At 32.8% G+C, this 132695-nt stretch overlaps 11 protein-coding genes across 14 annotated transcripts; 7 read left to right on the plus strand and 4 right to left on the minus strand.

Moving 5' to 3' along the window:
* The first annotated feature begins 8383 nt into the window (after positions 1-8383).
* On the plus strand, positions 8384-10068 carry LOC125871136 (probable galacturonosyltransferase-like 7). The gene has a single exon (XM_049551727.1). The coding sequence runs from the start codon at positions 8781-8783 to the stop codon at positions 9882-9884; it is 1104 nt and encodes a 367-aa protein (XP_049407684.1). The 5' UTR covers positions 8384-8780; the 3' UTR covers positions 9885-10068.
* Positions 10069-17481: 7413 nt separating this feature from the next.
* On the minus strand, positions 17482-22335 carry LOC125871099 (cellulose synthase-like protein D5). The gene is made up of 3 exons (XM_049551695.1): positions 21338-22335; positions 19731-20541; positions 17482-19385 (listed from the first exon to the last, which is right to left on the minus strand). Exons 1-3 carry the CDS (start codon positions 22234-22236, stop codon positions 17613-17615), a joined length of 3483 nt encoding a protein of 1160 aa, XP_049407652.1. The 5' UTR covers positions 22237-22335; the 3' UTR covers positions 17482-17612.
* Positions 22336-35302: 12967 nt separating this feature from the next.
* Positions 35303-37889, plus strand: LOC125871599 (COBRA-like protein 7). The gene is made up of 2 exons (XM_049552231.1): positions 35303-36047; positions 36261-37889. The coding sequence occupies exons 1-2, from the start codon at positions 35462-35464 to the stop codon at positions 37691-37693; spliced, it is 2019 nt and encodes a 672-aa protein (XP_049408188.1). The 5' UTR covers positions 35303-35461; the 3' UTR covers positions 37694-37889.
* A 145-nt stretch (positions 37890-38034) lies between these two features.
* LOC125871600 (tlg2p-like protein a) lies at positions 38035-42525 on the minus strand. The gene is made up of 8 exons (XM_049552232.1): positions 42254-42525; positions 40181-40454; positions 39738-39827; positions 39426-39497; positions 39001-39078; positions 38844-38909; positions 38686-38766; positions 38035-38383 (listed from the first exon to the last, which is right to left on the minus strand). The coding sequence occupies exons 1-8, from the start codon at positions 42442-42444 to the stop codon at positions 38276-38278; spliced, it is 960 nt and encodes a 319-aa protein (XP_049408189.1). The 5' UTR covers positions 42445-42525; the 3' UTR covers positions 38035-38275.
* Positions 42526-47599: 5074 nt separating this feature from the next.
* LOC125871729 (protein DEHYDRATION-INDUCED 19-like) lies at positions 47600-52273 on the plus strand. Of its 2 annotated transcripts, none has more exons than XM_049552384.1 (5): positions 47600-47801; positions 48144-48337; positions 49088-49165; positions 49957-50210; positions 51745-52273. In XM_049552384.1, exons 1-5 carry the CDS (start codon positions 47753-47755, stop codon positions 51851-51853), a joined length of 684 nt encoding a protein of 227 aa, XP_049408341.1. In that variant the 5' UTR covers positions 47600-47752; the 3' UTR covers positions 51854-52273. The 2 variants fall into 2 exon arrangements, with proteins under 2 accessions (XP_049408341.1, XP_049408342.1); XM_049552385.1 differs by having other exon boundaries at positions 47625-47801; positions 51748-52273.
* Positions 52274-54250: 1977 nt separating this feature from the next.
* LOC125871583 (uncharacterized) lies at positions 54251-61381 on the minus strand. 3 transcript variants are annotated; one of them, XM_049552209.1, is made up of 6 exons: positions 60829-61381; positions 60111-60322; positions 55494-55776; positions 55323-55408; positions 55126-55217; positions 54251-55017 (listed from the first exon to the last, which is right to left on the minus strand). In XM_049552209.1, exons 1-6 carry the CDS (start codon positions 61174-61176, stop codon positions 54755-54757), a joined length of 1284 nt encoding a protein of 427 aa, XP_049408166.1. In that variant the 5' UTR covers positions 61177-61381; the 3' UTR covers positions 54251-54754. The 3 variants fall into 3 exon arrangements, with proteins under 3 accessions (XP_049408166.1, XP_049408167.1, XP_049408165.1); XM_049552210.1 differs by having other exon boundaries at positions 54251-55005; positions 55494-55779; XM_049552208.1 differs by having other exon boundaries at positions 55494-55779.
* Positions 61382-71741: 10360 nt separating this feature from the next.
* On the plus strand, positions 71742-82057 carry LOC125871290 (nicotinamide adenine dinucleotide transporter 1, chloroplastic). Its single transcript, XM_049551883.1, has 9 exons — positions 71742-72185; positions 72332-72427; positions 72793-72899; positions 78901-78949; positions 79070-79179; positions 80723-80817; positions 80914-81002; positions 81134-81228; positions 81536-82057. The coding sequence occupies exons 1-9, from the start codon at positions 72113-72115 to the stop codon at positions 81770-81772; spliced, it is 951 nt and encodes a 316-aa protein (XP_049407840.1). The 5' UTR covers positions 71742-72112; the 3' UTR covers positions 81773-82057.
* Positions 82058-90102: 8045 nt separating this feature from the next.
* On the plus strand, positions 90103-97426 carry LOC125870973 (kinesin-like protein KIN-14I). Its single transcript, XM_049551531.1, has 19 exons — positions 90103-90446; positions 90662-90828; positions 91049-91192; positions 91364-91594; positions 91688-91756; positions 92667-92735; positions 93012-93089; positions 93198-93314; positions 93411-93492; positions 93606-93701; positions 93795-93968; positions 94111-94217; positions 94303-94481; positions 94683-94841; positions 94942-95195; positions 95292-95455; positions 95565-95747; positions 96263-96750; positions 96909-97426. The coding sequence occupies exons 1-19, from the start codon at positions 90323-90325 to the stop codon at positions 97033-97035; spliced, it is 3012 nt and encodes a 1003-aa protein (XP_049407488.1). The 5' UTR covers positions 90103-90322; the 3' UTR covers positions 97036-97426.
* Positions 97427-98762: 1336 nt separating this feature from the next.
* On the plus strand, positions 98763-100567 carry LOC125870554 (uncharacterized). The gene is made up of 5 exons (XM_049551010.1): positions 98763-98914; positions 99494-99584; positions 100025-100104; positions 100220-100276; positions 100375-100567. The coding sequence occupies exons 1-5, from the start codon at positions 98804-98806 to the stop codon at positions 100513-100515; spliced, it is 480 nt and encodes a 159-aa protein (XP_049406967.1). The 5' UTR covers positions 98763-98803; the 3' UTR covers positions 100516-100567.
* Positions 100568-101667: 1100 nt separating this feature from the next.
* On the minus strand, positions 101668-105697 carry LOC125870553 (probable polygalacturonase). Its single transcript, XM_049551009.1, has 6 exons — positions 105494-105697; positions 104209-104526; positions 103698-103818; positions 103433-103607; positions 103260-103330; positions 101668-102755 (listed from the first exon to the last, which is right to left on the minus strand). The coding sequence occupies exons 1-6, from the start codon at positions 105587-105589 to the stop codon at positions 102094-102096; spliced, it is 1443 nt and encodes a 480-aa protein (XP_049406966.1). The 5' UTR covers positions 105590-105697; the 3' UTR covers positions 101668-102093.
* Positions 105698-119714: 14017 nt separating this feature from the next.
* On the plus strand, positions 119715-131038 carry LOC125870842 (fumarate hydratase 1, mitochondrial). Its single transcript, XM_049551385.1, has 18 exons — positions 119715-119863; positions 119987-120136; positions 124226-124343; positions 124505-124654; positions 126743-126853; positions 126953-127036; positions 127996-128094; positions 128191-128241; positions 128316-128365; positions 128568-128649; positions 128777-128871; positions 129016-129082; positions 129186-129236; positions 129402-129497; positions 130146-130244; positions 130341-130370; positions 130516-130581; positions 130660-131038. The coding sequence occupies exons 2-18, from the start codon at positions 119991-119993 to the stop codon at positions 130744-130746; spliced, it is 1482 nt and encodes a 493-aa protein (XP_049407342.1). The 5' UTR covers positions 119715-119863; positions 119987-119990; the 3' UTR covers positions 130747-131038.
* The last annotated feature ends 1657 nt before the right edge of the window (positions 131039-132695 follow it).

Here is a 132695-nt window from a genome sequence, read left to right on the forward strand (position 1 = left end):
TTGAGATTATTACTGCAATTTTTGTCAAAGTTCGAATATATTTCAGACCTTTTTCCCTTCAATTTGCTTTATATCAGTGTATTAGTTCACTCTATATTTGTTCAATTTGACCATCACAAATCGATACAAAATTAATCAATATACAATATCGTGAGATTTTCTTTAAAGTAAACTACAGACCCGTTTGGCCATAAATTTCCCAAGTAAAATTTGGCAAATAGTGTTTGTCCATACAATTTGTCATTATTTGCCAAATATTTTTGGCAAATAACCCAAATTTTCAAATACTAGAAAAAACTAATATTTGAGCCAAATCACATTATTTGAGATCTTTTAGAAATTCAAATTCTACACCAATTTTTTATCTTTTACAAAAACACCCTCTACAATAGTTGTTTGCGGTGTATTACATAATTTTTTACGTGAACACCAAAATAGTGATGAATTATTCAATGAGTATGAAAGTGGTGATATGGTTGTTGATGAAAATGATGAACAATCGGCTCAGGGTAACAAAGTCATGTGCTTTGTCTACTTCATGATGTATGGAATGATGTTTGTTGCACTCACTCCAAACTATCACATTGCTCCAGTGTCATGGACTCTACTTGTTATTTGTTGCAACGAAGATCTAATTGACTTGTAATACAAACTTATGGTTAGTTTTGATAGTTTTTAAAACTTATGAGTATAAATCACATTTCTTAAAAGAGTGAAATATGTTTCTCAAATAATTAGCCAAAACACATGGTGAAATTTCACCCAAATAATATTTGCCAAAAATATTTGGGAATCTATGACCAAACGCTAGCTACAATTACGTTTTGATATTTTGACAAACTATCGTTAAAGGCCACTCAAATTTGGGTTCCCCAATTTGGCTAGCCATCGGCAGCCGTCCCAACATGTAACAAAAATATGTGAAGTATACAATGCTTGTTACATTCTAACCAAGGTAGATTGATTTTTTTTTTCTCACAATTATGAAAATTCATATAATTACAAATATAATGTCCAATATATTTTCACAAAATAACTAATATTGCAAGACAAAGTTTTCTTTTATGAGTTCCAAACACTAATCCTCATGTTTAGCAAAAATCAAGTCGTTATCATATTTCGGCCAAATGAAAAGAATAATTTCCAAATTGGGGTCATTTTCACCAACTAAAGTATTGAGTATAAATGCAAAATTATACTAATAATAAATAAATAAATATCAACATGGATGATGATGCAGTGGTGAGCTTGCTTCACCCTTAACCAAAGGTCACGAATTCGAGTCCTGGATATGAAAAAAATCTTGTTGGGAGCACCACCCCCGAATAGGCTCTGCAATGCTCGACCCAGATTTAGTCGGTCCTCCAATGAAGGCTCCGAATAGAGGATGAAAAATCAAAAAATAAAAAATAAATAAAACTGTTTAAAAGTCGTTTTCATTAGTGTTTATAAATCAACTGAAAAAAAAAAAGAAAGATCTACCAACAAGATCTTTACAAAAAGATAAGTGTATTTCCAACGTTTGTAAAGGAAATGGCAACCAATTATTGGTTCTCTACTATTTAACTTTTAGCTACAAAATTGGGTCTTTTCACAAGTCTCCCTCCTCCCATCCTCCGTCCACAATATTTGGCCATTTATGCTAAAATGTTTTTCACATTTACTACAATTGATTTTCTGCCCCGTGTGAATTCACATAAAAAAGTTCTACATCAAGGGTTAAACGTTTCTTAGTAATGACGATTACGTATTCAAAGGAATTCAAACTTGAGATCCCCGGTTAAGAATAAATAGTACTTACCACTCCATCACGATCATTGATAGTCACATTTACTAGGTTGATTAATGATGAAGACTACATTTGTCTAAAAGGAAATCTCAAATTAATTTCGTAAAAAATTATCACCAAGAAGCTTATTATTTATCTCTCGTTTGACCATAGATCTATGAAGTCGAACTTTAAAATTTAAAACTTTGAGTTTTTGAAGTTGTGACTTTTGAAATTTGAAATATTATGTTTGGAAATATATTTACTTGAAAAAAATTAAAGCTTTATTAGTGAAAATTCCAAACACTGGCTTGAAAATTTGTAAAGCAAAATTCGTGGCCAAACAAATTTAATTTTTTTTATGTCTTTGAGTCATTTGAAATAGAAGTTATATCTTTTAAAAATACATATGAAAAATTTAAATTACACTAACTAATTATAGCAAAACAAATGATATAAGAGAAATTAAGTATCATAAAATGAAATAGAGCAAGTACATGATATTATTTTAAAATTAACATAAATAGTTGCACACAAAATGTCACATGAAAATCGATATGGAAATTATTGTTATAGCTAAGCGTTTTAGAGGGGTTTAATTGAATTTTCTTTATTGCAAGTTATTGTTAAATCAAGTAAAAAATAATAAAAGCATGTAATAATATTTGAGTAGCGGAAGAGTTAGTGTGTGATTGTGTACTAGTAAAAGTGGCTAAAAGATTGCGTTAGATTGTAAATCTTAAATATATCGTTCTTGTATTTTTCTAAATTTTCTTATTATAATTACTGATTTTGTTAGTGATATTATTAATACGATACGAACTAATGATAGAAATCCCTATGGGCCTAAGTAACAAACATTCGACAAACTAGGGATTAGGATAGGATTAATGATTTACCAAATCTTTGATTTATTGCAACTTTTATTATTTCATCTTTTATTAGCTTATAAAGACACTAATAAGAGGCGAAGTTAGAATTTAAAATTTATAGATTTAGAATTTAAATCTCCTTTAAAAATTAACTATTTATTTATATTGAATAAATTTCTTAACAGAAATATAAAACTTTGATTAAATTTACTAAATTCGATCGAATCGCGATACTGACGGAAGTTTCCACATGTAAAGTGTAAAAAAGGTCCGACAAAATAGAGTGGCTAATAGGTTCTCTAATTGAAGCATGAAAAAGACCCCTAATGACACTTTTATAATTTATTTAATTAATTAAGCTTTATTTCATAATCATGTATTCTTCTTCTTCCATCTGGTCTTATACTGATGTCCACTAATATACATAGAATATATAAGTACTACGACACCAAAGACAATGACCACTCAACGGCTATATAATACACCATTTCTTGTCTTTTCCTCCTTGCTTTATTAACATAAAATAACATTGATAATAATTTTTTTTTAAAATAAAATGAATTTTTAATTAAATAGAGTTTTAATTGTTGTGACAGGATAGAACCAGAATGAACTAAAAATGGTATTGAGAGCGAGAGTGTATCAAGAATCACTTGATATAGAGAAGCTATTTCCGAATACTAAACGTAAAATAAAATTTTTATAAATTCGATGACATTACACACAAAATAGATAGAATAAAATACTCCTTATTGGAATAATTAATTATTGTATTTTGTCTATTAAATATTGGAAATAGTCAATGATTATAGTAGAAGAGTGGTAGCTAGAACTACTAATACCAATTATGCCAACGGCTAAGTACGGGTAAGAAAGGGACATATCAATTGTCTAATACTGAAATCCAACAGCAGATTCAATGCCTGACTTACATTGCTAATAATGGTAATTTACTATCTCATTCTTCTTTATTTTTTACCCATATCACTATTAATTTATTTTGTTATATGCATTTTTAAATTATAAATTAAATATCATATTATTTTTATATATAAATATTTTAAAATATTATATAATTTTGACTTACCTACCCCAGAGAAAAAAAATACTTACGAATTTTCCTGAAAAATAACTTACAAAAAATATTTTTTTTTTCTTTCCTATGGAACACACGCCCTATGTCCAATTACATTTTATAATATTGTTATTGGATCACTCCAAGTCCACTTACATTTTATAATATTGTAAGTGGATCAGATAAAAAGTAACACTCCTGGACTCTGGTAAGTAACGTCTTTTTTTTACTTATCTTACGTGAAAAATAAGTTATGGTACTAATGCCATTCAACAACAATTAATGAGTATTTATACAATTTACGTTTACCTCGAATAGGTAACCCTAGAACTTACCAGAATTTTTAAAGGTAGAGTAGGGTAGGGTGGGTTCAATGGCGTACGTATGAGTTTTTTTTAGAGGGATATCACCCTTTAAAATGACAAATAATAAATAAAATAACATGACACTATATATATTTAAATTATACATATATAAACCAATTCACATTCACTACTCTACCTTTTCTTAAAAAAATATAATAATATCAAAAAATATTATATTAAGCACCAAATGATCACTAAGCAACTTATTATTCATTAAGTTTCATATATTATTCCTACTTAATTTTATTGGTGAAAAAGAAGGAGAAAGAAAAAATATATAAAAAAATAAGCAATTGACGCTTTCTAGATTCGAATTGGCGACCTTGATTATGAAAAAGGCACGCTTAACCAGTTAAGTTGAGTGCCTTTTGTTCTCAAGTAGTGTCACCTTAAAACATATATCCTCTCTATATTATTTTGCTTTTATCAAAGCAGTGTCACGTGACACCCCTAGGGTGTACCTAGATCGGCCTCCGGGCTGGATGAGTTTTCTTCCCTACTCTCACACATCCATATTGTCATTTTCCTCTACTACTCTCGTAGTCGTTTGATCAAAGGACTAGAGAGCCTGATTTTGAATTTTGACTTTCAATTTGTGTTTATTTATGAAATTTACACAAAATTCTAACTTTTTCTTCAAATCATGATTTTAAATCTAAAAAAGAATAGGATTGAAATTATAAACCTGACCCATCAATTTATATTTTTTGTTATCTCATGTATTCAGGTTAGTCAAAAATACAAAAATAGAAAAAAGATGAAATAGACAGAATGTAAGTAATCCGAATCCACGTAAACCACTGTGTTTCCTTAAGAAATTTAATCCCCTCACTGTACCCGAGGTTGCAGATTAATTCCTCCCAAGATAAAACGGATTAACCTGTTAAAGAAGTAGCGGTACCTCAAACTTCAATAACTTCAGCGAATGCAAGAACAGCAACAAGAGCACACACAGACTCAGTCGATGGATAATTTTGTTTATGTAAGAAAATGTATGCAGAGAGGAAAAAATTTAGTGTTTGAAAAATGGAAAAAGACCTCTTATTTATAGCCATTTATAGTAAGGAACGCGTCTGTTCAGACCAATTTTTTCAGAACTTTGTGTCTTTTGGGAAAAGTAACGACTTTTCGGAAGGAACATGTCCCTTCAAAACGTTTTTACCGTTACACGTGAATTTTAAATAAATTCTGTTGCTCCAAATTAATTCTATTATTTAACTAACATTCTGAATTAATTTACAAGAGAAGGAAATGAATTAACAAGATTGATTAAATAAATTTTGTCCAAAAATGTTATCAATCAATCACTTGCCAAATCCGAGGCCAAGCGAGCGACGATGACGGCGCGAGGGGCACCTTCTTCTTAACCCTTTAAGAACTAAAGTAATTGTTTCCTAATATAAGGATAACAATTTCATTTATTCTACCAATATGGTAAAAATGACTTTTCATTTGCACTTTGCAATGACTTTTCATCTTCCCTCCAAAATTGGTTCCCCCACTTCCCTCACTTTCCATTTTCTCTTCTTATTTCTCATTCACACCTTGCTAAACCCAACATATTTTACAAAGAAAAAGACCCATAATTTTTATTTTTGCTATAAAGACTCATGTTTGATGCGAACAGATTGTTTGCATCATCTATGAATAATTTATCAAAGAACAACTAGTTATTACTATTGTTGATTTACTGAACTAATGAATCTTTGTAAAATTATATGTATATCTAAAAAATTGTAGTAACATGTAATCATAAAAATTTATGTATAAAAGAGATCAATGAAGAGTTAAAAAAGGTTTTGATAGTTTTCATAAATTACCGAGGGAGGGTATACATTTGAAAGAAAAATACAACTCAAAAATTCTAAATTTTAACAAAATTTTAATTACAAATCAATCTGATTACAAGAATTATTAGTTTACCTCATGATCTGAAATCATGTCCAAACGAGTACTTATATAGAAAAGATCCTTTTGATTTCTATAATTTTTCATTCATTGAATATACTTACGACTAATCTACCAATTACTAAATTCATCATCATATGATCATGAAATAGAGACACTGTTAGAGAAAAAAATCAAATAAGAAATAGTGTTGGACTTGTTCCCTCAACGATCACACGATTGCATCTTCATGCTGATGAGTGATGNCTAATATAAGGACAACAATTTCCTTTCTTCTACAAATATGGTAAAAATGACTTTTCATTTGCACTTTGTAATGATTTTTCATTTTCCCTCCAAAATTGGTTCCCCCACTCTCCATTTTCTCTTCTTATTTCCCATTCATACTTTGCTAAACCCAACATTTTTTACAAAGAAAAAGACCCATAATTTTTATTTTTGCTATAAAGACTCATGTTTGATGCGAACAGATTGTTTGCACCATCTGTGAATAATTTATAAAAGAGCAACTAGTTATTACTTTTGTTGATTTACTGAACTAATGAATCTTTGTAAAATTGTATGTATATCTAAAAAATTGTAGTAACATGTAATCATAAATATTTATTTATAAAAGAGATCAATGAAGAGTTAAAAAAGGTTTTGATAGTTTCATAAATTACTGAGGGAGGGTATACATTTGAAAGAAAATACTAACTCAAAATATCTAAATTTTAACAAAATTTTAATTATAAATCAATTTGATTACAAGAATTATTAGTTTACCTCATGATCTGAAATCATGTCCAAACGAGTACTTATATAGAAAAGATCCTTTTGATTTCTATAATTTTTCATTCATTGAATATACTTACGACTTATCTACCAATTACTAAATTCATCATCATAAGATCATGAAATAGAGCCACTGTTAGAGAAAAAAATCAAATAAGAAATAGTGTTGGACTTGTTCCCTCAACGATCACACGATTGCATCTTCATGCTGATGAGTGATGATATCTCCTTTGTGAGAAAAAAACAACTAATTTTCTTTTGGGCTAATTTCCTAATTTTGTTGTAAATTTTGTAGTGGAGAGTTTAATAATGTTCTATTATAAATGTACTTTGTATTGTTATTTCATTTAAGTATTCCTATAGCTTCTTCAAAAAGCTTGCAATCAAGTCGATAACTTGCAAGTAATATGTGCAGATGATTTACAAGTAGCTTTCTGTGTAAAACCTTTTGAATAACTTTCTTAGGCTCGCAATCAAGTCAACATCTATAAAAATCTTGTAGCAAATTTTGAAAAAGTCTTGTAACAACCATTTTTCTTTTATAATAGAAAGTTAAGTCAATTTATTTGTACATTAATTTCAAAATAGATTGGGATTGCATTAGGGATCAGCTCTCAACCGTTTATATTTATCTAATGATGAATAAATTGAAACAATATATTTAGGAGGACATATTTTTGTGTATGTTATTTGAAAATGACATACCATTAATTGAAGATACACGTAATAAAGTTAATGATTCACTAGAGATATGGAAAAAAGTTTTAGATTGAGCAGGTCTAAATAGAGTGCACAAAATGAAAGTTCAAAATCGCATCATAGGAGATCATGAATGAGAAAGTGAGGATCGATAAACAAGTTATCCTTGAGAGTGGAATGTCTCAAATACCTTAGGTCTATAATCTAAAAAAATGATAAGATCGACGATGATATCACATATTATATTGACACAAATGGATAAAATGGAGGCTCACAATCGTTTGATTTTAGTCTCACGAATAACACGTTGAATTGTCATTCATTTCGTCTTTTAAAAAATAGGCCTAAATATCTTAATTTACATTTTGGAAATGTATTTAAATAAGTATAAATTATAGGAACCACATATTATAAGTACTAAATAACATCCTATCCCTTCTAGTTTTCTATTTACCNAATGTCTCAAATACCTTAGGTCTATAATCTTAAAAAATGATAAGATCGACGATGATATCACATATTATATTGGCACATATGGATAAAATGGAGGCTCACAATCGTTCGATTTGTCTCACGAATAACACGTTGAATTGTCATTCATTTCGTCTTTTAAAAAATAGTCCTAAATATCTTAATTTACATTTTGGAAATGTATTTAAATAAATGTTTAATTTACATTTCCGAAGAATCTTACACATTCGACGTAGGTCGATTAGTTTCACAAGATAACCAACCATCTCTTTCAAATTATAACAATTACTCTAAATTACCTACTCATTTTATAGTGATTGATTGTTTAAGTAACATGATTAGATATAATCACTTCATTTTATTGAATTCTTAGATAAATACAACATCTAATCACTTAAAACCAAATTCTTTTGTTTCTCAAGTACAGTATATGTTGTAGCCCAAAGAGTTTGGGAAAAGGCTTGAAAAAACCTAAATTTCTCCCTTTTCACTCTCTCTCTCTACTACAACTGTGTGACCTTCTCTCCCAGAGATATAGAGAGAGAGAAAGGGAAAGAGAAAGAGAAAGAGAAAAGAGTACTGGAACGCACGTCGCCATGGATTCTTCGCTCTCTACTGTTCCACCAATCCAAGGTCGCTTCGTTTTCACGGCATACCCTTAGAGAAACAAGCAAAGAACCCCAAAAGGGAAAAGCCCATCTTCATTGATTGGATTTTTTTTTTTAGCTGTGGCGGACTTTAGAAGAACCCTAGCATTCCTCTTTTCTTCAATTTCTTGGCGGAGGGTCAGTCGTTATAATCTCATATCAAAGAAGAAGAAGAGGAAAAAGGGATTTTACACTGTAAAAATGTTCTGGGTCACTAAGTTTTCAGGCTTTTTCGCTGCGGCAATGGTAATGATTGTTCTTTCACCATCCTTACAATCATTTCCACCTGCTGAAGCTATTAGATCGTCTCACCTTGAATCCTATCTCCGATTTCCCAGTCAAATTACCCCCACTGTTCCCCTTAATCGTTTCTCATTTCGTAAAGCCCCTGTATTCCGAAATGCCGGTGAATGCACCTCTAATGACAGAAGAATATTGGGGAAAACTGGGGTTTGCGATCCTTCGCTTGTTCATGTTGCGATTACTCTTGATGTTGAGTATCTTCGAGGTTCAATAGCCGCTGTGCATTCAATTTTACACCATTCGAGATGTCCTGAGAGTGTATTCTTCCATTTTCTGGTATCCGAAACCAATCTCGAAACCCTAGTTGGATCCACCTTCCCTCAGTTGAAATTCAAGGTATATTACTTTGATCCTGAACGAGTTCGAAATATTATCTCCACTTCCGTTAGGCAAGCGCTTGAACAGCCCTTGAACTACGCTAGAAATTACTTGGCTGATCTTCTGGAGCCCTGTGTTAGTAGAGTTATCTACTTGGATTCGGATCTTGTCGTTGTTGACGACATCTCTAAGCTATGGAGTACAAGTTTGGGTTCAAAAACGATTGGAGCTCCGGAGTATTGTCATGCCAATTTCACGAAATACTTCACGACGTCGTTCTGGTCGGAACCCAGATTTTCCGGCACGTTTTCCAGCCGGAAACCTTGTTACTTCAACACAGGGGTTATGGTTATAGATCTGAAGAAATGGAGACGGGTCGGGTACACTAAGCGGATAGAGAAATGGATGGATATCCAGAAGACTAATCGGATCTATGAACTGGGTTCATTACCGCCGTACCTCTTGGTCTTCGCCGGACACGTGGCACCAATTGAGCACAGATGGAACCAGCACGGTTTAGGCGGTGATAATGTGAAGGGAAGTTGCCGTGATTTACATCCCGGTCCGGTAAGCCTCCTCCACTGGAGCGGCTCCGGCAAGCCGTGGCTTCGGCTCGACTCAAAAGAGCCGTGTCCTCTCGATTCTCTTTGGGCACCTTACGATTTGTACGGTTTCTCGTCGTGAATTTCTCATTTCTCGCCGGTAAATTCCTCCCAGTAACTTCTTTTTTTCTGTTCATTTTATTATTGGGGATTTTTAACTTCTCTAATTTTTTTTTCTTCTCAATTTATTTCGTTCAAATTTTGTTTCTTCTTTTTTTTTATTTTAACATATGAACATTAATGCATCACCAGAGACATTTGTATTCTATTCTATTATTCGTGCAGCTTGAAATAAAAAAGGAATTACAGATAATTATTGGTTGTAATCAAGCTCATTTTATTTCACTTGTTCATATCTATGTTGCTCGAAATCATTGAGTATACTCGATACGAGTGCCACAACATTTTTTCAGCAGCAAGAGTAGGGTATATATCTGATGTGAAGTCAGCGAGATAAATTGTAACCGACACTAAATGAGTGGCCTATAAATAATTAAATGAGAGGAATACTATATATAATTTATGTATACATTATAGTTTTTTCTTTTTATCTTCTAATTAATTTAGTTATTGATAATGCTAGTGTCTAGAAAATGCTGTCTTTTGAAGTATGCTAATAAATAATTGTACTTATGATCCCTTTGAAAAGTGTGAGATTAAATGAATGTTAGGTTGTAGGTTGTAGCTCTCACATTAATAAATTGTATTTGGGGCTTGGTGTTTTACTGATTTTTAACTCTTTCATTTAAGTGTTGTCAATGAATTGTTGTTCTATTTTATTTGGGACTATCTATTACTACTCTAATTTGAACATGGACATGTGCTTACTTAAGATGATGCATGTAATAGGGATCAATTATTCTTGTTTTTTTATTAGTAAAAGATCAGCATAACATGACTTTTTGTATTAGGGGAAATGGGGTTTTGAAGCAATGTATGAAGGGAAAAAGGGAAGCAAGCAATAGCACCCAATCGTGTGATCTAGATAAGATTAGACATTCAATGAATCAGGGATTGAACAAGATGATAACTATGAGAGCATCATAATTCAATCCTAACCAAGACAAAATATAGTGATTTCCTTGCATTTGTTTAAGCTTTGATAGGTTTGGTAACTTTTTTATGAGTCCCGGCTTTGGTGGATAGAGTTACTTGATACTTGGTGCTGGTGAAAGGTGACATGTATCTCGTGGAATTAATTGAGGTGCGCAAAAACTTGCCTAGACACCACGATCATTAAAAAAAAAACATATACTTAGGGTGTGCTTGGTTCAAAGGAAAATATTTCTTACTTCTCTTAATTTAGGTGAACACTATGAGATATATGGAGGTGATGCTGAGGTGTGTGTTGTAGTGCATAGAAGAGATAGTTTGAAAGTCAATTATTTTTCTTATTTTCAATATAGACATACAAATTGAGGAAAATTTGATAAGAACACAACACTTCCCCTCCTACCTTGAGTTATGAATTCGTAAGTCATCAAAAGAGCAAAAAGAATGAAGCTAGTATAGCCTTCATAGAATAAATAATGCAATTGTTATAAAAAAAAATGAAACCATGGGTGGGCAAGGGGGAGGGGGTTCAACTTTTTGGATTAATGTAAAGATAGTGGAAATGCCATTTGTGGCACATGGGGGGGTTGCTAGCGACGGGGAAATAATTAGTGTTGCTGGCCAGCGAATTATGCGGTCCACTTTGTGGAATTGATTCTTGAGAAGAAAGAAAGAATATCTATCCATAGCATACAACATGAGAAGAATAAACTAAAAATGTGCAAATATTAAATAATAGAAAATGATGTATTTGTTTCATTGACAGGTTGTCAAAATAGGGTGAGGACTATGAAAACAGTAGTAAAGTACTGTCAAAAATGGTTGGCATTCACATATAAATCCAAAGGCTTTGCCAGATTTTTGCAGTCGTGAGGGCAAGAGAATCCAAGAAAGCCGTGGTGCCAACTGCACGGATTTCTTTTCAAATAAACCCCTTTTATTTCCTCCTCTAATTACTTTCACACCCAAAAAAAAATTCATCTATACCAATATCAAAAAGTTTGATTTATTTATATCATTTTCATTTGAAAAAAAACTTGTCCATGACAGTATTTATTAACTGAAATGATATAGATAAGTCAATCATTTTTTAATGGATAGCTCTTTTTGAAGGTTCGAGGGCATATTAGGGCATGTAATAAATGACGTGATTAAATTCATAGTTAACTACATATAAAAAATAATTTTGTAAAATTGAAATTGTTTTTGGTTAACGAATAATGGCGTGGAGGAGCGTTTTCTCAAATGGAAATGATATAGATCATCTAAACTTTTGATGGATGGGATAAATGAGTTTTTTGTCAAAGTCCGACGACATGTTTGAGTCTTTCCCTTTAATATATTAAAATATAGTTGGATTAATTTGCACACACTTTAATTAATTTTATGGAATAACTTTTTACCCTATACACATGTATCAAGTAATGCTGTCTATCAAAATTTGGATAAATGAAAAGAAATTGCTTAGTATTTTTTTACTAGATTAAAATTTATTATAATTTTCAACTCACTTCATTGATTATTAGGTACACCTTTATTAACTAATGAGCAAAACTTTAACCAATAACGTTCGAAATCCTAAAATAAAGGCGAAATACATCTATCACTTCTTAAATTTGTTTCTAAATCCATTTATAAGCTTGATTATAATTTGTTTTAATTGATCATCTAAATCTAAACATATGATAAAGTGTTGCGGTTAAGCACTCACTTTCAACTAAAAATATTTTAATAAGCTTTTGTGGATCTTTATCTATACTTATTACGTAAATAAGTTAATCACATGACACATCTCACTTTATTTTTTTTTAGTTATATATACATGATTATCAATTGAAAAAATTGTAAGTTTTATGAATTATTGAAACATGATTGGAATTTCTTAAAATTTGGATTTTAGTTTTAAAAGGATGTATGAGCTGTTGACTATATGTTTCTGATAACTATTAAGCAATAGTTATAACAATATTTAGCATATATGATATGATACAACAAGTGGTTTATTTGTCAAATATATTTGAGATATAAAAGAAAAAAGGGGATGAGCTGTGACATTGATGTGGCATCTAACATTGTTGCGTGTGAAGTGTCCAATGTATGGGACCCATTCCTTTTTCCCTGGCATCACACGTGGCCAGCTTCGTTGGCACTAAATATCATCGTTAATAATTGTTGTGGATTAAGGAGTCGAATCGTTACTAGTTGTTTTAGTATATGTTTTTAATAATGAGCATTCAAATAAAGGGTGCTTCGGAGCGCTAGATTCATGTTCAATTTTTTTTTTATTTTTAGCACAGGCGAATTCAAGATTGTTTTTATTTTATGAAATATGAGTATAAAATTCTTCTGACTTGCTGTGGCTTCTTTGCTGCTCTATTATTTTACTCTATAGGGTACTTTCAAGTTGAAATTTATTGGTTCGAACGTAGCTCATATGTCCTTGTCTAAAATTACCTCATTATTTTGAAGTTTTCTTTTTCTACTTGTGATTTTATTTTTATTTAAAGAAAAAGCCTACAGTTGAATGAGTAAAGTAATCGTGTTTAATATAATAATTAATCTGAGTTTTGACAGCATCATCTTTACTAATTTTATACTATTAATCATCATATGAGATATGGTAATTCTACCTTTTTGAATTTGATAATGAATAGATAAAAAATGTAATTCTAGTAGAGCCTTTTACTACAACACTAAGCCTAATTAGAGAAAGAAGCTGGTAGGTTAATCATGTTGGCAGTACTGCAAACTTACTATAGTCATAATTCCCTTTTTCCAATGGATTAAAAAAATAGGATAATTAAAAAAATGAAAAGAATATGGATAATTTCTAGTTTAAACTATTCGATCATCTAATTTATAAAATATAGAAACTGTATAGGGTGTTGTTCAAGTGATGTCTACCAAAAAAATAACTTGTAGTCTAGTTGAGATCAAACCCTCTTTACAAGATTATAGACTTGAACTTTCATGACTCGCTAATTTACTACTACATATGCATACGCAACATCACTGTATAGTTGGCCAAATGATACTTCCTTCATTTCAAAATAAGTGGTAATTTTTAGAATAAAGTAAGATGTATTTCTACTTATTTGTAGAAAGTAAGATGTATTTCTACTTACTCCTAAATCCTAAATTCTAAATCCTGAAACTCGAACCCCGAACTCAGAACCCAAAACCCGAAATACAAATCCCAAAACCTCAAACCCCGAACCCTAAATCTAAAACCCTAAGAAGGATACATAAATCTGGTGCCTTAGAGCATCCAAACTTTTTTTCTGAAAAAACTTTATGAGAACCTCCGTAATGAGTTGGAGAAACATTATGTATAGTCCTACCATTTTAAAGAATATTTTCGCATTTACGATCAAACTTTTAGAAATTATGCAACCTTCTTCATTTTTCGTGTGTATTAGCCCATGAATCTGGCTGGCACCTTAGATCACCCAAAAAATTTCTCTGATTTTTTTTATGAGGACTTCTGTAATGAATTGGAGAAGCATTACGTATAGTTCCACCATTTATAAGGCATATTTTTCGCATTTACGAGCCAACTTTAAGGAATGATGCGACTTTCTTCGTTTTTCGTGTGTATTAGCCCATGGATCTGACGTCTTGGAGAACCAAATTTATTTTTCTCAAAAACTTTATGAGGACCACCGTAATGAGTTGGGAAGCACTATGTATAGTCCCACCATTTTAAGACATATTTTTGCATTAACGAGCCAATTTATGAGAACTACGTGACTTTCTTGATTTGTCGTGTATATTAGCCCATGAATCTAGCTCCTTAGAGAATCCAAAAAAGAATTTTGAAAAAACATTATGAGGACCTCCATATTGAGTTGTAGAAGTATTACGTATATAGTCCCACCATTTTAAGGCATATTGTCACATTTACGAGCCAACTTTTAGGAATTACGCGACTTTCTTAGTTTTTCGTGTGTATTAGCCCATGGCTCTAGCGCCTTAGAGCACCCAAATTTTTTTCTTGAAAAAAACTTTATAAGAACCTCCATAATGAGTTGGGAAAACATAACATATAATCCCATTATTTTAAGGTATATTTTTGCATGTACGAGCCAACTTTTAGTAATTACGCGACTTTCTTGATTTTCGTGTGTATTAGCCCATGGATCTGGCGCCTTTTGATCATCCAAATTTTTTTCTGAAAAAATTATATGAGGACCACCATAATAAGTTGGGGAAGCATTACGTATAAGCCAACCATTTTTTCACGTTATTTTCATATTTATGAGCCAACTTTTAACAATTATCCAGTGTTCACCATTTTTCGTGTGTTCCCATTGATCTGGCGCTTTTGGGGCACCCAGATTTTTTTTTGGAAAAAAACTATATGAGGACCTCTATAATGAGTTGGGGAAGCATTATGTATTGTCCTGCTGTTTTTTTCATCAATATTTTCGCATTTACGAGCCAAGTTTTACGAATTACCCAACTTTAACCATTTGTCTTGTATATTAAACCATGGATTTGACGCCTTTGGGGGACTCATAATTTTTTTTCTCAAAAAATTATATGAGGACCTACGTAATGAGTTGGGGAAAAATTACGTATAGTCCTGCCATTTTTTCACGCATATTTTCTCATTTATGAGCGCACTTTAAGGAATTAACATACTTTCATCATTTTTCGTGTGAAATAGCCCATGGATCTGGCGCCTTTATGACACACGATTTTTTTTCCTGAAAAAACTATAAGAGGACCTCCATAATGAGTTGGGGAATCATGATGTATAATCCCGATGTTATTTTCACGCATATTTTTGTATTTACGAAAAGTTTTTAGGAATTACCGACTTTCACCTTTTTTTTGTGTGTATTAGCCCACAGATCTGGCGTCATTGTGGTACCTGAAATTTTTTTCTGAAAAAACTATATGAGGACCTCTGTAATGAGTTTGGGAAGTATTACGTATAGTCCCGTCATTTTTTTCACGCATATTTTTACATTTACAAGCCAACTTTTAGAAATTTATCCGTCTTTTGCCCTTTTCGTGTGTTAATATTAGCCCATTGATTTGACGTCTTAAGGGATCTTTTTTTTAAAAAAAAGCTATATGAGGACCTTCGTAATGAGTAGGGAAAGTATTACATATAGTCCTGCCGTTTTTTCACGTATATTTTTGCATTTGCAGGCCAACTTTCAGGAATTATCTGACTACTTTATTTTTTGTGTGTATTAGCTCATGGATTTGGTGCCATTGGGGCACCTGAAATTTTTTTCTAAAAAATCTATAGAAGGACCTACGTAATTAGATATGGAAGCATTACGTATAGCCCCGCCGTTTTTCATGCATATTTTCACATTTACGAGTCATTTTTAGAAATTAACTTACTTTCATCGTTTTTCGTGTGTAAATGCCCTTGGATTTGACGCATTTGAGGCACTCAATTTTTTTTGTATGAAAATACTATATAAAGACCTACGTAATGAATTTGGGAAACATTGCGTATAGTTCCGCCATTTTTTCATGCATATTTTATATCCAGAGTCAACTTTTAGAAATTACCCAATTTTCTTGGTTTTTCGTGTTTATTAGCCCATGGATCTGGTGCCTTTGGGGCAACCGGAATTTTTTTCTGAATAAACTATATGAGGGCCTTCGTAATGAGATGAGGAATCGTTAAGTATAGTCCCGCTGATTTGTTCGTGCATATTTTCACATTTATGTGACAACTTTTAGAAATTACCATACTTTCGTCATTTTTCGTCTGTATTAGCACATAGACCTGGAACCTTTGGGGCACCTGAATTTGTTTTCCTGAAAAACTATATGAGGACATCCATAATGAGTTGGGAAAACATTACATATTTTCCCGTCGTGTTTTACGTATATTTTCACATTTACGAGCCATTTTTTAGGAATTAACCAACTTTCGTCGTTTTTCATGTGTATTAGGTTATTAACCCATGGATCTGGCGCCTTAGGGCACCTGAATTTTTTTCTGAATAAACTATATGAGGGCCTCCGTAATGAATTGGGGATAGCCATTTTTCAGCCATATTTTCACATTTACGATCAAACTTTTAGGAATTATCTGACTTTCACTATTTTTCGTGTATCTTCTTTACCCATTTTTTTTCCCACTATTTTCACGCATATTTTCGCATTTACGAGCCAACTTTAGGAATTACCTGACTTTCGTTGTTTTTCGTGTGTAGCTTATGGATCTGACGCATTTGTGGCATCCAAATTTTTTTTTCTGAAAAAACTATATGACCTCCCTAATGACTTGGGCATTATAGGTCCGCCGTTTTTTCATACATATTTTCTCACTTACGAGCCAACTTTAAAGATTGCCCGACTTTTGTCATTTTTTTGTGTGTAATTTCTCCCATGAATCTGGCAGCTTTGGGACACTCGAAAATTTCTTCTCAAAAAACCATCTTATGTGAAACACCATTTAGCTTGAAACAAAATGAAAAGGTAAAAATGCAACTTCAAATGGAAACAGAAAGAGTATATATGGGGAACTAACTTTCCCTTAAAAATACCATAAAGCTCAGATATGGGATAACTTCATCACATTCAACTAGCTGTGGTAAAATAATGAATACCCATATCAAATTCCTATTTTTTTTGCACTTACACAATGTAACATACATCTTCTTAACATAAAGTAAAAAAGTAATACTACTAAACAGTGAGATGAAGTTGAGAACCTTCATACTCTTTTTTAACAATGTATGAGCCTTTAAGCTGAGCTGCCGAGATGGACAGACACAGCAACTCAAGGAAACTGAAAACTTGAGAAATCTTGGTGTCCTGAAGGCGGATATACATAAACCGCGAGCAATGAGATGACAATGCAGATGAGAGCAGACCATAAGAAGACAATGGTGGGAACCTTTCCCCTTTTCCCCATTAGTCCTTTCGCAAATGGATAGAGATGAGATAACACCCAAAAACTGAAGAATACACCTCCAAGAAGCTTGCTCCATTGTGGGAAAGGACTATATACTGTCCTGAATGTGCCTACTGCAATTGCAATCATGTTGATCAGTATGATTGTGATTGGTGGAATCATTAGGACTGTCCAACGGAACTCGTATAGCTCTGCAAATTCGTCTTCTCCATCATCAGGTGCAGCTGATTTTGACGTCAATGTGAATGAGATGTCAACTCCTGCTATAACTTTCAATAGTCCTTGTATCACAGCAGCTGGATGAGCACTAGTTCCACCAATTAACCAGAATTGCTCATTCCTCCACCAATCATGAAGGGTGATTCCTGACCATTTGATTTCAAGGAGAGCAAGCATGCATAGGGTGATTGTGATTGCTAGCAAGAACACCAAGAAGGTGACATTGAGGGATTGCACAATGAATTTTCCTGAGAAGAGTGAAAGTGCAGGCAAGAGACAATAGACAAGGAGGAAAATGGAAGTAAACGGATACATCCCCACGTTGAAATACGCCACTCTCTGAAGGAACTTCATTCTTGGGCTTGCAAATAGTGCATTGTTGCGAGAGAAGAAGATTTCGACTGAACCTGTTGCCCATCTGAGAACTTGGATGAGCCTATCAGTTAGATTGATTGGTGCTGTCCCTCGAAATGCATCTCTTTTTGTGACACAGTAAATTGATCTCCAGCCTCTATTATGCATCCTGTAACCTGTCACGACATCTTCCGTGATCGAACCATATATCCATCCTACTCTGTTGCCCCATTCAGTTTTGTCCTCATAATAGCAACTTATGACACCTACAGCCTCAGCAAGTGCTGAAGCATCCAATGGCTCGCGATGTACAGCAAGTGAACCTGCTGGCCTTCCTTGGCAACCTTTGCCTCTCAACTCATGGAGCAGCCTCCCTCCAAATTCAGCTACAGCAATAGAGTCCACCAATGGAATGGAGTTTCCAAACTGTTTTGTAAGCAAAGATCTGCTTACTTCCTCCTCATCATCTTTATTCCCAATCATTGGCAAAAACATCTCATCATCCTCTTGATCCTTTTGTATATTAGGTTTCCTCAAAAGCTTTCGAGTCTTCCTGCTACCAAACCATCCACGATGTTCAGTTGCTCTTGGTGGACTAAAACCATAAAGAGCAATTCTTCGGAAAATGCAGCCTGTTCCTACATACATTGGACCCTGCAAACCATCCAGTGCTCTCATGCCAACATCAAAGAAAACTGTATTGTGGTTTGCATATCGATCATTTGGATCAACACCCTCAAACCTCTGAGGGAACTGAACATAACAGATCCTGTCACCCCCTTTGTCAAGCATAAAGCACATTCCCTCTCTCAGAGCCAATGAGTTGTAGATGTAATGGTCACAATCAAGATTGAGAATGAATGCACCATTTGACATTATTGCACTGGCTCGAACTAAAGCATTCATCGCTCCAGCTTTCTTGTTGTGATCAAAACCAGGTCTCTTTTCTCTGGAAACATAAACCAGCATTGGCAATCTGACATCAACATCTGTTGTGTCAATCATGTTCTTCTCGTCTGCTTCATTCCCATAAAGTGGCTCTGCATTTGGAGGAACCAACATGATCTGCAACAAACAAAGTTCAGGAACTCAGCAAAAGAGTTGGAAGTAAAAAATTTCACATTTAATGTGAACTTGAAAGACAAAGTACTAATCCTAGATGATACAAGATTTCTTGCTCCATTGTTTCAATTTGTTTGTGTTAGTTTCCTTTTTAGTCCGGTTCAAAAAAAAACTCTTCCCTTTTTTTACAACTCTTTAGTTGTATTACATGACACCACAAGTTTCAGACATTTTGATACGTTCTACGTATCTTTAATTTCTTAATCTCCATTTCAAATCAAAATCAGACAAACAATTTGAAACCGAGGGAGTATTAAGCAAGAGATATCGAAGGACAAAGAATGTTACCTGTATAATACCCTCATGATCACCTCTTGAATGTCCTTCCTCAGCTGATGACCAAGTACCATGCCAGTGAGTTCCATCAGACATCCAAGTAGCTTTAGGGACCTTGATGGGTTCAGAGAGATCCTCTCCAAGTTCCACCTGTTTTCTTTTAGCCCTCAACTCCTGTTGGGTGTTGTAAGCATCTGATCGTCGCCTTATTGACTCAGGCAAGGCATTTATCCTCACCTTGAATTCATCATATTCCCTCTTCACCCTTCTTCTGTCCCTAACAAAGTCAAGTTTCACTTTGTTTTTCAGTGGATCACGCTTTTGCCCAAAGTATGACTCAGGATTTCTGGGTTCTATCTTATGTTTTTTACAGAAGGGAACCCATATTCTTGCAAAGCTAGCAGCTTCTGCAAGAGCCTCAAATGTCACCAAGGAACCTCCATCATCTGATAAGTAACATGCCACCTTTTCAACAGGATAATCAACAGCAAGAATGGAAAGGATTGTGTTTGCAGTGACAAGAGGTGGTTCTTTTTCTGCATCAGCAGTTGAAACAAACACATCAATGCCTGGCAAATCAGACAATCCCTTCGGGTTTCGAAGGTTTGGTCCTGAACTTTCAAACCTTTCTTTCAATACAGAGAGGTCAGTGATTCTTCTAACAGGGCAGAGCTTTGGCAACTGATCAAGAAGCCAAGATATTGCAAACCAAACCTCACACACTACTGACATTATCCATAACCACAGTGCTTCATGATTTGGATGAGAAATCCTCCATGTCAAGAAACAAGCCAACGCACCAAGACGAAGAACCATGAGCAACCTGCATAATTAACATTCATACATCAAATTCAAATCTTGATACTGATTCATATATTTTCTCATTTGAAATCAAAGCAGTCACAATTAGCAAATGACTATCTTCTATAATCTTTCGATATGTTATTGTCTAACCATGCCTCAACTAAAAATTTAAATGGAGAATTTATTCAATTTATTATGTTTGAACATGATGTGGAGCTAGAAATTCATACAAGGCAATTCAAAACTTTATTAGAGTTGTCACACCTAGAAATTAGACTTGTGATCTAAGTCAATTTTTGAACCCCTTATTATTGTACTAGAATATTTCTTGTGTCAAGGGGATTCAACTGTTCATATATAACCAACGATATTTGTTTTTACCCTATTTGTACAGTATAATATTCCGACAAAGAGAATTCAACTGAACCCCCTTGGCTCCCTTTAGCTCTGCCAATGGAACACTAACACCTCGCGTGTGGATATGATACCTTTGTCTTGGCCAAGTAGAAATATATTCTTTTAGGTGGCAACTAGACCTGAAATGAGGATATTTGCCTCCTTTGGTACTACTTTGAAGTGTGTGGACTGTTTCACTAAAATGTTAAGCTATTAGAGAAAGAACACTTCTATTGTAAGATCTATTTCTGTTTGTGGGTGGCAATTAACTAAAAGCTAAACTATTAAAGAGAGAACACTTCTACTGTAAGATCTTTTCTATTGTTTCAACTATTCAGCAATAAGGAATTTTAAACTCCACTCTTTAAATATGAACATAAACACATAACTATAACAAGACATGTACTTTAAATGATTACCTATATGGACTGATAATTGCAGCTGAGATTCCAACTTTCCTTGTCAAAGGCCTATTTCTTCTGTCACTAAAATCAGGAGGATTTTCAGATCTATCAAGACCTCTCCCAAATTCATGACCATCAGAAGGCCACAAAGCATTCCCATAACCATAAGTCCCTTTAGTCTCAAAAAGCCATCTTGTATGATCAAAATCTTGATTTGGATTCTTGAATGACTGCACAAGTGAAAAATTCTTCTCCATTCTCCCTCCTCTTCCCCTCGAAGGTAACGGATTCGCTTGATCCTTAGCTTCCGATCTCGGTTCATCACTTTCATCATCACTAATCCCCTTATAAGACTCTTTACAACCAGGACAATGCCCTCCATCAAACCCCACACAATCCAAATAACACTCTCTACAAATCACATATCCACATTCACACCTCTCCTCAGCTTTTTTCTCATCACAACCATCCATTTGACACATTGTTTTACATTTCATCACCATAGGTTCTTCCTCAGAGCTTTTCCTAACATGTGCTTTAGTTGCAGAATTAAAACCCCCAGTAAAAATCGTATCTTTAATATACCCATCACTCGGATTTCCATACCCATAGCTTTTTCTACTACTCCCAACCCCAACAGGACTATTCTGAGAATCCGCCACTGTACGATTATCTGGGGTTGGTGGAATATGAACTGTATAAGCTACAAATTCATCAGTACTCTCTTTAGACATAGAAAGATACCTTCCACCAGAAGAACCCCTCAATCCCTTTCCACTAAGAGGTGAATTAGGATTCGTCGATAACGAATGTCTCCGAATCGGACTAGTTAAGCCATGGCAGCCACCAGTTGGAGATGAAGTAACTGTAATTTTAACTGGAGATGATAAAGATTGAGAATCAATCAACCCCATTTTTCTTTTAGTATCAAGATTCAATCTTTTCTTCAGCTATGAGAGAAAATCAAGAATTTTTTTGAAGAATTTAAGAAAAGAAGAAGAAAGACATTTTGGATTGTAAGAAGAGAAGAATGAAAATCATCCTTAAATTTGAAAATTTGAGATTGATGAAAGGTGTCATGTGTAACGGTCGACAAATACTGACCGTTAGATTTATGAGATCTTTTGTCTGTTGTGGCACTTGAGAACGGTCTGATTGATTTTCTGATGTGGATATGAAAGTCAAAAGGGGTAAAGTTTTTAATTAAATTAAAATAAGAAAAAGTAAGAAATTAATAAGTTTTCCACTTTAAATACTCAACGGTCGATTTAATAAAGCCTAGATATGGGGGGTGGACAGGGAAGAAAAGAAAAATAAAGGCAGTCCTTTTTTTTTCCCTTTATTTTTTAAATTTAATTTTATTTAGAGTTGCATGAAGGTGAGCGGTGATAAGACAGAATATAACACAACTTCAAGTTATTAAAGACATGATCTTAGATAGGAAGATATATGAAGAATGTGTATTAAAGATAGTAGGTAGTGTAGTTGTGTTGCTTAGAGTGGCTAGTCTTTGTCATGGTGTTTGTGGCACTTGAGTCGAGGGACTTTCTGAAACATCAGGTAATAATAAGATTTGCATACATTCTATACCTTCTCAGACCTCACTTGTGAAATTTCACTGATATGTTGTTGTTGCATGAGGTCAAAGGTGAACCCAAGATTTGAAAATTTCAATGTTGTTACATGAGGATGAGGTGAGTCTCTAAGAAGTAGTAAACCAGTTTAAGTTATATGGTATATGAGTCTCTACAAACTAAGTCAAGGTTGTATTGAAAATAATATTTTTTTACCATAAAAATAGGGATAAGATAACGTACATTATACCTTTTCTAGATATGTACATTATACCTTTTCTAGATATGATTTGTGATATTACACTATATATTGTTAATAAAATTATATTAAATATGTGGTTATTGTCACCATTAATGATAGTGTAAAGAAGTTTTAATACATATTAGTTAGTTATACCAAGTTATTGCTTTATTTTTCGTGTTATCATAAGAATAAAATTGAAGATTAATACTGTTAAAATATATAGATTAGTTATACCAAGTTATTGCTTTATTTTTCGTGTTATCATAAGAATAGAATTGAAGTTTAATACTACTAAAATATATAGATTAGTTATTCCAAGTTATTAATTTATTTTTCGTGTTATCATAAGATATAGAAAGTTACTTGTTATTTCCTATAAAATCCAGCATAACATATAGAATATTCGAATAGTGAAGTAATTAACTACTAAACAAGATTGATAATAGAATTGTAGAAGATGAAGATAGTATATATTCTTTTTAAGTATATGTTACAATGAATAAGCATACGTATTTATATATACCTTTGTAACTAACTTACCTAATCTTCTAACTAACTCTATACCTAACTTCTGGAAATGTGCCTTACTAACTTTTACATTGAACTTCCTTTTTAACTTCCTCAATACTCCCCCTCAAGCTAGGTGGTGCAAATATGTTCAAGACACCTAGCTTGGACAATAGATATTCATGTTGTGACTTGTTGAGGCCTTTAGTTAGCAAATCTGTAGGCTGATGTTGTGTTGAAACATAGACAATATTGATCAGTCCATTTTGAAGTTTCTCCCTAATGAAATGACAGTCCACCTCACTGTGTTTAGTACGCTCATGATAAATTGGATTAGAGGCTAATTGAATAACAGACTTGCTATCACTATATATTTGAACTAGTAAGTGTACCTCAGCCTTCAACTCTTTCAGCATACCTACCAACCAAACTAACTCTGTCACAGTTGAAGCTAAGTTTCTATACTCAGCTTCAGCTGAGCTTCTTGACACAATGATTTGCTTCTTAGCTTTCCAAGAGATCAAATACTCTTCAAATTTAATCACATATCCAGTTACAGACTTCCTGGTAAGGGGGCATGCAGTCCAATTTGCATCATAGAAAGCTGTAATTTCACGACTACAATTACTGGATAGTAATATACCTTGACCTGGTTGCCTTTTGATGTATTTGACAACTCTAAGTGTTGCATCCATATGAGACTTTTTTGATTGATGTAGGAACTGACTTAATGTTTGTATACTAAAAGAAATGTCAGGCCTTGTCATGTTTAGATATAGCAACTTCCCAATTTTGATAAGTAACTTGATCTGTTAGAGGCTCCTCCTGATTTTGTCCAGTTTGTTCGTCATACTGCCTTGATGTCAACTTCATATTTACATCCATAGGTGTTCCAACAGTCTTTGCTCCTGATAAACCAACTTCTGAAATGAGTTGAAGTGCATATTTCCTTTGATGCATTACTACTTCACTGTTTGATCTTACAAACTCTATTGCAAGAAAGTATTTTAACTCTCCTAGATCCTTCATTTTAAAACTTAGTTGTAAGGACTTTTTTGTTTCCTCTACTAGCTTTAAACTACTTCATGTTACCAAAATATCATCAACATACACTAAGATTATTGTAGTTCCTTCAATTGTCCTTCTTGTAAATAAAGAGTGATCATGCTGACTTTGATTAAAACCCAGCTTCTGTAGAACTGCTGCAAATTTATGATTTCATTGTCTTGGTGCTTGTTTAAGCCCATACAATGATTTTTTCAGTCTATACACCTTATACTCACCCCACCCCCCGGCTGGAAAAACCTTGAGGCACAGACATGTATATTTCATCATCTAACTCACCATTCAAAAAAACATTATATACATCCATTTGATGTATATGCCAACACTTGGACACAACTAAGGCTAAAATAGCTCTCATTATGACCATTTTTACCACAAGGGAAAAGGTTTCTTTGTAATCTATACCTTCCTTTTGGTTATATCCTTTGGCCACCAGTCTTGCTTTAAAACCTTTCTACTTCTCCATTAGACTTGTATTTAATCTTGTAAATTCGTCTGCATTCAATAGCAGACTTCCCTTTTGGCAAATCAACCAGTTTCCAAGTTTTGTTATCTTGTAAAGCTTGTATTTCAGCTTGCATTGCTTCAATCCACTTAGGATCTTTGCTGGCTTCAGCAAAGGATGCAGGTTCAGTTAGAACAGAAGTTGCAGCAACAAACTCCTGGTAAGGTTTAGTGACACAAAATCTTTCATCTAAACTGATGGATGTACTTCTCGTGTAGATCTTCTATTCACCACTGTTTGAGAGTCAGTAGAAACAAACTCATTCCCGACTACATTGCTCTTCTTGTAAGCATATATTCTCACTATTCTGCTTGTTCATCATGTTGTCACACAATAACTTCCATTCTACATTTATCATAATACCATCCATACTACTCACAAATGTGCCCTCTTCTCTTTTACCTAAGGCAGATATGAAAGGGAACACTATCTCTTTGAATACCACATCTCTACTCACAAAGAAATTACTTGATGTCAAATCTAACAAAATATAGCCCTTCTGAGTTTCTGAATATCCTATATGTACTGCAGCCTTTGTCCTTGATGTTAACTTATCACTGTCAGTTAGAACCTTGGCATAACATAAGCAACCTAATACTCTAAGATGACAACATTGGCTTGCTTCCATACATTTTCTCATATGGAGATTTACCTCCAAAACTCTGCTAGGCATCCTATTTATTAGGTAGACAGCTGCAAGCACACACTAACCCCAATATTTTAAAGAAATATGCCCCTGAAACCTTAGAGCCCTAGTTACTTCCAAGAGATGTCTATGCTTTCTTTCAGTCACACCATTTTGCTGAGGTGTATAAGGACAGGATCTCTGATGTACTATTCCTCTTTCTTTAAACAAGGCAGCACAAACTGAATTCATGAATTCAGTTCCATTATCAAATCTAACCTTTCTTACCTCTTTGTCATACTGTGTTTTAACAAACTTCAGAAAATAACCTAAAGCTACACACACATCTGACTTATTTTTTAACAAAAAAACTAAAGTCATTCTTGAGAAATCATCAACCATTGTAAGGAAAAATCTATTACCATCAAATGTAGGCTGTTTGTATGGTCCCCAAACATCCAAATGAAGCAAATCAAAAACTTGACTACTTTTGATGCTACTAATAGGACATGCAGTTCTGGTCTGTTTTGCACTAGGACAAATAGTACATTCATTCAACACTTTGTTCATTATTTCTGAATTAATAGGAAACACTTTACTTAACACATGTGATGCTCCATGTCCTAACCTCATGTGCCATACATCCACTTCCTTTTTTTGATAATTGTTGAACCTCTAGCTTCTTTTCAGATGCAACAAGTAAGTGATCTTGTGTCAAGTACCTCAGCATCAAGTACAAACCATCATCCTCTTTACCAACCTCCCTCACCTTGCCAGTGTAAAGATCCTGAAATACACAGAAATGAGGGAAGAAAGTGACTGAGCAATTTAACCCTTTAGTCAACTTGCTTACTAAGAGTAAATTGTACTTGAACTCTGGAATATGATAGACATTAGTAATCACACTCCTTGGAGATATGTGGCACACTCCAGTATTAGACACATAAGACACTTCACCAGTAGGTAGATAAACTGGTTTTAGATCCTTAACCTTGACAACAGAATGTTTTGTAAGCATATCCATATTTGATACCATATAATTAGACTCCCCTGTATCTATAATCCAGACCTGATTATTTTCAAAAACTAACAAAGTTTTACCTGCAGTACTAGCCTGAAGATCATATACTGAATTTGTATCTTCTAATTTTTGTCCACATCCTTGATTCTGCTTTAACATATGCAGAATTTGATCATACTGATCTTTGGTGAAACTACACCCCTGCAGTTGACTTGAACAATCACCTATGTTACCTAATGATTCTTCACATGAACATTTGTGTTACTTCCATAGTTGAAGGTTGATCCGTCTAAACCATTCTCATAGCAATTTTTCTTGTACTGTTAACATCAATCCCAACCATGTAAGCTCCACTTCATGTATTAGTACTCATTTTTCTTTTGGATTTGAAATTAGAAGGGTATCCAATCAATTTGTAACACGGATCCTTAGTATACCCTTTGCATCTGCAAAACTCACATACAACAGGAAATTTTTTCTTAAACTTGTTCAATCCTTGAGTACTAGAGATTCCACTTGTTCTTGAATACATCACCATAGGGTCTATAACAGAATCAGTCACAGAACTTAACCCTACACTTGACTTGCTAGAAGTTATCTTCTGACACTCATCATTTATCACCATTGCATAAGCTTGATTCACTGTAGGAACAGGACTCATTAACAAAATCTGATTTCTTGCCTATTCAAAAGACTCATTCAATCCCATCAAGAACTGATACAATTTCTGTCGATTTAAATGATCAACAAAACCTCTTGCCTTTTCACAATCACATCCTGGAGGTAGCACTAAAGCCTCAAATTCATCCCACAAGGTTTTAAGTTTAGTAAAATATACTGACACAGAATCAGTACCATGTTGCAAATTTGCAATTTCTTTATGCAGGCTAAAGGTTCTTGACCCATCTAACTGATCAAACCTTTATTTTAGATCATTCCATACCCCTTGAGCTGATGAGGCAAATGTCACTCCTCCTAAAAGACTTTTTGATACTGAATTCAAGAGCCACGAGAGGACAATAACATTCACCCTCTCCTACTGGCCTCTTAATTCTGCACTTACACTTTCTTTTCTACAAGATCCATCTACCAAACCAATCTTGTTTCTTCCAAGTAATGCCAATTTAATCGACCTACTCCACAAAGTATAATTCTCAATTCCAGTCAGCTGAAACGAGATCAGATATACCCCACTGAGATCAGCAGGACTCAAGAACAATGGATGACTGGAATCGACCCCTTGACTCATAGACATTGTTGGAACAGAGCTTGGATTTCCATCAGTACTGTTGTCTCCAGTTATTTGTTCAGATACTCTTTGAGTCATGTTGACAATCTTTCTTCTTCTTTGAATTGAATTGCGGAAAAACAACGAACAATTTCTGACAGATTTTGACCTTGAGATCTTCAGAAGTCTTATACAGATGACAAATTCTGATCTCCAGATCTTCAGAAGTAATACGCAGATGAATTCTTCAGATTCCTATCACCTACTCTGATACAATGAAGTAATTGACTACTAAACAAGATTTATAATAGAATTGTAGAAGATGAAGATAGTATATATTCTTTTTAAGTATATGTTACAATGAATAAGCATACGTATTTATATATACCTTTGTAACTAACTTACCTAATCTTCTAACTAACTCTATAACTAACTTCTGGAAATGTGCCTTACTAACTTTTACATTGAGCTTCCTTTTTAACTTCCTCAATAGATAGTCTTTTTTCATACATAATACCCACATAAATTTAATGAGGAAATCTGTGTAGTGATTAGTGAACAAACTTATTTTTAATAATCAAATATTTTAAATTAAACATTGTATATTAAGTTGTAATATATCAAACTAAATATCCAACCACAAATAATCTCTATATTGCAAGTTTGCCATAGCTCAACTCTTACATCTAAAACAAACGAATTTTAAGGGTGGTTGAGGAGCTGGTTAGAGTTATGCACATATATTAGTAAAATATGAATTAATTATGAGGAAATTTATCTATTATTTTAAGCATAATTTAGTTATTCATGTACATATATTAGTTATTTCAACTTCTTATAAAATAATATCATGAACTCTCATAATTTATACGTGCACTAGTTATGAGTTTCTAAATTTCAAATCAAACATCATATTAATATTAAACCTTAATAACGTAGCTCATAATCAGTTACCAAACACGATATTACTTATACATAACTAAATATCTACGTAACTCATTTGCAAATTAGCTACCAAACGACTCATCAGTACACAAAACATAACCTCAATACTAAAGATTAAGAAAATATATTAATTTTTTAAAAAAAAAATGAAGAAGAAGAGAATAAGAAACAAATAATAGTTTCTAAATGAATCATCACATGGTAATTACTTCACTCACAATCCAAGATTGTAACGAGTAGTTATTTGAATAAAATAAAATTGTTAGTATTCTCATGTTAAGTTTTTCAAATTTTAAAAAATTGTAACTTTTTATATATCTTTTAACACTTTAAATTATCACTTTTTCTAATTTATACTACTTTTATGAAATTTTCAAATATATTAAAAAGAGTGACATTTTGCAACTAGTAGACACATGAAATTTCTAATGTAGCAGACAAGAGGTAGGTAATTATGAATGTTATGAGCATATGATTTTATTATATTAATATTTTAGTACATGGTAGGTCAAGTTGAAAGAAATTGACAAAATATTATAATGGGTTGTCACTGACTACGCTTTCTTCCCCAAACTTCTTTTTAAATTTTCAAAACCGTTATAACACGATACCGGGATATTACATAAATAGGGAAAGGGCTTAATATAGTTTTAAATTATTCGAAATAGCTTAAATATAAACATTCGTTCAGAAACAATCCTACATTTATACTTCAACAAAGTTTTTATCTCTAATTTAGACGAAGGGATACACGATAATCTCAAAAATAAATTAACTGAAAATATTAGGCTCAGTTTACATTCGAAAAAGACCAAATAAAACAGTCATGCTCTATTAAATCTTTTTTTGGCTGTCACATCTGATAAACTATCAGACAAGAAATAATAAAAATTAAAATTTCTAATTACAAAAGAAACCAAAAAAGAAGATGCTATTCGAATTGCTCTATATAACTTCTATTCATTTTTTTTATGGCAATTATGAATATGAAGAGTATTTATGTATTATAGCACAAACAAATATAAAGAGGTCATAGAATTCCTACAAAGTCTAGGTATAAGAGGTATTTTATGAATTATCCCTCACGATGAATTAGTGAAATATGCATATCGCACTAATAACTATAACCGATTTTCTACTTCAGATATTTGAGTTTGAAATTAAGTTTAATAATTCTTAATTTCAAATCATATGTCCGATGTATTAAATTACAGATAAGTGATTCTTTTATTTCAATCTTGTGAGTCTAAAGTTAGTGTTTATGTTAAAATTAAAATATTAAAATGCATAATATTTTAGTGGACGTAATTATGGAGAAAGTAGTGTCATTATTTTATGTAACTCATTTACCATTTTAATATGTTTTTCATATTGTATCCTACTAATTATTCCACTATACCTCAAAATTATTATCCACTTTTAGGACATTTATTTGTGGGAGAAACCTTATACCTATAGTCCTATATAAAGATGTTTTCTTCCTTGCGTTGTGAAATGAGGAGGATGAAAAGTATTTTGTTGTATATGGAAAAGAACATTGTATTATATTTATAATTTGAGATTGGCGTAGTAAAAGGAGATAGTTGAGATAAAGAAATTGTCTAAGTTTTCAACTTATTCACTATATAAAATAGACTATATATATATATATATATATTGAAGGAATGTATTGTTTAGATGGAGCTTTGAACTCTTCAAATAATTTAAAATTGTTAGAATTATACGAAGTTGTCGGATTGTTATATTTTAGAGAAGACAGGTCAAAATTATACTACTAAATCGATAAAAATTATGTTGCAATGCGTGTGAATCTCCTCAAAGAAAACAAGATTTTGCGCTTCAGAGCTCAAGCTAAATATTTATTATTTATATCCTTTTTATTTTTTAACTATAATTTTTATTATATATATATATACCTTAAAAGCATGAACTCCTAACTTGAATGTTAAATTACTATAATATCCCTAATTTAGGTTGTGACTTTTTTCAAAGGGTTGTGATTTTTCGATGAGTTGTGACTTTTCCAAAGAGTTGTGACTTTTTCAATAAGTTGTGACTTTTCGAAAGTGTTGTGACTTCTTGGAAAGGTCATGACTTTTCAAATAAGACACAAAAAACACTTGTTCATACTATCCTTTGTTGACTATAAATAGAGGGGTTTCCTCTCATTTTCGACCACATTTTTTAAATCTTCCCCTCTTCTTCTTCTTGCATTTTAAAAAAATCATGTGATTTATTATCGATGAGTCAGTTCGAAGTTTAGCGGAATATGAGGTACCACTATTCTGATGAAGTAAATTGTTTTATCTTAAGAGGGTATATTCCTTAAGCTCGAGTACTTGAGGAAATAATTTTGATGATACAATAATTATTTTTTTGCTTAGTACATTAGTATGTAATGTTCCAGTATATGAAGTTAACATGTAGTCTAAATTCATTTGTTTTTGTTAACAATTTGTTTTGTGATGTAGATATATGCTTCTGAATATCTTTTAAAAAAATTATTAAACTTCTCAAGAGTTAGAGAATTGTCACAATTTGTTTTTTTGATAGTCAAGACAAAAGAATGACTTTATTTATAATGTTACTTATGTGATTTAGATTGTCAGAAAGTTTGCTTCAAAATAGTTATTACTATATAAACATTTCCCTTTTGTTTTACTGATTTACTTCTTAATATTTAAGTATTTTCGACAAAGAAGTTTATGACTTGTAATAACGCAAGTTGAAGTTTGTACTAGTTTAATTTTATTTTAGTCTAAATTCATTTGTTTTTATTAACAATTTCTCTTGTGATGTAGATAAATGCTTCTGAATATCTTTTTTCAAAATGATTAAACTTCTCAAGAGTTAGAGAATTGTCACGATTTATTTTTTTTAAGCCCAAGACAAAAGAATGACTTTATTTATCAATGCTACTTATGTGATTTAGATTGTCAGGAAGTTTGCTTCAAAATAGTTATTACTATATAAACATTGTGCTTTTGTTTTACTTATTTACTATTTCTTAATATTTCAGTATTTTCGACGAATAAAAGTTCATACGACTTGTAATAACGCCGGGAGAAATTTGTATTAGTTTAATTTTAATTGTAGTCTAAATTCATTTGTTTTTGTTAACAATTTCTCTTGTGATGTAGATATATGTTTCTGAATATATTTTCTCAAAATTATTAAACTTCTCAAGAGTTAGAGAATTATCATGATTTGTTTTTTTTATACTCAAGAAAAAAGAATGACTTTATTTATCAATGTTCCTTATGTGATTTAGATTGTCAGGAAGTTTGATAAAAAAAAATAGTTATTACTATATAAACATTGCCCTTTTGTTGGGTGTAAGATAAAAAAGAACGTCATCTATTATGTTACAACTTATAAAATAAAAATTAATATACAAAAAATAGTTCTAAAAATTAAATGTAGTTGTTCTCCACATGCTCATATGACATCTAAACATATGAAGTAGAATACACGTGCAAAACACATCTGGTTAGATGACAAGAAAAATACACAGTAAATATTGTCTATAAGGTAATATTAGTGATATACGACTAATTATATGATTGAACCTCATCAAATTGAAATAAATATATACATTATTGCATTTAACTAATAAAAAATTTAATTAACCATCTTCATAGGTTCGTGTGAATAAGAGATATACATATTATGATCCACATTGAACATTCACAAAAGAATCTATAATATTATTTTGTGCAAAGCTTATTATTCAAATCGTCGCTTAAATTTTCTGAATTGATAATCACGTGCAACGCACGTATCGAAAAACTAGTATATATATATATATATATATATATATATATATATATATATATATATATACATATTCGCCATAATTGATTTTGAATGGTTAAACTTGGATTATTTCTTTTAATAGGAGTTGGTAAGTGCGTCTATTTATGCACTTGGTCAATATGATCTTATTTTTCTCAAATATAGAATTTTATTTTATTCAAATCTGAAGGTTGTTGAGATACTCATACTAAGCTAGCGTTTGATCCCAAGTTTTCTAATATTTTTGGCAATAATATTTGGGCCAAGTTTTTGGTCAAATTATACCATATGTTTGGCCCTAAGTTTTCTCAAGAATATTTTATTATTTCAAAAAATATGATTTATACCCATAAGTTCTAAAAACTATTAAAAATATCCATAAATTTGTATTATCTATTTATAGTAATATAGTCCGTTAAAAATGACCTTATAACATAGTAATTGATAACAATCAGCAGCAAGAAAATAACAATATAGGCAAGACAATACATTAATCACATAATCAAACTTGTCATTGATTCGATTATAATTATAATCCATTAAAAATAAATTGTTCTTTTTTCTCAATTTTGTCACTCAATTAGAATTCGAACTTTTCCGTAGGATGTAGTAACAAATATTAGTTGAAATCAATAAATAATGGATATTTTTTATAAAATATAAAAGTTTGGGGTAATTTTTGAATTTTTTAAAATTTCCAAATATTAGAACTTGACCAAATACTAGTTTATTTCTAGTATTTGGAAACTTGAGATACTTAGCAAATATATTTGCCAAGTTATATGATCAAACACCACTTTCCAAATTTTCTCCAAGTTTTTCCCAAGTATTTTTGAGGTCAAACAGATTCTAAGTGTTTGTTTACAAACTATCTAGAGCAAGGGTTGACGAAATTAACCCCAACCAACTCGACTCGTTTAGAACTTATACGGATTGAGTCATGATCTATTTGTTGAGTTGATCAGATGATTGAACCCAAAATGATCAATCAAACAATCATGTCAAAATGGGTTATGATTTATGATAGTGTAAACAATGAGCAAAATCCCATTAAATTTTGAGAATTAATTATTCATATACTTTGAAAATCCTCAATTACCCTTTAAGTAAGGAAATCAGTTACAATCATTTAATTCAAATAAATAAAATACTCTCTATGTTCCTAATTACTTGTCCACATTTCCTTTTTTAGTTGTTACTTGTCCATTTTGACAAGGACAATTTTTTTTTTACCTATTATATCCTCAATTAATTACTTTGAAAAAGGTATAACTTCTTGAAAATATTAAGCTTTTAATTCATCCACTTCATAATTAATAGGGATAAAATGGTAAACTCATTGTGTCAATTATTGATTTCTTAATAAGTGTATCAATTCAAAAGTGGACAAGTAATTAGGGACAGAGGGAGTATGTATCTGTATTTCTAAAACCGCTGGATACATGTATCTGGCGAGTAATGATATATGTATTCAAAGGAAGAAATATGGTACAAAAAAGTAATATTTGAAACTATTATGAATCCTAAGTAGTGGGATTTATGTAACTTTTTTTTTTTTAATTCATGACAGGAAACCTATTGTGATGGCATTCAAGTTGAAGGAGCTTAGAATATTTTGTCAATTTCTTTCAGCTTGACCTAATAGATTTGAAGTACAAGTGGAAGGTAGCACATAACTGACTCGAATGCCACTAGTATAGAAAAAATATAGTAAATAACTTATTCTCTTCATTTCAATTAAGTGAACTTGTTTTTTTTTTAGTTTGTTTAAAAGAAAGACACATTTTAAAATTTAAAAATAATTTAATTCAAACTTCTCATTTTACTTTAACGAGAAATTTTTATGACTATACAACTATTATGGCATGCTTACGATCATCACCACCACCAACAAGAACACTAAGAAATACCTAGCATGATCTCACCACTAGGGTCTGAGGAGGATGAAGTACCCACAGGGGCTGATCTGAGGGGGCCGAGGGTTTTCACCCAAACCCTCTCAGCAAAAACATTCATATTGAATCCCCTGAACATAAGATAGAGGTTGACTCAATGGTTTAAGGTGTTCAAAATTCACTTTGAGATTCCAAATTCAAATCTTAGGCACTACATTTCATATTTTGAACTTCCTTAGTGAAAATTCCGAATTCGTCATTTTGTCGGCAACCCTTACCCCCATTTTTATAGGGTAGAAAGGTTGCTTCCGATAGAAACACATGTTATAACATGTTTGCGGTCATAAGTTTCAAAAGTATTAATCATACGAATGTTTTAACATGTTTAAAACCACAAGTTTCAAAAATCTCCTTTTATTTTTTAAACTCCACCGTCAATCAAACAAATGTAAACGGAAGGAGTATTAGATTTGCTTCCCTTTGACCGTTCTGAACCTGTCAAACTTATTACCTAATAATTAAGACTAATTAAACAAGAAACTAAACTCAGTCCATGCAGATGTTCTTGCTTGCTTTGATTAACTTGTACTAATACAAGCATACTAGTAGTATATTAGAAACACTCAAAGCCGGCCATCCACTTCCATGTAACTAAATTATTACTACTTTATATTTGAATATGTCTTTGTTATGACAAATTCAAATATCTTATTTTTTTAGATTTTATCGTAAGCCATGGTCATTTCAGTTTGTCTATATTGCTGTGTCTCCCTAAAACAAAGAAACCATACTACAATGGCCACTTTGTTAATCTTTCTCCCACTCATCCTCTTAATTTCTCTTCCTGTTTCAATTTCTCAAACTTCCTCCAACATCGCTGGAGACTGTAATGGCATATTCGTAACTTACGTCTATACTTCTGGTTTTCCTATTCCTCCGAACGTCTCGACATCTAACTCCAACAACCAAGCTTACAATTTCAGGTCCAATCTCACAATCCTCAACAATAGTCCTGATGAACTCAAGTCTTGGAGAGTCTTTGTTGGGTTCCAACATAGAGAATTGTTGGTATCTGCTTCACATGCTGTGCTTGCTGATGGAACCACTCTGCCTGGTGATGTTGGAAATGGAACTGTTTTTGCTGGATTCCCTATGACTGACCTTAAGTCCGCGATTCAGACTGCTGGAGATGTCAATCAGATGCAGGCTCGGATCGAGCTGGTTGGTACACAGTATGGTGTTGCATCTCCTGCTGCTCCCTTGCCTTCTTCCATCAGTCTGGCTAATGATGGTTTCTTGTGTTCTCCTTCTACATCTCAAGGTAGGGAAAGTTAGTAACCATCGGTTTTCTTAACAACTACTTAAAGAACCAACTATGTAGCATCTACATCAAGAATTCAAGTATTGTATACATAACTTCAATATATATCCCCTAAAATGTTTCCAACTATATAGATACAGAATTGGCGAATCCTATTATGATGGTAGCTCAAAGCAAACTTATTGATGTCTCATGTCTAATTGGACCTTGCAGGTGATCGGACCCAAGTTTGTTGTCTAAAAGATTCAAACGCCAAATCCAACATCATGATCCATGAGGAAATCCAACCTCGGCAAGAGGGTGATCTTACAATAATGTTTGATGTCACTAGCTCATCCGAATCTAATTACTGGGCACAAGTTACAATCTCAAATAACGACAACACTAGTCGTCTTGATAACTGGAAATTAAGCTGGGAATGGATGAGGGATGAGTTCATCTATAGCATGAGGGGAGCTTATCCTACGGTTGTTGATACAGGGGACTGCATCTTCGGTAAGCAGGGTGAATATTACAAGGGCATGGATTTTTCAAAGGCCTTGAACTGTGAAAAGAAACCCACAATCATCGACCTTCCTTTGGAAAAGACAAATGATACAACCTTAGGAATGGTTCCTTTCTGTTGTCGAAATGGAACCATTTTGCCACCTTTCATGGATGCAAGCAAGTCAAAGTCAGCTTTTGTAATGCAAGTCTACAAAATGTCACCTGACCTTAACATAAGTGCTATCCACCCTCCACAGAACTGGAAAATAAATGGAACTTACAGTCCTGGTTATGTATGTGGACCGCCAGTCCGAGTATCCTCCAGCCTCTTCCCTAATCCTGCAGGGTTATCTTCAGATACAGCTGCTGTTGCTAGTTGGCAAGTAATCTGCAACATTAGCAGTTCAACCTTAAAGAAGCCCAAGTGTTGTGTATCATTCTCTGCATTCTTCAACGATTCTGTCGTTCCTTGTAACACATGTGCCTGTGGCTGCAGCAACGCGAACCCCAGTAATGTGTGCAGTGCCTCCGAGCCAGCACTACTTTTACCACCAGAGGCACTTCTGGTGCCCTTTGACAATCGAACTGAAATGGCAAAGGACTTTAATAAAAGACGAGATTTGCCAAATCCCTTACCTTGCGGAGACAACTGTGGAGTCAGCATTAACTGGCATTTGCTCAGTGATTTCAGAGGTGGATGGACAGCAAGAATAACTCTGTTTAATTGGGGCGACACTAACATTGTTGACTGGTTCGCTGCTGTACAGTTGGATAAAGCCATCCAAGGTTTTGAAAAAGGATACTCTTTCAACGGAACCATCATGCCTGATACTAACAACACAATATTTATGCAGGGATTTTCAGGCTTAAATTACCTTCTTGCAGAAAGAAGAGGAGATAATCCAAGGAAAGATCCTCCAGTTCCTGGTACCCAGCAATCAGTCATATCTTTCACAAAGAAGACCACGCCTGGAATCGACGTAGGAGCCGGTGATAGTTTTCCAAGTAAAGTTTACTTCAATGGGGAGGAGTGCTCCCTTCCTGTAATACTTCCTTCTGGTAGTAATCGCCAAGTCCCTCTAGCCTCTAGTGCTTTCAGTCTTCTTCTAACCATGCTAGTCCTCATGGTTCTACAACTATCACTGAGGCTAGAAATATGATTTTCCTGTGTTCTTTGTAACTTTGTTTTCTCTTATGCTCATAGCAAATATATTCTTTCATTGAGTTATCCTAATGTCACCCACCAATTACAGTACAAAACTTTCAGCTATCTGACCTAGAGAATTAAGAAGGAATTAGATAATACACCTTGTGAACTGTAGCATTTATCATTCCTGAAATGGTATGCAATCATACTCCCAATGGAACGCACACAAGATTCAAGTATGAATTTTTGCTTTTAGTTTTTGAAGCAACGTGCCTTTTCCTTGTGTTGCCTATGTTAATCACATAAAAAAGTAACTTTCTCACTGCCGTAATAAAAAAATGTTAACTTTCGCAGAATGCGACGACTCCTATTATCATTTGGAAGTAGTAACCAACATTTTTACAGGTACAAGTTGCAAACCAGCACATAAATTCAATTGTAATCAAATATGTACATCTAACCGCTCCAACATGTTACCTCTGCAGTGAGCTAATGGGCTTCCTCCAGAAAACTCCCCAATAGGTGTAGCACACTACAATTTTGGCATAGAAAGAACTACAGCCCTAGTTATACCCAAGAAAAAGGGGGGAAAAGTTTATAAGAGAATATGCTTAAGGACCAACAGGACTAGCATAACGAAGCACATGATAACAAGAACAGTCGCACATTTCACCATTCCCCCCTTCCTCTGAGACCTCTCTGCCTGCAGTTCCAAAAAGGGGCATACAGTTAGCCAAGTAAAAATAAGCCAGAACGGTCCAAGGCGTCAACACAATCAATTTAACACAAACCAAGAATCAGAAAATAGAAAAACACAAGGAACACATAAATTCTCATGGTGCCAGATCACTACATGAAATGATATGAGGACTGCCGACTGCCTATATTCCAACTCTACTTGTAACAGTGTGTAATGTATATGCAAGTATATTTACTAAGCTGCAAGGTGTGCGCGCACATGAGAGAGACATAACGAGAGAGAAAGCAAGAGAGTGCGAGAGAGACCTTCTGTAGTTGTTTGAAACCTTCCTCTACTGATGCAGATACACTTTGAACATTGTGGTCTATCCGATCAACTATTGTCCCCTGCAAATGATTTCAACTTGATGAGTCACAAATTGCTGCAAATAACTCTGGCAAACAAGTAAGGAGTACACTCAAACCTGATCAATAACTAGGACTGACAGATCCTTCATGATTTGGGAAAGCTCATTAACTGATTTAAGGACCTACAAAGACTTTATGTCAGTAAGATGAAAAGAAAGCATGTTATTCTATATGTTAATAACATATAAAAGTTAAGAAAAGTCCTTCGGTGACCTGTCTAATCTCTCTTTCTCTCTCTGCCGTGAACTGCTCATCCTTCTGACCAGTGGCCACCTGCAGTTCAGTGAACCCCTGAAAGATAAAACAACCACATGAAATATAGTGTCTGTAATATCGTCTAATATGATACTGTGCATAAAACCTTTTCAAATGTAATCCCTGATTATGCTAAAATCCACGCTGAGTCAATACTCATTAGTTTAAGGTGTTTTCATGAAGTGTATCATCCTTTGTGTTCCTAGGAAGACTTTTAAGGTCTCAAAACTCCATTAACTAATTTACTTTTTAGCGATTTTGTAAAATCCCCAAACTTCAAAAACGAAACAAACAGAATCCAGAAACCAGAAAAAGAATAGGAAATCAGTATTACGCAAATATAGGCAGGAAACCACCAGAAACCATAAAGTTGGAAAGTCTACCACGTCATTGAAATCGTCATCCAGAAAGCTAGACTTCTTTTCATTCATCTCCAAATCAAGTCCATCATGTGCCTGCGCCAGGAAATAGAATACAATATATATAAGCACAGGTCTAACGTTCCGCCTGCTATCTAAAGATAGTATGAAAAACGACAATTAAGAGGGTCTAATTAGGCATTAACTGCAGAACCAATCCACATTATTAGAGATTCGACCACTTTCTTACTACACTATAATCTCTTATCGGTTACCACTAGTATTAGCTGCATTTACTTGAACATTGAAATAGGCTCCTAAGAGTATTTAACAAACCTCTGATTGCTGCCGTAACTGTTTAAGATACAATGATTGCATCCTCCGGAGCTCAACAGAAAGGTTTTGAAGGTCTGTAGCCAGAGAACGCTGGAAAAAGAAATATCACTACATGAATATTTAAATACAACATTTAAAACAACTTTATGACAGCAGAGTTCAGTAAAATGAAGTCCACCATAGTGAAAAGAAGTCCTCCGTAGTGAAAGGAGTATCCAATACTCCGATCCTTGGTGGAATTAATAAAATATTCTTAAATCACAAAATTAACGATGTGCTAACTAAGAAAGAAGTAACTCTATTTTTTAGAAGAAAAAAAATAGTCAGTTAAACTAAGTTAGTTAAGAGGATGCAACAGATCACCACGAATTGAGTCAAAAATAAATTGGAAGTTGTGTCTAAGAAAATGAACTTCTCACGTATGAAAATCATCAGCTTTCTACCTGTACATTTTTTCTAACATTTGAATCCTCACAAGAACCACTTGCTGAAAGCTTCTGTAATCTCTTCTCTGACTTCCTTAATATATCTGTAATCTCCATGGTCAGAACCTCTATCACATTTTGATCTTCTCTTCCATCACCAAAAGATGGAGTCAGAGCTTTAGCATGGCACTTCTTTAGTTCTGCCAATTTTACTTGGGCCTGATGTATGCTAGCTGCAACTTCTTCAGAAACATCAACCCATGCTGGAGGTAAGCCCACTGTAAATGCATCTCTAACGAAGAAAGAAAGATATTTACCATCAACAATTTTTTCCTCACAGCCTAATTAATATAAACAAAATTGAAGAAAAGAGCACACGGAGCACATTTTAATTTTACTCAATTCTTGTGATGATCAGGTAAGTGATCCTTTATCTATTAATAAGATAACAAAAATAGCCATACGAGAATAAGTCTTATTGCAATTGTTGACACTTGGTTAACAAAATAAACACTACTCCACTATATAGGTCGCCAGATATTGTGAGAGAAATGTTGAGACTTGCCATCCATTTGTTGTGCAAACCCACTTCTACACCTCCAGAAAAGCAACAAACAGGGTAAAGGGATTAGCCTTCTTCCGAATTTCGTATATTTCATGTTTTCTTGTTGATCAGCTTTTACATGGATCACCTCATAGAGAAAAAAGATAAAAGAATTTTTGACAAAAATTTAAAAGATGTGTCTTTACATTTTCTACCTATTCTAATGAAACAATATCGTTAATCTCATGCCATTTTAGTTTAATGTATTTGTTACTTGGATATGTCTACTGCTTATATGTCCAGATTTTTCCAAGCAAGCCAGGTCAGACTGACTGTAAGCCTAACTCAGCTAATAAGGTTGGATCACATGGAAAAATGGAAAAGTAGAGAAGCCAAATTTGGATGGAGAGGGGGAAAATGAGTTGTCAAGGCTAGAATATTGATCCCAGGTCATAGCAATTGCATCCGCGATATGTTAAGCAGGAAAAAACAGTTGAAAAAGAAGTGTTTGTTGAATGATGAGTAGCCACACTTATTGCATATGGCAACAACTAAATAGGAGAAAATTCATATTTTCACAACACTGAAATCCTTGGGCGATCTCAAGTGTTGGGAGCTTCCGATTTCTTTGTATTTGTAATAGAAATAACAGGTAATTAGTAATAACAACTCAAAGAACATCAAGTAGGGACTTACTACTCCAAGAAATAGAATGAAAACTAGATTATAGTTGCAAACCGAATACACAGAATTCAAAATGAACTGAAAGAAACATAGTGCTTACTTTATTTCCCCCAAGACCATTACAGGATGAGAGACTAGTCAAGATTAGTATTTGCATGTTCAGTATGGCAAAAAATGTTAACCTATTTATCCAAATCACTCTTCCAATGTTCTCTACAAAAGAAATACTTTAGACAAATATGAGCAAATGACTTACTATCACCTCTTCTTCTTTTTTTTGGGAAAATGCATAAGTACCCCCAACCAATGCCCGAAATCTCAGAGACACACTTATACTATACTAAGGTCCTATTACCCCGAACTTATTTTATAAATAATTTTCTACCTCTTTCGGCCTATGTGACACTATCTTCTGGGCCCAGTGCGTGTTGACAATTTTTTCATCGATAGTGCCACGTAGGCCAAAAAGGGGTAGAAAATTATTTATAAAATAAGTTCGGATAGGACCTTAGTATAGTATAAGTGTGTCTCTGGGATTTCGAGCATAGGTTGGGGTACTTATGCATTTTCCCTTCTTTTTTTTTATAACTTTGGTGTTTGTACCAGCTTACACGCAGCTCACGAGATACGTGTCACCTCCAACCAGCAAGACACCTCAACAAAACCTAGTGTATTTGAATCACTTCCTAACGTCAATCATTTCCTTTCCAAATATTATACTCTACGTGATGTGATTACTATGAGGCATCTATTTTACCGACCTAAAGTAAAACTTCTTCTGTGCATTTCCTAAAAACTAAATGAAGAAAAAATTAACGTGAACGTAATTTCACCAAATAATCTAACTAGATTACTGAAAATACCTGGATGTAGAAGGACCCAGATCATCTTCGGTGCTTAGAGGAGCGTAAGAACGATTAGAATTGAGAAAAGAAGTAGTAGCCATTTCGATTACTGGACCACCGGAATCATTTGAAGAAGTGAAGGGTATACGGTTCTCGTTCAAGGTATCTCTGTAACTTTGGAAAACCCTAATTCGATTCCTTGTCGCCATTGCTACAAAAATTGGAAGATAAAGATCAAATCATCAACCCAGAAAATACAAAACAGAAAACATTGAGGGGTTTTGTTTGAATTTATTTATGGGAAAAAGGACTTTTTTAGCTTTAAATTCGAACTAGTCTAAAATAGTTCTTTTAACTATATATTCATTAAATTTAGTTATTTAATTATTCAAAAATGTTAGTATTAAATTTGATCTTTTAATTATACACTTATTATTTCAAGTCCCTTAATTATATACTTACTGATTTTATTTCTTTAAATATCTAAAATTTATCTGATTAGGTCTCTATTTATTTTTTGTACAAATAACACAGGTTTTAGGTTTATATTAACACAACTCATGTTTTAAAATTGAATTTTTAACTCATTTTTCAGTTATTTTTCTTCTCGCTATTTTTTCTTCAAATTATTTTTATGAAAAGAACCTTAAGATTCAAAATAAAATTTACGAGAAAAGAAGATATATGTCATGATTTTTTTCAATAAAGAATAAAGTGTTCTAATGAGTTGAAAATACTAAAATTTATGATTAAAAAAATTAAAGTGATTATTCATTAGGTGTAAGGAGAGATTTATTTATATTTAATAAAAATGAATTTCCTGGAAGGAAAATAAAATTAAAAGTTTAGTATATGGATGCACGATATAATAGAAGATTAACAAGTAAAAAGATATCCAAAAAAATTAAAATTGACACAACTAAAAGACATGTGTATTTGGGTTGTTTATGTTATTCAACTTCTCTTTGAAGTTGTGCTAATGAGTTATGAACATGTTGATATACGACCTTCATTAAATAATAATTCAAGCTTCGAGAATACTGAATACCAAATGATAATGTCTCATACCAAACCCAAATTCAAATACCATAATTCTAAAATTTTACTCCCGAATATCATACCTAATATCGAATTACCCAACCAAATTATCAAAAAAATTGATTTAATTCGATAATTCAATTTTCGATATTTTATACCCAACTCTAATAATTAGTACTCTTCACAGGAAATAAAAATTGTTTTGTGTCTAAAGTTTTTTTTTGTAGAAAAAAAAGGCACAATTTTGGTTCTTTTCTCTTGCTGTGTCTATAAAAAAAAAGGAAAAGGGTTCAAAACACATCCAAACAATGGGCGAAATTGTTGTTACACATATGAACTTTGCGGGGGTCCTATGACCCCCCAGACTTACTTTTAGTATATTTTTATGGGTATTATTTGCTTAGTCAAACTAGAAAGTCACTCAAACTTAAACGTTTACCTACATGCGCGTTCACAAAATATCTTAGTCAAGGAAAACGTTAGAAAATGGGGAAAATAGGTCAGCGACTTTTCATCTTCTCTTTCTCACAAATTCAACTTTAATCACACAAATCTTTCACTTTGAACCAACTGATTCAAAGTTGTTGCTTGCAATTTGGTGGGTGTGTATTTCAGATTTTCGGATTCAACCTTTCCATCAATTGACGATTTCATTGTCTATACAAATCTTATTCAAATCCAATTTTACCTCTTCCATAGCTAACCCTAATTTTATATAGAAAAATCGGATAAGAAATTAGAAGCCCTAAACACGAATATAGACAAAAAAAAATTTAAAAAAAATAATCAAAGCTTACCTCTTCAATCCTCTTCAACGATTTTGAGCTTTCAAAGTGGGCAATGTGTCTTTAATGGAGGTTTTAGTGAAGAACAACGGCTACATTGGAATATTTAATGAAAAAAAATGGCAAATAAATATAGGTTACAGTAATTTTAAGTCCATCCTCACACGTCTCTTATACATTCGTCTACTTGTTGGTCTGACTAAGCAAATAATACCCATAAAAATATACTAAAAGTAAGTCTGGGGGGTCATAGGACCCCCACAAAGTTCATATGTGTAACAACAATTTCGTCCATTGTTTGGGTGTGTTTTGAACCCTTTTCCCTAAAAATAACAAAGAAAACAATAAAATTAACGAATTTAAAATAGATTTTAAGTATGCATAGTTCGTCTTCTTTTCACTATAAATATAAATTCTCCTCTTTCTAATCTCTTGTTTTCTTTCTACGTTAATAAAAATAGTTTGAAGAAAGAAACATCACAATTCATACTAAAACATAGATTTGAAATAGTCAAGTCATTTCGAATTCAAAAAGATAACTAAATTGTACAAAATAAATATTTAGATTCATTTTAAATAGCAATGTTTTTAATAGGATATTTTCTATTTGTAAGGTCTCAAATGAAATTTCTGATTAAGAATAAAGGGATCTGAACCATCCCATTATATATGATTCATGTTGATGGAAAAAAAATAATTAATCATTAAAGCATCAAATGGAAGTTGCAAGGCTGGTGATAAACCCAATTGTAATTTCTATCTTAAATTAGGTGTATTCACACTCAAATTAGTTGGGTAAAATAACAGGCCTCTCAAGTTTCGTTTTTTTCTTTTTCTAAAGAAAAAAAATAAAAATTAAAAAGTAAAATTATTATTATAATATATTTTAAGAGAAAGTAATAGAAAACAAAGAAACGGAAAAAAAGAAAAACAAAATTATTTCCTTGCATCTCCAAATGTATTGGTTTCACATTTTGACGATCAAAATAACGTGTCCTGAGAAATTATCACGACTCAGACCGTCGTGATTGACATCTACACTAATTCTCCGGTGGGAGAACCACTACTACAACTCAAAGCAAGCAACTAAACCAAAACTAAGGCATTTAAGTTACGGAAGCAAGTTAAATACTAAGGAAATAAATAGGGAGTTCCCATAAACTCCAACAAGAACTAAACAATGCGGAAGAAACAACCTAGAACCTGAAAGTCAATGTACCAAAACATCTAAAGTTCAACAAGTCTAAACAAGAAGGGATGCAACCCCAATCTAATGAACTAATCAAACTAACTAGAACATAGTCTAAGTTTGGAAATGGTGCACATAGACGAAAGAGAACCCATGGTAGCCCGGAAGAATTGGCTCACCCTTGAATTCGAACGATCACTGATCTCTTAAGCGAGGTCTGTCAGTAGCCGCTTGAAGATGTCATGTACTCAACAAAATAAGAGCAAGTGCAGTATCAGTACACAACCACAGTGTACTGGTAGGATCACACGGTTATCCCACTAAGTGTAACATACACAAGTCATCACAACAATATAATCACATGCATATAACGAACATATACAATATCATCAACATATACGAACAATGAACAACTTCACATTTCTCAAGATACGCAATTATATCAAATCATTGGTCCTCTCATGGAACCCAAACCCAAATAGTTAGCATACCGGAATGTGGTACCCGATCCAATGATTATGCCGAAACGTGGCAACCGATCCAAGTTAGTTATGCCGGAACGTGGAAACCGATCCATTCAACACACCACAATCACAATCACAAGTATATCCTCAAGATCATACAATTAAGTCATGATTTCATGGTAACCATCATCCATCTATCTCATTTACAACAAGTGTGATCAATAATGCAACATTCATATACATATATGTATCATAATGAAGCAAGTACGTTCCTTAGCTCTAAAAGTTGAAAAGTGCATAATAAGGTCGTTTAGGGGTTTTTTTATGACCTTAAGTCGCGTCGAACCCGTCACAGCTGCCCTCACTCCGCTGCAACGGCCCCGCCAGAGCGACACCAATCCCGTTAAAGCGGCTTGCATGAAACCAGTGAGTTATTTAAAGAATTCCAAAATCTGCATTTCACAACACACCTCTAACCAACGACGCTCAAAAAATACCTTTTACGCTAAGATCGATTTCGGGAGTTCTACTCGCCCAAATTCAATTTCGTAAAGTCGTACGGGTTCCTTAACGAGTTATCTAACTACTCATGCAATCAAAATCATAAATAATTCTCCTGATTGTTACCAGTTTTCCCTACACCTTAAAGACTCCGATTTCGTCCAAATCTGGACTAGGTTGAGAAAATTCAATTACTACGAAAAAAGTTTTTCGTCCCCAATTTTTCTCCCGTTGGCTTTTCTATAACGACGGGAACAGGTCGTTACAGAAAGTTAATAATGACTAAATCAGACAACAAAAATTTTACTAAAAATATACTATTTAATATGATTATGACCTACCTATTAAAAAGCTAATATAAGAATATAATAATACTTATTGAGAGAATAAATTCTCCCTAGACAAATATTCTTAAATATAATATAATATTTATTATGATGGTGTTGTGGTGTTTGGTATATGTGTATGAGAAGGAAGAATCTTTCATTTATGAAAGTCTAAAAAAAATCCACCAAGAAATTGATCAAAATATGAAAAATATAATTTTATATTTTGAAAAAAAAAAACTCAATGTAGGGTAAAATTCAAATAAAATAAAATTTCAGGATAAAATTTAATACCATATACAATAAAAAGTTTTAATTATATAGTTTTTCATATTATTTATCTTTTTTCTATCAATAATATAAGAGGTAAAACTTGATAAAAAATAATCTTTAAACCCAATATAACAAATTGTTACATAAATAAACTTGAACGGAACTTTAAAATATAATTTAAAGTAATCAAATACTCCTTTGTTATATTTTATGTGATAATATATTATACTTGACAATTGGTAATAAGTTAAAAGAAAAAATAATTGACTTACATAATATATCAAAGATGATAGAAGAAAGTATAAAATAATGAATAGAAATCGAACAAACATTGTATTTAAATGCATGTGTAAGTAATTTAGTAAATTTAAAAGTATTAAAAGTTGTTTAAAAGTTTTAAATAATATCATACATTTCAAACATTCCATAACAAAACAACAAACATATATCAAATCATATGTCTTAATTTATTTATCTGATTTGATTTGATCTAAATAATAATATTAAATTAAAAATAAATTAAATATATCAAAATATTCTTTAATTCTGTAATCTCAAAGTTAAAATTTTATTCTTTTTAATGAAATAAATAAATTGAAACGAAAAATATTAGTTAAATAACAACAAAAATATTATAATTAGTAAAAATAAATAATAATAAACAAATCGTCAGGCTGTTTGCATTATTTGGCTGCTTAGAGAGTTGACCAGAAAACGCGGGAGTCCACGTGTATTTCAGTACCCGATTCGTACCCGACCCGAATACCCATTTTCGTCGGATTCAGTATTCTACTTCTTCTTCTTCTCTGGTCTCAATTGACCAAAAATTCTTGCTCGAAAGTGCCCTAAAACCCCTTTTGTGTATACAAAGTTTTATATATACGTTTTTATTTTTCAGTTATACAATTTTCAGGCTTCTTGCACAGGGAAGAAACCTATCAATGGATGATCGTGACGATGATTTGAAAATTCTGCTCTCAGCTTTGAAGGGTAATTTTTTTTTATTTTTCAACCCTCTTTTTGTTGATAGAAATTCAATTTGTTTGGTAATTTTTGATTGTTTAGGAGCTGAATCGAACAAGATTGTTTTTTTCTTTGATATATGGAAACTGGGGGAAGAATAGTTTTTAGTTCTAGTTCTTTTCAATACGTGAAAAATTGTATTTTTGAATGTTGGTCAAATTTAGTTTATTGAATCTTGGAAATGATAAGTGTTGAGCAGTTTAGGTTGACGTAGTAGTATTTATTGTTCTTTTTTTTTTTGGTTATGTGTGTTTTTACTTGTATGCATTACTACATGTATTGGCATAATCATGTTGAATCTTGAAATAGATGGTGGCATGTATGTTGGAGAGGAGGAGGAGGAGGAGGAAGAAGACGAGGAGGAGGACGAAGAGGATGATGAAGATGTTCATGATGATAATGTAAAGACGGATTTGGCATGCCCATTTTGTTCAGAAGACTTCGATATGCTTGGATTGTGCTGTCACATTGATAGCGAGCATCGGATAGAGGCTAAGACCGGGGTAAACCATACCTATGTTTTCTTTTGTGTTCATGTTTGGAAGATTGTTTGGCTTTGTCTTTCTATTTGATAATTTTGATAAGAGATATTGCTCTTGAAGGGTTTGAAATAGGATAGGGAGACTAACCCTCAGAACCTGTAGTTCATATGTGCCGTAGGAGGTTATCTTGAGGTTCATTAGTTGTTGATTGTGTGACTACCTCAAACTTTTAGATTAACCAGTTGAATGAGGTAGAGGTATTGAGTTTGAGTCTCACCTGCCTACATAAAAAAAAAAATTCCAGGTTGCGTGAAAAAGAATTCAGCTGCAAGCGAAAGAGTGTAGTGCAGGCCTAAATAGATAAAGTAATATGCTCCCTGTAAGCTTTTAAAGAGTTCGCTTGATAAAATGTGAAAACTAGTATGGAACTCCATACACTTGGCAATCAAAAGAGAGGGCTTTGGGAGAAAGGTGCTTCTATTAAATCTACACTGAGCTGAAATCCCCAAATAGTATCTTTCTCTATGTGATGATACTTCGCAAAACAAATGCCTAATCAGGGGAAAGCTATGGGAGTGCATGCTTAAGTTTTTGTAATCTTGGGAATTAGATACAAAAACCTTCAATGGTTTGATGTATTTGTGGCCTGTCTCTATCTGAGATCATTAGGTACTTCAGTGCTGCGTGAAATTATCTGAATGGTCATCTTAGTTTTAGGCTTTGCCTTTTGAAGTCTGAATTTTTTTATAACTGGTGTTTCTTTTTCTTCAGATATGTCCTCTATGTGCTACCAAGGTGCGAACCAATATGGCTACACACGTCATCGTGCAGCATGAAAGTATATTAAAAATATCCTTCACTTCCTATATTCCAATTTATCAGTTCCACACGGGAATGGATAGAGATAGGGGTTATTATTTTTCATAGCTGATTGTAAGAGAATAGCAAATCAAGCTACTACAATTTCTACCACTTGCATATTCTCTTGGTTGCAGTGTATCTTGAAACTTGTTCTTTATAGTTAATTGGGAAGATAATATCGAATTTCTTGGGGTTGAGTGTCAGCTCATTTGCTGAGCTCCTTACATTCCACAATTGAGGTGGAGGGTTCAAATCCCATTATTAGCTTACATGCATTTCCTTCTTTTCTATTCTCCCTCCCTGGTGTATTTTTTTAAAAAAAAAAACTTTTTTAAAACATGATATTGAATTTCCCATGTTGATATCTGGAATAATGACCTTGATATTTGCTTATATGGTGAACTGACATGAGTAGTCAAGTGGCTACTTAATTTTTCTCTGTGCACTGTCTGCATAGTTCATAACTCCAATATCTTGCTCAGTCATTATATGTGCAAACGTAGTGGCAGATGTTCTTCCTTCTTTTTGTCTCAGGAAACTTAAGTTTTATTAATATAGCTGTACTAAATTAACTTTGCTGCTTCCAAAGGTTATAAACTTTGCCATCAATCTTTTTCAATAAAAATACAGAAACTTTGACCTCTTTCATGTTTTTTGTTTTTTTTGAGTTTTTTCATAGAGCATGAATTTGCATCTTTCTTTAGGAGAAATGAATGTTATATTTTATTTATCATAGAACATGTGGAGCTTTAAGTTGATTCACCTTAACACAAGCTTACGCACTTTGCAAAAGGAAACATAGAAATGGTGGATCTTTCTCTGCCTTATCCTTACTGAGGAAAGAGTTGTTGAGTGTTTATTTGGAAAAGAAGTCCAGCCATGTTAGTTCTTCCTCAAATACGGAAACCAACCAGCTACTGTTATCATTTGTTGGCAATCAGCAGCCTGCCAAAAGATCTCCTACAAGACAGCCCTGCACTTCAGCTGAACCAAGTCTATCCAAGAACAGCCTAGATGACCATATTAGTGAAAGGTAAGAAGGTTATTATGTTTTAATTTCTGCAGTTTCTTCATAGTTTGTTTCCCTGTTTTCTCTCATCATATGCCAACATGAAATGTCACTAACTATTATCATGATGAAAAACAACAAGTTAGTGGACAAAAGAAAGCTGGATCTATAGGATTAAGCACCTAATATTCTACCATTTATTAGAAGCTTGTTTTCCATCAATTATTGTCATTATTACGAACTAATTGAAGAACAACATGTTGTAACTAAATTCAAACTTAGAATCGGACTTGAAATGATTGCTGAGACAACTGGAGCACACAGATAGCTAATAATAAATGCCTCAATTTTTGCTTGGTTGAATTTCGCTAAGTGGAGTTCATGGAAATGGATAATTATCTATACTGGGCATTGTTACTTGGATTTTCTTTTGATTGCTGCATTATTGTAATTGTACGCATTGCATTTCTGGATTATGCCAGTAGTGAGCTTAGCAGTAAGTTAGATGAATTCAAGAACAAGGCGTCCTTAGATATTTTGCCTATGCTGGATTTGTAGGAGTACTTTACATATATCTCGAATTGTGAGAGAAAACCAAATCCAGCCATTTGCAAGGAGTGGGGTAGGAATACCAATGCCTGATCCCTGAGTTTTTGGATTTTGTTTTTTCCTTACAATGGAAAACACTCTAGATCCATTTGCTAAAAGGTGAAAATGCCTCAGTCAGAAGGTTTTTAACATAGAGCCAACTTCGAGAATCATGGAACCTCTTTTGTTTTGTGATTTCGACCAAATTTATAACTTTCTTATCACAGAGAACAGTAGGGCAATAAAAAGGTGATTTATGCATCTTCTCTTTAAATTTGTCTGAGAGATGCCATTTAAGTTTATCCTCCCCAATCTGTTTAGCGCCACCAGGAAAGGTTGAACCTGATAGCTGAATCCTGATGCTTCCATTCAAAAGTTTACTCCTCCTTTTCTTCCTAACTTCATTTCTGCTAGATTTCTTCTTGACAATTCATCATCCTGCTTCAATTTGTCCTTTCATCAGTTTAATGCCTTCCGTTTTTCTAATTGTTCTAGTCATTCGCACATTTATTCATTAGCCCTATCCATGGCAAACATCCTCCTGAACTAAACCTTAACTGACAAAGAAGCTGGTTTATTTTTAATTCTGATGCTCTTTTCCTTCAATTGGCAAGATCAGTGTTTTTCCTTCATGAATAACTCAAGTATAGATAGAAATAAAGATTACTTGAAATGAACATAGCAGGAAGCATGTGATGAGAATGTACTACATAACCGATGATTGGTCTTTCTCCAAAATGTTTTAGCTTGGGAAGCTAGAAAAAGTTTTTGTTCAAGTGTCCATGGAGCTGAATTTGGAACTTGAGTGTTTTGAGAATATTAGCTGCATCTTTTCCTCACTTGATTATTGCTACATGTTATCCTAAGTAGCACGTGTTTTTTTTTTTTGATTTCCTGCTATCTCCTAACTTTAATGTGCCTGGATTGAAAAAAGTTGACTCCTTTTATTTCGTTCAAAACCTTGTCAAAGAAGCTCCCAAGCATTTCCTTCAATGGACAAGGATCAGGAAGAGAAGGTCCAGAGATCTGAATTCGTGAAAGGACTATTGTTCTCCACCATACTCGAAGACTGGTTATGAAATTGAACCACCCTGCTGCTTTTCCGTTCTATGGCTAACTAGCACAGAAGCTTTTTGAAGATGCTGCTCGATACGTGCTGATAAATTTACTAGCAGCTAGAGGCTGTTAATTAGATGGAGTTAAAGCTTTCCTCGTCTCCTATTGACTTGCTCCCATTTGGATGACGTGGTTGCTTATGTGAAGATATGTCCAATTGATATGCTTTAACAGAAGAACTTGTTTCAAATGACGTGACTTTGGCATGCTATTTCTTTTTGCTTTTTTTTTTCTGCTAACTGATGTAGCATATATTATGGCTTCTTGACTATATATATCCCCGACTAAAAAACAGAAGTTCTTCATTCTTATAGTCAGATCCAAAATGATTTGATTATGAAGTAGCATGTTTACAGTTATTGTCACATTCTGCAAAAGAAATTAGATGTAATTCTTTCAATTCATTGTGATGACTATCAGGTGCAAGTTTCTTCAGCTTTGTTGTTGTAGTCCCTAGCTTCATGCTATTTTATCCTTGTATTAGTCTTAAAGTAGAGTGAATAGAGGTTCAATGGGGTTATGACTTGAATGTTGTTTGAGAATTATCTAACGTGAGTTCTATAAGTTGGGTCATGAAAGACTTAGAGGTGTTTTACTCGCAAGGGTGGCCGAGTTGGTTGAGCAAGTGATCTCTGGAATGGGAGGTCACTGGTTCAAAATCCTTTGCAAGACATTCTCAGTTGTGATTGTTGCATAGAACTTCCTAGTGCGGTAAACCTCTCTAGTTTAGGGTTGGTGGGTTGTAGACTGTCTCGTGCGCATATGAAGGGTAGCGGTTGTGGTTCTCTTGTCAACAAAATGACTTAAACGAATGCAAGGGTGGTCGAGTTGGTTGAGCAAGTGATCTCCGGAATGGGAGGTCTCAGGTTCGAAACCCTTTGCAGACATTCTCAGTTGTGCTTGTTGCGTAGAATTTCCTAGTGCGGTTTACCTCTCTAGTGTGGGGTTGGTGGTTGGCAGACTGTGTTTCGTGCACATCTGAAGAGTAGCGGTTGCGGGTTCTTTTGTCAACAAAATGACTTAAACGAATGTTCCCTTTTTCCAGTCATCATAAGTACTCACTTTCTACCTTGATCAAGATTTACTTTTGTATTTGTAGAAGTTTTGCTACTTCCCGACACCATTTTTGTTGAACACAGAGTTCAAAATGTTACATTGAAAAAAAAAATCTAATAAGTCATGGTAAAGAGAGGATATTAAATTAGTTATTAAAAAGTCACTTGGAGTAAAAATCACTTCAGTTTAATTTGAATATTTTCATCAAGTTTTCAGGTTTGTATAAGTTACAAAGAAACATTGTTCACCAAAACGGTTTTGATATTCTAAAGGCAAAGCATGAATATCAATTGTCGCAGGATACCTTGACAGGTGTTACAGGATGTACTTCTTTCACTGAATAAATATTTTCTTGTGACCAAATTGAATGGAAGAAAATGACATTTTCAGATCTTTTAGCCTTTTAGGTATAAAAATGATCTCTTGTAAAAAATTTATAAAACTAAAAATTAGTTTGTAAAGAAACACAAAATTATAACATTTTGGTAGTTAATTATATTGGGATTAGTGTCTTGTATTATAACATTTTAACCAAAATTAGTCAATGTTGGTAGTTAATTATATTGGGATTAGTGTCTTGTATCCAAATTCCAATCTTATAGTACTAAATATTGGCACCAGGTTTTCTATGCCTTCTTCCTGGAAAAAAGTTGTTTTTCCTTCTCACTATTCTATTAATCCTTGCGCTTTGTATGTGAGTAGAATATCACACACACAAAAAAAAAAAAACACTAAAGCTCCACCATAGTTACCAACCCAATCCACAGAGTGTTGTGTGGTTACTGAAGATATTGATTCCTAAACCTCTTATCCATTGCAGTTCCAACTTCCCTACTTCACTTATAAGTCATTGAACTGGATTCTACTGCTGCAAAGAAAAAGCACCACTCATGCACCGCAGGTTTGTGAAGACAGATTCTTGTCTTCTCAAATTTCAGAGTTGAGCCAACTGATTTCAGTAGTCTCCCTCTCTCCCTATACTTCGAACCGAAACTCTTCTTCAAACTTAGGTTCTCTAGCTTCTATTCTCGAGGTACACAGATCATTTCAGCTAAGACTCTACTTAGCATGCAAGAAAAGAGTAAGTATGGAGAAAGATATGACCCTTAAAATTTGATCATGATCCTATCAAATAGCAGCATTTTGCCTTGAGCACAAACTCAGAAAATCATTCAGCTGCATATGCAGCTCTTGACATGAACGTCTGTAGAAGTTCGGAAATACTTGGTACCATAGACCAAAGTCAAGATCTTCTAAAACAGAGTTACAGCACAACATTCTAAGGAAAGAATGCAGCATATTGGTTGTATGCATTTGACAAACTATAAGAAGTATTTCTATCAATCTGTATGTGCAATCCAAAATACAGGTTCCAAATTTTTCGTCACTATCACTTGTCAAGAACTTCTGCTCCTGACTGAACAAAGACATCATCCCTATCCATAACAGAACATAATAATGTTTCAGCCACCCTAGCAAAGCAAAACAGGCAGGGTAACAAGGGATGAGGATTCCTGCCACATTTCAGGAAACAATCATAAAGTACAACGAAGCAACTTTTCCACAGTGAGAGTCAAATAGACTCACTCTTTGAGAGTTCTCAGGCCTGTCCAAGCTTTTCTCCTTCAGTTCAAAACAAAAACCTTCCACACTACTAGAATGGAAAGCTTAACGGAGATATGGATCTTTGACCAAGCTTTAATTGGTGTCAGAATCTGCGGTATTAGATCTCAAAACTGTTCAACCGAACTGACAATCTAAACTTCTCCCCACTGATCAGCAGAAAATTAGGAGCATCAACAGCTGTGTCATTTCCAAGGAGAATAGTGCATACGGAAAAACTGGTAATCAGGAAGGATTACATGCAAGCGCCGAAGCCAACTGTCTGCATCTTGCAATAGAGAATTTTCTTGCTCGGATTCATGAGGTCCACCAGGACTCAAGATTGAGGTTTTCAGTTTGTATGTAGCAAGACCAAAGACTGGTAAAGAAATTCTTGAGCATGCATTTACATTTCCAAGAACTTTCCTACCAGTTGCACCATGATAGCGTGGTTGAACTGTGCTCAAAGCTGGGAAAATGACAAAAACATTACTTCAGAATAAGCACCGGGAAGTAGAAATCCACATGCATAAAACAAATACATATGTTGTGCACACTGAGACTGGACAGGACATACCTCTTGATTGTGTGGACAACGTATGAAAGGTTAGAAAAGAAGCATCCAGATCCCGCAATGTTGGACCCATGGGTATTCTATAAATTGGATACCTATAATAGACTGTGTCAGTTGCAAACTAAAATGCAAAACAAGAGCTTCAAATATCTTCATCATGTTGCAGATTACTCTCGACTCCTACAGAATTTTCAACATACCAAGCTACAGAAATCCAACTAGAAGGCAGTAAATCAGCGCTCCTGCAGGTCTTCAGCTCTGGAAATTGAGATGCCAAAACTGCTATCTGATAAAGAAAAGAAGAATGCAGAAAAAAATACCCATTTAGGATTAAAATGTGAATTTTTCTTAAACACTAACAAGTGATGTACCTTGTCAGCCAACGGTCTTCGATGATGTGGTTGCTCATGCTCCAAATACTCAAACATGAGTTGCCCAAGAGACTTAGAAATTTCAGTTTCATCACTCGATGACACCGTGACAGCCTTGTCGCTCAATGATAGTCTATTTAGTCGTTGAGCATTTAGATTTACAAGACTATGCTGGTTCCGCAGCCCATCAAAAGAGGATATGGACCGCCTCTCCACTTCACAGTCACTGCTTCCACCACTGCTGGTCTCCCTTGATGACTCAGCATCACCCTCTTCACCAGGCCTGCTGGACAAAACAGGAGCACAAGATACAAGGTAGGATAGAAGTTAAATACCCAGACGCACCACATTCAAGTTACCTTTAGGTGAAAGAAAGAAATATTACCTAAAATATCAAATTAAATTTCACATTAACAATCATACAAGTAAAACAGACCGTTAACATGCAGCAATCAGTTCTTACTCGGGTTACAGCTTAGTTCTGGAGAACATATCCAGATAAGTACTAAAAGAACAAGTTTCAACATCATACATGGAAGATGTACCAAGTGCCAATTTACTTTAGCCACTTCAGTAGCTAAAGAGGGTTTCTAAAGTTCTGAAGCTAACCTAGTTTCTCACTGAACCATTTTCAGGTGCTGTTCCAGGTTCCAATCTCACAGGTATCAGTTATCACAATAAAATAAACCCCAGAACATTTGGAATACTTCTAATTTGGCATGTGTGTTTCATTACCATGGAATGGTAAAATCATGAAACAGATCATGAATCTCTAACAAAAAGCATTGCACTAGCCTATGGAAAGTACCAAACAGATAAAAAATCCAAAGTTGTCAATACAAAATTTTGCCTTGAAACCGAAAAATTTAGTTTCATGAAAAGGATTAGCAGAACCAACATGAGTTGCAGAAGTTAGTTCAGAAACTTGTGAACTGCTGGGTGCCCTAAAAAAGTACATCCACCATTTACAAAGCAAGGGAATTGCTGAATAACCTATCCAGGTAAGCCAGTAGGGTGAAGTCAACCCCCATAACACACCCTTTACAGAGCAGAAAGATAATAATAGTAAAATAAGGAAGTTACCCTTATCTCAAAAAAAAATAATAGTAAAATAAGGAGAGAGAACCATGCATTTACTTTCAGAAACAAATGTTAATCCAATCGAGTAAAAAAGGTTTTAAATGGTTAGCGAGATGACGTAGAATATACTAAAATACAGCTACTAGTTCAATAATAATAAAGCTTAAAGGGAACCCAGACTAGAATCTCAACAATGCTCAAGCAAGTCATGACAAATGTGATTAAAAAAAACTTGTGTTGTAGCAACAAAACGTGTTTATCATTTCATTATAAGTTTTTAAAGATTAACAAGTATCAGCAGGAAAACAGAAATTACAAGCAACATACAAAGCTGACCACGAATTTATTCAAAGATCAAATGGAACTTTGATTTGTACATGGAATGAATCAGCTAAACACAGATATTACTGATGCTTAGGTACTTATAACTCTTGCAAGAACTTTTTCCACAAGCAAGTTATGAGCAAATTTAATCATCCAGTCCACATTGAATCTGGCACTGTTGGAACACAACAGCCTCAACTAGTGCAATATGACCATACTACCTACTATCTATTTATTTTTTTAATTATATTACCTGATATTTGTTTCATTAAGACCTTGTGGTGAGTATGATCAAGAGAGCAAGAAAGTGAAACACTACTACTTGCTAGTTTGACTTCTGAGATATCTTTTTCACACGGACAAGAATTCCTTTCGGGATAATTGAGGACCGGCAAACGCAAGTACTCAACAGCACATGAAGTGAAACATGAAGGTCTGCTGATGGAATGAGTATATTAACTAGTATTTTACTGTTTTTATCAGTACTAGTATCTATGTACGTGCAAAGCACATAAATCTTCAATTAATTATTTATGAACAATCAACAACAATATAACCAATGTAATCCCACAAATCCCACAAAGCGAGGTCTGGGGAGGGTAGAGTATGCACAGACCTTACCACTACATTAGAGGATTTATGAACAACAATAGATTACTTTTATTAAAAGTTAAATATAAGAAGAAAGTTTGTTTTACAATAATAATAAAGCTTATCCGCACCGGATATTTAGACCAAATCAATTCAACAACCATTAGAGGCAGGCCCAAGATATGACTATTACAGATGCGCAACTATACATCTAACACATATCTATCGCTAGTCATAAAGATGATACTAGCAAGTATATATTATCAATCCGTACGTGGTTGATTTAAATAGTGCTATCCCAAGTTAGTCTATTTTTTTTAAGCAAAAAAGGTTTATTTATTTTCTTTTTTCTCTCATTTTTACTCTATTGAATAATATTAGAAGAAAATGGCAAGGGAACTATTTAAAAAAAAATTAGAAGTGTTCATATCAATAAGACAAGTTGGTGTAGAAGCACGGGTTTGCTCAATGTTCTTTTCATCTGATTGAATGGTTAAGGTTCTTTAATTAATTAGTTTGGGAATCAAAATTTAGAAGTAGAATTTGTTTAGAACTCTTAAGGCTATTTGGATTACTCAGCATTGTTATTTGTGCTTTTTATAATAGTACAGATATTAACTCATATGAGTATAGTAATGTTTTACTTGAGATATAAGTTCCCATTTTGGAGAAGACCAGGAATCATAGATTCTTTTAAGAGCATGTTTGGAAGGCCAGTAACTAGATTTGGACATAATTACACAATTTTGTCATATTTGATTGGTCAACACAGTGTTCAGGAAAGTGAGCGCTTCATCGCTTAAAGCGATGAAGCGAAGCGATGCGAGCCTTCTACGCTTCACAGACTAGAATGAGTATGTGAGCGCTTCATCGCTTAAAGCATGAAGCGGGACCTTATCGCTTTTTTCCGCTTCACGCTTCCCTGAACACTGGGTCAACATGTAATTGAGGGGGAGTAATTGAACTCTTCAATTTGTTTGAACCTGGTTAACGATAGTTATGCCATAAATTTGCCTAGTTATATCATAAAGGAATAAGTCGCTATCCTAAGCAAATTTATGATATAGCTACCGTTGCTTCGATTATAAGACATCACTAGCAACAATGAGACATTCCCATAGATGACTATGGAATGATAGCTATTGCCTTAAACTAAACTTCAAGTTCATAAAATCCATGATTCCATGTGAATCCAATTCCCTCTCAAGCTTCTTTTCGGCCTAATCATCTCAACACCCAATTCTTGGCATGCGTAGTTATTAAATTCTCTTTCCTACTTCGACTGAACTTTTTGAGCCGAGGGTCTAACGGAAACAAACTCTCTATCCCACAAAAGGTAGGAGTAAGGTTTGCGTACATCCTAGCCTCCCCAAATCTCACTTGTGGGATTACGCTGGGTATGCTTTTTTTTAAGGCGTTGTTTCATTACCGGCATCAAGAAGATGCAAAGCGTACAAAAGTAGATATGCTAGCTCCATTACATGATAGAAGTTTAAGACTAGGGAGCCAGCCACAAAATCAAAAAATCTAGAGGAGACTTAAGCAAGACAGTGTCTGGTCTAGAGTTAAAGAGCTAACAAAATCTAAGAAAGAAGTAGAACTATTCACATAAGACAGGTTGGTCCAACAAAATAGACTGAACAAACATTTAGCTTTGAGTGAATGGTTAGGAGTTGAACTTCCATCAAAACACCGAAGGCTCCTTTCTGTCATTTCTGGGTATGTTGTTGTTATTGAATAATTATTGAAGTCTCTTGGTAAGGGGTGACTTTCTACAAGAAATGAAAATAAACACAAACGAAAGGTTGTTGCTAAACTTTTGGAGTAATTCTATTACAATGATTCATTTCTATGAGTATACATGTAGCTAAAGGTACGATCTGACAGCTGAAAACTTGAGGAAATGAGGATTACATATGTTAGCTGGTGTTTCATGTGTAAACACTCGGAAAGGATGTGGACCATTTCTTACTACATTGTCACGTAGAAGCACGTTTATGGTGGGATATCTTAAGATGGTTCGGGATACAATGCACCATGTCGGCAACTGTGAAGAATACATTACTGGGCCTAGAGAGAACAAAAGAAAAGAAATTGGGCTTTGGATGTTGCTCCATTAGTGTCTGTTGACAGTATGGAGGGGAAAAAATAAGAGAGTTTTTCAAGGGAAAGCTTGATTTTGTACATCTGAGGACTAACCTCCTATTTTTAATGTCTTCTTTGGTACACCCATGAGGTTCCCAACTTCCCGTTTATATAGGAGATTGAATGTGAGTCTTTCCCCGCTACCTATAAAATCTAATTTTATGTGATAAAAAATAGGGGGGGAAAATCAATACCTTCGTCTCAAGGAATTAGCCAATTGAAACAATTAACTTAATCCATTCCAAATTAAAGCTTGTGATTCTATGTCGTAATCCACTCAGACATAACCTCTTTTAATTTAATCCACTAAACTGAACTAAGCAATTGAAAAATTAAAAAGGATAGCTGAAGTGGACACCAATTTAGATAGCATTTGGCAAGCAGAATAAGCATAAAAAGAAATGGCAAATAACTATAGACTAATTAGAAAAACAAACTAACACAAATAAAGAAAAAGAGCATCAAAAGTTGCCTTACCTAACGCGTGAAGATGGCTTTGATGGATCTACGTACAATTGGATGCCGGATAAGAAAGGTACATAATATTGTATGATTGAATCTTTCCCATTCAACAATATTGGTACACCCACACCATAGACACTCCACTCGTTAAAAGCTTCCCAAAGATCGCCAAGGCAATAATATGGATTTGGCTCTGCTTCCCTGGCTCTACGGCCTCTTACATTCACCTGTCCATCCAAAGTGTGATAAAAAGACAAATTTGTTTACTTTGATGCTATCACATTCTTAGTACAACGAAAAAATCACACAATTAACGTATACCGTTCAAAAATGAAATTGCACTGGATTCCTAAATGTGAGAAATGTGAAGAAAAATATAATCTTTAAAACAAAATGAGAAATTTTAAGATCTTGCAAACAAAGCAAACAGCATTTGCTTCCTAAATATGATACTACAACTACTACCCTTCAATCTCAAACTAGTTCAATTCAGTTGATATGAATCCTCATTATCCATTCCACTCCAATATGCAAGAGAAAGTGTAATGAAAAACAAGAACTTGAAATCTATAAGCAGCTGTCGCCTGATTTGATGATTGTTTAAGCATAGCAAAAAAGAGAAAATGTTACTTTAAAAATCAATAGCTGTATTAGCTTATAACTCATAGAATAAATGTATAGCCACTTCTCCAACTATGAAATAACTCCAAAATAAAATAAAAAAATCATATACCACAGAGAAATGCTGGGCGGGCACAAAGGGAGTAACAGATTCCATCAAACGATCCAAATTGGTAACATTTATAGGAGGCCTTGGTGGTGAAGCCGAGCATACAGAGGGCGTTTTCGACAATGTAGTAGTATTAGTCGAATCGTCCGAGTCCGTCCGGTTCCCCACCTCAGCTGCAACTACAGCCGCCTCAGCTTTAGCTGCTCTTTGCACCGGCTGCCTCTGCTGCTGCTGCTGCTGCTGCTGTTGCTGCTGTTTCTGTAACTGCTGCTGCCGGCGCATAGCCGGAGGGTTATAAAATCGGTCAGCGCCATGGCTCCGCGACACCGCGAAGCTTCCAGAACCAGACATTATTGCTCCCAATTTGTGTGTGTGTGTGGTGAGCTTAAACTAAAAATCTGTCAAATTGAAGAAATTCAGCAACTGAAAATGGAGAGATTTGTGAAATGAGATTCGAATTGAAGTGAGAAAAAATCAAAATCTGAAACTTCACTTGATTAGGGTTTTTGAGGTTTTTGGAGGTTCGCATCAATGACTAGTTGATTTTTTGGAGTTTTTGAAGCCGGAAAAATAAAAAAGGAAAATAAAGAAAATACTATTTATATTTGTTATAAATAAAAATGAAAAAAAAATAGAAACAGAATTGTGGAGAGGAGAAAAGGGGTTTGAGCTTTCACTTTACTTTCAGATGCAGTAGTTTTGTGACACGTGTATGCTTTAGCCAATCAGAGACACTGGCATGACCCCCTCGGTACTTGAATATTCCCATGTGCCCTTTTGGTACTTGGTTATTTTTGTCATATCTAAAATATATAATATAATAAAATACAAGAAGAAATATTATTTGTATTTGGACATGCCATATAAAAGTCATAATTTCAATTCAATGTTAAGAAATGTCATTTGAGATAATAATTTCATAATTTAAATTCTTCAACAACTAAAAACATGATTAGAGAATTCAAATTATAATTTCAAAATAAATATATATTGGTTACATTTAATTTTATAACAATATCTTGATTTCATTGAGCCGTTGAGATTAAGGGCCCGTTTTGGCCATGGATTATTGAATTATGATATGATATCAAAAAATGAAATTATGAGATGAAATTAAAATTTTGTTTGGAGATGCGATATAAAATTTTTGTATTGATAATTTTCTCATAAACATAAGAATTTTATAAGTTGTAAAACTATTAAAATAATACTCCCTCCGTCCCTATTTACTTGTCCATATTTCCTTTTTTAGATGTCCATATTTACTTGTCCATTTTGACAAATCAAGAAAGGACAAAAAAAAATTCCTATTATACCCTCATTTAAACTTCTTGAAAATTTAAACTTCTCTCAACATTGATTAGTTATCTTGAATAAATTTATTTTGGAATCATAATTAATAAGGGCAAAATTGTAACTTCACTATACTAATCATTGTTGCCTTAATATGTGTGTCATTTCTAAAGTAGACAACTAAATAGGGACGGAGGGAGTAAAATTTTACTCATAAATCTCATTCGTTGAATGTGTTTTATGTCTTATATTCTCAGCTCTTTCTATTTAGGTATCTAAGAAGCGTTTTCTCAAGTTTTCAATGACATAACGTTTTTTAAAAGATAAAATATTTATCTTTTCTTGATATTAAAAAAGTAATAAATGAAATAAATAAATATATTTTAAAAATAATTGACAAATAAAATTAAACGGATGGGGTAATATAGTAATTTCAATAATAAATAAGAAGACACAAAATTTTACATAAATCTCATTCGTTGAATGGGTTTTATACCTTATATTCTCAGCTCTTTCTATTTAGGTGTCTGAGAATAATTTTTTCAAGTTTTCAACGACATGACCTTTTTTAAAAAGATAAAATATTTATCTTTTCTTAATATTATAAAAGTAATAAATAAAATAAATAAATATATTTTAAAAATAGTGGACAAATAAAATTAAAGGGGAGGGGTAATATAGTAATTTCAACAATAAATAAGAAGACACATAATTTTACTCATAAATCACAATCGTTAAATGTGCTCTATGCCTTATATTCACAGCTCTTTTTATTTAGGTATCTGAGAAGCGTTTTTTCAAGTTTTCAACGACATGACTTTTTTAAGAGATAAAATATTTATCTTTTCTTGATATTATAAAAGTAATAAATGAAATATATAAATATATTTTTAAAATAGTGGACAAATAAAATTAAACGGGAGGGTAATATAGTAATTTAACAATAAATAAGAAGACGCGGAATTTTACTCATAAATCACATTCGCTTAATATGTTTTATGACTTTCATTCTCATCTCTTTCTATTTAGGTAAAATTTTGTGTCTTCTTATTTATTGTTGAAGATACTATATTACCCCTTCCGTTTAATTTTATTTGTCCACTATTTTTAAAATATATTTATTTATTTCATTTATTACTTTTATAATATCAAGAAAAGATAAATATTTTATCTTTTAAAAACACGTCATGTCGTTGAAAGCTCAAAAATCCTTCTCAGATACCTAAATATAAAGAGTTGGGAATGAAAAACATAAAACGCATTCAGCGTAAAATTCTGTGTCTTCTTATTTATTGTTGAAGATACTATATTACCCCTTCCGTTTAATTTTATTTGTCCACTATTTTTAAAATATATTTATTTATTTCATTTATTACTTTTATAATATGAAGAAAAGATAAATATTTTATCTTTTAAAAACACGTCATGACGTTGAAAGCTCAAAAATCCTTCTCATATACCTAAATAGAAAGAGCTGGGAATATAAGGCATAAAACACTTTCAGCGAACACGATTTATGAGTAATATTTTGTGTCTTCTTATTTATTGTTGAAATTACAACATTACCCCTTCCGTTTAATTTTATTTCTCCACTATTTTAAAAATATATTTATTTATTTCATTTATTACTTTTATAATATCAAGAAAAGATAAATATTTTATATTTTAAAAAAAGGTCATGCCGTTGAAAACTTAAAAAAACGTTTCTCAGATACCTAAATAGTAAGAGTTGGGAATGAAAGACATAAAATACATTCAGCGAATGTGATTTATGAGTAAAATTTTGTATCTTCTTATTTATTGTTGAAATTACTGTATTACCTCTTCCGTTTAATTTTATTTGTCCACTATTTTAAAAATATATTTATTTAATTCATTTATTACTTCTATAATATCAAGAAAAGATAAATATTTTATCTTTTAAAATAACGTCATGTTGTTAAAAACTTGAAAAAACGTTTCTCAGATACCTAAACAGAAAGAGCCGAGAATTTAAGGCTTAAAATGCAATCAGCGAACGCGATTTATGAGTAAAATTTTGTGTCTTCTTATTTATTGTTGAAATTACTATATTACTCCTTCTGTTTAGTTTTATTTGTCCACTATTTTTAAATTTTATTTATTTATTTTCATTTATTACTTTTATAATATCAAGAAAGATAATTTTTTATCTTTTAAAAAAAGGTCATGTCATAGAAAACTTGAAAAAATCCTTCTCGGATACCTAAATAGAAAGAGTTGAGAATGAAAGGCATAAAACACATTCAGCGAATGCGATTTATGAGTAAATTTTCGTGTCTTCTTATTCGTTATTGAAATTACTATATTAACCCTTCCGTTTAATTTTATTTGTCCACTACTTTTAAAATTTATTTATTTATTTCATTTATTACTTTTATAATATCAAGAAAAGATCAATACAGTACCGGCTCTATGCATACTTTAATAAGACATTGGCCTTAGGCCCCCAATTTTAGGGGGCCTCAATTTTTTACCAAGAATAAATAATATGTTAATATTTTTATAGAAAAAACATTGATTATTTATGATAAAAAGTATATATTTAAAATTATTATTTTATTCTTTTTAACCCACATTCAAATAGAAGAAATCAAGAAAATATTGTTTTATTTTCTGACACTCTCTCCACTAATACTCACATTATTTTATTCTTTTTAACTCCTTTTACACTCTCTTAATTAAATTTTTTATAAGTTAGAGTAATATTTTGTCAAAAATATCAATCAATAGTAGAAAAGTGTTGAACAAAGTGAATTGTAAAATTTTTTTCCATTTCTTCTTAGATTTTCAAGCATTACAACAAGCATAGTAAAATGTGAGGTATACCAAATTATCAACTTCTTGAATCAAATCTATGATTCTAACTCTTATATTTATTTGAAATTTGTCAACTTATTACTTATAAAACTATGTTAACAATTCATATAATGATTGCGAGTAAAATAATATTACATTTTTCAACGTTGAATTGATAAAAATAAAATATTATCTAAAACTAATAATTGAAAAAGAAACTGAATAAATCATTTATGAAAAATATATATTATGTAATACTTTGCATTTTAAAATGTAAGAGAAATAAATTTTAAATAAATGCATATGAAGTTTTATTTAGATTTTAGGTCTCTAAATAAGATTTCGCTTTAGGCCTCCGATTTCGTTGAGCCGCCCCTGGATAAATATTTTATCTTTTAAAAAAACGTCATGTCGTTGAAAATTTGAAAAAACTCTACTCAAATACAAAAATAGAAAGAGCTGAGAATATAAGGCATAAAAAACATTCAGTGAATGCGATTTAGAGTAAAATTATGTGTCATCTTATTTATTTTTTAAATTACTATTTACCGCTTCCGTTTAATTTTCTTTGTCCACCATTTTTTAAATATATTTATTTATTTCATTTATAACTTTTATAATATCAAGAAAGATTAATATTTTATCTTTTAAAAAAACGTCATTTCGTTGAAAACTTGAAAAACCCTTCTCAGATACCTAATTAATAGAAAGAGCTGAGAATGAAAAGCGTAAAACGCATTCAGTGAATGCGATTTATGAGTAAAATTCTGTGTCTTCTTATTTATTGTTGAAGATACTATATTAACCTTTATGTTTAATTTTATTTGTCTGTTACTTTTAAAATATATTTATTTATTTCATTTATTACTTTTATAATATCAAGAACAGATAAATATTTTATCTTTTAAAAAAACGTCATGTCGTTGAAAATTTGAAAAAATTCTTCTCAAATACCTAAACAGAAAGAGTTGGGAATATAAGGTATAAGACGCATTCAGCGAATGCGATTTATGAGTAAATTTTTTTGTCTTCTTATTTATTGTTGAAATTACTATATTACCCCTTCCGTTTAATTTTATTTGTCCATTACTTTTAAAATATATTTATTTATTTCATTTATTACTTTTATAATATCAAGAAAAGATAAATATTTTATCTTTTAAAAAAATATCATGTCGTTGAAAACTTGAAAAAACGCTTCTTAGATACCTAAATAGAAAGAGCTGAGATTATAAGGCATAAAATGCATTCAGCGAATGCGATTTATGAGTAAAATTTTGTGTTTAAGAAATTTATTATGCGATTTTATAATTTTTTTGATTTATTTGGTAAGATTGAATAAACAATTAGGGCTATTTTAATAGTTTTACAACTTATAGGATTCTTATGTTTATGAGAAAATATACAACACAAACATTCATAACGCATGTCCAAACAAAACTTCAATTTCATCTCAAGATTTCATATTATGATATCATATCACGATTCCATATCGCATTGCCAAACGGGCCATATGTAGGCGTTTGACCATGCGATACCATATCATGATATGAAATCGTGAGATGGATCAACGTTTGAATATGGATTTCAAGCTGATTCCGTCTCATGATTTCGTATCATGGGTTGGAATACCATATTCTCCAAAAATCTTGATTTGAGAATTCTATATAATGATTTGGAATTTTTTAAAGGGTAAATTTCATATATGGCAAACTGATTTAATGAAATAACGCTTTATATATATATAAAATTACATTCTATGGGTATAGTTTAGTTTGCTATAGAGCATTTAATTTGTATATTACGTTTTTTGTTTATAATTTATATAATATATTTTTTTATTAAATATATACATGAGCTCTAAATAAGGTAACAAAAAATTTACATAATCTCATGATTCAAGCTAATAGTTTTAAATCAAATATTTTTCTAAAAATTAGTTCTATAACGATACAAACACCTTAACAACTGGTTTCCTCATAGCACTAAAGCAATATGACACAAAAAAAAATTCTAGTTCATCAATATTCTTGTATATTCAACGCAGAAACATCATGTTTTGAACGACAAAAAAGAATACGATTGATTTGTATAGTATATAATTGAAATTTTCAAAAACGAATTATCAACTTCTAATGGCTCGCAAGTATGTATATTTGTTTACACAAAAATAGAGAAATTGTATATTAACAATTATATTCTAACTGTTGGTTAGAAAAATAGAATGACACAATTTGTACAATTATATGCTTTACAAATATAAACTATTTTGTGTTTGTATATAATTATAAACTATATATGTATATGATTATATGAATATAATAATTAACTATACAAAAATTTACATATACCTCAATCAATTTTGTATATAACTATCAAAATATACAAATCGATATATACAAACTTTTTGTATATAACTACCAAAATATATAAATCGATATAAACAAATTTATTTTATACAATTACCTGACGTTCTTCAGATTTGTGAATATATGTATTGTATATGAATATAGTACTTAAATATACAGAAATATACATTTACATCAAGCAATTTTGTATATAACTATCAAAATATACAAATCGCTACATACAAAATTATTTTATACAATTACTTGATGTTCTTCAGATTTGTCCTTAATTGATGAACCAGACACAACCTCGCCAGATGTTCTTGATTGATTACTATTAAAATCACTGTATTTGGCTTTCCTATTATTTCCTCCTTCAACAATTTTAACCCTAGAATCGATCTGAAAAGCAATCGAATCATCAACGATAAAGATCGATTAGGTGCACTCATCACCGGCGACGCTTGAGTAATAAACTCTAACGATATAATTCACTTTCGAAAGAATTTATGGACAAGAACAACAATAATAGTGACAAGAGCAGAAACAACAGCGGTAACAGTCAGAATAGCCCAAATAGTATACAAACGAAAAAAATGAAAAATAAAAAGATTGAGAAAAGATTTAGGCGGTTATATGTAAGATTGAAAAATCTATTAGGAGGAAGATGGAGAATTTCAAATTTCAAAATGGAAGTGTAAGAGTGATTTTAGGAGAGAAAAAGGGAATGTGAAGAGGAGAGAATAAATTTAATTTGTTTACAAATGCAAATAAAAATTTTCTTGGTTGGGTATACAATGAGTGGGTCCCATAATTAATGGCAAAAAAACTGAAACTGTAACCACTCATAGTAATTAAATTAAACTATACCCTCGTTAACTAATAACATACTAATGTTTGCCAACTCGTGTAATTTTCCCTATTAAATACTAGTACACTATAATTTATGTTCAATTAATATTTTTTATTCAATTAAAGTTAGATCAAATAGTTAATTAAGTGGAGAACAAATAACTTTGTAATAATTTATTATGTGATTTTTATAAACAATTGGAGTTATTTTAATAGTTTTACAACTTATGAGATTCTTATGTTTATAAGAAAATATACAACACAAAAATTTCATATCGCATGTCCAAACAAAATTTCAATTTCATCTCATGATTTCATATTATGATATCATATCATGATTCCATATCGCATGATCAAACGGGCCCTTATATGCCTATTTAATGACAATTGTGGAAAATTAGAATTTACTTTTATTTTAACAGTAATATATATGAATCTAATGAAATAGTTAGTAAGACTTGATTTGATTTTCATGAATATAATCACGTTTTGGTAACTTCATTAACTTTGAGTTGCATGCCTAATATAACTAAGAATGAAATTTTTTATTATGAACAAGATGGAATAGCTATTTTTGCAGATAAAGGCATGTACATGAAAAAGGAAAATACAATTACTGAAATGGTGGCTATGATTAATAATGAATAGTTATGATCATTTACTTCATGTTATTGGTATTCCTATTCAATTTGTGAGAAAAATTATCATTGTTGAAGTTAGTGTAGTGGATATTTGAGTTAATATCTCAAAAGGTCACTCAATTTTGAGAATTTATCTGGCAAAGTCATTGAACTTTGTTTTGTATCAATAAAATCACTCAACTTACACTTTTGTACCAAAAAGATCATTCAACTTAAACTTTTGTATGAATAAAATCACTTAACTAAATTTATCATTGAATTTTTTTTTGATATCACAACATAGTATTTTTTATGCCAAGTATACATTAATGGAGTTTAATTATTATGCATTTAATTAAGCAACAAATAAAGGTCTCTTGGGTTGGATATATATCACGGGTAAAGTGTTGATTTAGTGTGGTAATCCTATTAAATTAAGCGAATACATTAATAATTATGGCTGTCACGTCTCATTTGCAGTGGAAGTTTTGTAATTAAACTCCATTAATAAATGTATACATAGCATAAAAAATAACTACGAAAAGGAAAAAAAATCCTGTGTAAAGCGTTAACTAATTTGTTTATCAAACTTCTCAATATTCACTGCTAGGTTAGGTTTAAGATTTTAAATTATAACCAACAAATAAGGGCTCCTGGGTGGAATATTTCATGGGTAAAATGTTGGTTTAGTGTGTTAATCCTATTAAATTAATAATTAAGGTTAAATTTAGTTAAATGATTTTATTGATACAAATGTTAAAGTTGAGTGATTTTATTGATAAAAAATAAAGTTTAATGACTTTATTAGATAAATTCTCAAAGTTGAGTGACTTTTTAAGATATTAACACCGTGGATATTTATCAAGCGGGTTCAGCATATGAATATGAAAATTCACAAAAAGGTTAATAAATTAATTTTTTTATTAATTAAAATTAAACTAATATATAATTATTATTCAATTAATATTTTATTTTATTAAATAAATAAATAATTTAAATATATTTTGCTTTACATAGAACAAAAAGTTAGTTTTGTGTGTTGTATTTTGCTCTACATAAAACAAAAGGTTAGTCAAAGATATAATCAATTATTAGACAAATCATTAGTTGAATAATGTATTTAAACTTTTTTATAATTGCATGGAACATGAAATTCTACATTGATCCGAGACCACTAACCTAACAATTTTTATTTATAGTATTCATATGAAATTGTGCAATAAGTCATGTCAAATAGTTAAATATGCAATTTGAATTCTTGTCTAATAAGCTGAGTTTTAGTTGAAGATTTTCTAAAGAATAAAAACCTAGCACGACACTTGAGTTATTCCATTCAAAGGAACATTATCGAAATTGATAATAATTTATAAAATAACACATCATTTTATTATTTATTATCATCTTCGCCTCAAAATAAGTGTCATCTTATCGAGAATTATATTTATTAAAAAACTAATAAGTATATTGTTTAATTTACTAAACTTTTCATATTTAATAAATATATCTGAAAATCGAACATTATTAAGATAACACTTATTTTAATGTATTTATTTATTTTACTAAAATGACATTTGTTTTATAACAAGGAACTAGAGAGTACTTTTTATTCACATAATATTGTTGTAAGTGTATCTTTAATTTCTTTATAAAATTATTTGCGACTGTGGACAAATGACACTAGATTCGTTCAACTATTATTAAATTGAATAATCTCATTTGAAATAGATGTTGCTTGAATTACTTATTTGTGGCATGTTATTAATTGATATTGGCAATACCGTATTATTAGTCACATAAATAATGATTCTGTCCTTTTAATGCCATGGTGCATTTTTAAATAAGATATATTGATTATGTATACACACAAATATCTCTCATTTCTCGTACGCTTGAGGTGTCTCGTTAAGCAATATATAATTTTTATTACTTCTTGTGATAATTAAAATAAATAATTAACTTTATTTGTTGCTCTTTCATGCATATTCATATGTTCACTGTATAGAATTTCACACGACACGAACCTTTTGCTATAACTTTAAACTAGGTCATGTTTATACCAATATTTTGTTTAGCCAAGTATATTATTCTTTCTTTTTAATTATAGGTTAAGTTTGTCGTTAAAAAATTATATAAAAGAGAAAGAAGAAATTTAAATAATTTTGTTATTTAGCGATAAATATTATTATTATACAAATAATAAAAATGTGCGACCATCATTTACGTACATAGAGCTTCAATATCTGAAATACCAAAATAAGATAAAATTGAAGTACATTTAAAGTGAAATATGATTTTCATGGATAGAAAGTTAACTTATTTCTTATTTTGGCTAAAATTTATGTCAATATAATATTAAATATTTTAATCAATCTTAACTTCAAATAATAATCCTTTTTCCAATTATAACCAAATATTTGTCCAAGTTGTAACTACTTAAAACTATATCCAAGGATCTTGTAGTGAAAATGACAAAAAGGTCCATTATCTTTGTAGTAGATTTAAAATAGTCCTTTGAAATCAATTGAATAGTACTTTTCATCCTTTAAATTTGTCACAAATAAATATTTTTGATCTCCATCAATTATTTATCAAATTTCAATTGTTAAATTTATCCAAAACTATATTAAAAAAATGAAGCCAAATTTAAGAACTGCAATATCAAAATTACACTTGATACAAAAATAACAGAAATTGCACTTCAAAAAATTACACCGAACACTTAAAATAGATCAAAAATAGCATAAGTTACAAAATTTGCCATTTAATATTTTTCTATTTCTATAATTCTTGTTGAATTTAACAATCAGAACCATATTTGACAAAATAAAAGATTTGGGGAAAATTTGAAATTATAATGAAATTGAAGTCACCTGGTTGGTAGCAAAAGCAAGCAGCCAGACAATAAATTGCAAATAATAATTTTGGATTTTTTTTTGTGTGTTTTGCGTATCCCATTGAAGTATACTTTGGAGGACCCATCTGTGTGATTTTTGTGGTTGATGACACTTCAAGCGTGCGAAGGAGGTGGGTACTTATATGAAGCTCAATTTCTGACCTTATCCCTCTTCCCAACTGCTGCCAAATTGGCGAATTTTCGATTCTTGATCTGATCGAACAAATCCCTTTTCGAAAAAATCGAATCTTGAATTGCCCCTTTAGTTGTGATTCGAAGAAAAAACTGTTTGGGGGCAATTCAATCTTGAATTTGGGTTATTGGGGTTGTTGAGTTTGCTTATTTGGAGTTATACCCACTGGCCATGCGACTGTGGTTTTGTGCGATCGCCCTCTCAAGAGAGGACCCTAAGAAACCAGGTCGAGTCTTTGATATCTCTGCAGCTGTTTTCTTTAGATTTAGCAATGGTTGCTGATACTACTCATGGACCTACTCCCAAAGGGGTACTTTGTAATGCTGGTGCTGGTGCCGCTGCTGGTAAGATTTTTAAAAGGTTTTTTTTTTTTTTTTAGTTTCTAAGGAAGAATTATCACCCCTTTTTTCCCCTTTTATCTATATGCTTAAACGTAAATATGGACATGATCTAAGGGTTTGCTCTGATTTGGGAAATTAATATGTTGCAGGAGTAATTGCTGCTACATTTGTGTGCCCTTTAGATGTTATTAAGACTAGGTTGCAGGTTCATGGGCTGCCGAAGCTAGGAAATGCTAACGTTAGAGGTAATGCCTTATTCTATTTCCATTGATTTGTCGAAATGATTCTTGATGTTGTTGAGGTTCTTATTTCTCCCAATAAGCTGCTTTTTATTTGATTGTGCTGTCTACATGCCACACACTATTCGGATTTTTAACCCACTACTTCGTGGCGATAGGTGTAGATTCAGTATAAGTGTATATTTTACCAAATGGTTCTAGTAATATGTAGTTTGATGGACCACGGACACTTATTCATGCATGCTTATATTGGGACTGAAAATTATCTATCATCAAGTTATACTTGAACATATGAAAAAATGAGCCGAGAAGCAAAAATTTACATGGTGAATATATCAGCGGTAGCTGATTTTGTTTCTTCTTCTAATCAGGTAGTCTTATTGTTGGGAATTTGGAGCATATATTTCAAAAAGAGGGGTTGCGTGGAATGTACAGAGGGCTTTCCCCAACAGTGCTAGCATTACTTCCAAACTGGGCGGTGAGTCAGATTATTTTACAATTCTAACTTTAGCATCACACTGACTTCTGGTTATGTAGTCTCTTTATTCTTTTATCTGGATAGATCAAAGGCTGTTTACTACGTGGCTCGTGCTAGAGAATCTGGTTGGTATAGATAGCTACAAGGATAATCGTTACCTTATTAATTTTTTTTAATGGATAGCTACAAGGATGGGGCAGTTTGTGAAGATGAAATATAGAACCTAATGGAAATTACTAGCTTTTGTTCCATCTCCTTGTTGCTAATGTAGACTAACTTTTTCTCTTAGCTTCTGCACGTTAACTTCTTCTTGTTATTTCTTGTAGTAATTAGTTGATAAGGGAGTAAAGTTTACTGGACTCCGATTATCCTGTTCTTAGGTCATAATCGTCCTGTTCCAAGTTCATGCTTGGTGTGCTTGCCTGTTTTTGCCAACACATTTAAATCATGTCATTCTGCAATAATCCTCACTTCCAAAAAAGAAGAAGAAGATGCTTACATGTAATTGATAAGTTAATAATTTATCTATGTGCACTTGGGCATGAGCCGCATGCTATATACCCAGTGTATTGTCTTTAGTCTTTACCTTCTTTTTACTGTCTGTAGTTGGTGTCAACAAGTAAGAAAACTTATTTGAGCACCTTTGGTTGTGGTGAATGATTCCAGTGAAATCGGGATGCAGATCTCCGCCATATCTTGTTCTCCTGTGTCACTTATTTGGTTAATCCATGACTTGACGTCCTTTTCTTCTTGTTGAAGTCCAACCTCCTGAATTTGTTGTAAAAAATTCTGTTTTTTATTTGACTTCTTGTCTGCTGTTTCTCAGCTGAAGCCTTTCATCTAATTCTGGCGACAACCTCTATTTTCTGAACCTTAGAAAAAAGTGAATGGATATAGTATAGCCGAGCATAGTAATTTCTGATTGAGGTGTAGTTGATTGATTGTGTGATCAAACATTTCACTTGCCATTTTCACCTTTGCATTTTGTTCTGTAATTTCTCCTTCTTCCTTCTGCCACAGAATATATATTTTTATACATAAATCACAGTTAACCTGGTAATCAAAACCAATTTCACTTGTCATCCCAGGTAACTTATGATGTATTTTCCAAATCCCTTCCACTGGCTGTGTGCATGCTGGTGGTGGTATGTTTGTTCATAGAGTATTTGCTGTGTAATGTAGAGCCAGATTATTGCATACTCTAGGTAGGATGAAGCTGAACTAAATCCACAAGTAGTAGCATCGAGCTCAGTTTTACCTATATCTGCATCCAAAAAGGAAGCAGACCTATACGGGCTAGGTACTTCCAACATGGGTCTCAGTAAGTCTCAATGACTACCCCTAGAAGGCGGAGTAAGACTTGTTGAGGAAAACATGACATGCAGAAAAGATAATAATGTGTTGATCATAGCTTAATATTGGATTGTTACTGCAACTGAAAACCTGCTATACTAGTCAGCTGATAAGCTGATTACTGATAAATTGAGAGTCTAAATGTATACTAAAAGCTGATATTTGAATCCACTTTGAAAACTGATTTAACTGATGATAAACGTTTTTTTGAAAAAGTTTCAACCAGTGTGTAGGGAACTGTTGTTGTAAACGGGGAGTCCACATTTGAAGGACATTATACCTAAGTCGTACTATCAGGACCTCAATTTGTTTTTTCTGCTTATCATATCAGAGGTTATGTTCTCTTTTGCACTTCTTTTGGGCTACTGGTCATTCTTTTTTTGGCACCTACCGTAAAGATTGACCTATCTCCCACCAAAAAAGGTAGCAATGGCCTGCATGTATGAAACTATCATCATACACAGGGGAGTGTCAGTTTATATCCCACCACAACCTTGGCCTTTTGGCACTCACACCCAGGGAGGTCGACTTGCTTCCTGTCCTAGTTTGATCTACAAGCTAAGGTAAAATTGAGACTAACTTGCAGCGGGATTTTTTTGTTAAAAGTCATGCTCCCTGCATGTTTGATAAAAGGTTTAAAAGATTTTTTGAGGTTAAGTGCTTGTGGTGGCAAGCGAGTGCCCAACTCTTCATACCAAAGGGAAAAATAATTAAACTTAGATATTCCTTTAAGATTTCTAAATGCTATATGTACATACATATGCTACTTAATTCAGATTTCAGATTTCAGTTTTCAGATAAGCAACTAAACCTCAGATTATGTTTGATGTGAAAAACTTGGATTGCTTTAAAAGATCCCTGGCAATTTTGACATTTGTTAAAGTGTATACAGATTGGAAAATTTAATTTCAAAGTCCCGAGACAATGTTAAGGTCAATGTGAGGAATGGTTTGAGATTGAACTTGAAGAGTGTGAATTATCAAAAGAGTGCTAAAATTAAACTTGAAAGACAAGATAAATATAAAGGCAAAGTGTCCACACCCCTCTTGTCACAATTATGGCTCGATTAATGTTCAAGGTTGAATGTTATTTTAAGTGGAAGAGCATGTAATAGCGTAACTATTTTTTGAGGCATTTTTGGACACAAAAAAGTGAAATAGAAAGATAAAGAGTTAAAATAGGATAATTTGGTCCAAAAAATAAGGGAAAAAAGAAGTCAAGGACGCAATAGGCTGAAGCTCATCAATTACACTTCCTATGCTTCAAAAGAGAGTTTTATGAAATGCACAAATAGCTTCAAGTGAAGCCAGCGAATAGTGACTAGAATGGAGGAAACTAGGAAACAAAAGAAAATGGAAGAAAATTTTCAGCCAATCACCTAGCACCTCAAGGTCATTTTTTGTATGACAACACCTCAAAGTCATTATTTATGGTTATTCACGAGTTGATATTAACACTTTAATGCATGTATTAATACCCCAATTCATGGAACTTCACAGATTTACATTGAATCAATAAAGAACACCCAATTATTGATTTTCAAAATTTGAACCTTTTAAGGTAATTCCATCGACTCTACTTCACTTATGATGTATATTTATGAAGGTTGACGACATTTGTGCCATTAATGGCCGTGGAGAGGTTGAAATAGTTAAACCTTAAGTTTCACCATTAATGAAGTTTGTTGGAGTAATGAGAAAGACAATGGAACACTTAATTGGGTATTTGATTATTATGAATTGGTGTCAAGGGTGGAGCCAAGTTGGGGGCAAAGTGGGTTATTCGAAACCCTTCATTGGAAAATTACACCATATATATAAGATTTTTTATGTATTCATTATCTATTATATATATAAAAAAACTTACATATATATTTTTCCCAGTTTAAAAAAATATAGCTTTTTTAAAATTATATATAATAGATGTTGAATCCCCTTGGTTTCTTCGCGTGTTTACTTCTTCATATATTGAATTCCTTAGCGAAAATTTTGGCTCCACCATTGCGCAGCGTGATGTTAATAATAATTTTAAACGTGCCATATACTGGATTTAGGATGGATGGAACTACCCTTAAAATAATAGATTTTTAAATAGAACAGTACACCTTTGCCAAATAAGTGGGACCCAACAAGGATAAAATGTTGACAGTGTCATCAAATATTTGTCAAATAAAGAAATGTTTCATTCTTTATAGGACAAACTAAAAGGAAAGTGTGTCATATAAATTGGGACAAAGAGAGTAATAGTAAAGAAAGTGAAAGCAAAATAGTACAAATTTTGAGAATGAAACTAGAGATATGTCATTGACTCACTGTACAATGCTCCCCCATGTACGATGACAGTTCCATACACGCAGGACCATTGTTTAAAACTTTTTCCATGGGAGATATATCAACACTCCTCGTGTATTATGACAGTTTCAAACACACAAGCTATTGCTTGAAACTTTTTCAGAAAGCATGTTTGAGGAAGCATGAATTTTAACAAAAATCCCAACTAGGAAATTAGCCTTAACTTATCTACTTGTAGTTTAAACTAAGGTTCACACGCCTTTTAAGCCATTCTCGATTCACAAATGCAATCTACAACACACTAACTCGATTCAGTCCATAATCTAGTAACACATGAATTCAACTTAGCTAATTTAATCGATTAGGTTCCACCCATCCTAATTCTTGTATTTAATGGATTTAAAACTATCATTAACGTCACGCCAAATCATGATAATCAACACCCATTTTTCAAGTATTCTATCATCTTCCCCATTCTTCCGACAAACTTCATTAATGGTAGAATTTAGGGTTTATCTATTTCAACCTCTCCACCACAAATCTTATCTACATTCATTAATGGAGTAGAGTTGGTGGAATTATTTCAATCGGTTCTAATCTTGAATGTCAATATTTGTGTATTCTTGATTGGTAGGATTGAAGTGTTAAAATTAAAATTCATAAATACTTACCTTAAGGTGGCTAGGTGATTGGGTCGAAAATTTTCTTCTATTCTCTATTTTCTCAGTTCTGATCCTTGTTTGCTGGCTTCACTTGAAGGGTGAAGCTACTTGTGTTACATAAAGCTTTCTTTTAAAGTATATAGGTTGTGTAATTGCGTTTGTCATAAAAAAATGCAGGTTGTGTAATTGCTGAACTTCATCCCATTGCATCCTTCTCATTTTCTGGACCAAATTCTCTTTTTCAACTCTTTTACTTTCAATTTCCTTTTCTTTTCTTTTCTTTGTGTCCAAAAATGCTTCAAAAAAATGATTGGGCTGCTACATATCTGTAAGTTCCATGCTTCACTTTGGTGAAAGTAAATGAAGCCTGTCTCACTTAACAACAATGGAGAAAAGGTATGCAGAGCAGTAGAAGCCATGTGTGTGTGTAAGGAGATGAAGCCAATAAGCACCTCTGCTTGCAGTGCCTGTTTGCAACTCCACTGTGTAACCTGTTTTTAGACAATTTTGGGAAGACATGGATAATATGACAGATCATCAAATAGGTATGTTGGGCCTGGATATGATATGAGATGAAAAAGGAACTAACGAAGATTTGTAGAAACATTCCATGCGTTGATGTGGAAAGGGAGGAACTAATGATGCTTCGAGGGTAAAGCGACATCTTGCTGTTTTAGTCTAAAACATATTAGTTTGTCAATGTTCTGGTGAACTTTGCAGAATGTCTGTGAAGAGGATACAGTGATATATTTCAATAGTTCATTTTAAACTTGAACAGACTATGTTAGTGGGAGAGAGCGATTTGCTCGTCAGTATTGGTGCAGGCCTCCACCAGAATTTCCTCTGACATCGCCCTGCTTAGGCATAGTTGTATCTAACACTATCTTAGTTCTTGGCTTTGTTATAAGTAAAATTTTTGCTTACTTATAAGTGAAGTTCTCTAGAAGATTCATATTGCCGATCCTAACTATCTTGGGTTGATTGACTGATCGATTTACTTACAAAAGCACAGGCCATACCAATATCTAGTATAAATTAAGTGCATTATTCTTCTGGTTCTACAGCTTATCTAAAAGGACATTGTTTTTCTCTAAAATATCACTGTTAAATGCTACTTACACTTAAGTCCCAGAAATTAGACTTAAGTTGCAAAAAACAGTGGAGAGCCGTTGAAGTAGGACGGGTGGGGGGGTGGGGGGGGGGGGGGGGNGAGTAGGAAAAAAGGATTTCACAGAAAGGTAACTTTCTAAGAAATGAGATGGTAGTTTTGTCATTTCAGATTCTTTTGCTTGTAGTCATAATCTTTGTCCCATTTATTTTTGTTCGTATGGGAAAATGGTTTAGGTAAGCTAATTCGAACACTCTCGCAATGCGTCTAAATCTCCTGAGTTCTATCTAGTTCCAATGAAAAGATCTTTCTGAAAGTTTTCCTGTATCCCTTGCATATCAGCATATCATTTAGTCAACTACTCAACTCTGAAGTGTTGCCGCAGATGGTGACAAAGGGAGGCTTACAGTTAGTCAGTTACAATTTCTCTTCCTCTAATTAAAATTGAAGTTCTGTGCTCAATTCCTATTACAGTATCGTGTATATGCACTTAGTTATAAAGATTTGATCACGACTTCCTCAATTTGATAGAGAAGTAATTAAGTTTATATAAAGAGTGATCTCACACATATTTTCCTTTTCTGCAGGTGTATTTTACTATATATGATCAGCTGAAAAGATTTCTTGGCTCTGATGGTCAGTAGATGACCTTTCCTCAAAGATGTTATTCCATTGACTGATTAGCTTTCCAAATTAATTTTTGATAATCTACATTGCACTTGGTCGTAAATACTTTCCATTTGGTGGTTGTTGTAGATGGAAGTCATCAACTCACCATAGGTGCAAACATGTTAGCTGCTTCTGGTGCCGGAGCTGCAACTACAATTGCAACAAATCCTCTCTGGGTTGTGAAGACACGTCTTCAGGTGTGTTTCATGAATCCAAATTTTGATATTTAGCTTGATTTGTAATTCTCCCGATCCTATATGGTCCCATTCCTTCCATTTCAGAAAAAAATATTTAGCTTGGGGAAAGAGCTAAAGATGTTGGTAATAATCCTTTTAAACGAAAGCTGGGTCAGACATTAGAGCTATTGACTTTGTGGTATGGAGAGAAACAATATGTTGTCAAAAACTACAAATAATAAAGCAGCTGGAAGGGCCTTCTGGTTTCTTATATAACTATAGAATTGGTCCGGGGGGGGGGGGGNTGGAGAAAGACATGTACCATGTGACTTTCCGTTATCTTACAAGAGGAAAATGGAAAGTTGAAGAGGTTCTCTCACAAGAAAGTGTAAGTGTGTTCTATATCTCCTTGTTTTTAAGTAATCAACTGAAAGAGAGGGAGTGTGATTTTAGCTTTTATGGCACACTTTTTTAACCATGTGATCTGACAAAGTGATTAGGTGGCCAGGCCTGCAGAAAAGTTCCTCAAGGTGGTACTTATATATATATATACCCTAAGAGTTGTACGCCTAATAATGCCATTGTGCCTTTGCATCTTGGGGGTGGCTTTTACACGCTTGACACTGGCTAAAAGCAGAGTAGATGGATGCAATAAAATGTTGTTCTATCTCAGTAGGGATCTAATTGCTTTAGGTCCATTCCAGTTCCGTATTCTACTTTTGGGCATTTCTTAGAATTTGATCTCATGGTCTATACTTTCGTATCTGCTTCTGAATGGTTGTGATCCACTTTTTTTTTTGTTTTTTAACTATTAAAATTTCCCAAGTTTGATTGGTGTGTGCATGATGTGTGTGTACTTTGATTTTTGTAAGATTTGTTAATTGAGTTCTAAGTCAGCCTAATTGTCACTGTTCTTTTGTGGTTTAATAGGCATTTGGACAATACTTGAGTTGAAGTTGAAATTGATTAAGAAGTGCGAGACTTGAACTTCAATGAAAAAGAATTTTGTGAAAGTTAGAGATCCGTGAGTGAAATATTTCATTTGAAAACACATTAAAAACAAATCTCTGTTTCAATATTTTACTTGTAGTTCAAATAGTGAAAATATTACTTCATGCCCAAATGGGTCTTTTTAGTTCTAAGCAGGCTACTTTTGAGGGTGTTCACAGGAGGACAGGTTAGGCATTCAGGGGGGGACTATTGCTAGCCAATCTAACTTCTCGCCTGCTTGTCCCAGCCGCATTTTCATGCCTAAGTTGGAGAGCTTATATTAATAAGTATAACAATCCATGTTCAATTTCTGTTATATTGTGGGGGAATGTGTAGCTAATGTAGTGGTGAGAATTGTTACACCATTTAATTGATTAATTAATATCTATGCACTTCTGGTGTAAAAAAATATGGTAAAGAATATCTTTTTAGCTGGACCAGTACTGTCAAATCACAGATGTCATTTAATAATGGTTAAAGATGTGTTTACCAAAGATATGCTTCTAAATGCACTCCACCAAACAAAGCATTAATTATATTCTCACCCTTACTCGTTTGTCTTAAACTTCTGTAGACGCAAGGAATGAGAACAGGGTTTGAGCCTTACAGGGGTACATTATCTGCTTTAAGGAGAATAGCGTATGAAGAGGGTATTCGTGGGTTGTACAGGTCAGTGTTTGTCTTTTCAAGAAATTTGTCGCTCTTAATGTTTCAAATTGCTTGTCTACCAGTTTTTGCTGACTTAAATTGCTTTGTGGTGGACAGCGGTCTGGTGCCTGCTTTGGCTGGTGTTAGTCATGTAGCTATCCAATTTCCGACTTATGAGAAAATTAAGATTTACTTGGCCAAGCGAGGTGATTACTCACTTCTGGTCATAATGTTTCCTTTCACTTCTAGTTAGTTCAGTATCTTTAGATTTGTTTTCCCAACTCTTGGAAAGGATGACATCGTTTCTGAATGTGCTGGCTTGTTGTGATGATGTCAGCTAACACTTCAACGGATAAACTTGGGGCCCCTGATGTTGCCGTTGCATCATCAGTCTCCAAAATATTTGCTTCTACATTGACATATCCACATGAGGTATGTTATTACATTGGTTGCGTTGTTAATTTACTTTAAATGGTTAACTGAAACATAAAGTGGTATACCCTATGACGTCTTGGTCCACAATTTTACAGAAATATTGCAAGTCAAGTTCTTCCTACCTCTTTTTTGTTTTTATTGGGATATTTAAGGGACCTGTGTTCTCACATTGTTGTCCTTCTCTGTTGGATCAATTTATAGTTGAATCACTTCAATAGATTTTGCATGTGTTCGGAACACTTAGGGAATCGAGTGTATGACAAGCATACAGTCACCAAATCATTCTTTGGATTTTTCGTTGTAGGTTGTACGTTCAAGGCTTCAAGAACAGGGGCGCCATTCTGAAAAACGGTACTCTGGTGTAGTTGACTGCATTAAGAAAGTCTTTCATCAAGAAGGCATGACAGGCTTTTACCGTGGTTGTGCAACCAACCTAATCCGGACTACCCCTGCAGCTGTTATCACATTTACCAGTTTTGAGATGATTCACCGCTTCCTTGTAACCATGTTCCCCCCTGATCCTCATCCTCACACATTGTAGGATGGCACAATGACTTGGGGATTGATTCATCATAGTAGAGGCAGTTTAGTTCATCAAGTCCTCGAGCAAGGCGACTGATTCGTCTGCATCAATCTCCTCATCGGTTGTGTATCTTTTTTCTTATTAGCTGTCATAGCAACATAGAAAAACCATTTTGGCCATTGTGAAACAGATTTAGTATACCATTTATATACTGAAATTGATGATGATGATAAAAGGAGCTGAAATGTAGGAAGACTAGAAACTATACTGAGGTTTGAGAAATTGAATATTAGTCGAACTTTTGAGGCATTTACTCTTTGGGCTTTCCAGCTTATATATCAGACTAGTAAGAATTCCTTCATCCTTACCAGTTGTGGTCGTCTGGTTGAAGACAACAAGAAAGGATAAGAACATAATAAAGAAAAATTGAACTGAAAAAAAATGTATGCAGAATATATTATTTGCACATTTTTGTCATCATTTCAAAAGAGTTTAAATTATATACATCGTCAATTGATGGCTAGTTTCATATTATGAAGTGCTGGCCTTGAGAAGTGAGAAATGGGATGAGAACATGTCTCAGGACTTTCTAAAAGCAAGAGGAATCAACCTTTTTGGAAAAGGAAAAACTATATCTCACAAGGAACAAAATATCTCTGATATTTAAATAACTGTTAGCATCAAAGGAACCCCAATAGATGATTGGCTGCCAGGTGCAAAGTCACATTATTCTTGAAATATCTTTCAACTTTCTATGAAATGTCCGTTTTATTTACATTTGAAAAAGGCATATAAGAAAGCAAATTTACAAGGTCAAAGCAGAATCTATGTCCAATGTAAATTCAGACATCAAATTAGTAACTATAGAGTTTATGACTCTAGATAGGAGGTATAGTTCCTGGCGATGATTAGGGTAGAAGGTCAATAGGTAATTGATTGTTGTTTAGTTTTTTCTACTACTAGGACATGACTCTAGATAAGAGAGTATGAAGGATGAGAGATAGGGTAGAAGGTTAATAGGAGCGTTGTCTAGTTTTCCCTACAATTATCTTATTCTTCTATTTTATTACATGCTGTTTTCTTTGCTTCATTTACATCTTGTTTGTCGTTTTGCTGTTGTTCTTCTCTTTTATCTCTAGCATGATTTATACATTACTATATTTCTTTCCATACTTGAGTTTGATATGTTTTACTTGTGTCGATAGTTTATCAAAAATAACCTCTCTACCGTCATAATAAATAAATTGGATAAGACTCCATACATACCACCCTTCCCACACCCCATTTGTAATTACACAAGAATTGTTGTTGTTGTTGTATATAATATAAAATAGAAGTAGGATTAATCTTGCTTTCTTCTAAAGTTGGGTATCCTAGAATAGAGATGATCTTTTTTTTTTCAACTTCACCAAATTGTAGTTGTGATAGTTCATCTTTTGCTTTAAGTTTTATTATCCAACTTTCTTCATTTTTGCCCCTAACAAAACACCCTTTGTTTAGTCAAACAACTTTTCATTTGTTCCAAGAAAATAATCCCTTGATGGATTAAAGAAAGAAGCATTTTATACTATTACTAGTTACATTGCTTTCTCTCATTTCATCACCATGTAATAGAGTATGCTATAGGCAAGGCTACACATACATTGTAATTGAATATTTATAATGTAGGAAGCGCACACACATATATATAGAATTAAGTTGCTATATAGTAGCAAAAATGGAATTCAATTATATTCTTAACCTATTGAATTAAAATCATGGATCAACGAAAGCTCAACCTAATGAGGATGGAGTCTCACGTACGATTCTGATAAAAGAATAAAGTTTCTAATCAATTCCGCTTTTCGGGGGATCAATTTTGTACATAACCTAATAATATCATGAAGGTTTTGGATTCTTTCAACAATTATTAGTAGTAAATTTTTGGCCATGATAAGTCATTGTAATACCTCTACGATTTAAAGAAAAAGAAGGATAATGTGGGGAATTGCTTTCCACACTCCTCATGAAGTGTGGTCGGTGGGCAAATTAAAGTAAGAAATAATAACAAAAGTGAGGGGAAAAAATGTTAGGAGTGCTATGGCTTTCATGATATTATTGGAAAATGGACCATTTTACCCTTATGATTTTTTTTTTATAATCATACCATAACATAGTTAATTAAGGAAATTCAGTAAGATAGAAATGACTATAAGATAAACAAAACTTTGATTAGTGATACTAAGAATTGACTTGTGACCTCTTTACAATGTGTACACACAAAAAAAGATGTGTTGAGTTTATTAGAGAATATTACAATACTAATTAGTCTTAAGTATAGATTAGTTTAATTATATTTTCACTGCTAATCACATTCACTTTTTGTGTCTAACTTTTTGCTCTGGCATTTCCATAAGTTGGGCCAACTCCAAAGCAAAGCATTACTGTGATGGGAAAGCTCTATATTACTAACACTTCCTTTTGTCTATCTTAAGGTATGAATAATATTTTCCTTTATTTTTTCCTTCCATTTAATTGCTACAACTTGTGTCACAAGTTTGATGACAAGCTTGATAGCTTGTTCTATAAATCTTATTAAACGCAAATATTAGACGATTACTCCTTATCTATTCGAGTTTGATACACAAAGTTATCAGATATCTATGCCGATGTGAGGTACTGATGAGATAGTAGGTATCTCATGAAATTAGTCAGGGTGCATAACGTGACCCAGACATCATAGCTATAATGACTTTTTGTTTATTGTGGGAGTTTAATCATGATTTATTATTATTAGTCTAAAAGTAAAAACAAAAAAAAATAAAATAAAAGATAATGTGAGTGGTTAGAGGGGGGAAAATAATTATATGGTTAAGAGATAAGAGAGAATAATCCACCAGCAGATTTGACAGAAGCATATAATTAGTATTGAATTATATAAGCCAAATTATGATTTATAATTAGTTGATTCACTTTTAGGGCACCAATGAAAGACCTTGAGGGTGGTGGGGGTGGGGAGATAATTTCCTTCAAAAATTTTTTAGAACTAATAAATGTAACAAGTTTTTATTTTAATTTTCAAGTTATCATATCACATCTATTGTAATTTTTTACTACTTATTATTATGGATTGACAGATTCACCAAGTGATATATCGCCAAAATGTTTATAACAATATCATGAAAAATTGGTTAATTGCTTAAATGTGAGAAGTATAAATGCCATCACAAGTCATTGTTATTCAGCCCGTGAGGCTTTAAAGACTAGAAATAATAAAATGAGGGGTTGGTAAAATTACATTTTAATTATTTTAGTATTTACTTTTATTAATAATATATATTAGTTGTGAATCTTGTGATAATAGATAATGTATAGTTAATTTTGGGTGGAAACCACTCCTTATTTATTTTTTTCATGGTCAATTTTAGCTTATGTATACTCCAAAAATATTCCTAATAATAGCTATACATATATGAAAATAATATTAATGCGCATAAACTAATCAAAGAAGGCTCATAATACCTACCTTACCAAAAAAGAATTTATTAATATTTAATATGTATCTCATGGATTTATTAACGAATTAAATTTGCACATTATTGTGAATATTATCGTACAGATAGCCTGGACATGACATAAAAATAGTACTTTATGGCTCGAGTGAAACCACCATTATAATCTATAAATAGTTTATTTCCTATATTTGTAAGAGCATTTTGATTCTAAGCAAATATAACAACATTATATCTACATTCCTGAGCTTCAAGTTTTCATTTTTCATCAAGTCTTTTTATCACATAGCATTCGTTACATATAATCATTATCGAATCTAAAGATAACTTCATCGAAATCTAAAGCTTCATCCGATTCTCTTTCTTACTTGCCTTATTCATTATTTTTATTTATTAATATCACAATATTCAATTATTAATAATTAAATCTAACGAGCTAAGTCAAGACATGCATCTTTGACCTCATACAAATTTAACTTATTATTTTTCCGATAAATAAAATTAACTTTGGTTTTGCCTTTTTTTTAAAAAAAATAAATTATTTTTGTTTAATAAGTTTTGGCCTTAAATCCAAAATCTACTGGTGTGGGGGTAAGGGGTTGTAGGTCAAGTGTACTTTTCTAGATTCTAATTTAACGCCCCTACAAACGCGTGGGCACCACATCTCAAGTTACATCTTACATGTGTACCTATCTCCTAACCTACTAGCTTCGGTTCCGAGCCACTTATTTGAATTTTCGAACGTTAGCTAAAAACTGGTATGCCTTTATTGGCTTTATTATTATTTTATTATTTACACAATTTTTAATTAATAAAATTTTCCAATAATCATAGAGAACAGAAATACACATCTCCAACTGGCTAATCAAATTACGAATTTTTTTACCTTTTTTTTTAAAAATACTATCAAATCATCTAAATAATAATTGTTCGTAAAATCAACGTATATATAGATTAAATTCTTAAAATATTGGTTAATGATGTCGGGATAATGATGTTTTTTTGGAGTGTTAATGATGCTTTGTTTCTAAGATATTTTAAAAGGGAAGTCTAATGAAATTTTAGTGCAGAGTTAGTTGAATTAAGCTAGGTTAATTTTGTTATTGTGAATGATTAATTAATAGGTAACCGTCTAACAACAAATTTGATGGTTACCTTTAGCCTAACTGAGACGTGGCCCATTAATTAGTAAGTGGTGGCACAATATTTAAGATTGAGATTTTGGAATTTTATTTTAACTTTCTAATGAGGTTTTTCATTTGATTTGATGATCAAAATGATGAATTATAATAATAATGATATTACACATATTGGAATCAGTAAAAAACTGAGTTGGTGCAACAAGTGGTATACCATAAGGAGATCAAAGGTTAGAGGCCAGTTGGGCTCATCGCATTGGATTAAACTTATATAATTTACGTATCTTATATGATTTACAAAGGGATATAATTAAAGAAGAACAACAATAGTGACACAAAGATCCAAGCACAAGCATGAAAAGAAATTAAATAGGAATAATTACTATAATATAAAAGCTTCCAAACCTAGGCTTAATGATCCAACAAGCACAACAAAAAGAGAAGCCTTTGGGCAATACAATAGGAATCGGAGGAGAAAGATAGAGTCATTTCCTTTCTAACCGTTGTCAGAAGACATGAAGTGAGGGTGTGATTCAAATCAAATTGATCGTATGCTTGTCAGGCAAAGTTTGTTTATGAATTCTATATTTCTAAAAATTCAATGGCTTTAGTCTAGAGGTACTTTATGACTTGTAACAACTTGTAACAACTTGCGTACTATAGTTCTTAATTAAATACAAGAGTAAATATGTATTTAAAATGAATAAGAATTTGATATCCAACTTTGTACTAATAAATAAAATCTAGCCATTCCTTTGGATAGGAAATTTAAAGTAGTTGAATATGCAATAATAAAAGAGCTTGACTAATTTGTATAGTAACACAATTTTGAAATGTTTTTTTTGAATGTAGTTTGGGGGGAAATAAATTGTCAACTACTATAGTTGTATATATTTAGTTCTTTTGTGGGCTAATAAACAGTGATATTAAGTTGTTTTGAAGGTGACATATTTCATCGTTTTCTGCTGGCCAATTTTTTAAATTTCAAATACCAATAATTTATTACTCCATTTATTATAATAAATATATAAACATCCATGTAGCTTCAAAAGATAAGACTTGTTTTTTTTTGTTAGAATTGAATTGAATAATTATTGAGAAATAAAGGGATAAAACAGTAACACTTTTTGAAAATGTAGCTGTTACTTGATGCTCTAGAAAATTATAAAAGACCCATTCCTGTCAGAGTTGTGTAACAAATTTTATATTTAATTCTATGGAATTTGTACGTTTAGTTGGTATTTATATATATATATTTTTTTTATTTTTTTAAAAAAATAATTAATTTTCTAGTGAAAACAGAAAAAATAAGTTTCATATTTCACATCAATTGTCTCTCCGTCTCTAACAACCCATCAGGAGCGCTGAAGCGGAGCCAAGTGGGGGCAAAGGCTTGGGTTTACCCAAACCTCCTTCGATGGAAAATCAATAATAACTTTTTATGTATATGTAGTAGATGTTTAGTCTTCTAGTTCTAGACTTCTTCATGTGTGAGAAATCTTATTAGATTTTATTAGATATGGTATAGATCAAAATGGGACACCAAAAGTCTTGACTGCTGAGCCGTATAAGATAAGAAATTCTTAAGTACGGTTCTAAGGGAAGAAATTGAACTACCTATTCCGGCAGGGGAGAACATGCTATTCAACAGGGAGATTTTGAAATTGCAGAGACTTAGTTCAATCAAGCCGTTGAGTATTGGAAACAGACTATAGCACTTACTCTCAATAATTATATTAAAGCGCATAATTGGTTGAAGATCACGAGACGTTTTGAATTACTCAACACTCTATCCACCCCTCATTCCACTACATCCCTATTAGAGTGTTTATCTAGATTATATACAATTTTAAAAAAAATAATATTTCATGCTTAATTGCCAAATGTATATTAGAAAATAAGTAAAAAAATTACTTAACAAACTTATTTATTTATTTTTTAAAAATATTTTTCCTCATATCGAACCGACCCAATTATCTTTTTTCTTTTGCCTCCTCTATTGCCCCATTGGATTCTTTACATTGTGGTGCGAATCAATCAATTTAAGAAACATTCCTTTCCCTTAAATAACTTTTGAAATCACATGATGCACCTTTATTTGTTGTCGTACAAAATTTAATTTAATTATTTGTGCAATCAAGCAAGATTATTATTTTTGTTAAATTAAATTACTTATACAAAACTAGACTTGTAATCTCTAGTAACAACTTTTAAAACTAAACTTGCGATTTTTTTTTTTAAAGATTAATTTAAATAAGTACTAACAATTTGAATATGCAACATTTATAGTTGGTCGCATGAGAAAAATATAATAATCGAATGCATGATGCAATATTTGGTTTGCGGTATTATGAAATTACAATACATATTTTGGCAATACGAGGATTAACTATTTAGAGATAAAAAAATACTTTTAAAAGAAGTTATTGAATTATTATTATTTTTAATTTTTAATACCTCTGTGGCGGATAAATTATGAAATTACAATACATGTTTTGACAATACGAGAATAAACTATTTACAGACAAAAATACTTTTAAAATAAGTAATTTCCTTATTATTATTACTATTAATGTTTATTTTTTATTTTAATTTTCACCCTAATACCTGATATTTATTTTGGATCTGATTAAATCTACAAATCCAAAATCTCCTATTAAAAACTAACAAGTAGTTATCACTTCACCGTAATTTTTTTTGGTTCTTTATTACTCCTTCTATTCTAATTTGACACAAAATTTAAGAAAATAAAGATGACTTTTAAATCTAATAGTCTTAATTAAATATATGTAAAATGAACAAAAATGTCTTATTGTGTTCTAAAAGATGTCATATGAAAAGTTATATAATAAGGAGTAGCAAAAAAAAAAAACATTTTTTCTGAAATGAATTTAAAAGAAAAAATACGACAAACAAATTAATAACAATAAGCGCAAATCCATAGGTAATATGCGAGTTAATGAGAACCCACTAACATTCGCTCGTACTACTAAATATTTATACCTCCACAAAACGTAAGATCAACATACACTCTATCCCCCTCTTCCTCAGATCTATCAAGTGGAATTTCATTGATATGCTAATTATTTGACTATAATTTCAGTTATTATTTATATATTAAATTAAAATTATCGTAGAAATTCACAAACTTCAACTCCCGAATCTGTATGAACTAAAGAGTAGTTCATACATTTTTACTTTTACTTTTACTTTAGAATAGAAATTCTACTCCCAAATACTTAACCACCTGCTCGACAAAAGAGTCGTACAACGCGCTGAGAGAGAGAAAAAAAAATTGGGTTCAAATGGGGTTCGGTATTAGGCTCGGAACTACGTGTCTTCTAAAATTCTACAAAATTCAATTCAAAGCAGCAGTTTTTTCTTTCTCTCTTTTTTTGTTGTTTGTATAAAGCAAATAAAGCGCTTTTCTTGCATTTCGTGGGGAGAGAGGTGAGTTGAGTTTGAGGGGTAGGTGAAAAAAAGCAGAGAAAAAGGAATCAAGCAAGCCAAACACTGAAGTCTATAACATATTACTAGTACTTTGTAGTGTAATTTGTATTTGGTGAATGAGTTAGTAGTGTGTACAAGAAGAAGATTACAGAGAAAAAGATTGAATTTTTATTACTTGGGTGTCTTCTCTGGCTTTGTTAATCAGTTTAGATCTTGTTCTGAGCTCTGAATTCTTAATCTTGAGTTCTTTTGGAGAATTTTCTACTTGGGGTTTTGTTGGTTGTTGGGAATTTGATGTCTGACCTATCATTCTTGGGTTTTTTGAGATAATTTGCTACTTGGGGATTTGATGTCTGACCTTTCATTCTTGGGTTCTTTCAGATAATTTGTTGATTGGGGTTCTGTTGATTTTTAGGGAACTTTGATGTTTAGGAATTCATTAGTATTATCAAGATAAAGGTGGTTTCTTTAGCTGTTTGAACTAAAAAATGGCGGCTGATGGAGCATTGTCTTTCTCGGTGACGTCTGTGGTAGAGGATGTTCTTCAGCAGCATGGAAATAATAGCCGATCAAGAAATCTTGATTTGGATGCCCGCAAAGCAGAAGAAGCTGGTAACTTTTACTGTTCTTTTCTGCTACTGATTTTTAGTTTTTTTTATATTTTGTGTCTTTTACTTTGTGGCTGATCATGAGTGATGAGGCTGTAGATTCAATGTAATTACTAGCATGTTCATGTGATTTTAAGAAGCCTAAGTTGGAAATTTGAACTATCATTTCCAAATCATTGATGTTGAGAGTGATCTGAGGATCCTATGTGTGAATTGTAGCAAGAAGGAGGTATGATGCAGCAGCGTGGATAAGAAAGATAGTTGGAATTGTTGGAGCTAAATGTTTGCCAGCTGAACCATCTGAGGAAGAGTTCAGGCTTGGTTTAAGGAGTGGAATGATCCTTTGCAATGTACTCAATAAAATTCAACCTGGAGCTGTGCCCAAGGTAATCAATCCAACCCCATCTACTCCCGAATTATAATAAAGGAAATCAACCAATCAATCAACTATCCCTCAATCCAATACTGGTAGAGATTGATCATTCGAAAAGGAAAATTGCAAATTTTTAAGATTAAAGAAGATTCTTGATAATGGACCTATTTCTTGGCAGAATTGTTGTTTTTTCATTTCAGAGATTGACCTTTATCATTGATCAACTACTACAGGTTGTTGAGAGTCCATGTGACTCTGCAATTACCTCAGATGGACCTGCCTTGTCTGCATACCAGTACTTTGAGAATGTCAGAAACTTTTTAGTTGCTGTGCAAGAATTGGGGATTCCTTTGTTTGAGGCATCTGATCTGGAGCAGGTAAGTTTTAAGTGCATTTGATGGGGGTCCAAAGTAGTTTATTATCACAATGGGACTCTTAGTAAATTGAGTCCCAGTGTTGTTGTACAGACATTCTCATGATTGTTATTGGAACTTCTATAAAAGTAAGGGGTCATTGAATGATAGAGATGCATTCTTGACAATTATCAGGGAGGAAAATCATCAAGGATCGTGAATTGTGTTTTGGGACTTAAATCCTACAGTGATTGGAAGCAAGAAGGTAATACCGGAGTCTGGAAATTTGGTGGAAATATAAAATCAAATGCATCAGTGAAACAAATTGTGCGGAAAAATTCGGAGCCATTCACAAATTCATTGTCAAGGAGTATATATGAGAAACCTATAAATGGTGCATTAATTGAAGCTGAAACAAATAAAACGGTAGGTAACCTCTGCTTGACTGAGGAAAGCATTACATTCATTGAGAATAATGAATTCAGTGGACGATACATTAAACAACTCTTCTCCTTACAGTCCAGCTCTTCCTTGAGCATGCTTGTTCGTGCAATTCTAACTGATAAGAAGCCAGAAGAGGTTCCTAATGTAAGTTGAAATTCATTAAGTTTGATAAACTCTCCTTTTACATTTTTGTAGTGTAATGTGGAAGCCATTCTGCGAAAGCCTCAACTCTTTTCACTTGTTCCTACATTTTTCTTCAAATTACTTTCACTAGTTCAATCTTTTCAGCTGAAGTAAGGAGTGTCACACAAGCATCAAATGAACTTAGACTTGTAGAAAAGCAATCAAGTGAACTTAGACTAGTAGGAAATTGTTTAACATTGTAATAGCCCAAGATTTTATTTCTTATGAAATGTTATTTCCTCACATTGAATTTTCTTTTTGAGTTGATTATGGAAAATATTCTTTGCTGGGGAAATTGGAGATGGGAAGTTAATTTACTGTTAGGTGTATAAATGACCTTGTTGTCTGGTAGAATATAACTCTGGACCTTGTAGTCCTTGGAACCCCTTGTCACTCAGGCTTTTCCTTGTTAGCTTGACAGTTGAAAAATATTTCTTCATTCTTGATTTCACTGTAAATTATGAGTATTTTTTAATGCACAAGTTCAATATTGTTTGGTTCCTTGTCATCAGAAATATTGACCTTCTGCATTCAGATATGGTTGATGTCCTCTCTGATCACTTTAAAATTCTTTTGTCTGGTATTGTCATAGCAACTCATGACCGTCAAATCCTGCACCAGAATTTCTTTCACATATATGTTAACTAGACATTATCTTAACTAGAAAAACATTTTCCACAATCATTTACTTTAAAGATATGAAATCTTTGTTTGACCCAACCTATGATATGCATGTGATGGTAGAACTTCCTGCAAATTCCTGCAGTTCAGCACCTGTAAACTGCTGGAGAGTTATTAGCTATAATCTGTGATTTTATTTGGTATATAGTGCCATTTGTTCTAAACTTCAGAAATGTTATGCATGCTGCAGCTTGTGGAGTCGGTGTTAAACAAGGTAGTTCAGGAATTTGAGCAACGCGTTGCAAGCAAAATTGAATTGGTAGGTTTACTAATATTCATCTATCTTCTAATTACTAGATTATTCATTGTTGAAGTTGGATTCTAACTTCCATAGTAGTCACAATTGATTCAGTGCTCTCAGTTTTCTCTTTCCATTTTTATGCTTGTATAAACTCGTTTTATTGACTCCATCCTTTGATTCCTTCTTACAATAGCTACACAAATAAGAAAAAGTAGAATAGTTACTCTACATTTGTAATGTTATTTACATGTGTCATCTTATGCTCTGACACACCATGTAACATCCTTCCATCAGAGTAAAGCAACTACAGATGATTCAACTGGTTCTTGTGATAACAAATCCCTCATGAGACAGACTTCTGCTAGTGCAAAGGTGAGGTATCTAATTTACAATGTCCACCTGTTTTGATTAGAGAAGTACAATTTCATGTCAAAAGACATCATCCCTCATATTTGCAATTTTTTCTTTCTTCTAAATTAGGTTGACCAAAGGAATGTGACCCTTGAGAAGAAAGCGGACTCCTTGCCGGATGAAGAACTTGAAAGAAGATATGTGAAACATTACACCATAGTTGACCAACAGCAAAGAGACATTAAGGTAAGCACTGAAGATCGCTAGGCATGACTAGACCCTCAAAGATGAAATTTTCAATTTCTCCTCTATGTTCTTATGAGCCTTACTGTCCTATTGTAGAACCTGAAGCAAACTCTTTTGACTACCAAAGCGGGTATGCAGTTCATGCAGATGAAGTTTCATGAGGAAATGCATAATATTGGTAGGAATATTGCACAGTTCATTATTTTTTTTGGTTGTGTGGTGTGGGGATCTCATGGATTTATGTTTATTCCTTGATTGAGCATTTCCACCTAATTATATGTTGGATTGTAGGCGTGCACATAAATGGCCTAGCTCATGCAGCTTCTGGTTATCATAGAGTTCTTGAAGAAAATCGCAAGCTTTATAATCAAGTTCAGGACCTTAAAGGTAACATTCTTATGTGTTAGACCACATCATTGTGTCTTTCTTCATCTCTTACTCAGCCTTTGAACTGACGGTTGTCTGTTTCTGCTCAATTAGGAAGCATAAGGGTTTACTGTCGAGTAAGACCCTTTTTGCCTGGGCAATCTAATTCTGCTAGTTCTGTGGATCACATAGAAGATGGTACCATCACAATTAGTATTCCATCAAAGAATGGCAGAGGGCGGAAGTCTTTCAACTTCAATAAAGTATTTGGATCTTGCTCAACTCAAGGTAAATGTCAAATATAAAAGAGCATATAATGTTGGTAAAATGGTATTAATGCTTAACTTTTATAAAGATTGGAATCTTTACTTTTGATTCTGTGACCCCTCAGCTTTCTTCAGTGGTTTCCACTTCTTACTTTTTTTGGCAGGCGAAGTATTTTCTGATACGCAACCACTGATAAGATCAGTTCTTGATGGCTTTAATGTCTGCATTTTTGCTTATGGCCAAACAGGATCAGGAAAAACCTACACAATGGTTAGTTAAAGAAAAGTATCTCCATCACAAGTAAAATCCTATTCTTTCTGTTGTATGTGCTAAGAAGCTCCTTTGCTGTATTCAGACGGGACCTAACAAGCTCACAGAACAAAGTCAAGGAGTAAACTACAGGGCCTTAGGTGATCTATTCCTTCTCGCAGAACAAAGAAAGGACATCGTCCACTATGATGTGTCTGTACAGATGATTGAGATATACAATGAGCAAGTTAGGGATCTCCTAGTTTCTGATGGTGTAAACAAAAGATATCCTTCTCAATATCTTGTCATTTACATTTTAATGATCTTTACTATTCTTCTTCTGTCCATATTGAATGTTTAGCAACAAACATTCTTATATTAGAACTTTTAAATGACTTTAAGCTATGTGTTCTTACACAACATGTTCATTCTCAACCCCTCGTGCTTAAAGCCTTAAACTTCCTGCATTCCTTAACCCAAAATTACGTTAGAAATCCGTAGTGCTTCTCAAGGACTAACTGTACCAGATGCAAGCTTGGTTCGTGTAGCTTCAACTTGTGATGTTATTGATCTGATGAATTTAGGGCAAAAGAATCGTTCAGTGGGTGCAACAGCGCTCAACGACCGCAGTAGCCGCTCCCACAGGTCTGAATGTAGAATCTTTTCTTTCTCTTAATTTACTTTCTAGTGCTTTGTAAGAAACTTATAGTGGAGATGCTAATTCTTTCTGGTCTTGAATGTGCAGTTGCCTAACAGTTCATGTTCAGGGAAGAGACGTGGCTTCTGGAGCTATTCTTCGTGGTTGTATGCATTTGGTTGATCTTGCAGGAAGTGAGAGAGTGAACAAATCTGAAGTAACAGGAGATAGACTTAAAGAGGCTCAGCACATTAACAAGTCTCTTTCAGCTTTGGGTGATGTTATCTCTGCTCTTGCCCAAAAGAATGCACATGTCCCATACCGTAACAGCAAACTTACACAGCTTCTTCAAGACTCACTTGGTAGGATATAAGCTAAATGATGAAACTCGATTGTTCTTGTGACTCTTTTCTTTCTTTCTAGTAATGATTGGTTTTTGGTATATGACTTTTTTGTAGGAGGGCAAGCCAAAACTTTGATGTTCGTTCACATAAGCCCTGAGCCTGAAGCAGTAGGAGAAACAATTAGCACACTTAAATTTGCAGAACGTGTTTCTACTGTTGAACTAGGCGCTGCACAAGTAAATAAAGACTCTACAGATGTCAAAGAGCTCAAAGAACAGGTTTTCTTTTCTTCTTTTTTTTCCTTTTAATTGCTTTTTCTTTCCAGTATAAAAAGTATTCCTAGTATAGATTGATTTGTTCTGAAGGACAATATCTTTGTTTTATCAGATTGCAACTTTGAAAGCAGCACTAGCAAAAAAGGAAGAGGAGTCGGTTTCCATGCAGCATAAGGAAATGAGCAGTCCATGTGGCATGCAGCCATCGCCCATTCAATTTAACCCACTGAAAAGAGAAATTCTAGGCGACTCAAATGTCCAGAGGAGACCAATGGACGATGTAGGCAACATAGAGGTAGAGTCTCTAGACTTGATTATCTCTCGAAGTGCACTTATTTATTACACAATTCAAACTCTTCTATTGAAGAATAATTTATCAAAGTTTTTTAGTGTTTAGTGGTGTTTTAGCTCAAACAATAAATAGATGCAGCAATACTTGGAAGAGCACTAAACTTGAATAAGCTTATACCAAAACTAGAGCACAAGATACCATTAGTGAAGTTTCTTACAACAACATACCCAGTGTAGTCTCACAAGTGGGGTCTGGGGAGGGTAGAATTTATGCAGACCTTACCCCTATCTTTGTGAGGTAGCGAGGTTGTTTCTGATAGACCCTCGGCTCAAAATAAGTGTAATCAAGGTCAGGATTGAAAGGAAAATATATCAACATAGCAAATTAAACAGAGCAGATGATGAATAAGATATTACGTGAATACTAGCTAATACGACTAGAAGTTTCTTATCAGCATCCATTTTGATGCATGTGGTTGTAATCTGCAAGACCTTGCTTTGACATCTACTAATGTGCAGATATCCAGTAATTCTGCATTCAGACAAAAGAAGCCAAGCTATGATCTTGATGAGTTACTAGGAAATTCCCCTCCATGGCCACCAGTCAACAGTCCATGTGAAAACTACGTGGGATATGATAAAGACATGGGCACAGGTGAGTGGGTAGACAAAGTAATGGTGAACAAACAGGACACTATCCATGGAGTGGGGAAGCCCTTTGGATATTGGGAATCTGAAAATGGCATGTCTGATGCCTTTGCTCAGAAATATCTTTCAGAATCATCTAAATTATGCCAAGAAAAATCAAGTAAGCTTATCCCATTGGGTGACCACTTTGACATCACTCCTGCTGATGAGCTGGAAGAATTTGATGCCACGACCAGTGATTCGTCTGATCCAGATTTGCTTTGGCAGTTCAATAATTCCAAACTAAACAGTTTGACCAATGGGAATGAGTCAAGGATCCAGAGATCAAATCCAAAGCATGCAAAGAGCCCAGAAACAAGGTAGTCTCTCGTTCATTCACCTATTTATAAACACTTGAAGAGTTGATCAATCGATCAACTACATTTCAATCTCCAAACTAGTAAGGGTGTCGGTTATAAGCATCCTCCCTATTTGTTCTACTCGATTCTGGCTCATTTCATTTAACTGATTGTCGCAGGAACATGCCTTACAAAGTAGGGCCTTCACCATCACGAAAGATAAATGGAATTGGCCATACACCTCAGCGGAATGGGAGGCATGCCATGCCAACTGAAATTAAGCGAAAAGCAGGAAACAGGAAGTAGTAAGGATGTATTATGGCCAAGCTATTTCCAATTCTTTTATTTTTTTTGTTATTCTTTCAGAGGGGTGTATGAGAGAGTTGTTTCTTGCTTTACTAACAGAGTCTCTCTCTGGCCTATTTGATCATTCCCTTCAAAATTTGTATTTTGATTTATCTGAAAAGGCAATAATTCCGTTGCGTGTAATCTTTACATCATTAGATTTGTAGAGTTCAAGTTCTTTTGGTAGAGAGCAGTGTGAAGATCTTCAAAGGGTGTACTTTCCATATAACATTTTGTGTCACAGTTGAGGATTTGACATGTACATTTTGCACATATTGAATTTATTTTGGTTGTGCTTTATAGTAAAAAAACTGAAGTTGATTATGAAACTATTAATTTTCTCTGATTCTTAGTTTTATTGATGTCCTGGCTGTTACAGATTATGATTACATAGTGGGAAACAATGTTGTCCCAGGTATGTTCAATGATGAAAACAATGAAGGCAAAAGGGTATTCCAAATATAGATGATTAAGAGTTGAGATCCTTAGACAATAAAAGAAAGGAAGGGAATCATCCCAATTTTCTAAATGGAAATAAAAATTTGAGCACACCCAAGGTAAGGTGCAGGATTCGATGAAGTGGGTTGAAAACTATTCAAAAGTAAGGAGTTGGAGTGTGTAGGTGGATTTTTCATGAGGTCACAATTCAAATTATAGCGAAAACAAAAATATTATGTGTTTATTTTTTCATCCATCCAATTTTTATGGACAGAGTTATTTGTTATTTGTGCTGGTGAAAGATAGTAACAACAACATACATAAGTGTAATTTTAAAAGTGGGGTGCGGATGGTGTTTTGTGTGAAGCCTTAACCCTACCTTGTGAAGGTACAAAGGTTGTATCCGATAGATCCTAGATTCAAGTAAAGCATATAAAAAACCAGTATGCCAAACAAATACGATAGTGAAGAGATAATGTTGAAAACAAAAAAAGAAGAGAACAGTCATGATACTAGAAAAAAAATGATAACCGAAGCAAATGAAATCTAAGGTAATACTAAAATCAAAGAATAAGACAATAAGAAAGTAATATAACAATACTAAAAATGGCACTAGACAACACTCAACCTACTAACTTTCTACCATAATCCTCGATCTCCATATTTTCCTATCTAGAAATGTCTCTGATAAGTTACATGTGCGCCGCCATGTCAAGTCTAATCATCTTTCCTCAAGATTTTTACTGTCTACATCTACCTCTCCTTATGTTTACTATAGCCAATCTTTCACTATTTTCCACTAAAGTACTTGTCTTTTTTCTAACTCTATAACGCTATCCCTCATATTTCTATAAAATAATATATAAATTCTCTTACATACCATCATTATATCTGCATAACTTTAATTGGCTATCAAACGACCTGTACCCATCAACAAAGAAAGATTATAAGATGCAAGAAATTTCTAGAAGGAAGACAGTGACCACATAGAACCTCCCCCATAGGAACACCACATACACATTTTCCTCAACTTGCACAATTTGTGGGTATAACTACACTTCTAGAAATCGAAACAGTTTCTAAAAGTAGTAATTAAGATCTAGAACCTTCTTATGAATAAATCTCCCTTCTAGAATCATGTGATATTTGTGATTATTATTAAATTCATTTCTTGCACCTACCAAAACCTTAACAAAGTAACAACCTTTTTCTTGTACGCTAAAACCAAGTGAGCAATATATTAGTATTATATTCACCAAATAAAATAAAATTTCTCCCTTTGTTCAAGAAAATGGAATTTGTGTCCAACAATAATGGAGGTTCCTGCTACTATGATGTTCTTGGAATCTGTAAACAAGCTTCACATTCTGAAATTCGTTGTGCTTACAGAAAACTTGCTCTGGTAGTCTTTTTCGTGTCTTATTTTTCTTTTTAGTTTATATATATATATATATATAAAGTTTACGATTTTTTATAATGATATCAAGTTTTAAAAGTATATATTTATAGATATTTAGTTCCCTTGCCATAGATTTTTGGAGCAGATTTAAGAAAATGGTAATTAAAAATATTGTTTGTACATGAAATTTGATCGGATATTCAATTTCTAGAAACTAGCCTATGCCAATTTTTGAGTCACTTTCACTTATAAAAATTTGAAAATATAATTCAAAGTGAATCAAGTACAATTTGAAGAATTATTTTTTACACAATTTTTAAAACTCATTTTTTTTCAAGTTTCAACAAATTTATGATTAAACGCTAACTTAGATGATTTCAAACTATATATAAAGGGTTCATGGTAAAAGCTATTGAGTTTTCGTGAACTAATAGATGAACTCATGTCTCTTTCTACATTTGATTACTCTTTAATATTTTACCTGACTTGTTTAAGATCACGAGATTTTGTTTCATTTTTTGTGTTGTGCTTTATTTTACTTGTAGCTTTTGATTTATGATTTATTTTATGTGTTGATTGAAGAAATGGCACCCAGATAGATGGATGAAGAAGGATCCTTGCATTAGGGGAGAAGCTAAACATAGATTTCAACAAATTCAAGAAGCTTATTCTGGTATGTGAATTTACCTTCTTAACCTCCTCCCCACCAAATTAATGCACTTTACATGTCACATGTCACATAGCTCATAGCATGTGCTTATTGTTCGTTTTGACCTAACAAACCTTACGTATCTATTTTTTGGACACATAAGCTTAAAAGCATATTAATAAGCAAGGGGTTTAATGAATTACCTATCGATTGAATCTATCAAATTAAAATTCTGATTCCGCNGGACGGAGGGAGTAGCTCATAGCATGTGCTTATTGTTCGTTCTGACCTAACAGACCTTACGTATCTATTTTTTGTACACATAAGCTTAAAAGCATATTAATAAGCAAGGGGTTTAATGAATTACCTATCGATTGAATCTATCAAATTAAAATTCTGATTCCGCTTCAATTTTATATAACCATATATGTTTGCATTGACCATATATATCTATCAATTTGCAGTTCTCTCAGACAAGAGGAAAAGATCACTATATGACACTACGTTGCTTCACCTCGTGGGAGATGATTCTGATGATGATAAAGTCCGTTTCTATTTTCTTCTGACTTTATCATAATTTCTCCGTTCATTTTTACTTGTCAGTTATATATTTTTTTTAAAAGTAATCATTTCTACTTGCTCACTTTTCAACACAACAGGAATTCTGTGAGTTTATGCAAGAAATGATAACAATGATGGAAGCTGAGAACTCTAAGGTAATTTGCCTTCAGTACCCTTCTTTTTTTTTTGGTTTCATGTATTTTTTAGTAGTATTTGTAATAAGTTGGTGATTGAAATTTGTAAATTGTAACAGGGAGAAAACACATTGGAGGAACTTCAAAAGCTGTTTTCAGACATGGCAAGTGAATTTGATAAATTTTCAGATTTTAGTTTCTGCTTTGATGAATCCCTTAATGGCAACATGCCCAAAAAAAGACGTGTATATCAACCTTGATTATGTACATTTATTTTCTTATTGATTCTAAAGTTGCTAAAATTCCCGTATCGTTATGAAGTTAATATATTTTGTCGATGTTAAGAGCAGCTCGTTGCACATAGCATCTTACATTAGCAGGGTTCAAGGAAAGGTCACACCTAAACGAATAGGCCTGATGTAGACAGCTAATCTAATGCAAGCATTAGTGACTGTTTCCACAACTCGAACATGTGACCTATTGGTCATATAGAAACAATTTATTGCTGCCAATAATGCATTGTATAGTTTGAGAATAGTGCTCAAGGGAAGGCCGTACAGAGCATTTCACATTAGCAAGGTTCAAGGAAAGGTCATACCTGAAGGAGTATGATGTAGACAGTCTAACCGAATGCAAGCATTAGTGACTGTTTCCACGGCTCGAACATGTGACCAATAGGTCATATGGAGACAATTTACCATTGCCAATAATTCATTGTATAGTTTGAGAATAGTGCTCAAGGAAAGGCCGTTGCACAGAGCAGCTCATTGCATAGAGCATATCACATTTCACATTAGCAGGGTTCAAGGAAAGGCCACACTTGAAACTTGAAGGAGTATGATGTGGACAGTCTAACCTAATGCAAGCATTAGCGACTGTTTCTACAACTCAAACCTGTGACCTATAGATCATATAGAGACAATTTATTGTTGCCAATAATTCATTGTATTGTTTGAGAATAGTGCTCAAGGAAAGGGCATTGCATAGAGCAGCTCGTTGCATAGAGCATTTCACATTAGCAGGGTTCAAGGAAAGGCCACACCTGTAAGAGTATGATGTAGATAGTCTAACCTAATGCAAGCATTAATGATTGTTTCCATAGCCTCTCTAACCTGTGACCTATAGGTCAAGAGACAATTACGGTTGCCAATAATTCATTGTATAGTTTGAGAATAGTGCTCAAATCATGTTTCCTCTCAAGTTAGCTGCAGTATTTCAACATTCTTCTGGATTACCTTTGCAGCAACAATCAGCAATGGCTACAAGCCTACAAGCTTACTGGATACAAACAGGACCTTAACTTAAATCAAAGGAATGAATGAAATAAACTTAAATTGTTCTGCATTACAAACTGTTTCCTCATGATCTTCAAATGTTTCTCTAACCAAAGAAGGAAGAATAGGCTTTGTATGTTTAAATGAAATGGCTAGAACTTTTATTGCAACAATGACAATCAACAATAACACCCCTTCAACCATATAAGCATTAACCAATCTTACTGCAGTCTCCATAAACCCAATTTACAAATGTAAGGCAATTTCGTAAAAAGAAAAAATCAAATGAAGAATGACACGACAAGGAACAACGTATCTGAATTTACTGAACTACCAAAACTTTTCTTACACATGAATAAAAGAAACTGATGCTGTACACAGGAACGATCTGCTGCTGCGTTGAAGAGAATGCTCACCAGAGTTTTTTGACGTTGACTTGGTAAACCATGAGACCGAAGATTCTGACTTGCATCTTATTGGAAGATTGTACACCAGAACCAGAACACGATATGTACCTCGTTGTTCAGGTTTAATGAATGAATAGTAGTTCCAATCGGGGTAGGATTATAAAACTGCAACTTCAGTGTATGGATTTGGAAGAGCAAAGCAACTGGAAAATGATCCTTGAAGCTCGGGACATGGTTCAGGAGACACATTTTTAGAAGAGCCTGATATATTAGAGCATAACCATGGTGTAGAAGGGTCAGATGAAACGGAGATAGAGATATTTGATAGACATATAGAAGTGAAGGGAGATTCAGATAGCCCGGTGAAATTGCCTGCTATCGAGATATTTGTACCAACAATGTCCTCAAAGGTGATTCTACTAACTGTAGGTAACGAAGAAGGATCATATTTCTCATCTGGATGCGTATCAGAGTAACCAGTGGCCTTGATTCCCACTTGCAAGTTATCCATAACAATATTTGAAATGAGAATATCTTTGATGAAACCACCTCTTCCCCTTGCTGTCTTCAGCTCAATACCGAAAAGGGAGTCATGTAGGGAACTAAGCTCTACTAGCACATCGGAGATACCACCAGACATCTCACTACCCAAAGCCACACCAGCACCTGCAGTGGACTGTAACCTCACTCGTCTAATGTGGACATTTGAGGTAGGTTTCCCGTAGGAAATCCCATACTCATCCCAACCACTTTTAAGAACGATAGCATCGTAACCCATGCTAATGTTGCTGTTTTCAATGCAGACATGCTCAGAAGAATCTGAAAAGTGGGCATAAGGTTGCATGTCAAGTCTAGAGTTACCAATCCTTCTTTTGTTGAATAAAAAAAGAAAAACAAGGGGAACCAATATACATGTTTTCACAAAACATCAGGCCTAACTATTTCACATCGTCTCAACGACAAATCTATTCTGGGCTCATGTGCCAATCATAAGAATATTTACTCAGGGGAGGAAAAACAGCTAGTACTTCATCTTTGCCCAACTAAAATCCAGAGAAATGTGTCTATGATACTAAAGAAAACGCGTGTGATCAGAACTCAGTTTTTAGCAGTATTTGGAGAGCTAGCATTTAATCTTTATGAACAGCTAAATTTTTAATCCTAAAAATGTTGTTTTCCTTTGCTTGAGGAAGCATGTCAGATAAATCAAAGCTATATATTTGAAGACCTATGAACATTTAACTGGTGAAGGTCTAAGGTTACAGCTTTTAATTAGCTTGGACATTTTAAAACAAATAAGATTAATGATTTCTTTTAACCAACCTGGGACAATCCCATTGGTGAACGGGGAGTCTTGTGGAGTATAAACCGTTAAGTTCTGAATGACCACATTACTGCAAGACATAAAATTTTCTCAAGGATTAGATAAACTCGGATTTTACAACAAGCAAAAGTAGATGAAACATTAAACTCCTTATACAGATAAATCGAGTTACCTGCAATATGCTGGACGGATGTTCCAACCAGGAGCATTCAATAAGGTCAAGTTTGAAATAACAACATTTCTGGAGCTAACAAACTCTACTAGGTGAGGTCGAGTATAATTTAAGGAATGGGAATTGAACTTCTCCCACCAAATAGAGCCCTGGCCATCGATAGTTCCATTGTTACCTGCAGAATTGTTAAGAAATAAGCAGGTTGCATAAAGGTAAAATAAAGAGGAATGTAAAACTATAAACCACTCGATGAAGGATTCCTTGCCTGTTATTACAACATCAGTTAAATTATTTCCAGAGATCAAGCTGCGGTATCTTCCATACTGTGCCTCAATACCTCGGCCATAAGATGGTAAAGCTTCAACTACATCCCAATGATCGAAATCCTGAATAGTGAATGCACAAAATATTAACCGCGACATGCATTAAAATGCTTAGAGATCTAAGTTTATGGATAAAAACTGAAGCACTTATCAAAACCATCATCAACAAAACTTAAGTTATTGCAGTCGTGACAACATATTATGTAGTTAACCTCTATATTGGAGTTACCATGTATATGTCAAGAATTTCATTTTATTTGTGAAATAGTAATCCATAGATCCTAATCCCAAAGTGCCAATGTATCTCATCCTTGAAACCAATGGTTGACAACCCTATTACATGATGCTGAAATTGTTTTAGCATTGTAACTAGGCTAGTCTTTTGTTTAAAAACACAAAAAAAAAATGATAAGAAATGCAACATGGACACTAAGACAAAGTTCAGAAGCTAACCTCAGATGCTAGAATAACAGCATCTTTTTCCAGGAACAGTGTAAGGTGGCTAGTAAGATTGATGCTTCTAGTCAGCCACTTTCCAGCAGGAACATAGAGCTGCGCTCCACCCTTGTCAGCAAAGGACTTGAGATAGAAAATAGCATTCTGAAACGCGACGGTATTAATAGTTTTTCCATCACCCACAGCCCCAAAGTCCAATACTGACACACTGTGAGGTCTGGGTTTCAAATGCTTATTGAACTTGCATTCTCCTTCAAATTGAGCTTCACTCTGTACTATACAATGACTGAACACCAACAGCAAAAGTAGCACTGCCTGGAAACAAAATCAAAGAGAAAAGGTAAATCATCCAGCATTTTACTGAATTTCTAAACTTTCACTATCATGTAAGCTAATAAAATCTATGTCGTGGCCTAATATATTTGCAAGTTCCCTAATCAGCATCACTGAGATACATTGTCTCGGTTCTACCTTAACATATTTTGGCATATTTTCACTGTTTGCAGATCTCACAGAGAAATAGAAAAATGCTGAGAAGAACCAACTACATAAAAGCTGATGTGACAAAGGAACAGGAAACACCAGTAGAAAGAACACAAGTAGATATTCTTTTCCTTTTTATAGAAAAAGCTCTCAACTTGATTAGTAACCTATAGATAGAGACTTCATTTGGAGCACAAAACACTGAGAAATTACAGTACCTGATATGTGTTAATTCAAATGAGAATGAAAAGAGAAAAAGTGTATTTATAACTTAGTCAGCTTTCATAATTTATATCACACTTCATCAAGTCATTGTAAACCATTAGTAGTTTCCCAATCAGATCCCTTCTACCAGGATTGATGTGCTAGAAGACAAAACAAAATTTCACTATAAAAATCAAAACTTTATGATTGCAAAGACCATCCAAACAAATCTTGAATCCACCAAATCCTTATCTTGAAAATACAATGTAGACAAAAACATTAGGCATCCCAGTTAGATAATACAAGAGATCAAGCAAATCTCTACAAAACCCTGTTAGTAAATCCAATTCAGAGCACAAATACTAAGTTCTAAACCCCCCAACCCCTAACAAGGAAAAGAAGTGAAACCAATTGAACCAAGAATCATTTTTTAACCACAAATATCACAATCTAGCAAATACCCACTAATTTTTCAAGTGAAAATATCAGATTAAAGACATGAAAATCAAGATTTAGTCAAAAAAACAAGACACCCTCAGTTTAAAAAAACAAGAACACAAAAATGAAAAATAATAAAATAAACCAACGTACTTACTAGCCTCTTCATGATTGTGTTCTTCTCTGACATAGTGACATTCACAAATCTTGAACCACCCACCCCCTCTTCTCCAAAAAAGCTTAAAACTTTCATAACCAAAATGAGAAGAGGGAGGATGAAGAAGGGAAGGTAGAGAAGAGAAGAGAAGAGGGTGTTTGTAATTGTATGATAGATGAGAGAGTGGCAATTAAGGAGAAAAAAATATATATAATCCCTCCGTTTCAATTTATTTGTCTAATTTTAACTCGACACTAAAACCCTATTTAGATCAACTTATTTTTGAGGGTTTTAAACCAAAATATCTTTTAATCAACTTTGAAGCGTTTGAATAGAAAAAATACTCATAAGCACCTGTTTTTAAGTCAAAATAATGAAAAAAATAAATAAAATCAGAAGGTGGAATTTCTAATTTAAGATTTTTAGCTTGTAAGTCATAAGCCAAAAATCAGTCCAAACAAACTCAAACTTTAAGAAAAAAATGACGATTTTTAAATACCATGGCCTAACAATCTCTAACCACGTCGAGTTAAAAATATATTACATGGAAAATTAAAAAATAATTAAGACAAATAAATTATGACAGACAAATATTTTAAATATGAAATTCACATTCTCAATAATTTAAATATAAAACTTTTAAAAAAATAGTTTAAATTTATTTTTGACACTTAGCTCGCTAAATTAAATTGGAACTACTAATACATTACCAAGGCTACCAATAGAAAAAAGAAAAAACGGATGGTAAGAGAAAGGGACAGCGAAGAATTTGAAAAAGACAGCTCTTCATCTACACATAATATTATTATTATTATTATTTATTAACACTAATAAAATCAAACAGAATGAATGTGAACAATTTAATTGGGTTCATTTTTGTATATATCGTCTTATATGCAAATAATGGAAAAGAAAAAACGTACAGAATAATTAATATTTAATTAACGTAATTATTAGTCATTAATCACTCTGTAATTTTATTTTTATTTTTCTAACGGACATTGCCGACACTCAATCAACAGAACAACAAACGGCTGGAGAGTAGTACGAGGCATTGACTGTGTAACTACTACAGCTACAGTAATATAGACGCATGACTTTTGGTCATAATACTAAGCAATTAATAGGTTCCTAACTCCTCTCCTTCACAAAATTACTGGTTTCGTTCATTTTTACTTGTTCATTTTGAATCTCGTATGAAGTATGAAGAAAATTATGTTAGAAGTGTTATTCTCGAATAGATTCTACAATGTGCGATCCAAATTTAGTTGGAGCTCCAATATGGAGTTCAAACACTGTATGGAAAACTAATATATAAAAAATAAAAATGAATTGATATACTCTTAGAAAATAAACGGGAGAATGGGTAATTAATGTTAATGATAAAATAAGAGGAAAATAATTGTTGTTTTTAAATATGTTAAAAGTGATGTGTGAATTTATTTTTGAAATATTAAACGAGTTAAAGTGAGCAAAACTAAAAAATAACCATTTTATTCTAAGAGGATAGCTTAATGGTAAATAATTATTCAGATTTATTATTACATCTAAGCATATTAATTTTGGCATAAGCTAAAAATTAAGTAATACTCTATGTGAGAATACAAACAAATGATACCTGATTAAAGTGAGAAAAAATTGTAGGTGAAAACGACTATACATTTAGGAGACATTTTGTTACATGAATTAGGTGTTTGTTGTGGGTATTAACTAAATTCAGAATCTTCAATTTTTATTATCTATCTCATATAACATTTGAGATAATCTTATTTTGAATCAAATGATTTTTTATTGGCTTAGTATAAACTCTATAAGTGAACAACACATTTATTTTTCGTCATAATAATATTGTTAAGAAATTCAATTACATCTATTTTAGAAAAAATTTACCCTCCATCTTTACCTTTAATCAAAAATCTCAAGTCATAGTAAAATTTCAATGTTACAAATGACTCTAAATTAACTAATCGAGTCAATGAATTTCAGACATGAAATTTAACTCGTTATGACTAGTTTTGTCCTCTTTAGTTTTTGTTTTTTTGTTAATAATGCTAGCCATGTTAGTTTTCTCAACGTGTTATTTCAGTTATTTCATCGAATATTTATTACTTTAAAAGTCGTTTGGTTTGCATATTAAATTATTTTTTGAAATTACCATCTTTGGATTAATTTATGTATAATTTACATAAATCTCATAGTGTTAAGAGCTAATTATATTATTTTCTTATTCTTTTTCAAATTACAAAAAATCCTTAAAATTTATAGATTTCAGATACATCATTGGACTTCTGGATTTATTAATAAACATTCGAATACACATTGAGAGGGATGTATTAGAGAGGGGATATAACATCTAGATACATAGAGAAGGGATGTATCTGAAAGAGAAGGAATGTATCTGAGAGGAGATATGGATTATGATAAAAAAAAAATTATTATATTTAGATAATTTTTTCTAAATTTATTCCACCAAAGAGATGAAATAAAAATAATCTCAACTTTGATATTATAAGATGGGATATCAAAGTTAAATTTAGATATTATGATGAATCAAATAGAATACAAAATGAATTTCACAACCCAAAAAATATCTTCATCTTATTCTGCGTACCAAACGATATATAGAATAAGTATTATAATTGGGGTCCTTATGAAGGGGATTGCATGTGGTTGATGAGAAAAATAGTAGTGAGCCCACATGAATAATATGTGGGAAATGCAAGGCTGGCATTAGTGAGGGTGCCAGATCACATGGGTCTAAGTGGGCCCTTTGTCTTCTTCTTCACAAATTATTAAATGACACATTTACCCTGCTCTTCTGGTCCTCCTTGTCTCTTCTGCTCCCTTCAACTCAATCTAGCAATTATTCCCACTTTTTTTATTATTATTATTATTATAAATATAATTACTATTATTCTTTGTGCTTTTCCAGTTAGTCTTATTTTGTTAGCATCTCTTTTTTCCCTTTTTTTAAACTTAACACTACTAATTGCCTCCTAAAAGTCTTTAAGGTGTTTCTTACAAGTTTTCTTTTCTTTTTGCAAAAAAAAAAAAAAATGTGTTTCAAAATGAGATTTTTGGAGAATTTTAAAATTAAGTAAAACGCGCTCATAATCTAATGGAAACAATTTTTCTATTTTCTATTGTAGGAATAGAATCATCTGCATATATATATATATATATATATACACATTATACTTTTTGAATTTCATATGTAAAGATATATATGTTGAATATGTTAGTGGTATTTAAGTAATTAAATGAAGTTCAATTACATGCTAATAATACAAATTAGATTATTAAAAAAAAGTTATAGTGTAAGCTCATGCATGTTATAGAAAATTATTCACTAGTTTTATAGAAAATTCTTCTCAACCACTTGATTAAGAGGTCATAAGCAGGAATATTTTATTTTTTTGTGTTACTGGAGAAGAACTATCTAGGAGTTTGTTTTTTAGATTAGTTTTTATTGTAATTTGACATAATGAGTAGGAGGGTCCTATTAGTTGTGTCTATTTATTTTTATTATTATACGCGAATAAGACAAATTTGATTCCTTCATTAAGTATGAAAATTACCTCCATCAACACATTAAAATTTTTAAAAAAATACTCCTATATGTTTTTTTTTAATGAATAACATCAAACAAATACTTTTAACAAGAACCTGAAAAAAAAAATCAAACTCCGGTTTTTGCAAAAGGTGAAACAAAAGTTTTACCTTATTTTCCAACATAGGTTTGTCAGCAGGACCAAATTTTAAATATATGCATCAAGATTAGTTAATTCAACTTCAGGAGTCAATGCTAAATAATAATAAAAAATTCTTTATATGTAATCTATAAGTTATTTAAATTTTTAGGTGTTAGTTTTAATTGTTATTTATTTTCCCCTGATCATGATGCAATATTTTATAAATTTATCGATTTGGTACATGTCAAAAGTGTCCAAATGTTGGGTTACAGCAGTTAATTAATTAGTACTAGTAAAAAATATTAAATTAAGACCAACAAACTGTCCTTCTGGGAAACAAAAATAGTTAAATTATCCATCATTCTTTCGGTTAAATTAAACAATTACTGACTTTTCAATAGGATAAAAAAGAGTTTATAACTAAATACGATTTATAATAATAATATATTTAGGGTTTGTTTGGAAAGCCACCCGGTAATTGGAATTAGTGTAATTATTAGGATAATAATTATCAGCCTAGTAATTATACAGTCTAGTAATTACACTGACCTGTCTAATTGTCATAGTGTAATTACACTGTAATTACACATGTCATGTTTGGTTGCCACAGTGTAATTACACATGTTCTGTTTGGATGCACAATAGCAATCATAATATTATATTAAATTTTAAAAATAAAAATTAATTATTTAAAATTTATACTAGACAAATAAGAAACTATATAAATGGTATTAAATTAAATATTTAAGATATATATTATTTTTTAAAAATATATTAATTAATAAACATATGTTCTTAACTAATATTATGAAAAAATAATTGATTTATATTTTTTCAAATTAAAATATTTCAATTGAATTGATCAAAAAACTAAAAGTATGAAATTTCTACTAACATCGTGAAATGCATGTTTTATAAAAAGATTAATATATAAATAAAATATCATAAATTATTAAAATGTTTGACAAAAAGATAATCTATCATGTCTAATTGAAAATTGACTTGCAATGTGAATTCAATATTACAAAAACAAATGAAACTGAAAATATAACATAGGTTATAAATTCAAAACAAAAAATTTAACATGATGCTCTTATCGCAAATTTCAACATAGCATACATAAATATAATTTATTTATTTAAAAAAAACGTAAGTCTATAACCTTACTTAACAATAAATTCTATTTTAATTTAAAAATTAGAATACTAATAGAATTATGCTAATGAGAAAATAAGCATGGCATAAAGAAATAGATAATATAAAAAAAATTCCATAGAATCACATGAAGTAAGGTTGAGAACGAGAAGAAAATAAATATAATAATAAAAAATAAAAAATAAACTTTTAGAGATTTTTAGAAGAAAAAAAATAACTTAAAATAATAGAATTAAAAAAAATTAAAACAAAAAAATAAAAAATAGAAATTAAAAATAAATAAATAAATAAAAAGTAATCAGCTGGTAATTACACTATGTAATTACCAGCAATTCACAACACCAATTACCTGCTGACCAAGTAATTACCTGTCCAACCAAACATGACAGACAGTGTAATTATATCCAANAAATAATTGATTTATATTTTTTCAAATTAATATATTTCAATTGAATTGATCAAAAAACTAAAAGTATGAAGTTTTTACTAACATCGTGAAATGCATGTTTGATAAAAAGATTAATATATAAATCATAAATTATTAAAATGTTTGACAAAAAGATAATCTACCAAGTTTAATTGAAAATTGACTTGCAATGTGAATTCAATATATATTACAAAAACAAATGAAACTGAAAATATAACATAAGTTATAAATTCAAAACAAAAAATTTAACATGATACTCTTATCGCAAATTTCAACATAGCATACATAAATATAATTTATTTATTTATTTATTTAAAAAAAAACGTAAGTCTATAACCTTACTTAACAATAAATTCTATTTTAATTTAAAAATTAGAATACTAATAGAATTATGCTAATGAGAAAATAAGCATGGCATAAAGAAATAGATAATACAAAAAAATTGCATAGAATCACATGAAGTTAGGTTGAGAATGAGAAGAAAATAAAATATAATAAAAAAAATAAATAAATAAACTTTTAGAAATTTTTAGAAAAAAAAGAACTTAAAATAATAGAATTACAAAAATTAAAACAAAAAAATAAAAAATAGAAATTAAAAATAAATAAATAAAAAGTAATCAACTGGTAATTACACCATGTAATTACCAGCAATTCACAACATCTGGCTGTGAATTAGAGAGTGTAATTACCCCTGCCAATTATACCAATTACCTGCTAACCAAGTAATTACATGTCCAACCAAACATGACAGACAGTGTAATTACATCCAATTACATAAAATCCAATTACCAGGGCCTTTAGTGTAATATCATAAGTTGGTTTTCTAGAGGATGGAATGTACGTAGACTTCACTTCTATCTTTGTGGAATAGAGAGGTTATTTCGGGTAGACCTTATGTCCAAAAGAAGTATAATCAAAGTAAAATTGAAAGAAAAATACAACAACAAAATAGCAAGATATACTGAGCTAGAAAATTAATATAGCAACAAATAGTAGTGAAAATTAAAGAATAAGATATTACACGACTACTAATTACTAATACTATACTGAATAAGAGAAGATGAGAATAAATTGCATCTCCCACGTAAAAGTATGACAACACTTGGCTATCTTTTATATTTTTTTATCCTAGTCCTCAATCTCTATATCTTCTTATATAGGGTCATGCCTTGAGTAAACTATTTGTCATACTTGTTCAACTAATCACCTCCCCCAATCCTTCTTCGATCTAGCTCTACATCTCCCAAAACTTGTTATAGTAGCCTCTCACAATACCTCCTTATTGATACATTTGCGTACCTCACTTCACATATCTAAACCATCTCAGTCTCGTTGTTCACATCTTGTTTGTTACAAAGAAAAACACTTCCACCTTATCTTTATTATAAATATGATTTAATTTTTAAAAATTTTCCTTGATCCTCTGATTAAAAAAAAAACAAAGATAGTACCGTACGAGAATTCATAATGACTTGTTTATGATGGATATTGGAAAAGGTTAAACAAGATAGGGCACACAACATGTTACACTTTAGTTGAGCATATTTTCTTTTTTTGCATAAAATGCATATTTCGAAACCCTAAAAAGGCTTCCTCGGAGAAACTTAGGTGACCAGATTGTACCATAGATTAAAAAAAAGTGTTTGGAACAAATATTTCAAAGAAAGGGAAGATCTAAAATTTATATAGTATTATTTTATAAAAAAAAAAATTGCAAAATAAATAGGCTCTTATATATATAATTAACATTTGGAGATGTACTTATTATGGACGAGGAATACAATATCATTTGTTTCGTAAATTTTATATCTAATCAAACGATATCATACTCAGATTTGTTTATCGCCAAGTTGGCTTTGAAGCAAAAACAGGTTAATCTCACCAATGGCTTATTGAGTTTATCTTTTAATTATTGTGGTGAGGTACATAGTTTAATGATTTCACTATAGCTTTGTGAGTTGTGACCTTAATTAGTATATATATATAATACAAAATAGTTATCACTATTAAAAAAAATATGATGTAGTTTTTTTTATTTTTTAGTGTTAGAAAGAGTAAGTGTAATGATCATTGGTTAAATTAAAGAATACTTCTTTTTCAGACTCTTAAAAAGAGATTGTAATCTTCTTCTTCTTTTCATCACACGTTAATTATCAAAACTGATTACATGCCTAAGTTGATTAACGTTGTCCCCTTGTCTTTGCAAAAAATAATAATATGTTAGGGACTTTCTTATCGAACATGATAATTAAGATAAAAAGGTTTTTGTAATTGATTCCCTAATGGCCGTCAATTAATCAAAGGCCGATTTCTTTGTTTTCTCCTAATTAAATAATTTTAACCACAAAACAAAATATTTAAAAACAGGGTTAATCATTTAGATAAATTAAAGAAATTTAAACAAAAATTGCGCATATCATATTTTATCATATTATATTGATGAGATTATATTGATATGTTTTTGTGTTGCATCAAAGTAATTAGAGTATTAAGTTCGAGTTAAACCTTCACCCTCGACAAAAATTAGGAGTAGCTAATTTTAAGTGTGTTAAAGTTTCTCATCATACTATGGAATCAATTTTAATTCACTCAAATTTTTTTATTACTTATGATTTAAGATTACTCTAATATTGAAACAAGTAAGGTAATGAGAATTTTCACGAAGAGAATTTAAAATATAAATAAATAAATACACAAAGTAGCTAAGATGGTGATTTAATATCAACAAATGGTGAATTTATCATGTACTAATATGGGGCACATGAGCCCCCGATCCTTCCATATATATATGTATATATTCTAAAATTAATATAATGTTAATTATTGACACTCATGCTATTAGAAGGCTAAATAGTTTATTTACATAGTTGGAGGTTAGAGATCAATCATATTCTAGGAAACCTAGCTAGCTTTACCTCTTACGGTATTAACTTTATATACGTAAAAAAAAAATTAATTTCATTTTTACAATATAATTTTCTAATAAAAATGAAATAATCAAACCTCCTTATGTCTTTCACTCAGCATATAATTAATACTTCGTTACAAGTCAAGTATAATAAACGAGATTTTCTCCTAAACGTAAGATAATATTAGATCAAAAGTCTAAAATGTTAGACCATCATAATTCATAGTATATAGAAACTTTTTTTTTTTTTTGTTCTTTTTGGGTTGAAAAGTATGTTTAGAATTGAATTATGTCCTCCATTTGCGCCATTTGAAGAGATCGTAACGGGAGAGTTTTACCTACCATGTATGAATAATATCCTCATCCACATGCATGCACCATTTTCTTTTGTCCCTTCTGAACTCGTCATACGGCCGGCATCAAACCTGGTTTTTTTTTCCGTACTCGGTGTTTAATATTTATTTTGAAGTTCGACTAATTCAATTTTACGTTAAAGAAGTATTAAACACTCTTTATTATTAAAAATGACTCTATATTAAGAACTCGTAAGAACATAACTCTTGATGGTCATCGAAACTTTTGTTTTCGATTGTACTCGATATTTGATATTTATTTTGAAGTTTAATTAATTTAGATTCGCATCGAAAAGTTACATTTTTGGGAGGGAAAACACCTAATATCAAATGTGATTCTATACAATTGGAGCTTCAATTCAAAATTTTTAATTAAGATTGATGAGAAGTACACTTACCAATTACCACTGTACGATAATCTTTTATGGTCATCGAAACTTGTAATGAAACTTGGAATGTGTGATAATGCTTATTTTGGAATGATAATTTATAGGCAAAATTTGGTTAGAAGAATATGGAAAATTGTACTGGATTTAGCTAACATGTCAAGATCAATATTATTTTTGGAAATATTTCGTCCATACATTATATATGATATAATTAGGCATGGACAATAGCTCACTTACACAATATATTACTAACATCAAAAAGTTATAATCAATTTTTTTTTTACAAGGACAATTCTTTGTACAAAAAAAAAGTGTCTTCTTAATCAACGAGGGACATTTTCTTTTGAGATATAAACCCGCTAATTATTTACTACTCTCCTCCAACAAATTTAAGCTAATACTCCATCTGTTCCTAATTACTTGTTCATTTTTCCTTTTTTTAGTTGTTCCTAATTAGTTGTAACAAATCAAGTTAGGACAATTTCTTTTTACCTATTATATCCTCAATTAATTACTTTGAAAAAAGTAGAACTTCATGAAAATGTTAAGTCTTTAATTCATCCACTTCATAATTAATAGGAATAAAATGGTAAACTTACTATGTCAATAATTATTTTCTTAATAGATGTGTCAATTTAAAAGTGGACAAGTAATTAGGGACAGAGAGGGAGTATATTATTATCAAAAAGTCATGCCACTGTTCATACCACCATGTTAGTAGTAATCATTAAATGTTAAAAATTAGGTCTAAAATAGTGCAGAGGGTCTTTGATTATTGAAAGCTGAGATAAGTGGTTAAAACACACCTAAACTATACCTTTTTTTTGAGTTTCATACCCAAATTATTGAAAGTGTGAGAAACACACCTAAACTATTACACTTTAGTTTGAAAAACACACCTCTGTGCTGACTGGACCAAATGTGTGTGTACACACTCTTTTGCGCGCGCGTGGCCTTGATTTTCGTCCACATGGCTTCTTCTTTTTTTGTGGAATTATCAAAACACACCAAAACTATAAAATTGTTTGACTACTTTCCCACCTAAACTATTAGGAGAGTGAGAAACACACCTAAACTATCATTCATAAATTTGAGAAACACACCTTAAATTATATGTTACACTAGTTGCTAAAGCTCGCTCAAAAGGGACTGATATTTGTATATCAATGATGCCATACAAGGAATCCACGACTCCCTTTGGTAGCTTTAATAATTTGAGGGGTGGGTAATTGTCCATGACATCAGATTCTATTTTTTTTTTTGTTTAATAACTAGTTAGACTATATTTGTGGAATCATTATGCCACCAAATAGAGCATATTTTCTTTCTATTGAATTGTCGCTTTTTACAGACTACTTCATCAATCATTTTCTGATTACGATTATTTAAACAACTATGAGCAACTAAGGACAGAAGTCACCAAAGCATTTTTAGTAGCTCGAAGTAAAAAATTGATCGGCTCTAGTTTGTATAGTATAGAAACACAGAAACCAAGTAATGCTTTAATTTGCTGAGAAACAGAGAAAGATGCTTCTACACGTTNCCTTAATCTGTGTGACATTTTTAAAGTGGACAACTAAAAAGGGACGGAGGGAGTAGGAACTTAGTGAACTAATATTTTAACTGTTTACTGATAAATTGAAGATAAATAATATAATAATGAAGAAAATGTACACTATATGATTAAATCAGTAGAAAGGAACGATTTAACGTATATACTGTGTCATATTCTTCTTGGTAATTGATCTTGTACAAGACACGTGTTCGGAATAGAATGATTTTCATTTTTTCATCTTTGATTGGTTAAAGAATTATTTTTTTTTTTTAGAAAACAAGTTATTTCAAAATTTGAGGATAATGACTTTTGAAATAGGGAAAAAAAAGTTGTGACAGTCCACATTAACTATGTCATGGCTAGAAATAGAGTTTTTTTCACTGTGAATTAATGAAAATTTTGTGTTGTAAAAAAATATGATTTTTTCATTTATTTACTGCTCAGTTAATTGAAAAAACGTATGATGAGAAACAAATTTTTACTGAAAGGGTGATAAGCTTTCTAATTTTTCGATGTGAATAACATTAATACTATTTTTAATATAATATATTTTACTTACGTATCATACATAATAACAAATAAAAAATCCACTTATTTTTCTATCGAACACAATTCTAATTTTTCAAAATGCACACATATAGAGCTAAAAGTTATAGCAGCTGGAGAAAATGAAAGGTTGGTGGGTCAACAATGAAGAGAAGGACAATGTTCAGACTGTTGTGGAAAACTAGAAAATGGTATTAAATTAAAAATGTAGAAAAAATAGAATTTCACAAATAAAAAGAAAATTAAAATGGAATATTAAAAGGGGAAATTTCGCAAACAATCATTATAATAAAGGACAAAGGCATAAATTCAACCCTGAAGTTGTATCGAAAAGTCAGTTACACGCTTATACTATTGAGGCGACCGATTACACACTTATACCACTCAAAAGTAAATTTAATACCACCCTCAAAGCTGACATGGAAATAAGATTAAACAAAAAATAAATAAGGTGCGTTTGAGTGGGAAAAAAAAATGCAATTTTTTTCCACCCCTACCCTTCTCCTTCACGTTACCATACCTTTCTACTTCCTCCATTTTTTTCTTATCACAAATACTCTTTTTGCTATGGCTATATGAAAAATAATTTTTTTTTCATGATAAATTTTCAAGCAAAAAATAGAAAACAACATTGCGGCATAGAAATTCATCGCAAAGATCGCAAAGTTGTTCAATTAATTAGGTTCATTGTTCAAAGACATCTAAAATTGGTCAATCCTTACTATTTCCACATCAAATTCGTCAAGTCAGGACAACAAATTATTCAATTTATTTTTCTGTTTTTTGTTGATTATGAGCATAGAAATAAGAAAATTTTTAGATCTTGCTTTTTAGTGTGAAAAATTTCCTAGTTTTTGCACAAAATGCAATTTTTTAAGGTATGTTCATAGATCTTTATTCTCTCTCAGAAAAATCCTCACTAGATTTTCTTTAAAATCAGTAACAGTAAATCGAGCACTAATTTTTCAATTGTCTGACTAAAATCTTTGCATATAAATATTGCAACTTTTCACAGTTCTACTCTTTGAGCTTGAATGAATTTTGTATATTGTGATAATTTTTTGTGATGGGTGAAAAATTAGAGGTGGTATGACTTTTAATTTCGATAATGACAATGAAACTCATGATTTTGATGTGGATGGTGAATTTATGGTTATGATTGTGATGAATTTCAATGATAGTGATATGGTTCTGATGGTGAATTTAGTTAAATTTATGATGTTTGTTATCGATTTTTTAAGATGGTAATGGTTGCAGAAAGATTTTGGTGGTAAATTTGATTATGAGTGGTGAAATCTATGGTGGTAGAGAGAAGTGAATATGATGATAATAGCAACAATGGTAGTGATTTAATGGTGAGTTTGATGGTGTATAGGAAAGAAGAAGAAATTGGGTGACATGATATTTTTTTTAAAAAAAACTTTGACGTAATTATTGATGTGGCAGTGACATGATGATGACGTGGCGCGAGTGTAAAACACTTTCTCATCATGTGACTGGTTGTATGTGCGTCAGGGTTGAAATAAATTCACTTTTAAGTAATTCANTCTCAAATGTATTTTAAAGATGTTTAACTTGCATTAACCATGGTTATGACTTATGTTTTCTAACATGTTATTCTATGATTTATCTTGGTCATTGTATGTCATGTAAAGCCCCTTTTAGCATGATTTCATAACTCTTATGTATTGCTATCATATTTGGTACATTCCATGTACTAACACATATCTGGCATAATTATTGTTGTGGCAATGACATGACGATGATGTGGCACGAGTGTGAAACACTTTCTCATCATGTGACTGGTTGTATTGCGTCGGGATTGAAATAAATNTGTATGTGCGTCAGGGTTGAAATAAATTCACTTTTAAGTAATTCATGTGTGTAATAAGTCGTCACAATAGTATAAGCGTGTAACTGATTTTTCGTGACAAGTTCGGGGGGGAGGGGGATTTATGCCTTTTCCCTATAATAAACTTAATTAGGCTCCTTAGCTATAATTTGCATATTTATGGGTTGTAGCTATAGCTTACTCGTTTGTATAATTCGCACCTCATTTGTATAATTTGCAAGTACGTTTGTATAATTCATGTGTATTTGTACAATTGAGTTATTTTCGTCCATATTTGATACAAATATGATAAAACACAAAATAACGAATTTGTACAAATACAATTATCTGAACTTTAAACAATTATACAAATTACATACAAATTTAAAAAACACATACATGTTTATACAAACTTTAAAAAGTTATACAATTTTTTTTTAATGTATCTGATGATAAAACTGAAATATCAAAGGAAATCATTATCATATACAAATACAAATCGTCATATACAAATACAAATCAAATGAAGAAACCTGGTGAATTATACAAATCTGAACCGCAACCCATGTAAGTAACTCTTAATTTTAGTGGCGAATTATAAATTAGATAAACTATAGTATGTTAACTAATTAACTAGTATATATTTGCTTATTCGCGTAAATAGAAAAAAAAAAACATCACAATTCACAAATATGTTAACCAAAATGGCCCTGTAAATGTACATTCTCATAGCCAATGGGTTATGGGCCTTGCATCACTCTTCCAACCCAATATCCAGTCCACATATTAGTTTTTGATTCTTTTTTCCTTATTGTTTGTTTAATAAGAATCTGAGGACCAAAATGTGTAACTATGACCTAATTTTTCTAGACAAAACTAATTTTGGAGGACAACATTTTTTAGAGAATGTTTTGGGTCGTCATAAGATATGTATTATTTTATTGGCATGTTAAGTTTTTTAGATAACTCTATTTTTTGTCATAATATGTATCACTAAACTCATGTAATATGACATATTTGTGTCACTGAACATATGTTCTGTGGCAGGGTATAACTTGTCCAACTAAACTCATGCCGTAAGACATAGTTCATGTCACTGAACTTATGTCATGTGGCATAACCTATGCCACTGAACTTATATCTTGCGAATATCTTTTACCATTGCAAATTTTGTTGTGTTGCAACATTTGTTTTGCATTGTTGAGGGCATTTTCAGCCTTTTTGTTTGTTATCCTAATTATGAAATACCCAAAAAACGTCATTTTATCCATTTTTTTGCAATAAAAAATGAATATAGGAATTTCTACCGATATATATTATGGAAAGGTGTGCCGTTACTAAATAGCCCATAATACGGCCTTTTTTGACAATTGGGATTCGATTTGTTGGCTTCATTCAACTTCCTAACTTGTAGCCTACAAAAACTAATATCACCTCTGCTGATTGCTCTCTCAGACTCAGCATCAACATTCCCACCAACTCGCATACAGGCGGCGGCGCATTGACTGCTGGTTTGTTTTCTTAGATCAAATCTATCTACATATTTTTCACTTACAAATAGAGTTGTAATATCTGCATTTTTCGTACTAGTTTAGCATTTATTGGAAGTTGATTTGATATCGTTTGAGCTGTAGAGATATGGCGATGTTAAATGCGGCTCGTCGATTATCAGCTGGATCAGCTTTATCAGATTCACTGCGTTATACTTCTTCCTGGAGGTTTTTCTCTACGTCTTTCAGGGAGGAAAGAGATACGTTTGGTCCTATTCTCGTTCCATCGGACAAGTTCGTGCTTCCCTTACTCTCCTATTTTTCCATTTTCACATGTTTAATATTTTGCCTAAACTATTTTCCATGTTTTTGTTGTGTTAAAGTGGATTTTTTTGGAAAGCAGTCTGATTGATACCGAATGTAGAATTAGGTTGATGTTTTTTTTTGTTAGTAGGTTGATGTTGCTACAAAAATTAATCATATTGTGAAGAATCTTGTAATGAATGGATATGGAGGATTCATATAGCCAGCCAGTTAATTTAGGATTTAGGTATAAATGATTGAATGATTGGTTGTGTTTTAAAGTTCTTCTGGATTTTATGTTGTTGTAAGGATTTGTGCATGTTTCTAAAAAGAAAGTAGGTTGCCGAAGTGATGAGACATAACTACTTCTCTCGTGTGTACAGTCAGCTTGCGCACACCTCAACTATATACTCATCCATCAGCGCAAACACGGTAATTTTGTCCGTGAAGACTTGGACAAATGGGATAGAATTCACCTAACTTTTTTTCGTTCTATTGGGATTTAAACTCTGGCTTACCATTATCCATTCCATCTTCACTAACAACTAGGCAACAAGCCATAACTATTTCATTTAACTAGAAGATTTATGTTGTTAATGGATTTGAATGCACCTTGCAGTTCTTTTTGCCTTATGGATGTGTTTCTCTTCTGTTTTGTGCTTTATCAGTCTTAAACAATCAGCTGTCCTCGTCATAGATACGATCAGAAGTGTTTCCGTAAAACTCTAGTCAAGTGAGTACCGAAATGCCTCAGTACAGAACAATCATAGATTTCTGGACTGACAATTCAGCAGTAATCAATTAAGTATAATTTTCGTATCTTGCAATTCCATCAATCTAATTTGCTGTTTCTGGAATTTTGTGCTGCCTCACTAATCAAGAATGTTACTAGAAAGGGATACATTTAATTTATATTTCCTCATTTTGGCGTAAATAATGTTTCTGAGAAAAGGTAACTTGAATTATAAACACAGGAATACTTGGGACGTATTCCAGTAATACTTACAATCAGAAATACAAAAGTGTTGTTGTTTTCCTATGAACTCATTAAGGACTCTAAGATACTAGGGATATCCTCATCTTCATGTTTACACCAAAAATAGAAAAGAGCTAAACATTTCAGCTTCATCTTCTCCATAGAGCAGCTCTTGTTCTCAAAACATCTCTGATTCCTTTCCAGCCAAATAGTCCACCAAATGCAGGCTGGGACAATCTTCCATTTCTCCCTCCATCCCGATTCCAACATGCCAAAGCTTCCTTTATGTTTCCTGGCATAGACCAACTGATGCCCCTTTTATTGATGAAAATTTGTCAAAGTTTCACTGTCTCCTTACAGTGTAAAAAGAGATGATTTATTGTCTCTGTCTCACATTCACAAAAAAAACATCTGGAGCACAAATTGAGGCCCTTCTTCATACGGTTATCTTGCGTGAGAACAACCTGTTTTGCTAAGAGCCAAGTAAAACAGGCCACCTTGAAGGGCACCTTAACTTTCCAGATCATTTTCCATGGCCAGTAGCTTGATTGAGTGTGTGTCCTCTGTGAGTTTCTGTAAGCTGTTCCAACTGAGAATCTCCCCTGTGTATCTGAAGCCCATAACCGTTTGTCTTCACTGTTACTAAGTTCCTTGTATCGTTCCAGGATATTTAGAAATTCAACCATTCTATTCACCTCCCAATCATTTAAAGGTCTTCTGAACCTTAAATTCCAACCCTGAGCATCTCTCATTTCTTTGATAGTGGCCACTTTCTGTAGACTCAAGCTGAATAGGTCAGGGAAACTAGCTTTAAGTGAAGCTTGTCCCACCCAAACTTCCTCCCAAAATAGAGTTTTTCCACCATCTCCTATCTTAATTGTGCACTTATTTATAAGTTTTGGCCATAGATTCCTGATTGTCCTCCACACTCTGGTGCCATATGGTTGTGTTGCTATGTTGCTGATCCACCTTGTCTCCATTCCATATCTAGCCTTAATAGTATCTTTCCACAGCGACTGTTCTTGTGATGCAAATCTCCACAGCCATTTCATTAGCAGGCTGTGGTTTTGTATTTTCAGATTCCTTGTTCCTAGTCCCCCTTCTTTCTTGCTGACTAAAACTTCATTCCACTTGACCAAGTGAAACTTGTGCTTATTCGGATCGCAGTTTCCTTGCCAAAGAAAGTTTCTTCTAATGGCATCTAATCTGTCTCTTACACTTGCTGGCATAGGGTACACCGACATCATGTAGGTAGGCAAAGCATCAAGAACACCGTTGATGAGAATATCTCTGCCACCCAGGGATAAATACTAACTTTTCCAATTGGCAAGCTTCTTCTCACATTTCTCCAGTACATTGTTCCATATACCTTCTGATTTGCTCTTATCTCCTAGAGGCATTCCCAAATATATTGTGGGCAGCTCCCCTATCTTTCCTCCCAGAATATTTGCCAGACTGTCAATTCTAGGTACCTCATTGACTGGATAGATGCAACTTTTGCCCCAATTAATGTGTAGGCCTGAAGTTGCTTCAAACAATATCAATATTATTCTTAAAAACTTCAGTTGACCGATGTCTGCATCACAAAATATTAGCATGTCATCTGCATATTGGAGATGTGAGATGGCTAGACTCTGTCTATCCTCCATGTTTGCATTGAATCCCCTTATCTAGCTGTTTATCTGGGCTGTTCTTAGCATATCATTGAGACCCTCCATTGCCAAGATAAAGAGAAAAGGAGATAATGGATCCCCTTGTCTTAAGCCTTTCTCAGATGAGAAGAAACCTGTGGGAGAGCCATTAATCAAAACTGAAAATTTCACTGTAGTGGTGCAAAATTTGATCCAGTTTATCCATCTTTCCCCAAAACCCATGTTTTCCAAAGTCTTCCATAGGAAACCCCAATTTATGTGGTCATAGGCTTTCTCTATATCCAACTTACAAAGAATGCCTGGGACCTTGCTAATTTTCCTCGCATCTACACATTCGTTGGCAATCACAATAGCATCCATGATCTGCCTGCCCTTAATAAATGCCATCTGATGTGTATCTACCAGTTTTGAAACAACTTTTTTCAGCCTCTCAGTCAACACTTTTGAGATCTTATATATGCTACCTATTAAGCTAATAGGTCTAAAGTCTTTTAGTTCTTTGGCCCCCAATTTTTTTGGGATCAAGGCTATGAAGGTGGCATTGAAGCTTCTTTCAAAAATGTTCTTATTATGAAAGTTCTGAACTGCTGCCACTACTTCTTTGCTTACTATTTCCCAGCAATTGGTGAAGAATGCCATGGTGAATCCATCCGGCCCAGGTGCCTTGTCCCTCGCAACATAGCTATGGCAAGTTGAATCGTCTGGTTCCACTTAGTAGCCCAAATCTGCGCAACCGAGAAGGTGAGAATATATTCGGGCATGCACACTAGCCCCTAAAGCAGGCCTGAAAGACTATGAATCCCACCTTCTGTGTGAGCTGAAGGACGTAGGTGCACAGGAGTACCTTGTGCTACAATCATCTCCTTTTTATAGGTTCTACAGACCGATGCCTGCAGCTTCATCTTGGAGAAAAGAATCACAGATGTCTTTAGGAATTGGTAGAGCAAGAAGCGTAACTAGAAATAACTTTCTTTCTGGCTTGTGCAATTATTCTTCTTGTTTTGGGGTGACAGCGGCATCCATTATCTTTATGATTTCTCTGATAGACAAATCGTGGAGTACAATAGCCTATTAAATTTGTTGAGTTCACTCCTTATTTTGGAAATATAATTCTGAAGGCAACAATCTCCTTTCTATTAAGTAGACTTGTTTAGCAATGGATGTCATTAAATTTTGCGATCTTACTCAAGTGTTTTTTGGGTGGTGGTAGTGTGTGTGGGGGGGGAGGGGGGGAGGTACCTAGGGTGCATCAATGGTCTCTTTATGTTCAAAGTAGTTGGTTCTCTTCTCTGCTTTTTCTGTGCATTAAACGTTGATGAGCTAGAGACCTAGTTGTAGGTGTGAAATTTCAGGTGGGTCTTGAAATTCTTTTCTAAGTTTACCATATCCTGAGTTTCCTTCTAATTGTACTTTCTCTTTTCTTCTTGTCGGTCTTTTTTGTATCTCCTTCAGGTTATGGGGGGCTCAAACTCAAAGATCATTGCAGAATTTTGAAATTGGGGGTGATCGTGAAAGAATGCCTGAGCCAATCATACGTGCATTCGGTATTATTAAAAAGTGTGCAGCCAAGGTTGGTATCTGTAATGTTGTTCCCTTCTTAAGCTGTTGACAACTTCTTCTTTATCTTTTACATTTTTTCAAAATTTTGGTATATTAGCTGTAAGCGTGTTGTAATGCTTGACAGCAGTTGTTTTGGAGTCTTATTTTAATTGTGCAGTTATTATATTGCAGGTGAACATGGACTATGGCCTTGACCAATCTATTGGAAAAGCAATAATGCAAGCAGCTGAAGAGGTTGCAGAAGGAAAATTAAATGACCATTTTCCTTTGGTGGTTTGGCAGACTGGCAGTGGCACTCAAAGTAACATGAATGCTAACGAGGTAATCAGAAGTTCATGAATGTGCAGGTCCTTTTCTTGTTCTAGGCTTGATTCTTATTATCTGCTTCAAGCAGGTCGAGGAATAACCTTAATGCTTAAAGGCCATTCAAAAGAATGATGCTTTTGTTTGACAAAATAATTCAGATACTCTTATTTAATTTATCCATTTTTTTGTGATTGTGCATGTCTCCTCCTCCTATAGAACTTCTCATCTTGCTGTTTTTTTAACGGTAGTGCCCGCCTAGCTTGCACCTTGACCATTCGGTAGTGCACACCTAGTTTACACCTTGACCATTTTACCAGCTACCTGTAGTGTATTTTGCCTTTACTTGAATTTGAACATGAGATGTTATGAATCTTTAGGGAAGGATCGATTCACAAGGCGATATATAAATCAGCTCGTTAAAGGGAGGCTGAAACCTTAGAATTCATTGAAAGAGAACTCCGATCTCTTCAGCTCTTCAAAGGGAGACTGAAACCTTAGAGTTCAATGGAAGAGAGAACTCTAATCTCCTGCTTTTTTGCTGAATTATGACTTATTGATTTATTCATCAAAAGCCCCTTTAAATAGGAGTCTTATTACATCAATAGGAAGTCTAATTCTTATGAAAGTAGGAGACCTAAATCCTATTCCAAACTAATAACTATAACTTAACCTAGTTCTTATGAAACTATGAAACATAATTCCTATTCTAGAATAATAAATAAAACAACTAAAAATATAATTAAATACTTAATTTAAGGGCTTCCAACGCATCCACAACATGAGATCTCATGGTTCTCTTCCCGCTTCTCTAGCTACTTCCCCAATGCAATTAGTTGTCCTATCCCATATACTGCTAGCATCCCCACTACTCACCCAAGCCCCCATCGCCATCAACTTTTCCCCCATCTCCTGACCTCTAGTAGTAGTCAAGCCACCCACTTGATCCTCGATAGATCATACAACACCCTCTTCATCCTCTTCATTGCCAAGAGCTTGTTAGGTTGTAAGATACTCACTTGGGATAACCTTGCAGTCCTTACAAAGACTTCTACCACACTTGCTAAGGAGTAAGTAATCTATTTAAACCTTAACCCCCATACTACGGTAGCTCACCAAGTAATCCTCTCTCGGGAAACTCAAATTAGCCATCACCAATCAAAAGCTCTCGCAAAGTCCAAAGTGAAACTCCTCCTTTGTTTCTATCCCCAAAAACCAAATCGTCTTGGACATTGTCATAACCCATTGAAGTTGTTCCAATGGGGCCATTGAAATCTCCTCCTATGAAAAGTTTCTTGGTGTGCAGGATACCCCTCACAGCCTCGTCCAAATTCTCCCAAAACCGCTTTTACCTTCCTTGTCCAAGCCCATTTGTGGTGCGTAAGGTAAGTCCTCCAATGACTAGCTTAATCACCATCATCGTGCCGTTCATCTTCCTAACCCCTACTACTACATCCCTAAGTTCCCTACCTATTAAAATGCCTACTCCATTCCTATTCCTCAAGCCTCCTGAGTACCACAATTTAAATTCATCAACATCTCTAGCCTTAGTACCCACTCATTTGGTCTCCTGGACACAAGCTATATTGGTTCTCCTCTTGAGAATATTCACCAACTCTATAGACCTCCCCGTCAAAGTTCCTATGTTCCAAGACCTAACATTGTGCCTAGTGGCTCCCTTGACACCCCTTTGACCCCAGCATGAATGTGTATTCCACCTCTTGAAATATTCAGTGCATTTACTGGTTAGCTTCAGGTGGTTTAGGGAAGATTGAAAACTTTACTTCCATTTTGGGGTTTTCCTGTGATTGCACCAGAAATTACTGGCTTTTTCTAAAGTTGGCTATCTCCAGGATAATTCAACTACTGTGCTTCAGAATTGGATTTCATTTGCAGAATGTGTTTAGTGTTTCTCAGGTAGTTAAAATATATCAGACTATAAATAGCTTGCCAATTTTGTCTTCTGAACATTTTGAGGAAGACTGGAACAATTTCATACTATTTCTTCTTGTCATCATCCTTAACTTACTGGATTGTTAAAAAATTATTTTTGATGGACTCGTGTATTTTTTCCCCCTTGTTATGATTTATATCTTATATCTTCAGGTTATTGCAAATCGAGCAGCTGAAATACTTGGCCATAACCGCGGAGACAAACATGTGCATCCAAATGACCATGTAAATAAATCGCAATCTTCAAATGATACATTTCCTACGGTAAGCCATCTTTAGTGTTACTTTTGTTGCAAGACATGTTGCTATTCTTTCTACATAATTATGCTGACTTCTTAGTGATGTTTTTTTTTTCATGTGTAGGTGATGCACATTGCTGCAGCAATGGAGCTAAATAAAAGATTAGTACCAAACTTGAAACAGTTGCATACTTCACTAAATTCAAAGGTTGAGTGTTAAGTTATGTTTTCACTCGAATAGTTTTAAATATAGTATACTATACTTAGAAGAAAAGGAAACAGTTGGTTCCATAAACTTCCCAAGCAGATTATGCAGCATTATGTGTTTTTTATATTCTGCAATTTTGCTTGCGTGTTTACATAAATGCTAGATCCAGATTCTTTGTAATGGTTGTATTTATGGTGAGTGGTTTGCAGCCAATGCAACTATCTTAAGTTGTTTTAACCACGTTCGCTGTTACTTGTAATGATACAAAATTACAAATTTAGGACATGGTTAATCAGATTTTACTTTACTGGCGATGTTATTGTATTGGTGCACAATGTTGCAACTCTAGCCTATTCGGTCATTAATGCTCAACACAGAGCAACTTGCCCTTTTAAATTGCAGGTGCAAATTGGTGTAGTTGGTTGAGCATTATGATGGCGAAGAATAAGAAAAGTCAAAGACGCTAAAAAAAAGTGAATTAGATCATAGCATTATGGTGTATACTGTATCCATCTTCAGTTGTCTTCTGGATTTTTTATGTTTTTATTACATTATGGTACAATACCATACAACCAATACAAAAGTGCAGCTCAAACTTTTGGAATACTTTTACAGGACAACATGTTGCTATTCTTTCTACAAAATTATGTTGCCTTCTCCCAAGTCAATGTTGTTTGCCACAATCCTCAACAAATTTCTATCCCTTTAGATCTGATTGTGTCATTGCAGCCTATTTTTCTCAATTGGAAAACTAATTTGATCTTCAAGGCCAATGCTAATATTGTCCGAGCTGTAGTCATACATTGTTTGGAGTCATTTACTATTTCAATTCAAAATCTGCTGCTTGCCTTAGCATCTAGTACAATATGCTCACACAAAATCTTCTCAGTTTTCATACTTCCGTAATATCACCAGTAATTGGTAACTAAGCTGTTTCACTGTCCAATTGCTTTTACTAGTCAGTCGAATTCAAGGACATTATCAAGATTGGGCGAACCCACACACAAGATGCAACACCTTTGACTCTTGGACAAGAGTTTAGTGGCTATGCAACTCAAGTAAGCTCTGTTGACATTCAGCATTTTCAAATGCTAAAGTTGTAACTATAAGTAGAGCAAAAGTGTTTGTTCTTAAAGGGTTATTTGTCGTTGTAGGTGAAATATGGAATCGATAGAGTCTTATGCACCCTTCCACGCATGTATCAGGTTATTTCATAACCCTTTAATTTCCTTGTTCCTCTTTTTTCCCTGTTTTAACTGATAACAGCTTCATTGAGCAGCTCGCACAAGGGGGCACAGCAGTAGGGACAGGATTGAATACAAAGAAAGGGTAAGTGTTCCATTAAGGTCGGGTTGTGGTCAATTTGAGCAACCTGATCCTTCATTATTGGTGTGTGAAGGCAGAGGGGACATGTAGCTGCCCATTCCCTTGAATTTATGTTTGTAAAATCTCTTGCTGTTCCTTTCATATGTTCTATTTCAGCCATGCCAGATGTTTTGAATCGTGGTTATATTATGTTGATTCTCCATAGGTTTGACATAAAAATTGCTGCAGCAGTTGCAGAGGAAACAAATTTGCCATTTGTTACAGCTGAAAACAAGTTTGAAGCATTGGTAATATCTTGATTCTTGAGTGTATTGCTTGTGAATTGAAGATTATGGTTGCTTGCTCATTGCTTTTGATAGAATACGAGGAGAATTACAACAGGTATTTAGTGTTTAAGGATTCTGGCATATGCAGGCTGCTCATGATGCATTTGCTGAAACTAGTGGCGCCTTAAATACCCTGGCTGCTTCCCTTATGAAGATTGGGAATGATATACGCTTCTTGGGAAGGTATGCTTTCATATGTATTAATTATTTCCTCCGTAGGTTGCTATCTTTTGAGGATTTCAGAGCTTAGAAGGATGTCTGTTCCACCAGTTGTATGATTTTATCATATTCTTTTCATTTGTTGAATTCACATCCTTTCTTATTCAGTGGTCCCCGCTGTGGTCTTGGCGAGCTCAGTCTTCCTGAAAATGAACCCGGAAGCAGTATAATGCCTGTAACTTCATTTCCCTTAAACCTGTTTGAAAGAATATGTATGCATACTCTGGTCATGTTTAGCCCTTTCTTCCCAATCTTACCATAAATGACTTCCATTGCAGGGCAAGGTAAATCCTACTCAGTGTGAGGCTCTCACCATGGTCTGTGCTCAGGTAACATTTCTGTCCGACGGATGATGTAATCAAATTGTCTTTAAGCTTTAGTTTGACTTTGAGTTATAGCACGTTGAGTTCCAAGAGAGGGCATTTATATGGTTGGGTAATTTACCCGAGTTCTTTGTTTTCAAGTTTAATGTTTGAACCTTTCATGAACGGCAGGTTATGGGGAATCATGTGGCTGTTACTGTTGGTGCATCAAATGGCCATTTTGAGCTGAATGTCTTCAAGCCGATGATTGCTAATGCTCTCCTACATGTACTCTCTCTTTTATTTTAGTTTTTAGTTTACGCTAAATCAGATTATGGTGTGCATTTTCAAGTTAAGCTGCAGTAAGAGAGAAGCATGTAGGGTGGAATGCAGTCCAAATTTTTTTCACCTCTTCTTCTGACTAATTTGTGGTTTCTTAACCTTTCCATTCTTCCTATAGATTAAAAGGCATGTGTGTTCGTCATTGACTCATTGTTTTAGTACCATTGATGGTTTAAATGGACCATATGTGCGGTGGTGGAGCCAGGAATTTGCAGAAGGGGATTCAAAAAAATATATACTGGACTGTCACACTTGGATATGAACCTATGACCTAAAAAACTATTTGGGCCCCCTTTGTTACTATACTATGATTTTTCCTTTCGTCAACATAACTCAACAAGTTAATATACCCAAAAAGAAATTGTAAATCTTCCCTATTTAAACATTATAATTTTTTAACGAAGGGGATTCAATTGAACCCCCTTTCTTAAACTTAGCTCTGCTTTGCATATGTGTGATGATGGAGTCTGAAGAGCTCCTCATTTTGGGGGGGTTTTAGGTTGGGTCGACAAATGTAATCTGTTGATTGTTGTTACCTGCTGCTGCTTTTAATTTCCCAAGACTGACATGCCTCTCCTTTTTTGTCATGTCCAGTCAGTGAGATTGCTAGGCGATGCATCTGCTTCCTTTGAAAAGAATTGTGTGAGGGATATCCAAGCTAACAGAGACAGAATTGCTAAATTGTTGCACGAGGTCAGTGTGCATCTAAAAATACAAACTTTGGTGTCCTCTTCTACAATACATTTTAAGCTTTATCTTATTGATCACATTTCTTGCTTAACTTTGCAGTCGCTGATGCTCGTTACATGTTTGAACCCAGTAAGTATTCTATCAACATATCTAGAGTTCATGCTACCTCTATCTATTTTTACTAGTACCCTCATAGTTAGGGGTTGATCTGACAAGAATGTATTGAAACTCAAGAAATTTGACTGATTGTGGATATTCTTGCTGCCTATTTCAGAAAATTGGTTATGATAATGCTGCTGCAGTTGCCAAGAAAGCCCACAAGGAGGGAACCAGTTTGAAGGTAACGGTATCCGTCAATTATGTGTATGGGATCACTTCTCATTCGATGCTAAACAATGTCGTATACTCAAATCTGCAGGAAGCTGCTCTCAATCTAGGAGTCCTCACCAGTGAAGAGTTTGATCAACTTGTAGTCCCTGAGAAAATGATTGGGCCAACTGACTGATCTGATTCATTAGCTCTTCGAAATGAGAAAGAGGGCCATGGCTAGCTTCTTCTGTCCATCAGATTCGACGAGGGAAATAAACATTTGACACAATTCTTGAGGTTTTCTCATTCCTGGCAATTTATCAGTGTTTTTTTACTGTGAGAATGCCTCCATTTTTTTTTGTAATGAGTCCCTGGAGCGATAGCCAAGTAAATAATGAACTGAATTAAGTATTTTTTTTATGAGTTTGGACCGTGAATAATGAGGGAGAAAATCATCTTTTATGAAATGGAAACCTTAGCGTTAGTAATGCAGGTTGGAAGTTGAAAGTCACTTGACTATAAAGAAAGGATAACCAAACTGAGCAGCGTTGTCATTTCGTTAGTGAAAATCATTTGTCCTCCTGCCAACAGGGTTGAAGTTAAGGGCTCAAGGTTCCATCAAAAACCTTTTCATCCTAAAATTACTACTCCATATTGTAATAATAAAATTAAAATTATTTTAATGAAAAATTGAACTATGCTACTTTAGTCAAAGTCATTTGTCTTTCATATTCTCTAGAAATGTTGTCATAGTAGGGCCTTTCACCAGGTGGGTTGAGACATTAACAACAACTTTGTGGTGGAAAATGTATAGTCTGAAGGTGGCAGGTTCCTTGCACTTGAGAAATCACTATCAGTTCATGTGATGGTGATAGGTGAATGAACCTCACTTGTCCCTTTTGTCATTGATTTCTTTCCTAGGACAGGGACCCCATTACATTTTACAACTGTGTTTGCCATGGAGAAATATTTTTTCTAATTTTAAAAATTTAGTTAAAAATTTTGAAATAATATTTTCTCTGAGAAATTAAGTTCTTTAAATATGAGAAAATAATTTTTATAGTGAAAAATAGAAAAAACAAATTTTATAAATGACTTTTCATATTAATAGTGTTTTTCCCACTCTATTCATGTTTGTATTGAAGCTTCGGTTAAATTCGTTTCGTGTAATATAAAGCCTATTTAGGGATGATGCTCTCAACAAAAAAAAATTATACTCAAAGCTCAAATTGGAGTCATCTAATCAAAGGATAAAGTAACCCATTTTGATAGTTTTGACAGTTAGTTCATGCACCTCTTGCATTACAATTTATATCTAGTTGATCAACCTTTACACTCCAGTATTTTAATTTATTTCTTGTGATCATTTTGTTTGGCATACTTTTCTATTATGTTATAATAGTTATGTTTTTTATTTAATTATTTTTTATGTTTTGATATGTGATGGAATTCCTTTTTTAAGCCCCAACTCCTCCACCCCCACCCCACGACCAAAAAAAAAAGAGTGAATAATATTTTTGATCCCTTCGGTATAGGAAATTTTTAATTTTAGTCTTCTAATATATGATTAAATATATTTAATCTTTAATTATTTCAAACGTGCCCTTTTAATTCCTTTGCTTAAGATATTCACAATTTTTCTAGAGTTATTAATTGTTCGAACTTGCTAAATTTTGTTTGTTACTTCGTATTTAAGGGCAATATACTTCTAACAACAATAACATTAAGTGTATTTACTCTTATTTTTAGGAAGTATAGAAGTTATTTCTATAGATCCCTAACTCAAGAAAAACGTTATTCAAAATAAGTTTGAAAAATACAAGATTAAAAAATTATGACGAAAAATATATATTGAATAATAAGATAATAATAATAATAATAATAATAAAGAAATATAGTAATATATTTCTAAAAATACATCAAATACAACATATTTAAACACGCCTTTTAAGTAATTGGGTTTGTTGTATCGTAAAAATGAAAATCCAAATGTTTAATAAGATGCAGAAGAATTATGATATGTATAATCTTTTTTTTTAAAAAAAATAATAAATAAATCTATTTTTAACTTTTTTTTATACTTACTACAATCATTTCTCACACTTCTTCACGATAGTATTCATACATCTTGTTTCTCAATACCCT

This window comes from Solanum stenotomum, chromosome 7 (genome assembly GCF_019186545.1).
Source record: "Solanum stenotomum isolate F172 chromosome 7, ASM1918654v1, whole genome shotgun sequence".
Lineage (NCBI taxonomy): Eukaryota > Viridiplantae > Streptophyta > Magnoliopsida > Solanales > Solanaceae > Solanum > Solanum stenotomum.

What these genes read in the sequence shown, in the direction of transcription:
- LOC125871136 (XM_049551727.1), top strand. Translation starts at nt 8,781, where the DNA reads ATGTTCTGGGTCACTAAGTTTTCAGGCTTTTTCGCTGCGGCAATGGTA.
- LOC125871600 (XM_049552232.1), bottom strand. Translation starts at nt 42,444, where the DNA reads ATGGCGACAAGGAATCGAATTAGGGTTTTCCAAAGTTACAGAGATACC. An exon ending in AGTTACGGCAGCAATCAGAG is followed by an intron (nt 39,498 to 39,737) that starts GTTTGTTAAATA and finishes TTCCTGGCGCAG; the next exon opens with GCACATGATGGACTTGATTT. An exon ending in GAGAAAGAGAGATTAGACAG is followed by an intron (nt 38,910 to 39,000) that starts GTCACCGAAGGA and finishes AAGTCTTTGTAG; the next exon opens with GTCCTTAAATCAGTTAATGA.
- LOC125871599 (XM_049552231.1), top strand. Translation starts at nt 35,462, where the DNA reads ATGGTCATTTCAGTTTGTCTATATTGCTGTGTCTCCCTAAAACAAAGA. An exon ending in TTCTCCTTCTACATCTCAAG is followed by an intron (nt 36,048 to 36,260) that starts GTAGGGAAAGTT and finishes TGGACCTTGCAG; the next exon opens with GTGATCGGACCCAAGTTTGT.
- LOC125871583 (XM_049552208.1), bottom strand. Translation starts at nt 61,176, where the DNA reads ATGTCTGGTTCTGGAAGCTTCGCGGTGTCGCGGAGCCATGGCGCTGAC. An exon ending in CCGCCCAGCATTTCTCTGTG is followed by an intron (nt 60,323 to 60,828) that starts GTATATGATTTT and finishes TTGGATGGACAG; the next exon opens with GTGAATGTAAGAGGCCGTAG. An exon ending in AAGCCATCTTCACGCGTTAG is followed by an intron (nt 55,780 to 60,110) that starts GTAAGGCAACTT and finishes TGTTTTGTCCAG; the next exon opens with CAGGCCTGGTGAAGAGGGTG.
- LOC125871099 (XM_049551695.1), bottom strand. Translation starts at nt 22,236, where the DNA reads ATGGGGTTGATTGATTCTCAATCTTTATCATCTCCAGTTAAAATTACA. An exon ending in GCAATTATCAGTCCATATAG is followed by an intron (nt 20,542 to 21,337) that starts GTAATCATTTAA and finishes TTAATTATGCAG; the next exon opens with GTTGCTCATGGTTCTTCGTC. An exon ending in ATCATGAGGGTATTATACAG is followed by an intron (nt 19,386 to 19,730) that starts GTAACATTCTTT and finishes TGTTTGTTGCAG; the next exon opens with ATCATGTTGGTTCCTCCAAA.
- LOC125870553 (XM_049551009.1), bottom strand. Translation starts at nt 105,589, where the DNA reads ATGAAAGTTTTAAGCTTTTTTGGAGAAGAGGGGGTGGGTGGTTCAAGA. An exon ending in CTGTTATTCTAGCATCTGAG is followed by an intron (nt 103,819 to 104,208) that starts GTTAGCTTCTGA and finishes TTCACTATTCAG; the next exon opens with GATTTCGATCATTGGGATGT. An exon ending in CACCAATGGGATTGTCCCAG is followed by an intron (nt 102,756 to 103,259) that starts GTTGGTTAAAAG and finishes CCCACTTTTCAG; the next exon opens with ATTCTTCTGAGCATGTCTGC.
- LOC125870842 (XM_049551385.1), top strand. Translation starts at nt 119,991, where the DNA reads ATGGCGATGTTAAATGCGGCTCGTCGATTATCAGCTGGATCAGCTTTA. An exon ending in ATACTTCACTAAATTCAAAG is followed by an intron (nt 127,037 to 127,995) that starts GTTGAGTGTTAA and finishes TGCTTTTACTAG; the next exon opens with TCAGTCGAATTCAAGGACAT. An exon ending in TCACCATGGTCTGTGCTCAG is followed by an intron (nt 129,237 to 129,401) that starts GTAACATTTCTG and finishes CATGAACGGCAG; the next exon opens with GTTATGGGGAATCATGTGGC.
- LOC125870554 (XM_049551010.1), top strand. Translation starts at nt 98,804, where the DNA reads ATGGAATTTGTGTCCAACAATAATGGAGGTTCCTGCTACTATGATGTT. An exon ending in CTTACAGAAAACTTGCTCTG is followed by an intron (nt 98,915 to 99,493) that starts GTAGTCTTTTTC and finishes TGTTGATTGAAG; the next exon opens with AAATGGCACCCAGATAGATG. An exon ending in AATTCAAGAAGCTTATTCTG is followed by an intron (nt 99,585 to 100,024) that starts GTATGTGAATTT and finishes ATCAATTTGCAG; the next exon opens with TTCTCTCAGACAAGAGGAAA.
- LOC125870973 (XM_049551531.1), top strand. Translation starts at nt 90,323, where the DNA reads ATGGCGGCTGATGGAGCATTGTCTTTCTCGGTGACGTCTGTGGTAGAG. An exon ending in AGGCATCTGATCTGGAGCAG is followed by an intron (nt 91,193 to 91,363) that starts GTAAGTTTTAAG and finishes GACAATTATCAG; the next exon opens with GGAGGAAAATCATCAAGGAT. An exon ending in TTGCAAGCAAAATTGAATTG is followed by an intron (nt 92,736 to 93,011) that starts GTAGGTTTACTA and finishes TCCTTCCATCAG; the next exon opens with AGTAAAGCAACTACAGATGA.
- LOC125871729 (XM_049552384.1), top strand. Translation starts at nt 47,753, where the DNA reads ATGGATGATCGTGACGATGATTTGAAAATTCTGCTCTCAGCTTTGAAG. An exon ending in GGATAGAGGCTAAGACCGGG is followed by an intron (nt 48,338 to 49,087) that starts GTAAACCATACC and finishes CTTTTTCTTCAG; the next exon opens with ATATGTCCTCTATGTGCTAC. An exon ending in AGCATGAAAGTATATTAAAA is followed by an intron (nt 49,166 to 49,956) that starts ATATCCTTCACT and finishes ACACAAGCTTAC; the next exon opens with GCACTTTGCAAAAGGAAACA.
- LOC125871290 (XM_049551883.1), top strand. Translation starts at nt 72,113, where the DNA reads ATGGTTGCTGATACTACTCATGGACCTACTCCCAAAGGGGTACTTTGT. An exon ending in AAGATTTCTTGGCTCTGATG is followed by an intron (nt 78,950 to 79,069) that starts GTCAGTAGATGA and finishes TGGTTGTTGTAG; the next exon opens with ATGGAAGTCATCAACTCACC. An exon ending in GATTTACTTGGCCAAGCGAG is followed by an intron (nt 81,003 to 81,133) that starts GTGATTACTCAC and finishes TGATGATGTCAG; the next exon opens with CTAACACTTCAACGGATAAA.